This window comes from Nylanderia fulva, unplaced genomic scaffold (assembly GCF_048542155.1).
Source record: "Nylanderia fulva isolate GAGA-0341 unplaced genomic scaffold, ASM4854215v1 Scaffold182, whole genome shotgun sequence".
Classification (NCBI taxonomy): Eukaryota; Metazoa; Arthropoda; class Insecta; order Hymenoptera; family Formicidae; genus Nylanderia; species Nylanderia fulva.
Genome location: NW_028190077.1, coordinates 39,492 through 155,327, shown reverse-complemented (window position 1 = coordinate 155,327; position 115,836 = coordinate 39,492). Strand labels below are relative to the sequence as shown.

The window sequence follows — 115,836 nt, the reverse complement described above, 5'->3', positions numbered from 1 at the left end:
AGTCGATTATTCTCCTCACATTCAACTATGATTAGATCAATTTTCTTACTATCTACGATTCTACGACCAATGTAGACCCGGCTTTACGACTACCACCTACGATACTCTATTGTAGAACGGCCTTAATAGGTACCTGGGTTCTGGGGGTCGATTGTGTAATTTTTTCTAAAGTGAAAATGTGAAAAGTGAAAAATTTCTTCCAATCACACATCGATTTCATTTTAAAATCAATGCGTGATTGGTGGAAATTTTTCACTTTTCACGTTTTCACTTTAGAAAAAGTTACACAATCGACCCCCTGGGGACCTATTACGGTTCTTTGAGTGAGTTTGCTCACGAAGTGAAAATCCTTAGAACATATAGTATGTTCTAAGTGAAAATCACAAAAGTGAGAGATTCACTAGATTGTCTACGCTCCTATTGGTCGAAATCTAGTGAATCTCTCACTTTTGTGATTTTTACTTCGTGAGCAAACTCAGGGTGCGATTACATGGACGCGCGGAAACGCGGAAACGCGGAAGAAAAAGTAACTAAACTTTACTAGAGTCCCGCATTTCCGCGCGTTCCGTTCCGTCTGTTTTGATTGCCTTATATTACATGGAGCACATTTTGAGCGGAAAAGCGGAACGGTATAGTGACAAATAGACATTTGTATTAATTTTTTAAATTTATATTTACTTAATTCATTGTAATTCCTTTTAATATGTTCATCTTTTCAACTTATCTATTGAATACAAGCATTTTAATCAATAAATATAGTTAAATATTAATATTTTATAATTCCCCGTTCCGCTTTTCCGCTCAAAATGTGCTCCATGTAATATAAGGCCAGAGAGAAAGATGAGAGCGGCCAAGCCGGCGTTTTGGCTGTTACCGTTTTTACGGGACTGCTTGAAGCGCCCCTCGCACCCGTTTTTAATATCGGAACTAACTGCACACCCATTTTCTGGCAGGGTCGATAAAGTTTGTATTTGGTGCGAGTCCGTGCTACGCCCATAATTTTCGTGTTAACACAGTATCACGTATTCATTCTGTATATGTGCGATCTTTTCTCTTTATTTATATATATATATATATATATATATATATGTATTTATATAATTTGTATAAAAACTAAAATATAATTATTAAAATATATATATATATATGTATATGTGTAATGAAATATATAAATCTTATTTTAATTAAAATAAAAAGAACGATTAATTGTTCGACCACCTGGATTTTGGAATGTAATTTTTAATATATATTATATTATATTTAATATTTATCGCCGCTTCTATTAATATGAAGTGCAATGTCAACGTGCAATAATGTACAATTATTTAAAGTTTCTATGCCTAATGTATCATGCCGGTATAAAAGAAAACGTCAAGTAGCATGCGTAGCCGAGCAACTAAGATGACGAGCTGAAATCGTGGACATTTCAAGTTCAAACCCCTGCCTTTTTCAGATTTTTTTTTCACTTTTTTCAAATAAGTTATTATGTGTATAAATGTGTAATAATCAATATATCATTATTTGATAATTTTTTTTGTAATGGAACAAAATAAATTATTTTTTAATTCTGCAAGGAATTTAATTATTAATGCAAACGCCCACACACATAATTTAGATATTCAATTTTTTTTAGTTCAAATGTTTCTTGCAATCTGTATACGACAATCAGTCCACTCGCTGTGCCACAGATTGCATCGCATAATACGCTCAGAGTTATAATACGATAGAGATCGCTTTACGCTGTTTTTCCTTGAAATAAATAAATTTTACGTGTTGTGTACGCGTGTTTAGTATATTTGTTTCTTTCATATTAATTTTAACTATAATTAGTTTTTTAATTAAGATTATTTTAGTGTTAGTTGTTTATTTGTTAGTGTCCTGTTTTCTTTAATTTCGCATTTTTTTATTTTCTTTTTTTTTTGGTGTTGGTGCTAATTATTATTTTTATTTTACAATGTCGAGTAAACACCGGTTTTACGATAAATGTGTGTATTTAAATTGCACAAATATTAGGACAAAAGATGGAAAACGTTTATTTCGATTTCCATTACAAACGGGTGCGAGACATGATTTATGGTTACGCAATAGTGGTGAGTTTATAAAATTGATTTACTTATTTATATCAATATATAATATATATTGACATGATATATGAAACAAATATATATATATATTCTTTGTTTTTTTCAATAAAATATGTCAGATATTATGTATGTTTACGTATGGATTACGTTGAAGTGTTTCTTTGCCGCGTTTTTCTGATCTCGCCGAACGGTTCGCGAATCCTGTGCGCATAAAAAACGATGCGCGTGTGTGTGTGCGTGCGATTGTGATGATCAGTTTCAGTTCGTCTTCAACGCTTGACGAGAGAAGAGGTCCCGAACTGCTGTAAGTTTATAAAAACATATTTTTGTATAACACATTAGAACGATTTTATATTATTTTTTTTGTCTAGAAAACGTTATATTAATAACCGTTATGAAAACGATCTCGACGACGGCGACGATGCCGGTGACGACCGTCGTCGAGATCGTTTTTATAACGGTTATTAATATAACGTTTTCTAGACAAAAAAAATAATATAAAATCGTTCTAATGTGTTATACAAAAATATGTTTTTATAAACTTACAGCAGTTCGGGACCTCTTCTCTCGTCAAGCGTTGAAGACGAACTGAAACTGATCATCACAATCGCACGCACACACACACGCGCATCGTTTTTTATTCGCACAGGATTCGCGAACCGTTCGGCGAGATCAAGAGACACGGTAGTGTCTCGCGACCAGTTAAGGGCGTAGCGGAGACACCGTGTATCTTAACGCGAGTCGGACATTTGAGTCTTTATAATATTTCGAATCCTCAATAATGGCTGAAGCAATCGAGTTTATACTAGACTTAATCGATAGATTGAGTTCGAATTATATAATAAAAGTGTCTTTATTTCTGCTCTACGTGATTTGTAAGCAGAGATATATAAATGCAAAGTCGAAATATGAAAAATTTCTATTAAGAAACGTCCCCGTCATCATTATCATCATTATCATCATTATCATCATCATTATCATCATCGACCACGCATACATAGTAGTATCGTGCTACACGTATTCACACGTATACAACACATGCGCACACATATATCACACGTACACAACACATGCAAGATGCATGTAGTGGTAATTTTGTCCATCTCGCACGTTTTACAACAGATGGCGATAGTGGCGCTCCGCCATATCGGCAGCGTGCGGGGTTATGTTGGCTAACTCTCTCTCTCTCTCTCTTTCTCTCTCTCTCTCTCTCTCTCTTTCTCACACACACACGCACACACACACACACTCTCTCATTCTCACTCACTCACTCACTGTTCGTCTTGTGTACTTATTTAGTACATTCATGATCGGCAGCGTGCGGGGTTATGTTGGCTAACTCTCTCTCTCTCTCTCTCTCTCTCTCTCTCTCTTTCTTTCTCACACACACACGCACACACACACACACTCTCTCATTCTCACTCACTCACTCACTGTTCGTCTTGTGTACTTATTTAGTACATTCATGATTAAACATCTATATGCATTAATGTGAAATTTATTTACAATTAGTTTACTTGAAATATTCAATCTCTAAAGTGTTTATCTTATAAGATAGACAAAAAAATCTGAGTAAATAATAAGAAAAAAAAACAAGGATTATTATTGTCATAATTTTTTATCAATTAAGTACTCTCAACTATCCAATAATTAAATAAATACGTACAAATGTGCGCGCGTGTACACACATACACATATTGATATTAAAGAGATTGAAGGAGAGGAAGGAGAAGATAAAAATTTAAATATTCACATATATTTTCAAATATTATATATGAATTTATAGTTTACATATCTAATTAATAATGAATTTCTAATTATATTAAACATATCAAAATAAAGACATACATGTATTTATCAAATGAATAAAATTATTGAATACAGACTTAAAAAATTTATTAAACATAGACTTAAAAAATTAATTAATTAAACATATTCTAAATTTAGAAAAAATAAACTTTATTTATATATGCAACAGCTTTTTAAACTAAATTTTTAAATTCTATTTTATATTAGACAATTATCTCAATCAACATCTACGTCCACATTAGCTGTACTGCAGACTACCTCTACAGCCACATTATCTGCTCCGCGGATATAGCGTTATGCCAATACGATACATTACATGTACTTACTTACTTGTCTTTACTGTACCAACTCTTGTTCTTTCCACGTAATCATGTTTTTACAGTTATCGTTTGCTGTATATCTTCCAGCAAACTTTATTTCGTGTGAAGTGTATTTAATTAATTAAATCTCTGCGAAAGATTGAGAAGATGAAGGGATAATTCAAACTATGAAGACATGGTTACATGGAAAAGACAAGAGTTGATACAATAATAAAGACATACATGTATTTGTATCCTGCTGGCATAAGGTTATAGAAGTTGATTGAGATTGAAAAATAATAATAAAAATAATAAAAAAAATAAAGACACATGTATTTGTATCGTGCTGGCATAAAGTTATAAAAGTTGATTGAGATTGAAAAATAATAATAAAAATAATTAAAAAAAGGAAATATTCAATCATCATTTAAAAGCATATTTGAAATCTGTAGAATAAACAGTTTTTGCAAAAAATGTGGAGCATTTGAGCTCTAGTAAGTCTAAAAATAAATGTAAACATCAATTAATAATAACTGATGTTATATATATATTATATATATAAACCAATTTGTTGCAATATTCACTATAAAAGGTTGTAAGGGTAAGATGGCTAAAAGTGAATAATTTAAAAGATAGTTAACATAATTTTACATAAACTGAAATATTTCATAAAATAAAATATTTGTAATATTTCGAAGTTTATGTAAGATTATGTAAAAATTATACCTTTATAACTTTTTATTTGCGATGTAAATATTGCGAGGAATCGATTTATATAAGAAAAATTAAGGTAATTCTATTTTAAAAATATAAGTGACTTTTAAATAACATTGAAAATCGCCGTTTAGGAAAATGTTTGTGTCAACTTTTTCTTTTTCGAAATCCTGCAACTTTTGTCTAAATTTAATAGAAAATGTATAAAGAATGCTCGACATTAGTACACACACACACACATACACACACATAAGGGTACATTTATATAAATAGGGTGCTTCAGGAGGAATGATCAGGATTCTAGGATATGATTGTACACATCATTTTAAGCAAAGAAGTTTAGATAAACATGTTTAATAATTGTTCTATTCCGGTCATAAAAATATACAAAAATGAATGATATAATCTCTAAAAACTCACCTTTAAAAAAAGGTAAAAGAAGGCGACCAGTTAAGGGCACGCCATTAACAAAAATTATCCATTGCAAACCCATGTAGAATCCTATCCTATTGCAAACCCATGTAGAATCCTATGAAAAATTAATCATTGCAAACCCATGTAGAATCCTAGGCAAAATTAACCATTGCAAACCCATGTAGAATCGTACCCATTGCAAACCTATGTAGAATCCTATGAAAAATTAACCATTGCAAACTCATGTAGAATCCTATGAAAAATTAACCATTGCAAACCCATGTAGAATTGTATTAAAAATTATCCATTGCAAACTTATGTAGAATCCTACATTACAAACCCATGTACAATAGAATTGTATGAAAAATTATCGATTATAAACCCATGTACAATCGTAACAAAAGTAATGAAATAAAAAAAAAATTGCGCCAAGTGAAAGTAGAAACTTGTACCAGTGGAAAATTAAAGTTGCAGACATATATAGAGTCGTATAATGAATCAGTAAAAATTTAAATTTGCAAATGTAGAATCGTACCATAAAAAAACTTATCTTTTAAAAAAAAAGATAAACAAGATGCCAAGTCCATGCGCCATGTGAAAAAGAAATAAAAAAATTTTAGTTAAAAAAACTGGGCGCGCTGCTAAGTTTCAAAATTACAATGCACCTTAAAGTAACATTAATTAATTTAAACACAAAACATATTTTAACTGTAATGAGTTTAAAAGTAACAATTTAATTTTAATATTGTTAGAATATTATTTAGCAGCGCTCCCAGTTTTTTTAACTAAAATTTTTTTATTTCTTTTTCACATGGCGCATGGACTTGGCATCTTGTTTATCTTTTTTTTAAAAGATAAGTTTTTTTATGGTACGGTTCTACATTTGCAAATTTAAATTTTTACTGATTTATTATACGACTCTATATATGTCTGCAACTTTAATTTTCCACTGGTACAAGTTTCTACTTTCACTTGGCGCAATTTTTTTTTTATTTCATTACTTTTGTTACGATTGTACATGGGTTTATAATCGATAATTTTTCATACAATTCTATTGTACATGGGTTTGCAATGTAGGATTCTACATAAGTTTGCAATGGATAATTTTTAATACAATTCTACATGGGTTTGCAATGGTTAATTTTTCATAGGATTCTACATGAGTTTGCAATGGTTAATTTTTCATAGGATTCTACATAGGTTTGCAATGGGTACGATTCTACATGGGTTTGCAATGGTTAATTTTGCCTAGGATTCTACATGGGTTTGCAATGATTAATTTTTCATAGGATTCTACATGGGTTTGCAATAGGATAGAATTCTACATGGGTTTGCAATGGATAATTTTTGTTAATGGCGTGCCCTTAACTGGTCGCCTTTTTTTACCTTTTTTTAAAGGTGAGTTTTTAGAGATTATCAGAAAAACGCGGCAAAGAAACACTTCAACGTAATCCATACGTAAACATACATAATATCTGACATATTTTATTAAAAAAAACAAAGAATATATATATATATTTGTTTCATATATCATATCAATATATATTATATATTGATATAAATAAGTAAATCAATTTTATAAACTCACCACTATTGCGTAACCATAAATCATGTCTCGCACCCGTTTGTAATGGAAATCGAAATAAACGTTTTCCATCTTTTGTCCTAATATTTGTGCAATTTAAATACACACATTTATCGTAAAACCGGTGTTTACTCGACATTGTAAAATAAAAATAATAATTAGCACCAACACCAAAAAAAAAAGAAAATTAAAAAATGCGAAATTAAAGAAAACAGGACACTAACAAATAAACAACTAACACTAAAATAATCTTAATTAAAAAACTAATTATAGTTAAAATTAATATGAAAGAAACAAATATACTAAACACGCGTACACAACACGTAAAATTTATTTATTTCAAGGAAAAACAGCGTAAAGCGATCTCTATCGTATTATAACTCTGAGCGTATTATGCGATGCAATCTGTGGCACAGCGAGTGGACTGATTGTCGTATACAGATTGCAAGAAACATTTGAACTAAAAAAAATTGAATATCTAAATTATGTGTGTGGGCGTTTTCATTAATAATTAAATTCCTTGCAGAATTAAAAAATAATTTATTTTGTTCCATTACAAAAAAAATTATCAAATAATGATATATTGATTATTACACATTTATACACATAATAACTTATTTGAAAAAAGTGAAAAAAAAATCTGAAAAAGGCAGGGGTTTGAACTTGAAATGTCCACGATTTCAGCTCGTCATCTTAGTTGCTCGGCTACGCATGCTACTTGACGTTCTTTTATACCGGCATGATACATTAGGCATGGAAACTTTAAATAATTGTACATTATTGCACGTTGACATTGCACTTCATATTAATAGAAGCGGCGATAAATATTAAATATAATATAATATATATTAAAAATTACATTCCAAAATCCAGGTGGTCGAACAATTAATCGTTCTTTTTATTTTAATTAAAATAAGATTTATATATTTCATTACACATATACATATATATATATATTTTAATAATTATATTTTAGTTTTTATACAAATTATATAAATACATATATATATATATATATATATAAATAAAGAGAAAAGATCGCACATATACAGAATGAATACGTGATACTGTGTTAACACGAAAATTATGGGCGTAGCACGGACTCGCACCAAATACAAACTTTATCGACCCTGCCAGAAAATGGGTGTGCAGTTAGTTCCGATATTAAAAACGGGTGCGAGGGGCGCTTCAAGCAGTCCCGTAAAAACGGTAACAGCCAAAACGCCGGCCTGGCCGCTCTCATCTTTCTCTCTGATAAGGCAATCAAAACATACGGAACGGAACGCGCGGAAATGCGGGACTCTAGTAAAGTTTAGTTACTTTCTCTTCCGCGTTTCCGCGCGTCCATGTAATCGCACCCTCACTCAAAGAACCGTAATAGCTACTCTGAAATATATATGTTGTGTGTGTGTGTGTGTGGGTATGTGGTGTGTGTGGGTGTGTGGGTGTGTGTATGTGTGTATGTGTGTGGGGTGTGTGTGTGTGTGGTGTGTGTGTGTGTGTGGGGAGGGGGGTTGTGCGCGCGCGTGAGTGTATGTACATATATGCGCATATACACACGTTACGTAGTATTATAAAACAGTATGACATATGCATTAATTTATATTATTTGACAAGTTTTAGCTTCGTCGATTAATTTTGGAAGAGAAAAAAACTACGTAAATTGCGAATATATATACATATATATAAGGAAATCTTTTGCATAACAATTTTGGACATGTATTTTTATGCATATAACCTGTAAGAGAGAGGAAATCGAAGAGATGTATCGGAAAAGCGGAGAGAGAAAGGGATATTAGCACCACTCTTGTGTTAAGGTGGGCCGTATTCGGGATGGTCTTGCAGAAAGTTGGCTGCAATTTTGTCAAAGGTTTTCGACATGTACGCATTAGAACAAGCGAGTCTCGTGGCAACAGGAGCTTCCAACGATCATATACGGCTTTACCACGGCTTACGCCACAAGAGGTACCTTAATAAGTCGAATTAACATTTTTTTTAATTATATAAATCTCCAACTAGCAAATTAACGTCATAAATGTCAAAATGACGTCATTTGACATTTAATAACATTTTGACGCCTAATAACGTCATTCAACGTCAGAATGATGTATGTTTGTTGTATTTGGGTCTTATAATGATAATTAAATATAATAAAAGATAATTGAAATAAAATGTCAAAGCTAAGCTGTTCTCGTTTTTTCACAAAGGGTACACTTTTAGTTGCATCTTTAAAAGTAATGGCTTAAATTTATGATAAAACTTGTATATACATTACATATGTATATATAACTTTAATTGTTACAGGTTACAAATGTTTTGCAAGCCAACGAATATACCAAAGAATTTTCTAGTTTGGGTTCCATAAAATATTATGATTCTAATCAATTAGCATCCAATAATCCCATAGAAGATACACGAGCCGAGGCTCAATGTTTATTAACTAAAGGTACAGGTGTGAACAAAACTGTATAGTTAATTCTTATTTGCGAAAAAAAATTGTTTCGCTAAAAAGTATTCAAATATTATCTATATACATAGATAATTCAAATATATGCATAATTTTAGCGCCAGGTGTTATAACATTTGCAGATTCTTCAGGGTGACTTTACGTTTATTATTGAATGCATTGCGATTAGTTATTGTTTCCAATCTCTTATTTATAGGTATATTATTGGGAGTTTTCGATGGTCATGGCGGTGGTGCCTGTGCACAAGTGGTATCAAAAAGACTCTTTCGTTATATATCAGCGTGTTTATTACCACCAAAATTACTGCAACAATACTTGAATTCTATTGATTCCGACAAAAAATTAGAATTGCTCGAGACCTTCAATGATAAAGTAGAATTTGTAGCCGAGATTAGAGATCTTTATCAGGCGAGCTTTTTAAATTTCGTAAAGGACTTGGTGAAATCGGATAGCAGGAAGGAATTTCAAATGGAGAGGGCTTTGGAGGATGCATTTCTTAGACTAGATAATGACTTATCGAACGAGGCTTTGTTACAACTGAATAGAAAGGATGCAAGAACTCTTGCTGTTGCAATGTCAGGTACAGTGGCTGTTGTAGCACACATTGATGGCCCTCATCTCCATGTTGCTGGCGTAGGCGATAGCAAAGCCGTATTAGGAGTGCTATCAGGTTTGCTGCTTCTTTTTAATCTCTATTCATTTAATATTAACACATTTTCAGTGGGATACTCTTATATTATAAAATAATTATTTCACTTTTTTCTAAAATTGCAAGTTGATACAATCCCAGATAGCAAACTGACATCATTTTGACGTTTAATGACATCAGTCTGCTACCTGGAATACAATACACAATAAACTAATGGAATACAATAAACTAACTAAATCTATAACTGGTTTCTATCACAGTTCTCTATCATTAAAATAACAGAAAAAAATTAAAAATGAAAACTTTAAAATATTATTTTTATAACTACATTTATTGTTTGACATAGAAGAAAATTTACTTCTTACAAATTTAAATAGAGATAATATTAAATTATATGTATATATGAGGAATATTAAAATTAAAAAAGAGAAATTTTTAATATTTATGTATTTTAAAAAAAATTTAATATCTTTACATATACAAGTAAAATTTAATCTTTTTTATATGATATTTTAATAAGAAATTTTTATTTCTTCACTTGAGATACTTTAAAAAGCAACAATTTATTTTAATTTTTTTTAGTTAATCAGAACAAGTGTTTCTTATAGATTTTCGACTACAAAAAAAACAATGTTGCTATTCAAATTGTTCCATCACATTAGGTTTTAAAGTTATCTTGAATTTTAAGATGAGAAGTTATAGTGATTTAAAGGAAAAAAAATATATAATATAATAAAATATATAATACATTTTTTCATTAATTAAAAATTTTTTATGTTAAAATGTCAAAATTTTATATATATATATATATATATATATATATATAATGTGACTTATTAAAACAAAAATTAAAAGAAAATATTTTCTTATATGGAATTTAATTGATTCTGAAAAAATTGTTCCAATTTTAGAATTGTATTTTTTTCAAATATTTTTAATAAAATTACTATATTTTATTAAAGAAAAGAACGGTACCTAATAACTTTGAAACCGACCATTCGTTTTCATTAATCTCACCAAATATGAAATATATGCCTGCTATTCTATTCATTATATTCTTGACATACACATTTTTATTATTTGCGAGATAATTTTATATTCTTTACTAATGAGAAATTAATGTGTAAACATTTATCTACTTTTATTATTTTAATGACAGTTATAATGATTTATTATATATTATTTCTATAAGTCACCAATTTCTCATCTTAAGGCTCCTCGCTGATGTTAGATTGTGACGTCAGAAGCGAGAAAGCCGAAAATTCTTAGATACTATTTTGAAATAAAAAGATATTTCGAAGAAACAGCACTTCAGATGCATACTTTTAAAATATCTCGAAAATTACCTTTTTCCCTTTATCATCAATCAACAGCTGTATATAAAATGACTGTAATGTTAGTCAAAATGATTGACTATCAAGGGAAAAGAATAATTTTCGAGGTATTTTAAAAGAGTATGCTAAAATCATTTGAAAGTAAATAATAGTTGTCTCAAAGGTTGCCAGTAAAAATAAATAAATAAATAACTGAATAAGTCGAAAGTGTTTCATCAAAATATCTTTTCATTTAAAAATGACATTTAAGAATTTTTAACAAGTTCCAGGTAGCAAATTGACGTCATAATAACATCATTTGACGTCGAATAATATCATTTTAACATTTTTGGTGTCAGTTTGCTACTTGAGGTGCTTTCTCGCCTCTGACGTCACAATCTAACATGGCCATGGCGATGATCCAGAAGCCTTAAAATTTAAAATATCTTTGAAATCTGACGTGTGGAGCAATTTAGAACTTGTTTTCTGTAGCCGATAATCTACAAGCACCACCTACTTTTGATTAGAATTACTTGACAAAAAGTCTTTTCGTCGGCTTGTGTTAAATAAATTTATCGTAGAAAACTGTAAAAATAAAATCAATATGTATAAATAAAATTTGCCTGTTTAGAAACCGACGGATGGTCGGCTAAGATAATGACGGTGGAGCATAACGCCGATAATCGCGCGGAAGTGGAGAGAGTCCTGTCGGAGCATCCATCGAACGAGAAGTCGACCGTGATCAAAATGGAGAGACTGCTCGGCCAATTGGCGCCGCTCCGTTCCCTGGGCGACTTCCGTTACAAGTGGAACAAGGATGTAATGAAGAAAATCGTGCCGTTCTTTGGCAAGGCAGCGATCCCGCCAAACTATCACACCCCGCCGTACCTGACTGCCAGTCCGGACGTCAAGTATCACAGACTTACGCCCAGAGACAAGTTCCTCATAATAGGCAGCGACGGACTGTGGGAACTGATCTCGCCGTTGCAGGCCGTACGTCTGGTGGGAGAGCACATGAGCGGCAAGGTCACCCTCAGCCCACTGAGATTGCCGAGGAAAAATATGAGATTGTCGGATATAAACGAGATGTTACTACAACGTAAGGAGGGCCTGAAGAAGAAGCCCCTGGACAGTAACGCGGCGACGCATTTGCTGAGAAACGCTCTGGGCGGTACGGAATATGGGACGGATCACGTGAAACTGTCGCAATTGTTGACCCTGCCGAGCGAGGTGGTACGAATATTTCGCGACGACATCACAATCACAATCGTTTATATGGACTCGGAATTTCTGAGGCACTGTCCTCCCTGAAAGTATCAATATATAGAATTTTTTTAAGACAGGAAATGCGTTACCGCATCGTCCTGACCGGCTCTTGAGGGAGTTAGCCAGGGTGTGGGGGACTCTCGGTCTTAACCCGAAGGCCAAGACCGCATACCGCCCTAAAACTTCTATAGCCCCTGGCCGTTAACGGGATTGTCTCTAGAAACCAGGAACCGCTCGTGCATAACTTCTGATGAATATATATAATTGCCAAATTCCCCATTTTTTAAAATTATATTAATTAGTATACAGAGTTTGTTATTTATTCTTAGTTAACAATAAAAACAATTTACATGAAAACACCAGTTTGAATATTGGCGATATACATATGTATATATGTAACACTCTCTCGGTGTATTACATGATACTCATTATGCTCTATTTATTTGTGTTCTTCAATGTTAGCGATTTCCTTAAATTATATCTAACCACGCCACATTCAATTCTCGCAAGCGATATTATTAAAATTGGAATAATACAAGAGCAGTTAAAAATCATAATCAAAGGTGTGATAAAGAAATAACTAAAATCTATATATAAACCTATATAAATGTTTTTTTTTTTACACGATTATGTTGTTAGGTTGTATATATCAGAGTGATTATATAGTAAAGCATTAAACGCAAGGTTTGTCATATACCTCATCATTTTTCTATTTTGCATTTTTGTGATAAAAAATAATCTATCTCTTCCATTTTATATAAAGTCTAAGACTTTTCATCTGAAAATATATATATATATGATTTATTTCTTAATTTATGTACTATTTTCGCCAAGTAAATAAACGAACGAGTTTTATAAGTTTATACAATGCCAGATTGTATTCGTTTCGCGCTTGAAAAGAGGACTAAGAAGATAGAAAAAAAAGAAACTCGTTTTCAAGTAATTATTTATATAGACGTTTAAATCAAATGTTATTGTAAGAGGAATAAGGCGAGCGTGTACACTAAGGACATTTTAATTGAGTTATAAATCAATTTATACTTATAATTACGCGAAAGCCCAAAGACATCTCAACCTTCTTGACCAAAATCTTCTTTGAATTTTTCTAGCTTTGCCAAATCTTCTTCATTCACGGTAGGACGGGTCGTTGCTAGCGATTTTAACATGTCTTTCTAAAATGACAATATCACGTTATCATATTAAAATATTTCCTTTGTAAGTGTATAGGATACAGGGTTAAAACTTAAAATATGAATTTAAGACTTTTCAAAATAAGTAAAAGGAGTTTTGACGAATTATAATAAAATGAAAAATAAAATTTGTAGTAAATAAAATAATTTACATTAATTTATTTGTTTACTATAACCTGATGATAATTTCATAACCTTATATTTTATATTCAAAATGTGTAGATGCTATTTCTTGAACAAAGTATTTAAATATCTTTGGGAGAACTAATTTTAATTTGAAGTCTTAAGTTTCAACGTTTAACTTTTATAATTTTTTAATAAACAAAAATTGAAAAAAAATGTAAACAAAAATATATATGAACCATCTTGTAGTAGAAATAGAGGAAGATAAATAAACAAAAATTTTTTAAATATTAAATTGTTCCTCCTTGAAGTGAGCTGAAATGTTCACGAACCGTTAAAATAAAACAAAAAGTCTACGCAATTCAAACCCGAGAAACAATTTTAATATTCACACCGCGAAAGGCTGTAATATCAATTTTTTTTACCAAACTTACCATAGTAACTGGTGGCTCGAACAACTTGTCGCCTTCCACTTCCATCCAATTCATTTCTATGGCGGCTGGATCACCAGGGGAGCACGGAGTAAGTAAATCATTGACAATAATGGAAGGATCCTTGGGCGACGGTCCTGTGACGCGTTTGAAATGCGTAGCCGTTTGCACTTGCCGGATAGGTTGCATCAGAGCGTCTCGTACAATGATGCTTATATCGGCTCCGGAGTAACCGTCCGTGGATGCTGCTAATTTCTTGTAATCGTCTTCCGTTAAACAATGCGATGTGTTACCCAAGTGGAGCTTGAACATAGCAGCACGTGCTTGTTTTTCAGGCAGCGGAATATAAATCCTCTTTTCGAATCTTCGCCTGATCGCGGAATCCAAAACCCAAGGTATATTGGTGGCTCCCAGGACAAGTATATTTTCATTATGGTTTCCTACACCTTTTTTTAAGGATAGAAAAAATTTATCAGATTTACGTTTATTTACTTCGACTAATAAAATATTAATTATTAATATTAATAGCTTTTTCATCAATTTATAATGATTAAATATTTAATTTTTTATTAATATTAATATTTAAAAAATACTAATAAAAAATTAAATATTTAAAAAAATATTCATCCTTTGAACATACCTTGCATCTGAACTAGAAATTCTGTTTTTATCCTCCTTGCAGATTCGGACTCGTTGTCCGAACGCGACGAGCACAGCGAATCTATCTCGTCAATGAATATAATACTACGTTCCTTTTGTCGTGCTAGTTCGAACAAATTTTTTACAAGCTTCTCCGACTCTCCTAGCCATTTACTCACTAAATCTGACGACGATGCGGAGAAGAAGGTAGCTTGATTGGCTTCCGTTGCCACGGCCTTTGCCAAATATGATTTACCGGTACCCGGTGGCTGATGGAAAATGCAATTAAAAATTAAATATATCTATCTGAATGCAATTAAGTCGTATATCAAATCAATTTCATCAAATATACGTACTCCAAATAATAGAATACCTTTCCAAGGTATGCGTTTGCCAGTAAAAAGATGAGGAAAGTGCATCGGCAGGATAACAGCCTCTTTCAGAGCCTCTATGGCTCCGTCAAGGCCGATAACGTCGCTCCATTTAACATTTGTGTTCTCGTTTATTATGACGCCTTCCAACTTGCTCTGCAATTTTTTCTTCTCCGGATCGCTATCAGTGTCGCTATCACCGCTCTCGCTCTTCTTATCTTCGTTCTTCGCGTTCTTATCTTCCCCAGCTTTAATTGGCTTTTTCTTACTCTTCTTCAAGTAAGCTTTCAATTTTTCCGCCCTCTCTAAATACTGCATACACTTTGTTCTTATACTCTCCTTCACTTTATCTCCATGCGTCTCGTCTGAAATTCAAAATATTTCATAAAAACGTCAAATGTCATGTAAAATATTATACAATTATAAAGTAAAATATAATTATAATAAAAAAAATATATATATGTATATAGTTGTTAAAAATATCAGTTGTGCAACTTACTAAAATTACTTCATTATTTAATAATAATGATTGTAACTTTATTATCCTACAATCATTGTTATTAAATGATAAAATAATTTTAACTTTCCAATTAATAAGCCTAAAATTAATATAGTTTAAAAAAAATATTCGTGAAAAATTGTTAAAAACATCAGTTACCGCAACTTACTAAAATTATTTCATTAAATAATAACAATGATTGTAGGGTAACTGTGCAAACCTATAATTATTATTAAATGATAAAATAATTTTAACTTTCCAATTAGTAAGCCTAAAATTCAATTAATACAGTTAAAAAATATTTGTGAAAAATTGTTAAAAACATCAATTGCACAACTTACTAAAATTACTTCATTATTTAATAATGATATAATTGTAAGGTAACTCTGCAACCCCTACAATTATTGTTATTAAATGATAAAATAATTTAAATTTTCTAATTAATAAGCCTAAAATTAATTCTCATTATTACATTTGATTGAGTGTAAAAAGTATTCAACGCCATGCTCATATAATCTGAGAGCTTCCTCATAGTTCTTATTACGATCCTCCTCTGTAGCCTTTGTCACCAGGTCTATGGCTTTCTATAAAAATCATACAACGGGTAAGAATGTTATATCAGTGGTATATATTTATATATATGGATTCATTTACCTGCAATATTGCTGAAGCCATTATTCGCACTTTTGCTCAGCAAAAAAGTTAAATATACACAGTACAGACTTATTCCATACCTGTTGATCTCTGAAACGATTAAATAATACTCGGAATCAAACATTACTTATCGATGATATCACAGCTGACAAATACGTCATTTTTTGAAAACATCATCCCGAAGAATATATTGACATTATTTGACAATTAATGAAATTTTGGTTTTTTCTTCAATTCTTCTTTTTTGGTTATGCAATAAAACTCGATAAAATCATATCGAGTCGTTTTTTTTTGTTTTTTCGACGAAATACAGGAATATAAACGTTGCAGGATTCTCGCAAAATTTTGTACAAACCTAATCTTAATGCATGCGTTTTATAGAGAATACAATTTGATTCTTCCTAGATTAACGTTATTATCATAAAATTCAGGATATACTTCCACACATTCATTACCATTTTGACCTCTACTTTGAATGCCACTGCACAAATATTTGCTTTTTAGAGATCAATGCGTCCTATTACTCGCTTTTTATTATTCTTCTTCGATTAATGATGGCACCACAAGGGCCGACCCGCACGGCCACGTCTTTAAAGACCTGATGACGTATATTCGTAAGGCCTCTTGCACAATGCCAGACAACAAACAAGAATAAGAAATAGAAAATGTTAACCAATCGGAAAAGGAAATAGATATTATTCTCTGTTCCTATTGGTGAATATTTTCTATTTTTTTATTTTTATTGCCTGTTGCTTAGCATTGTGGAAGAGGCTGAAGGTCTGATTCACAATGAGCGATTTAAGCCGAAACTTGAAATTGATCAATCAATTCATTTCAAAAATTAAAGAGATTGTTAAGGGTCGGCAGGCGACATGGTGGAGACGCCTATCGGCCGGCCGGGAATTAGAGATTCTTATATTCCAGATATTAGCGAAACTACTGAATGAATCTTATTAAATTTATGATATTCTTAATCAGTAAGCTCAAATGCAGTCCGCCAAAGAGTTATTTATTGAAAAAAAGATGAAAATAAAATTTATAATATAACTTGGGGGAATGCGCAGCTAGTAACGGGTAAGGTTGGGTTAGCCAGGAGTCCGTATTTTATTTATTATAAATTTTTCAGAGCAAAAAATGCAAAATCCGACTCTTTGGCGGACTACTTTATTATATCAAGAATATATTAAAAAAAAAAAAAACCAAAGTTATGTCACTTATTTTATGAAATATCTGGACGATAAGATTCTCACTAGATTCATAAGGAGCAGGGGAAATTTCCGTGGTAACATACTAGATTTGTTCACGTCGCATGCCCCAACATGCTCCTTCTTACTCCAATGCGCTCGTATTGGTGCGCTCCTCGAATTGGACCAATACGAGCTCATTGAAGTAAAAAAGAGCAAGTTAGGGCATGCGACGCGAACAAACCTATACTGACAGCTAACAGCTTGACAAGGAGAGACTATCATTCTGTCCTTGTCTCTCTTACATCGCATATGTAGTAACATCCATGTAGACACAAACACTAATGCGTTGAACGAATGCGATTATTGGGAGATATCAGCAAAAACCGGTTTTCGTATTATCATTGTTTCTCTGTATATGTATATTATATGTAAAAGAACAATAAGAATAGCAATAATTCTTGCCTAACATTATCTTCCAATTATCGTTTCGTGTACGCAATATATATTTCACATTATGCATCTGTAACAAATAATCGAATGATTTATTTAAATATTTGCATATAATCTATATAAATCTATATAATAAATAAAATGTGTAATAAATTATCGAATGATTTATTTAAATGCATATAATCTATGTAAATAAAATATGTACAAATAAAATAATATTTATGCAAATATTATTTTATTTGTGTACATATTTTATTTATATACCCAAACAACACCAAGTCCAAAATTGGCGCGTAAGATATCTTTATAAGATGTCTTTTTGATATCATATCATAAGATAGCTGTCTTAAAGATTTCTTAATGCTATCTTATGCGTCAATTTTAGACTTGGTGCTGTCTGGGTAGATAATATGCAAATTAATATGTTTATATATATGCACATACATAGATATGACAATATAGCGTTATCGTGATTTTTTTCGATTATTAAAGTTATATTGTATAATCTCTCTCTTATCTCTTTCTCTCTGCTACATAAATACTATTATAACGTAAAAGAACTTACGAGTAACGTATGATGGCTCAATGCAATAATATTCAATCACGTAAAAAACTTGAGTTCAAATATATCAATATCAATTTTTTTACAATATATTAGAATATAGAAAAAATTATAGAAGTATAAGGCGATAAACTTGAAAATTTTTAAATATTGAAAATATTTTAATCATTTTTACAATTACATACACTATATATATATATATATATATATATATATATAAATGCAAAATAAGTCCGTAAATAAATTTATCAAGTAATAAATCCGTTGCATGCTTGCAGCTACATATGCACACACAAATAGCTGGTATGTTGATTTTTATTAAAAATTTATTTTCTGTATTATTTTGCATTTATATAGTGTGTATGTGGGTGTGTGTGTGTGTGTGTGTGTGTGTGTGTGTGCGCGCGCGCGCGTGTAGTAAAAATATTTTCAATATATTTATAAAATTTTTATTGCCGAAATATATTTTTTTATCATTTCTCTGTATTCCAATATATTATTAAAAAATTGATATTGATATATTTGAACTCTAATAATTTACTGGGTGATACATACTGAACATCCTTTGCATTGATCAATATTACTCGACATAAGTTCTTTTATATTATAAGTATTTATGGAGCAAATTATACAATAACATCAATAATAGAAAGAAATCAAGAATAACCAACGCATATTCGTCAATCTATGATTGCTATACAAGCTAATAATAATTATATTCGTTCTCTTATTCTTGTCTCTCGAAAAATTATAAGCAATAAATATCAAATCTAACAAGTACCCGTGTCTAACATTGTAGACTAATTTACTTTCAATTATGCTACTGTTATTATTTATCATTAGACAATTATAAAACATATATATATATATATATATATATATATATAGCACTACAAATTATATATGTATATGTTTTATAATTTATTTTATATTTTATTATTTGACAAGTTAAATCTCTCCGAATCATAATTTGCGCTTACATCTTAAAGACGAAATGCTGTAACTCTCTGATATTCCAATCTGTATTTTTGAAAAGGACCACATCCCGTTATGGTCGAAAATGTTAAAATAAATATATATACAACTTTAATTTGAGGCCAGTGTAGTCAGACCAAATCTATAACCTCTGTTTTATAATTGTCTAATGATAAATAATAACAGTAGCATATATAATTGAGAGTAAATTAGTATATTTTATATATATATATTTATATATAAATAATATATCCACATATGTGCATAAGCATATATAAAATTTACAAAAATGGGTGCTTATTAGTCTTGCTGCGTTACTGCTTTCTGCTACGGAAGGCCAGAAAGCATTTTTAGGCGGCATCTCGCGTATACCGGCACGGTAGAGGAAACAAGGAAAACACGTGATTATCGGTCCTTGTCTCTCTTACGTGCGTCCGCGTGAGCGATGCAGTGGTGTATGTACGTGTACAGACATACACCACTACATAAAACCCGAGAATTGGTTTCTCGGCGTTGGCAACACTGAGACCGGAGTTTCGCGTTGTCACCGCACGAGGTCTCCAATATCAATTCGGAGTTTGCCTGGGTGTACTGCCGACCCTTAAGGGTTGCGATTACATGGACGCGCGGAAACGCGGAAACGCGGAAGAGAAAAGTAACTAAACTTTACTAGAGTCCCGCATTTCCGCGCGTTCCGTTCCGTCTGTTTTTGATTGCCTTATATTACATTGGAGCACATTTTGAGCGGAAAGCGGAACGGTATAGTGACAAATAGACATTTGTATTAATTTTTTTAAATTTATATTTACTTAATTCATTGTAATTCCTTTTAATATGTTCATCTTTTTCAACTTATCTATTGAATACAAGCATTTTAATCAATACATATAGTTAAATATTAATATTTTATAATTCCCCGTTCCCGCTTTTTCCGCTCAAAATGTGCTCCATGTAATATAAGGCAATCAAAACAGACGGAACGGAACGCGCGAAAATGCGGGACTCTAGTAAAGTTTAGTTACTTTCTCTCCCGCGTTTCCGGCGTTTCCGCGTTTCCGCGCGTCCATGTAATCGCACCCTAAGGGTCGACAGGTCGGTCGGCCAAACTCCGAATTGATGTTGGAGACCTCGCGCGGTGACAACGCGAAACTCCGATTTCAATGTTGCCAACGCCGAGAAACCAATTCTCGGGTTTTTATGTAGTGGTGCATGTCTGTACACGTAACATACACCATTGCATTGCTCACGCGGACGCACCGTAGAGAGACAAGGACCGTAATCAGCGTGTTCTCCTTGTTCCTCTACCGTGCCGGTATACGCGAGATGCCGCCTGAAAATGCTTTCTGGCCTTCCGTAGCAGAAGGCCGTAGCGTAGCAAGGCTAATAAGTACCTACTTTTATAAATTTTATATATCCTTATGCACATATGTGCGTATATATATATATATATTATATAAGGGATATATTGATTATTCTTGCTTTCTTTTTGATTATGATGCTATTGTATAATTTGCTCTAATAACTTATAACGTGAAAAAACCCGTACCGTTAAAGTAATTAAATCTCCCAAAGGGGATGTTCTTAATCATCCAGTAAATTAGGTTCAAATATATAAAATTTCACTTTTTTTATAATACAATATATAAAAATATATATATATAAAATCTCTCTTCTCTTGGTTAGTGCTCCCTCTTTTTCGCGTTCCCCCCCTTTTTTTTTTGTTTTTTCCCTCCTTTCTTGCCCCTCTTTCCGTCCTTTTCCCCCCTCCCTCCGCTGTGTCCTGTGTCCCCTTGTTTTTGAAATTTTTACGGAAGTATTTTGCATTTATATATTTATAGTGTGGGTGTAGTTGTAAATGATTAAAATTTTCAATATCAAATTTTTTAAATTATCCCCCTATATAAAAAATATATTTCTATGATTTTCTATATTTTAATATATTATAAAAAATTTCTATTGGTATATTTGAACTCAATTTTTTTACGTGATTAAATATTCTTGCATTGAGCCATCCCACACGGACAAAACCCCCTAATGGATGTCCACTAGACATCCATCAAGGAAATTCAAAACCTCTATTAGACGTCCACGAAACCTCCTATAGACGTCTACTAGACATCCACAGTTCCGCAATTCATATATCCATTCGACATCCATTAGACGTATCATGGATATTGTTATGGACGTAATATGAAGTATACCATGGAGCAATTTGGACGTAATATGGAGCAATCATAGATATTTCATGGAGCTTTGATAGATAATAAATAGACGTTAATTGGAAGACATATAGATGTAGATTTTTGATTTTGTTTTGGTTTATTTCGCTTGTAAATTAATGTAGACAATTTTTTATTAACAGAAAATATTTTTTATTGATGAAATAAATAGTTTATGAAATACAAGTAAAACTAATATACAATATATTATTATAAAAATTAATATAAGTATTTTTATGGAATAAAATTAATATAAGTATTTATAATGTACATATAAATTTTTCTGCGACTATCTAACTCCAAGAACGACAAAAGAAAGATAAACGCATTTACAAATTTATGAAGACTTTCTCGCTCCATTTTCGTTCTCAATACAAAAACTTCTCAAATTTACATATATATATATATATTTTTTTTCCGAGTAACGCGAGGACATACAGGGTTTGTCCGGAAAGTAATGCGTCGCATTTTTTTAAAAAAGAATTTATTGATCGCATAGGTAAAACAACTTAAAATTGTTCGAAGTATGGACCCTTCTGCGTCAATACATTTTTGCCAACGCGATTTCCATGCGTCATAAAGATTTCTGGAACTCCTTGACTGGGATGCTGTTCAGGGAGGGCCGTCGAAGTAGCTTGTACGTGTCAACCGACTCGAGCTGTTTGTCCTTGAGCTCCCTTTTCAGCCGAGGAAATAAAAAAAAGTCCGCCGGGGCCAAACTTTCTTGAGCATTTCAAAAATTTCCAGCGGCGTCTTGTCCAGCTTCACGCAAAACTTTATCGCATAGCGTTGCTCTATCGTTCTCTCCATCACAAGTTCGACGCGACCACTAAGCAGAGGTTCACAGAATAAGCCGTCCTAACCCTCCAAGCGCATGGAAACAATTGAGCGACCTACCGTTGGAAAGCTAAGGTACCCCCCTTCCTCCCCAACCGGTCCCCATCGCTCTGCGATGTATAGTCGCGTCACAAAAAAATGCGACGCATTACTTTCCGGACAAACCCTGTATATCTTATAATTAGACAAATTAGGTCGATAAAATAATATATAGATACAACTATTTGTATAGTAATGCTAATTGTAATAATGACAAACATGGAACGCTTATTCTCTTATGAAAAATTTTCGTATGCGAAGATGACGCTGAACGAAAATTTGTGTGGTGTGTTGTGGTGTGTGTGTGTGTGTGTGTGTGTGTGGTGTGCGTGCTGTGCGGTGTGTGTGGGCCTGTGCGTGTGCGTGCGTGTGTGCTGTGTGTGTCTGTGTGTGTTGTGTGTGTGTGTGTGTTGTGTGGGTGTGTGTGTGATGTGGTATATACTTTTAAATTTAAAATATATACCAATCTGAAGAATCGCGTAGCGTCTTTCGCATAGGAAAATTTTTCGATTTTAACAATGAGGTCCTGGAACAATTCTAACAGGGAGAGGCTTCGTCCGCGCATATCACTGGCTTCATCGGTCTGTCATCGGTCCAGTCTCTGCGATCTCGCTACATTGCTGAAATATAAAAGTATGTGTGATATACACGTATAATATAAAACATCAGATGGGTGATAAAAAAAGTGCAAACGCAATATTAAAAGTAGATAAAAATTATTGCAAGGAAAGGGGCACTGGAATTATATTTTTTTTCGTCACACAATTTCCAATATGACGAAGAGAGAATATAATTACATTGCCCCTCTTTTGCTAATGTTGACGCGTTGACTTGTATGAAAGCGCGCAATTTATGACTACGTTTATACGATCCGATTTACGCCGCAATTCTAACATCGATATTATTATTAATACAAAACGTATAAGGGTGACGTGTAAACGTAAGGGTGCTTCCATTTAGGCGACACAAGTCGACACAAGTATCATTCTATCTTTGTTGTTCACTGTTTGTTGAAAAAAGACAGAAGATTCTTGTGTGACTTGTGTTGCTAATAGGAAAAGCACTCGTAGTCATTCGCTCGTAAAAAGCGAATCGTTCGCGCCAGTGAATGTCAGAAAGAATTAGCCTTCCGAGCAACACGCTCTCCCCCCCCCACCGCCCTTATGGTTGCGTGTTGCTCAAGCCGCTTTAAAGGCTTTGTTTACACAACCCGATCACTTAATCGCTACCAAATCCTATACGTTCTTAGTTCATATCGTCCTATAAGTCAGATAAGAGTCGTAGTCGCGATCGCCAGTTGAGTCGGTCTTTTGTAGTCTTCGACAAGGCTCTAACAGTGTATGTGGCGTATGTACAATATGTGACGTAATTAACGGTCTTGTGGAAGGATCAAATGTAGTGTTAATAGACAGTGAGCCGTCAAAGAATGAGTATACATCTAAAATACATATAAACTTATAACAGTATAATGTGTACATTAATATTCTAATTTTTTCGATATATAAGTCATGCTAAATTGCAATTACGTTGCAGTGACTTGTTAAGTGAGAATATAATAATTAATAGAGCTTTCGGCAAGACACAGTGAACACAATGTTTCACTAGTGTAAGTGAGACCAACTGATACGTTCCTCATCTCACCCTAGTGGACACTGGTGTCGCCTGTGTTAAGCTGCTGGACAAGTTCCCAAAAATGTTACGTTTAACCGTTAAGCCTGAGACAACAATTCGAGGCAATAAGCGTATAGGAATAACATAGCAACCAATTTCATCTATAAGAAACACATTCCATTGTAAACTGGTTTCTTAATAGTTTGAAATTTGTGCTTGTGCGATTTCTATCGCTATTGCCTCGCCTGGTGTCTCGGCTTTACTTTATTCTTTACTGCGGAATTCTAAGTAGCAATATTAGAGAACTGGTGTTTTCATTGACATATTAATATTTTCATTTCTCTATTTCACTGCAGTCCTCCAAGAAATTAGACAAAGCATTACCTTCGCGTCTATTCATCCGCTTCTCCTCATTTTCAGGCCGCCTTGGAATGTCGGAACCACTCCATAACTCGTCGTTTTATTTTTTCCTCTGGTCGGAAATCCGGGATAGTGTGACGTATGGATCCTGTAACCATTTTCGTTGTTTTAAACTTTCTTATGTTATATTCATTGAAGCTAGAGAGTGCATAACTTATATTTGAATAATTTTTGCTTTTTTAGTTTTATAAATGCAAAAAGAGTAAAAGTACACAAAATTTTAAATTCACATAACAAAATTGATTCATCGAAACTGTTTAAATTTTGATTAAAATAATAAACAATTACGAATATCTACGTGGTTGTCCAATGGAAAATGTGCTGAAAATAAACAGCTGTCAGTTTCAAAATGGCACATAGAGAGGAAGCAGTAAAAGTGAAAATATTTTCTAAGAGAGGCATTTTTCTTTATACATATAGTAAGACAAATATCGGAAAATATACGTATTATTTAATAAACGATTTATAAAAGATGGGTTTCAAGATAATAACGGAATTGATCAGAGCGTGAGAATTAAAGCAATGATGGCATCTTCAAAAGAGACGTAAGTTACTAAAATTCTTAATAGTTTTCCCTCCGCAGAGATATGATTTTTGTTTCAATGATGTGTTAATGATGCCTTTAAATCTGTCATTAAAAAAAACTTTATTATAAATGATAGACTGTCTTTACCTAGTGAAAAGAAAACTGCTGAATCTCCTCTATTTAAAGATTTTTTAATTTTTTTCGCTCCTACGTGTATGTAAAAATAACAGCTATATATATAGGTAAATATAGGCCCGTATTCAGAACTGCACGTTTTCAGAACGGTCACTTTTTAACGCACCTAGAAACAAAAAATTAAAAAATTTTTTTACCGAGACATTTTGCATTTATTTACATTTAACAAAGATAATTGTGGCAAATAATTTTATATCTAACGAACAAACGTTTATTTCAAAATGCTAATTAATATAATATAATAACCGTTTATTCAGTAATTTATCAAGGGCGGCATTGTCCTATAATTGTCCAGTTCGTCGTGACCTCTCAACAACTCCCGCTCAACGGACTTGGCTCGCTCGCACGGAAAGAGAAGATATACGGACAATATAGTACAATGCGCCCTTGATAAATTACTGAAATTAACTGTTATATATATATATTTAATTAGCATTTTGAAATAAACGTTTGTTCGTAGTAATAAAATTATTTCCACAATTATCTTTGTTTAAATGTAAATAAATGCAAAATGTCCTCTGTAAAATAATTTTTTAATTTTTTTGTTTCTTATGTGCGTTAAAAATTGACCGTTCTGAAACGTGCAGTTCTGAATACGGGCCTATATGTATACCTATATATATAGCTGTTATTTTTAAATACACGTAGGGAGCAGAAAAAATTAAAATATCTTTAAATAGAGGAGATTCAGCAGTTTTATTTTCACATAGAGTAAAGACATTCTTATCATTTATAATAAAGTTTTTTTTTAATGACATATTTAAAGTGCATCATTAAAACATCATTGAAACAAAATCATATCTCTTGCGGAAACTATAAATAATTTTACGTAACTTTACGTCTCTTTTGAGATGCCATTCATTGCTTTTAATTCTCACAGCTCTGATCAATTTCCTTTATTATCTTGAACCATCTTTTATAAATCGTTTATTAAATAATAAGTATATTTCCGATATTTGTCTTTACTCTATGTATAAATAAAAATGCCTCTCTTAGAAAATATTTTACTTTTACTGCTTCCTCTCTATGTGCATTTGAAAATGACAGCTGTTTATTTTCAGCAATTTTCCATTCGACACCACGTAGATATTCGTAATTGTTTATTATTTTAATCAAATTTAAAAAGTTTTCGATGAATCAATTTATGTGAATAAAATTTTGTGTACTTTTAATCTTTTTGCATTATAAAACTAAAAAAGCAAAATTATTCAAATATAATTTATGCACTCTCTATCTCAATGAATATAAAATAAGAAAGTTAAAACAAAGAAAATGTTTACAGGATCCATACTTCACAATATCCCGGATTCCGACCAGAGAAAAATACAACGACGAGTTATGGAGTGGTTCCGACATTCCAAGGCGAGGCATGAAAATGAGGAGAAGCGGATGAATAGACGCGAAGGTAATGCTTTGTCTAATTTCTTGGAGGACTGCAGTGAATAGAGAAATGAAAAGTTATTAATAATGTCAATGAAAACACAGTTCTCTAATATTGTACTTTAGAATTCCAGTAAAGATAAAGTAAAGCCTGAGACACAATGCGAGGCAATAGCGATAGAAATAGCACAGCACAAATTTCAACCTATAAGAAACCACGTACCAATGGAATGTGGTTTCTTATAGATTGAAATTTGTGCTATGTTATTCCTATCGCTATTGCCTCGCATTGTGTCTCAGGCTTAACGGTAACGTAACATTTTTGGGAACTTTCCAGCAGGTAACACAGGCGACACCAGTGTCCATTAGTGTGAGAGAGAACGTATCAGTGTGTCTCACTTACACTAGTGAACATTGTGTTACACTGTGTCTTGCCGGAAAGCTCCTATTAATATTATAATTTCTCACTTAACAAGATAACTGCAACGTAATTGCAATGTAGCATGCCTTATATATGAAAAATTATAATATTAATGTTACACATTATACTGTTACTTAATGTTTATATGTATTTTAGATGTATACTCATCTTTGACGCTCACTGTATATTAACACTACATTTGATCCTTCCACAAGACCGTAAATTACGTCACATATTGTACATACGCCACATACCACTGTTAAGCTCCTGTCGCAAGACTACAAAGACCGACTCAACTGTCGATCGCGACTACCGACTCTTATCTGACTTATAGGACTTATCTGACCTATAGAACGTATAGGATTTGGTACGCGTATTAAGTGCTCGGTGTAAACAAAGCCTTTAAAAGCGAGCTTTGAGCAACACGCAACCATAAGGGCGGGGGGGGGGGGAGATGCGTGTTGCTCGAAGCTTAATTCTTTCTGACATCACTGGCGCGAACGCTTCGCTTTTACGAGCGAGATGACTACGAGTGCTTTCTATTTAGCAACACAAGTCGACACAAGCATCATTCTGTCTTTTTTCAACAACAGTGAACAACAAAGATAGAATGATACTTGTGTCGACTTGTGTCGCTAAATGGAAAGCACCCTACGTTTACACGTCACCCTTAAACGTTTGTATTAATAATAATATCGATGTTATAATTGCGGCGTAAATCGGATCGTATAAACGTAGTCATAAATTGCGCGCTTTCATACAAGTCAAAGCGTCAACATTAGCAAGAAGAGGGGCAATGTAATTATATTCTCTCTTCGTCTATATTGGAAATTGTGTGACGAAAAAAAAATATAATTCCAGTGCCCCTTTCCTGCAATAATTTTTATCTACTTTTAATATTGCGTTTGCACTTTTTTTATCACCCATCTGATGTTTTATATTATACGTGTATATCACACATACTTTTATATTTCAGCAATGTAGCGAGATCGCAGAGACTGAACCGATGAAGACCGATGAAGCCAGTGATATGCGCGGACGAAGCCTCTCCCTGTTAGAATTGTTCCAGGACCTCAATTGTTAAAATCGAAAAATTTTCCTATGCGAAAGACGCTACGCGATTCTTCAGATTGGTATATATTTTTAAATTTAAAAGTATATACCAATCACACACACACACACACACACACACACACACACACACACACACACACACAGACACACACAGCACACACGCACGCACACGCACAGCACACACACACGCACAGCACGCACACACACACACACACACACACACACACACACACAACACACACACACAATTTTCGTTCAGCGTCATCTTCGCATACGAAAATTTTTCATAAGAGAATAAGCGTTCATGTTTGTCATTATTACAATTAGCATTACTATACAAATATTTGTATCTATATATTATTTTATCGACCTAATTTGTCTAATTATAAGATATACAGGGTTTGTCCGGAAAGTAATGCGTCGCATTTTTTTGTGACGCGACTATACATCGCAGAGCGATGGGACCGGTTGGGGAGGAAGGGGGGTACCCTTAGCTTTCCAACGGTAGGTCGCTCAATTGTTTCCATGCGCTTGGAGGGTTAGGACGGCTTATTCTGTGAACCTCTGCTTAGTGGTCGCGTCGAACTTGTGATGGAGAGAACGATAGAGCAACGCTATGCGATAAAGTTTTGCGTGAAGCTGGACAAGACGCCGCTGGAAATTTTTGAAATGCTCAAGAAAGTTTGGCCCCGGCGGACTTTTTTTTATTTCCTCGGCTGAAAAGGGAGCTCAAAGGACAACAGCTCGAGTCGGTTGACAACGTACAAGCTACTTCGACGGCCTCCCTGAACAGCATCCCAGTCAAGGAGTTCCAGAAATCTTATGACGCATGGAAATCGCGTTGGCAAAAATGTATTGACGCAGAAGGGTCATACTTCGAACAATTTTAAGTTGTTTTACCTATGCGATCAATAAATTCTTTTTTAAAAAAATGCGACGCATTACTTTCCGGACAAACCCTGTATGTCCTCGCGTTACTCGGAAAAAAAATATATATATATATATGTAAATTTGAGAAGTTTTTGTATTGAGAACGAAAATGGAGCGAGAAAAGTCTTCATAAATTTGTAAATGCGTTTATCTTTCTTTTTGTCGTTCTTGGAGTTAGATAAGTCGCAGAAAAATTTATATGTACATTATAAATACTTATATTAATTTTATTCCATAAAAAATACTTATATTAATTTTATAATAATATATTGTATATTAGTTTTACTTGTATTCATAAACATATTTATTTCATCAATAAAAATATTTTCTGTTAATAAAAAAATTGTCTACATTAATTTACAGCGAAATAAACCAAAACAAAATCAAAAATCTACATCTATATGTCTTCCAATTAACGTCTATTTATTATCTATCAAAGCTCCATGAAATATCTATGATTGCTCCATATTACGTCCAAATTGCTCCATGGTATACTTCATATTACGTCCATACAATATCCATGAATACGTCTAATGGATGTCGAATGGATATATGAATTGCGGAACTGTGGATGTCTAGTAGACGTCTATAGGAGGTTTCGTGGACGTCTAATAGAGGTTTTGAATTTCCTTGATGGATGTCTAGTGGACATCCATTAGAGGTTTTTGTTCCGTGTGGGATGGCTCAATGCAAGAATATTTAATCACGTAAAAAACTTGAGTTCAAATATATCAATATCAATTTTTTTATAATATATTAAAATATAGAAAATCATAGAAATATATTTTTTATATAGGCGATAAACTTAAAAATTTGATATTGAAAATATTTTAATCATTTTACAACTACACACACTATAAATATATAAATGCAAAATACTTCCGTAAATAAATTTCAATAAATCAATTGCACACATGCACACAGCTGGTATGTAGATTTTTATTAAATTTATTTTCTGAATTATTTTACATTTATATATATGTAGTAAAAATATTTTCAATATATTAAAAAATTTTTAAATCGCCGAAATATATTTTATCATTTTTCTATATTCCAATATATATATATATATATATATATATATATATATTGTATTATAAAAAAATTGATATTGATATATTTGAACTCTAATTTACTGGATGATATACTGAACATCCTTGCATTGATTATATATTACTCAACGGTACGTTCTTTCACGTTATAAGTTATTAGAGCAAATTATACAATAGCATCAATAATCAAAAAGAAATCAAGAATAATCAATATATCCCTTATATAATATATATATATATATACGCACATATGTGCATAAGGATATATAAAATTTATAAAAAGTAGGTACTTATTAGCCTTGCTACGCTACTGCCTTCTGCTACGGAAGGCCAGAAAGCATTTTCAGGCGGCATCTCGCGTATACCGGCACGGTAGAGGAACAAGGAGAACACGTGATTATCGGTCCTTGTCTCTCTACGGTGCGTCCGCGTGAGCAATGCAATGGTGTATGTACGTGTACAGACATGCACCACTACATAAAACCCGAGAATTGGTTTCTCGGCGTTGGCAACATTGAAATCGGAGTTTCGCGTTGTCACCGCGCGAGGTCTCCAACATCAATTCGGAGTTTGGCCGACCGACCTGTCGACCCTTAGGGTGCGATTACATGGACGCGCGGAAACGCGGAAACGCGGAAACGCGGGAGAGAAAGTAACTAAACTTTACTAGAGTCCCGCATTTTCGCGCGTTCCGTTCCGTCTGTTTTGATTGCCTTATATTACATGGAGCACATTTTGAGCGGAAAAGCGGAACGGGGAATTATAAAATATTAATATTTAACTATATTTATTGATTAAAATGCTTGTATTCAATAGATAAGTTGAAAAGATGAACATATTAAAAGGAATTACAATGAATTAAGTAAATATAAATTTAAAAAATTAATACAAATGTCTATTTGTCACTATACCGTTCCGCTTTTCTGCTCAAAATGTGCTCCATGTAATATAAGGCAATCAAAACAGACGGAACGGAACGCGCGGAAATGCGGGACTCTAGTAAAGTTTAGTTACTTTCTCTTCCGCGTTTCCGCGTTTCCGCGCGTCCATGTAATCGCACCCTTAAGGGTCGGCAGTACACCCAGGCAAACTCCGAATTGATATTGGAGACCTCGTGCGGTGACAACGCGAAACTCCGGTCTCAGTGTTGCCAACGCCGAGAAACCAATTCTCGGGTTTTATGTAGTGGTGTATGTCTGTACACGTACATACACCACTGCATCGCTCACGCGGACGCACGTAAGAGAGACAAGGACCGATAATCACGTGTTTTCCTTGTTCCTCTACCGTGCCGGTATACGCGAGATGCCGCCTAAAAATGCTTTCTGGCCTTCCGTAGCAGAAAGCAGTAACGCAGCAAGACTAATAAGCACCCATTTTTGTAAATTTTATATATGCTTATGCACATATGTGGATATATTATTTATATATAAATATATATATATATAAAATATACTAATTTACTCTCAATTATATATGCTACTGTTATTATTTATCATTAGACAATTATAAAACAGAGGTTATAGATTTGGTCTGACTACACTGGCCTCAAATTAAAGTTGTATATATATTTATTTTAACATTTCGACCATACGGGATGTGGTCCTTTTCAAAAATACAGATTGGAATATCAGAGAGTTACAGCATTTCGTCTTTAAGATGTAAGCGCAAATTATGATTCGGAGAGATTTAACTTGTCAAATAATAAAATATAAAATAAATTATAAAACATATACATATATAATTTGTAGTGCTATATATATATATATATATATATATATATGTTTTATAATTGTCTAATGATAAATAATAACAGTAGCATAATTGAAAGTAAATTAGTCTACAATGTTAGACACGGGTACTTGTTAGATTTGATAATTTATTGCTTATAATTTTTCGAGAGACAAGAATAAGAGAACGAATATAAATTATTATTAGCTTGTATAGCAATCATAGATTGACGAATATGCGTTGGTTATTCTTGATTTCTTTCTATTATTGATGTTATTGTATAATTTGCTCCATAAATACTTATAATATAAAAGAACTTATGTCGAGTAATATTGATCAATGCAAAGGATGTTCAGTATGTATCACCCAGTAAATTATTAGAGTTCAAATATATCAATATCAATTTTTTAATAATATATTGGAATACAGAGAAATGATAAAAAAATATATTTCAGCAATAAAAATTTTATAAATATATTGAAAATATTTTTACTAAACGCGCGCGCGCACACACACACACACACACACACACACACACACCCACATACACACTATATAAATGCAAAATAATACAGAAAATAAATTTTTAATAAAAATCAACATACCAGCTATTTGTGTGTGCATATGTAGCTGCGAGCATGCAACGGATTTATTACTTGATAAATTTATTTACGGACTTATTTTGCATTTATATATATATATATATATATATATATATATATATAGTGTATGTAATTGTAAAAATGATTAAAATATTTTCAATATTTAAAAATTTTCAAGTTTATCGCCTTATACTTCTATAATTTTTTCTATATTCTAATATATTGTAAAAAAATTGATATTGATATATTTGAACTCAAGTTTTTTACGTGATTGAATATTATTGCATTGAGCCATCATACGTTACTCGTAAGTTCTTTTACGTTATAATAGTATTTATGTAGCAGAGAGAAAGAGATAAGAGAGAGATTATACAATATAACTTTAATAATCGAAAAAATCACGATAACGCTATATTGTCATATCTATGTATGTGCATATATATAAACATATTAATTTGCATATTATCTACCCAGACAGCACCAAGTCTAAAATTGACGCATAAGATAGCATTAAGAAATCTTTAAGACAGCTATCTTATGATATGATATCAAAAAGACATCTTATAAAGATATCTTACGCGCCAATTTTGGACTTGGTGTTGTTTGGGTATATAAATAAAATATGTACACAAATAAAATAATATTTGCATAAATATTATTTTATTTGTACATATTTTATTTACATAGATTATATGCATTTAAATAAATCATTCGATAATTTATTACACATTTTATTTATTATATAGATTTATATAGATTATATGCAAATATTTAAATAAATCATTCGATTATTTGTTACAGATGCATAATGTGAAATATATATTGCGTACACGAAACGATAATTGGAAGATAATGTTAGGCAAGAATTATTGCTATTCTTATTGTTCTTTTACATATAATATACATATACAGAGAAACAATGATAATACGAAAACCGGTTTTTGCTGATATCTCCCAATAATCGCATTCGTTCAACGCATTAGTGTTTGTGTCTACATGGATGTTACTACATATGCGATGTAAGAGAGACAAGGACAGAATGATAGTCTCTCCTTGTCAAGCTGTTAGCTGTCAGTATAGGTTTGTTCGCGTCGCATGCCCTAACTTGCTCTTTTTTACTTCAATGAGCTCGTATTGGTCCAATTCGAGGAGCGCACCAATACGAGCGCATTGGAGTAAGAAGGAGCATGTTGGGGCATGCGACGTGAACAAATCTAGTATGTTACCACGGAAATTTCCCCTGCTCCTTATGAATCTAGTGAGAATCTTATCGTCCAGATATTTCATAAAATAAGTGACATAACTTTGGTTTTTTTTTTTTTAATATATTCTTGATATAATAAAGTAGTCCGCCAAAGAGTCGGATTTTGCATTTTTGCTCTGAAAAATTTATAATAAATAAAATACGGACTCCTGGCTAACCCAACCTTACCCGTTACTAGCTGCGCATTCCCCCAAGTTATATTATAAATTTTATTTTCATCTTTTTTTCAATAAATAACTCTTTGGCGGACTGCATTTGAGCTTACTGATTAAGAATATCATAAATTTAATAAGATTCATTCAGTAGTTTCGCTAATATCTGGAATATAAGAATCTCTAATTCCCGGCCGGCCGATAGGCGTCTCCACCATGTCGCCTGCCGACCCTTAACAATCTCTTTAATTTTTGAAATGAATTGATTGATCAATTTCAAGTTTCGGCTTAAATCGCTCATTGTGAATCAGACCTTCAGCCTCTTCCACAATGCTAAGCAACAGGCAATAAAAATAAAAAAATAGAAAATATTCACCAATAGGAACAGAGAATAATATCTATTTCCTTTTCCGATTGGTTAACATTTTCTATTTCTTATTCTTGTTTGTTGTCTGGCATTGTGCAAGAGGCCTTACGAATATACGTCATCAGGTCTTTAAAGACGTGGCCGTGCGGGTCGGCCCTTGTGGTGCCATCATTAATCGAAGAAGAATAATAAAAAGCGAGTAATAGGACGCATTGATCTCTAAAAAGCAAATATTTGTGCAGTGGCATTCAAAGTAGAGGTCAAAATGGTAATGAATGTGTGGAAGTATATCCTGAATTTTATGATAATAACGTTAATCTAGGAAGAATCAAATTGTATTCTCTATAAAACGCATGCATTAAGATTAGGTTTGTACAAAATTTTGCGAGAATCCTGCAACGTTTATATTCCTGTATTTCGTCGAAAAAACAAAAAAAAACGACTCGATATGATTTTATCGAGTTTTATTGCATAACCAAAAAAGAAGAATTGAAGAAAAAACCAAAATTTCATTAATTGTCAAATAATGTCAATATATTCTTCGGGATGATGTTTTCAAAAAATGACGTATTTGTCAGCTGTGATATCATCGATAAGTAATGTTTGATTCCGAGTATTATTTAATCGTTTCAGAGATCAACAGGTATGGAATAAGTCTGTACTGTGTATATTTAACTTTTTTGCTGAGCAAAAGTGCGAATAATGGCTTCAGCAATATTGCAGGTAAATGAATCCATATATATAAATATATACCACTGATATAACATTCTTACCCGTTGTATGATTTTTATAGAAAGCCATAGACCTGGTGACAAAGGCTACAGAGGAGGATCGTAATAAGAACTATGAGGAAGCTCTCAGATTATATGAGCATGGCGTTGAATACTTTTTACACTCAATCAAATGTAATAATGAGAATTAATTTTAGGCTTATTAATTAGAAAATTTAAATTATTTTATCATTTAATAACAATAATTGTAGGGGTTGCAGAGTTACCTTACAATTATATCATTATTAAATAATGAAGTAATTTTAGTAAGTTGTGCAATTGATGTTTTTAACAATTTTTCACAAATATTTTTTAACTGTATTAATTGAATTTTAGGCTTACTAATTGGAAAGTTAAAATTATTTTATCATTTAATAATAATTATAGGTTTGCACAGTTAGCCTACAATCATTGTTATTATTTAATGAAATAATTTTAGTAAGTTGCGGTAACTGATGTTTTTAACAATTTTTCACGAATATTTTTTTTAAACTATATTAATTTTAGGCTTATTAATTGGAAAGTTAAAATTATTTTATCATTTAATAACAATGATTGTAGGATAATAAAGTTACAATCATTATTATTAAATAATGAAGTAATTTTAGTAAGTTGCACAACTGATATTTTTAACAACTATATACATATATATATTTTTTTTTATTATAATTATATTTTACTTTATAATTGTATAATATTTTACATGACATTTGACGTTTTTATGAAATATTTTGAATTTCAGACGAGACGCATGGAGATAAAGTGAAGGAGAGTATAAGAACAAAGTGTATGCAGTATTTAGAGAGGGCGGAAAAATTGAAAGCTTACTTGAAGAAGAGTAAGAAAAAGCCAATTAAAGCTGGGGAAGATAAGAACGCGAAGAACGAAGATAAGAAGAGCGAGAGCGGTGATAGCGACACTGATAGCGATCCGGAGAAGAAAAAATTGCAGAGCAAGTTGGAAGGCGTCATAATAAACGAGAACACAAATGTTAAATGGAGCGACGTTATCGGCCTTGACGGAGCCATAGAGGCTCTGAAAGAGGCTGTTATCCTGCCGATGCACTTTCCTCATCTCTTTACCGGAAGACGCATACCTTGGAAAGGTATTCTATTATTTGGAGTACGTATATTTGATGAAATTGATTTGATATACGACTTAATTGCATTCAGATAGATATATTTAATTTTTAATTGCATTTTCCATCAGCCACCGGGTACCGATAAATCATATTTGGCAAAGGCCGTGGCAACGGAAGCCAATCAAGCTACCTTCTTCCCCGCATCGTCGTCAGATTTAGTGAGTAAATGGCTAGGAGAGTCGGAGAAGCTTGTAAAAAATTTGTTCGAACTAGCACGACAAAAGGAACGTAGTATTATATTCATTGACGAGATAGATTCGCTGTGCTCGTCGCGTTCGGACAACGAGTCCGAATCTGCAAGGAGGATAAAAACAGAATTTCTAGTTCAGATGCAAGGTATGTTCAAAGGATGAATATTTTTTTAAATATTTAATTTTTTATTAGTATTTTTTAAATATTAATATTAATAAAAAATTAAATATTTAATCATTATAAATTGATGAAAAAGCTATTAATATTAATAATTAATATTTTATTAGTCGAAGTAAATAAACGTAAATCTGATAAATTTTTTCTATCCTTAAAAAAAGGTGTAGGAAACCATAATGAAAATATACTTGTCCTGGGAGCCACCAATATACCTTGGGTTTTGGATTCCGCGATCAGGCGAAGATTCGAAAAGAGGATTTATATTCCGCTGCCTGAAAAACAAGCACGTGCTGCTATGTTCAAGCTCCACTTGGGTAACACATCGCATTGTTTAACGGAAGACGATTACAAGAAATTAGCAGCATCCACGGACGGTTACTCCGGAGCCGATATAAGCATCATTGTACGAGACGCTCTGATGCAACCTATCCGGCAAGTGCAAACGGCTACGCATTTCAAACGCGTCACAGGACCGTCGCCCAAGGATCCTTCCATTATTGTCAATGATTTACTTACTCCGTGCTCCCCTGGTGATCCAGCCGCCATAGAAATGAATTGGATGGAAGTGGAAGGCGACAAGTTGTTCGAGCCACCAGTTACTATGGTAAGTTTGGTAAAAAAAATTGATATTACAGCCTTTCGCGGTGTGAATATTAAAATTGTTTCTCGGGTTTGAATTGCGTAGACTTTTTGTTTTATTTTAACGGTTCGTGAACATTTCAGCTCACTTCAAGGAGGAACAATTTAATATTTAAAAAATTTTTGTTTATTTATCTTCCTCTATTTCTACTACAAGATGGTTCATATATATTTTTGTTTACATTTTTTTTCAATTTTTGTTTATTAAAAAATTATAAAAGTTAAACGTTGAAACTTAAGACTTCAAATTAAAATTAGTTCTCCCAAAGATATTTAAATACTTTGTTCAAGAAATAGCATCTACACATTTTGAATATAAAATATAAGGTTATGAAATTATCATCAGGTTATAGTAAACAAATAAATTAATGTAAATTATTTTATTTACTACAAATTTTATTTTTCATTTTATTATAATTCGTCAAAACTCCTTTTACTTATTTTGAAAAGTCTTAAATTCATATTTTAAGTTTTAACCCTGTATCCTATACACTTACAAAGGAAATATTTTAATATGATAACGTGATATTGTCATTTTAGAAAGACATGTTAAAATCGCTAGCAACGACCCGTCCTACCGTGAATGAAGAAGATTTGGCAAAGCTAGAAAAATTCAAAGAAGATTTTGGTCAAGAAGGTTGAGATGTCTTTGGGCTTTCGCGTAATTATAAGTATAAATTGATTTATAACTCAATTAAAATGTCCTTAGTGTACACGCTCGCCTTATTCCTCTTACAATAACATTTGATTTAAACGTCTATATAAATAATTACTTGAAAACGAGTTTCTTTTTTTTCTATCTTCTTAGTCCTCTTTTCAAGCGCGAAACGAATACAATCTGGCATTGTATAAACTTATAAAACTCGTTCGTTTATTTACTTGGCGAAAATAGTACATAAATTAAGAAATAAATCATATATATATATATTTTCAGATGAAAAGTCTTAGACTTTATATAAAATGGAAGAGATAGATTATTTTTTATCACAAAAATGCAAAATAGAAAAATGATGAGGTATATGACAAACCTTGCGTTTAATGCTTTACTATATAATCACTCTGATATATACAACCTAACAACATAATCGTGTAAAAAAAAAAACATTTATATAGGTTTATATATAGATTTTAGTTATTTCTTTATCACACCTTTGATTATGATTTTTAACTGCTCTTGTATTATTCCAATTTTAATAATATCGCTTGCGAGAATTGAATGTGGCGTGGTTAGATATAATTTAAGGAAATCGCTAACATTGAAGAACACAAATAAATAGAGCATAATGAGTATCATGTAATACACCGAGAGAGTGTTACATATATACATATGTATATCGCCAATATTCAAACTGGTGTTTTCATGTAAATTGTTTTTATTGTTAACTAAGAATAAATAACAAACTCTGTATACTAATTAATATAATTTTAAAAAATGGGGAATTTGGCAATTATATATATTCATCAGAAGTTATGCACGAGCGGTTCCTGGTTTCTAGAGACAATCCCGTTAACGGCCAGGGGCTATAGAAGTTTTAGGGCGGTATGCGGTCTTGGCCTTCGGGTTAAGACCGAGAGTCCCCCACACCCTGGCTAACTCCCTCAAGAGCCGGTCAGGACGATGCGGTAACGCATTTCCTGTCTTAAAAAAATTCTATATATTGATACTTTCAGGGAGGACAGTGCCTCAGAAATTCCGAGTCCATATAAACGATTGTGATTGTGATGTCGTCGCGAAATATTCGTACCACCTCGCTCGGCAGGGTCAACAATTGCGACAGTTTCACGTGATCCGTCCCATATTCCGTACCGCCCAGAGCGTTTCTCAGCAAATGCGTCGCCGCGTTACTGTCCAGGGGCTTCTTCTTCAGGCCCTCCTTACGTTGTAGTAACATCTCGTTTATATCCGACAATCTCATATTTTTCCTCGGCAATCTCAGTGGGCTGAGGGTGACCTTGCCGCTCATGTGCTCTCCCACCAGACGTACGGCCTGCAACGGCGAGATCAGTTCCCACAGTCCGTCGCTGCCTATTATGAGGAACTTGTCTCTGGGCGTAAGTCTGTGATACTTGACGTCCGGACTGGCAGTCAGGTACGGCGGGGTGTGATAGTTTGGCGGGATCGCTGCCTTGCCAAAGAACGGCACGATTTTCTTCATTACATCCTTGTTCCACTTGTAACGGAAGTCGCCCAGGGAACGGAGCGGCGCCAATTGGCCGAGCAGTCTCTCCATTTTGATCACGGTCGACTTCTCGTTCGATGGATGCTCCGACAGGACTCTCTCCACTTCCGCGCGATTATCGGCGTTATGCTCCACCGTCATTATCTTAGCCGACCATCCGTCGGTTTCTAAACAGGCAAATTTTATTTATACATATTGATTTTATTTTTACAGTTTTCTACGATAAATTTATTTAACACAAGCCGACGAAAAGACTTTTTGTCAAGTAATTCTAATCAAAAGTAGGTGGTGCTTGTAGATTATCGGCTACAGAAAACAAGTTCTAAATTGCTCCACACGTCAGATTTCAAAGATATTTTAAATTTTAAGGCTTCTGGATCATCGCCATGGCCATGTTAGATTGTGACGTCAGAGGCGAGAAAGCACCTCAAGTAGCAAACTGACACCAAAAATGTTAAAATGATATTATTCGACGTCAAATGATGTTATTATGACGTCAATTTGCTACCTGGAACTTGTTAAAAATTCTTAAATGTCATTTTTAAATGAAAAGATATTTTGATGAAACACTTTCGACTTATTCAGTTATTTATTTATTTATTTTTACTGGCAACCTTTGAGACAACTATTATTTACTTTCAAATGATTTTAGCATACTCTTTTAAAATACCTCGAAAATTATTCTTTTCCCTTGATAGTCAATCATTTTGACTAACATTACAGTCATTTTATATACAGCTGTTGATTGATGATAAAGGGAAAAAGGTAATTTTCGAGATATTTTAAAAGTATGCATCTGAAGTGCTGTTTCTTCGAAATATCTTTTTATTTCAAAATAGTATCTAAGAATTTTCGGCTTTCTCGCTTCTGACGTCACAATCTAACATCAGCGAGGAGCCTTAAGATGAGAAATTGGTGACTTATAGAAATAATATATAATAAATCATTATAACTGTCATTAAAATAATAAAAGTAGATAAATGTTTACACATTAATTTCTCATTAGTAAAGAATATAAAATTATCTCGCAAATAATAAAAATGTGTATGTCAAGAATATAATGAATAGAATAGCAGGCATATATTTCATATTTGGTGAGATTAATGAAAACGAATGGTCGGTTTCAAAGTTATTAGGTACCGTTCTTTTCTTTAATAAAATATAGTAATTTTATTAAAAATATTTGAAAAAAATACAATTCTAAAATTGGAACAATTTTTTCAGAATCAATTAAATTCCATATAAGAAAATATTTTCTTTTAATTTTTGTTTTAATAAGTCACATTATATATATATATATATATATATATATATATATATAAAATTTTGACATTTTAACATAAAAAATTTTTAATTAATGAAAAAATGTATTATATATTTTATTATATTATATATTTTTTTTCCTTTAAATCACTATAACTTCTCATCTTAAAATTCAAGATAACTTTAAAACCTAATGTGATGGAACAATTTGAATAGCAACATTGTTTTTTTTGTAGTCGAAAATCTATAAGAAACACTTGTTCTGATTAACTAAAAAAAATTAAAATAAATTGTTGCTTTTTAAAGTATCTCAAGTGAAGAAATAAAAATTTCTTATTAAAATATCATATAAAAAAGATTAAATTTTACTTGTATATGTAAAGATATTAAATTTTTTTTAAAATACATAAATATTAAAAATTTCTCTTTTTTAATTTTAATATTCCTCATATATACATATAATTTAATATTATCTCTATTTAAATTTGTAAGAAGTAAATTTTCTTCTATGTCAAACAATAAATGTAGTTATAAAAATAATATTTTAAAGTTTTCATTTTTAATTTTTTTCTGTTATTTTAATGATAGAGAACTGTGATAGAAACCAGTTATAGATTTAGTTAGTTTATTGTATTCCATTAGTTTATTGTGTATTGTATTCCAGGTAGCAGACTGATGTCATTAAACGTCAAAATGATGTCAGTTTGCTATCTGGGATTGTATCAACTTGCAATTTTAGAAAAAAGTGAAATAATTATTTTATAATATAAGAGTATCCCACTGAAAATGTGTTAATATTAAATGAATAGAGATTAAAAAGAAGCAGCAAACCTGATAGCACTCCTAATACGGCTTTGCTATCGCCTACGCCAGCAACATGGAGATGAGGGCCATCAATGTGTGCTACAACAGCCACTGTACCTGACATTGCAACAGCAAGAGTTCTTGCATCCTTTCTATTCAGTTGTAACAAAGCCTCGTTCGATAAGTCATTATCTAGTCTAAGAAATGCATCCTCCAAAGCCCTCTCCATTTGAAATTCCTTCCTGCTATCCGATTTCACCAAGTCCTTTACGAAATTTAAAAAGCTCGCCTGATAAAGATCTCTAATCTCGGCTACAAATTCTACTTTATCATTGAAGGTCTCGAGCAATTCTAATTTTTTGTCGGAATCAATAGAATTCAAGTATTGTTGCAGTAATTTTGGTGGTAATAAACACGCTGATATATAACGAAAGAGTCTTTTTGATACCACTTGTGCACAGGCACCACCGCCATGACCATCGAAAACTCCCAATAATATACCTATAAATAAGAGATTGGAAACAATAACTAATCGCAATGCATTCAATAATAAACGTAAAGTCACCCTGAAGAATCTGCAAATGTTATAACACCTGGCGCTAAAATTATGCATATATTTGAATTATCTATGTATATAGATAATATTTGAATACTTTTTAGCGAAACAATTTTTTTTCGCAAATAAGAATTAACTATACAGTTTTGTTCACACCTGTACCTTTAGTTAATAAACATTGAGCCTCGGCTCGTGTATCTTCTATGGGATTATTGGATGCTAATTGATTAGAATCATAATATTTTATGGAACCCAAACTAGAAAATTCTTTGGTATATTCGTTGGCTTGCAAAACATTTGTAACCTGTAACAATTAAAGTTATATATACATATGTAATGTATATACAAGTTTTATCATAAATTTAAGCCATTACTTTTAAAGATGCAACTAAAAGTGTACCCTTTGTGAAAAAACGAGAACAGCTTTGCTTTGACATTTTATTTCAATTATCTTTTATTATATTTAATTATCATTATAAGACCCAAATACAACAAACATACATCATTCTGACGTTGAATGACGTTATTAGGCGTCAAAATGTCATTAAATGTCAAATGACGTCATTTTGACATTTATGACGTTAATTTGCTAGTTGGAGATTTATATAATTAAAAAAAATGTTAATTCGACTTATTAAGGTACCTCTTGTGGCGTAAGCCGTGGTAAAGCCGTATATGATCGTTGGAAGCTCCTGTTGCCACGAGACTCGCTTGTTCTAATGCGTACATGTCGAAAACCTTTGACAAAATTGCAGCCAACTTTCTGCAAGACCATCCCGAATACGGCCCACCTTAACACAAGAGTGGTGCTAATATCCCTTTCTCTCTCCGCTTTTCCGATACATCTCTTCGATTTCCTCTCTCTTACAGGTTATATGCATAAAAATACATGTCCAAAATTGTTATGCAAAAGATTTCCTTATATATATGTATATATATTCGCAATTTACGTAGTTTTTTTCTCTTCCAAAATTAATCGACGAAGCTAAAACTTGTCAAATAATATAAATTAATGCATATGTCATACTGTTTTATAATACTACGTAACGTGTGTATATGCGCATATATGTACATACACTCACGCGCGCGCACAACCCCCCTCCCCCACACACACACACACACCACACACACACACACACCCCACACACATACACACATACACACACCCACACACCCACACACACCACATACCCACACACACACACACACAACATATATATTTCAGAGTAGCTATTACGGTTCTTTGAGTGAGGGTGCGATTACATGGACGCGCGGAAACGCGGAAGAGAAAGTAACTAAACTTTACTAGAGTCCCGCATTTCCGCGCGTTCCGTTCCGTATGTTTTGATTGCCTTATCAGAGAGAAAGATGAGAGCGGCCAGGCCGGCGTTTTGGCTGTTACCGTTTTTACGGGACTGCTTGAAGCGCCCCTCGCACCCGTTTTTAATATCGGAACTAACTGCACACCCATTTTCTGGCAGGGTCGATAAAGTTTGTATTTGGTGCGAGTCCGTGCTACGCCCATAATTTTCGTGTTAACACAGTATCACGTATTCATTCTGTATATGTGCGATCTTTTTTCTTTATTTATATATATATATATATATATATATGTATTTATATAATTTGTATAAAAACTAAAATATAATTATTAAAATATATATATATATATGTATATGTGTAATGAAATATATAAATCTTATTTTAATTAAAATAAAAAGAACGATTAATTGTTCGACCACCTGGATTTTGGAATGTAATTTTTAATATATATTATATTATATTTAATATTTATCGCCGCTTCTATTAATATGAAGTGCAATGTCAACGTGCAATAATGTACAATTATTTAAAGTTTCCATGCCTAATGTATCATGCCGGTATAAAAGAACGTCAAGTAGCATGCGTAGCCGAGCAACTAAGATGACGAGCTGAAATCGTGGACATTTCAAGTTCAAACCCCTGCCTTTTTCAGATTTTTTTTTCACTTTTTTCAAATAAGTTATTATGTGTATAAATGTGTAATAATCAATATATCATTATTTGATAATTTTTTTTGTAATGGAACAAAATAAATTATTTTTTAATTCTGCAAGGAATTTAATTATTAATGCAAACGCCCACACACATAATTTAGATATTCAATTTTTTTTAGTTCAAATGTTTCTTGCAATCTGTATACGACAATCAGTCCACTCGCTGTGCCACAGATTGCATCGCATAATACGCTCAGAGTTATAATACGATAGAGATCGCTTTACGCTGTTTTTCCTTGAAATAAATAAATTTTACGTGTTGTGTACGCGTGTTTAGTATATTTGTTTCTTTCATATTAATTTTAACTATAATTAGTTTTTTAATTAAGATTATTTTAGTGTTAGTTGTTTATTTGTTAGTGTCCTGTTTTCTTTAATTTCGCATTTTTTAATTTTCTTTTTTTTTTGGTGTTGGTGCTAATTATTATTTTTATTTTACAATGTCGAGTAAACACCGGTTTTACGATAAATGTGTGTATTTAAATTGCACAAATATTAGGACAAAAGATGGAAAACGTTTATTTCGATTTCCATTACAAACGGGTGCGAGACATGATTTATGGTTACGCAATAGTGGTGAGTTTATAAAATTGATTTACTTATTTATATCAATATATAATATATATTGATATGATATATGAAACAAATATATATATATATTCTTTGTTTTTTTTAATAAAATATGTCAGATATTATGTATGTTTACGTATGGATTACGTTGAAGTGTTTCTTTGCCGCGTTTTTCTGATAATCTCTAAAACTCACCTTTAAAAAAAGGTAAAAAAAGGCGACCAGTTAAGGGCACGCCATTAACAAAAATTATCCATTGCAAACCCATGTAGAATTCTATCCTATTGCAAACCCATGTAGAATCCTATGAAAAATTAATCATTGCAAACCCATGTAGAATCCTAGGCAAAATTAACCATTGCAAACCCATGTAGAATCGTACCCATTGCAAACCTATGTAGAATCCTATGAAAAATTAACCATTGCAAACTCATGTAGAATCCTATGAAAAATTAACCATTGCAAACCCATGTAGAATTGTATTAAAAATTATCCATTGCAAACTTATGTAGAATCCTACATTGCAAACCCATGTACAATAGAATTGTATGAAAAATTATCGATTATAAACCCATGTACAATCGTAACAAAGTAATGAAATAAAAAAAAAATTGCGCCAAGTGAAAGTAGAAACTTGTACCAGTGGAAAATCAAAGTTGCAGACATATATAGAGTCGTATAATGAATCAGTAAAAATTTAAATTTGCAAATGTAGAATCGTACCATAAAAAAACTTATCTTTTAAAAAAAAGATAAACAAGATGCCAAGTCCATGCGCCATGTGAAAAAGAAATAAAAAATTTTAGTTAAAAAAACTGGGAGCGCTGCTAAATAATATTCTAACAATATTAAAATTAAATTGTTACTTTTAAACTCATTACAGTTAAAATATGTTTTGTGTTTAATTTAAATTAATTAATGTTACTTTAAGGTGCATTGTAATTTTGAAACTTAGCAGCGCGCCCAGTTTTTTAACTAAAATTTTTTTATTTCTTTTTCACATGGCGCATGGACTTGGCATCTTGTTTATCTTTTTTTTTAAAAGATAAGTTTTTTTATGGTACGATTCTACATTTGCAAATTTAAATTTTTACTGATTCATTATACGACTCTATATATGTCTGCAACTCTAATTTTCCACTGGTACAAGTTTCTACTTTCACTTGGCGCAATTTTTTTTTATTTCATTACTTTTGTTACGATTGTACATGGGTTTATAATCGATAATTTTTCATACAATTCTATTGTACATGGGTTTGCAATGTAGGATTCTACATAAGTTTGCAATGGATAATTTTTAATACAATTCTACATGGGTTTGCAATGGTTAATTTTTCATAGGATTCTACATGAGTTTGCAATGGTTAATTTTTCATAGGATTCTACATAGGTTTGCAATGGGTACGTTTGCAATGGTTAATTTTGCCTAGGATTCTACATGGGTTTGCAATGATTAATTTTTCATAGGATTCTACATGGGTTTGCAATAGGATAGGATTCTACATGGGTTTGCAATGGATAATTTTTGTTAATGGCGTGCCCCTTAAACTGGTCGCCTTCTTTTTACCTTTTTTTAAAGGTGAGTTTTTTAGAGATTATCTCATTCATTTTTGTATATTTTTATGACGGAAATAGAACAATTATTAACATGTTTATCTAAACGTTCTTTGACTTAAAATGATGTGTACAATCATATCCTAGAATCCCTGATCATTCCTCCTAAAGCACCCTATTATATAAATTTACCCATATGTGTGTGTGTGTGTGTGTGTACTAATGTCGAGCATTTTTTATACATTTTCTATTAAATTTAGATGAAAAGTTGCAGGATTTCGAAAAAGAAAAAAGTTGACACAGACTTTTTCCTAAACGGCGATTTTTTCAAGGTTATTTAAAGGTCACTTATATATTTTCAAAATAGAATTACCTTAATTTCTTCTCATATAATCGATTTCCTCGCAATATTTACTATAAAAAGTTGTACAGGTATAATTTTTACATAATCTTACATAAACTTCGAAATATTACAAATATTTTATTTTATGAAATATTTCCGTTCTATGTAAAATTATGTTAACTATCTTTAAATTATTCACTTTTAGCCATCTTACCTCTACAACCTTTTCTAGTGAATATTGCAACAAATGTGTTTATATATATAATATATATATAACATCAGTATTATTACTTGATGTCTTACATTATTTTTTAGACTACTAGAGCTCACATGATCCACATTTTTTGCAAAACTGTTATTCTACAGATTTTCAAATATGCTTTATAAATGATGATTGAATTCCTTTTTTTTTAATTATTTTTATTATTATTTTTCAATCTCAATCAACTTTTATAACTTTATGCCAGCACGATACAAATACATGTGTCTTTATTTTTTTTTATTATTTTTTTCAATCTCAATCAACTTTCTATACCTTATGCCAGCAGGATACAAATACATGTATGTCTTTATTATGTATCAACTCTTGTCTTTTCCATGTAACCATGTCTTCATAGTTTTGAATTATCCCTTCATCTTCTCAATCTTTCGCAGAGATTTAATTAATTAAATACCACTTCACACGAATAAAGTTTGCTGGAAGATATACAGCAAACGATCACTGTAAAAAACATGATTACGTGGGAAAGACCAAGAGTTGGTACAGTAAAGACAAGTAAGTAAGTACATGTAATGTATCGTCATTGGCATAAAGCTATCTCGCGAGCAGCTAATGTGGTGATGTGTAGAGGTCGTCGCAGTAAGCTTATGTGGACGTAGATGTGATTGAGATAATTGTTCTACTTATAAAATAGAAATTTTAAAAATGAGTTTCAAATTTTAACAAGCTGTTGATCTATAAATAAAAGTTATTTTTTCGAACATTTGAATATGTTTAATTAATTAATTTTTTACAGTCTATGTTAATACCAATTTTAAGTCTGTATCATTAATCTTATTCCCATTGATATAACATACATGTATGTTTTCCCAACGATTTTAAATGTGATATAACACAGTGTTCAAAAATTTTTTAATTAAATTTTTTAATTAAATTTTATTAAAGAAAATTACTTGAAATTTTTTACATTAAGAATTTAAAGGCTCCTTATTCTCTTGTAGAAATTTATCACTACGCCAATTAATCACTTATTTTGAGTATTTAAAATACTATAATATACAGTAATTTAAGTATTCGAAATAAAAGTGATTAATTACTCGAAATAAGTGATAAATTGGCGTTACTAATAATAAATTTCTATAAGGGTTGAAATAAAGTATAAGAGATAAATAGGCTATATGTGAGCCGTATGCGAAATGTGAGATGTAAGACGCATATTGAAATTTAATTTTTCGATATAACTTTCAAAAATGTACACGAGGTACAAAAAATTAGCTTGGACATTTGTAAGACTTATCAATTCTATTAATTAAATTTCGATATAACACACCTTACATCCGCGCACGGCTCACATATATATAGCCCATTTATTAGTGCAATTTTTAAGTTCCTTATTTTTCAAAGTTCACCTTTTTACGTTATCAAATATTTTTACGTTTTCAAGAATTTTATATTTTTACTTACCGCAGTTTCTTATCCAAATGTAAAATCTTTTATCGCAGTCTATAAAAAATTGAAACAATTTACAATTTTATGATATAATATTATTATTATATCATACTAACTGTTAATACATCATGTTAGTACATCATAATAACTGTTAATAAGTAGCAAAATTATCAAGAAGAACGATGATAGGTAAGCATACTACCAATTGTAGGGGATACATATTATAATTTGGACATGCGTTGATCGGTAATTTTTTATAAATCGCAGCGCCTACGGAACGGGTTAATTTCTCGCATATTAACGATGAAACTATCCGAGATCTGAACAAAATCAGGGATTATATCGAGGGCGAACATTGTTGGACAGGACGGATTGAAACACGCGTTAATTACTCAAAAACTCTTGATTCTGAATAACTATAATTAAATTTCGATATTATGTGAATTGTAAGAATTTATATTTCAATAATTATACTGAAGAAGACCGCGTGCGGTCGAAACGTTTATAGAATGATTGTAATTTGCGTTAGTTTTAATATAATGACTGTAGTTTTATAATTTATACATGTAATAAATGGTAGTTGACTGAACATCTCGAATATTCAGCTCGATAAGTTGGCCTTATATTTATCACTTTGTTTTCAATATTATTATTATTACAATTTCTATATATATGCACATCTGTCAAATATCGTGATTTATTTCACATTATTATTATCTATTTTAATAAAAAAAAAACAAAAACACTTGCAACAATCAAAAATAAACCGCCTGCCGCGAACGGAAAATGCCAAGAAAGCACGCAATTTCCGCGAATCTCGTAATTTTTTTGAAAAATCAACAATTTCTCAACGAAATTGTAAATTCTTCAAATCACTGCACAAGTATAATTCACAATAATAATTTTCAGTAACTACGATAAAAAATCGTATACTGAAAACCGCAAACGAAAGTGCAATAGGAGTAAGAGTAAAGTCTGTGATAAAATTAATTGGCAATAGAAAATTAATAATTTTCAAATAGAAAAATTTTGAAATTACCGAAGATTTACAAATAATAAAGTAAAAATATTAAATAATTTATGTTTTCGAATTTTGCTCGCGGAGAGGATCTTTAAAACAAGATTTTTAGAAGAGAGGACCTTTAAAATATAAACAGGCAAAAACGTTGGAAAAATTAAAGCGCGCGTTTAAACAGATAAACGCAATGAAATAAATACGCAATTGTTTTTACTTATCGCTGTAAGCTCACAAGCTTCTGACGTGCTATACACTTTTATATAATATATACAAGGTGTCCGGTAACTAACGGACCAATGATTAAGGGCGGATTCTCTGGCCAATTTGGATTGGAGACGATTTTTCCTTAGCAAAAATGTTGAGAAGTCAATAATTTTCGAGTTATAAGCGATTGAAAAAAATAGGTTTTTTGAAAACTAAACGTTTTGGAGTTAAAAGTCTAACATAATTACATTCTTCAGTTAATTTCAGGTAGAGTTTACTATAATAAAATTTTAATTTAAGGCTTAGTTATAAAGATACATAATGACAAAGATTGGAAAGTTGTAAAAAATGATGACCTTTTTCGACATTTTCGCTGAGGAAAAATCGTTCCCAAATTGACCAAAGAATTCATTTGTAATCATTGGTCTGTTAGTTACCGGACACCCTGTATATTGGACACGAGTTTCGTTTGTTTCAGATTCTCGAGAGTTGAAGTAGGAACATACGAGTATCATATATCGTTTGTGACTTGCCGAATGAAAGCAAGACAGAGAGCGAACGAGATGATGAGCTTAATAGCTCATAATGTTATAAATAAATAAATAAAAAATTATAACCTGACCTATATTGAATCTTTTTTTAATAAAATGTTTCATTATTATTATCATCTAAGTCTAAGTCGTTTAATTACTTTTTAGTTTTTTAATAATTAATTTAATTTATTCTAGTCATTTTTATATGAGAAAAATAATATCACGTATACGTTTCATAATGAATTAATATATTTCGGGAATCGAATTATATATTCTTAATAATATAAAAGTGTTCAAAAATTATATTTGACTTTTAATTTTAATTATTTTATAGCAAAGAGTTCCGAAATCTCTTACACACATAATGGGGATTTTTTTCATCCATATAATTCGCAATTAAGTATATATGTTAATTATTAATTTTAATAAAATAAAAATTAAAATTAAAGGTCAAATATAATTTTTAAACACAAATATATTAAATTAATTATAAAACGTATACCCATGATAGTATTTTTCTCGTACAAAAATAATTAGAGTAAATTAAATTAATCATAAAAGATTAAAAATTAATTAAAGAAAAGAATTTAAACTTATATTTTATATAATAATAATAAAACATTTTATTACCTCAAACCGTCGTGAAATAATTAAATAAAATTTGCTAGTTACGTCAAAGTTTTCTAAGCTTATAAAACATTTTATTAAAAAACAGATTCAATAAATATAAGTACATGTTATATATATACTTATATTTATTGAATCTGTTTTTTTTATAAAATGTTTTATTATTATCATATATAATATAAATTATTTAATTATTTTTTAATTTTTTTATGAGTAATTTAATTTGTTCTAGTTATTTTTGTACGAGAAAAATACTATCACGCGGGTATACGTTTTATAACGAATTAAATATATTTATGTTCAAAAATTATATTTGACCTTTAATTTTAATTTTGTATTTTATTAAAATTAATAATTAACATATATACTTAATTGCGAATTATATGGATGAACAAAATCTCTATTATGTGCGTGTAAGAGATTTCGGTTCGGAACTCTTTGCTAAAATAATTAAAATTAAAAGTCAAATATAATTTTTGAACACTTTTATATTATTAAAAATATATAATTCGACTCTCGAAATATATTAATTCATTATAAAACGTATACGTATTAGTATTTTTCACATATTAAAATGATTAGAATAAATTAAATTAATTATTAAAAAACTAAAAATTAATTAAACGACTTAGACTTAGATGATAATAATAATGAAACATTTATTAAAAAATAATTATAATAGGTCAGGTTAATATTTTATTTATTTATTTATTTATAACATCATAAAATTCTGTCCTTTCCGAAATACGCGAACGCTACGAAAAGATAAATCTCGTACATGCCGCCGGACGAGTTCATGAGCATGAGACGCTCTTATCTTGGGAACGTATTAATAGTTACTGCATTGACTACTACTACGATATGGCGCTGAAATCAGTGAGAAATGCTGGTCTCTCCTTCATCCAGACCTTTGGCGATCTGTCTATTAATCTGTGTCAATGTGCACGTTTTGTGCACATAGAGGCGCTTTGAATTCCGGTTGCAGCTAAATCGAGGGGATGACCACTCTCATCCTTCTCTCTGCTATTAATCTGTGGTTCCGATTAGGGACCGGCTGTACGCGCATGCGCGCTTTTGCGCATGCGTGGCTAGAGAGATACAGTAACGCACATATACGCAGTTTGGCGGGATCCTGAACGATAGAGTATTATAGCAGAATATTATATATATATTATATATATATATATATATATATATCATTTAATATATCTGTGATACATAAGTAATATTATGCATTATTATTTTTTATTAATGATTTTAATTTAAGAAGAAATATGCAATTTTTTTTCTAATTAATAAGTGCTGTGCAATTTTATTTTTTATAATTATTAAATACTGTACAATATTATTTCGATTTTTATAATTTAACGAAAAAAATTATAATTAAAAGATTTTTATTTTATTTATGTATAAAGTGTTTTATTTTATATCATCTTTATCCTCTTTTTTTCTATTCTTTATTATAAGTTATATATATTAAATAATTAAATTTTAAATATTTTTCAAATATATATGTATATATATTTCATTTTTTAATATGTTGAAAATTTTTTAAAAATATTTTCAATGTAGCCGGCTGACGGTGCCTCTTTTTCCTAATACGAGATACTTCACTGTGGCCGCGTGCTTGCGCATGCGCGTCACAGCCGGTCCCTAATTGGAACACTGCATCCAAATCGAACGGACCAATGAGGTCGCTCGATTCAACCTAACCTCCCGTGGAGCATCGGATGATCTTGCAGAAATACAAATCGGCGAGATGATGATGCGACTGACGAATTAGGTTACATTTGTTCGAGGAACATCTCTAGACATCGTCGAATTTAATCCAGAACGTCGACGTCACGAGCGGCCCCAAGGTGACAGCTGACAGGTGACAGGTGACAGTTCGTAAAACATGGTCGTACCCACCGGGAAAAACGTCGAGGCGATGGACGTGGACGTGAATCCCGCCCCGGACGCCCAGAGCGGTGACGGGGACGGCGCGGGCGAGCGCAAGGACACCGACGTGCAGACCCTATGCGACATCCGCGAGCACACCCGGCAGATCGAGAAGGCCGTCCAGAACAAGGAACCGCGGTTCGTGCTGCGCGCCCTGCGCGCTTTGCCGAACACCCGTCGTCGGCTGAACCCGGTCGTCCTGCGCGGCCTCGTGGCCGGCTTCTACACCAGGTCGGTCGCCGAGCGCGACGCTCTCCTCGCCTGGGTGGAGGAGCCGATGGACGTGGACGAGAGTCAGACGGTCGTCCAGAAGTTCCGCAGTTCCTCGTCGTCTCTCCTACCCGAGATCGACGCGTACGTTCACCTCCTGGTACTGATACGGCTGATCGACACCAGGAAGTACAACGAGGCGGTGCAGTGCTCGGAGCTGCTGGTGCAGAAGATCGCGGCGCAGAATCGCAGGACCATAGACCTGATCGCTGCCAAGTGCTACTTCTACCACTCCCGCGCTTACGAGCTGACGAATCAGCTGGACAGGATCCGCGGCTTCCTGCATTTACGTCTGCGCACCGCGACTCTGCGTAACGACTTCGAGGGCCAGGCGGTGCTGATAAATTGTCTGCTGCGCAATTATCTGCATTACAATCTGTACGATCAGGCGGACAAGCTGGTGCTGAAATCGACCTTCCCCGAATCGGCTAGCAACAATGAATGGGCTCGTTTTCTTTACTACTTAGGTAGAGCAATGTGATATCATTTAGCTTCAATTTTATTTATATATCCGTACCTAGAGATTTGGCATATTAATTTATATCTTGAACATGTTCCGATATTGCTGTCAGTACTGAAAATATAATATACATAATGTAAACTGTAGCTTTTCGTCGTTACATCAGTCCTAACATTCACGAATGTTATTTTATCTAGGAGGAATAAGCAGTATGACATCATTTAACTTTAATTTCATTTACATATCTGTACCTAGAGACTTAGCAGACATATAATTTATATCTTGGACATGTTCCGATATTGCTGCCACTGAAAATATAATGTAACTATAGTTTTTCAGTACTATAGTTAGGCAGGGTATATCGGAACATGCCCCTTATTTCTTGAGTCATATCAATATTAACATTAACGAATATTATTTCATTTAGGAAGGATAAAGGCCGCCAGGCTGGAGTACTCGGCCGCCCACAAGTATCTCGTGCAAGCGATGCGCAAAGCGCCGCAGACGACGGCGGTGGGATTCCGGCAGACGGTCCAAAAGCTTGCGGTCGCCGTGGAGCTTCTTTTAGGCGACATCCCGGAGAGACAGATATTCCGGCAGGCCGCGCTACGGAGAGCCCTGGCTCCGTACTTTCAACTGACCCAGGCGGTACGTCTGGGCAATCTGCAGCGCTTCGGCGAGGTCCTGGAGAACTTCGGGCCGCAGTTCCGGGCCGATCACACGTTCACCCTGATCCTGCGCTTGCGACACAACGTCATCAAGACGGCGATTCGCTCCATCGGGCTCTCCTATTCCCGCATTTCGCCCACAGACATAGCTCGCAAGCTAGGATTGGATTCTAGCGTCGACGCGGAGTTCATCGTCGCGAAGGCGATCCGCGACGGGGTGATCGAGGCCACCCTAGACCCGGAGAACGGCTACATGCGCAGCAAGGAGACCACGGACATTTACTGCACCAAGGAGCCGCTGCTCGCCTTCCATCAGAGGATCACCTTCTGCCTGGACCTGCACAATCAGAGTGTCAAGGCGATGCGTTACCCGCCCAAGTCGTACGGGAAGGACCTGGAATCCGCCGAGGAACGTAGGGAGAGGGAGCAACAGGACCTGGAGTTGGCCAAGGAGATGGCCGAGGAGGACGACGACGGTTTCCCTTGAATATCCACGACATTCGGAGATTGTAGGAGAGAAATTTTAATCTCTACGGCATTTTTGCGCCACTGCTCGTTTTTTTCCTAACGTTGGATTTATAGATAACGTCGAAAATGAGAATTAAGGTTCCTGGTTCCTCGCCGACCATGTTGGATTTGTGACGTCAAAGACGAGGAAACACGGGCTAGAAAAATTCTTAGATGCTATTTCGAAATAAAATAAAGCATAATCTTAACGTTCTTTGATCTTCTTTGTTCTGCCTTGTAACGTCAGAAGCGAGAAAATGCATCAAAAACTATCCTTTTTCCTTTATAATCAATCAACAGCTGTAAAATGATTGTAATGTGAGATTCAGTCCGTCTGATTTTCGCACGATAATTTTACAGTTGTATGTAAAATGCTGTATTTTAATTATATGCCAAAGTCATCTAAAGTAGTGGTTCATTGAAATATCTTTTCATTTAAAAATGGCATCTAAGAATTTTCAACGTATACTTTCTCACCTATGACGTCACAATCCAATATGACCGTGGCAAAGACCCAGGCTTAAAAAATAATATTTATAGAATGTTGGCATCTTATGATCTCGCCATTCGTGAATGTTAGTACTGATATAATGACCCAAGAGATAAGATATAAATTATATGATAAGTCTCTAGATTCGGTATATAAATGAAATTTAAGATAAATGATATCATATTGCAATTGAATTTAATAAAGTAATTATCTTGATAGATTGTTATTACTTATATATTAAATATCTTACTTTAATTGATTTTAATAACTTTTTAATACTGCGTAATAAAAATATTAAAGACAATACCGATCATTCTTATATATTAACTCAACAACTCCATCTTATACCATTATAATAATATTGTTTATGTAATTTAATATATAGGTCATAACAATATATGTAATAATAAATCAGTCGAAATATGTAATAATTATATTGTTTGTTTTTTTTTTAATTTTATAATTGCGATAGTGAGACTCAACAGTAAGAAATCTATTTCTATATAGGCATCATCATCGTCGCATATATCGTGTTTTTGCACGAAAAAACTACAAGGATCGAAAAAAATTATTAATATAATAATAGTTCTTCAATAATATATTATTAGTAATACCAGTAATTTTTTCGTATTGTAGTTTTATTCATAAGGGAATATATAATGTATTGTATAATATAAAATATAAAATAATTTTATATAATAACATTAATTATGATATATTGATAATATAATATTAATAATTTATAACATTTTTATCATAGAAAAGTCACATGTACGAATGAAATTGACATTTCTCCGAAAAAAATCTAATTGTAAATTTAAAAATTTCTAATTTATTTATCAATCAGTTTCAGTTTTTACAAATAATGAGCAAGATTTTTAGTGAGTTTGAAAATAGATCACTATTTTTTATATAAACGTAAGAGAGAAATTAGAAAAATCAACAAGAAATTAAAATCATCGCGCCTTTTTGCTCATACAGCTCTTATCGTAAGAAATATACAGAGTGTCTCAGATCTACCATATAACATGTTAATGGCACATTCCTAAAACTCTAAGGGTGGAATTCATAGATGTTGCTTAAAATCTGTCTTAAGATAGTCTTCGCCAAGATGAACTTAGCGTCCAAAATTATCTTGAGAATGTCCTATATGCACAAACGAGTCTTGAAGAATCAGGTTAAAGCTTAAGACTGTCTTAGTAAAGTTCATTCTTAAGCATCCAACTTCGGAAATATTCGGAATTCCCTAAAATTTGACCAATGACATTTCAATATCTAAAAGTATACATAGAGAAACGTGTGTCTTCGCTGTCATCAGAAATACATTGTCGAGATTCTAATAAACGGTAGATTTTACTAATTTATTTTACTTTACTAGCGTATATTGTGAGTAAAAATTGAGAAAAATTATGATATTATTACTGTTATATATTTACTATAATATTTATTTAAACAGAGAAAACTTAACCTTATCTATTTTGTTGTGAAAATCTATTATCTATTTCCTTTGCATTTTCTTAAAATTTTGTTTTCAAAAAATAAATTTTTTAGAAAGATAATGTCTAAAAGAACGGTATATTCAGATTTGGAAAAACAAGTATTCCTTGAGATCTTAAAAAAATACAAACATATTGTTGAATCGAAAGGTACAAATACCTCCACGTTAAAAGAGAAGTCAGAGGCTTGGTCTATTATTATGGAAGAATATAATAACTCTTCCTTAATTTCTACTAAAGTATAAAATTTACTTTATTATTTTTACTATTTTATCAATTCTCTTTGAAATATAAATAGTTTTTATATTATAGAGAGATGTACAACAGTTGAGGAAGTATTGGTCTAATTTAAAACAGCAAAATAAAAATATATTAACAACTGAAAGACAATCAAGATTTCTCACAGGAGGAGGACCACAAAAAAATATTGCTGAAGTTGATCCAAATGTTTTAGACATTGTCCCTGATTTGATGACAACAGCACCAACCATTTCTTCAAGTAACTTTTCTAAGGCGGAATATGAAGGTACTTGTATCTGATTTCATGACAACATCAACCATTTCTTTAAGGTCTGATATTGCACTAATGTTATTTTGGCTTTAAGCTAGACTTAAATATGTGTCTGCCTTTATGTAGAAAGAAAATGGATATATATTTAAGTCTCGCTTAAAGCCCAAATAACATTGGTGCAATTGGACCTAAGTAACTTTTGTATGCAGGAATATAAAAGCAATATATAAGCTTATATAAGTGATAATATATAAATAATATATATAAATTCTTTTAACTTAAATGATAAAATGATTAAATTCAATATTTTAGATCGACAAATAAAGGTTTTAAAAGCAATTCAGCAGAATGCTTCGACCAAAATTGATTACATTGCTAGTGGAGAGTGTTTGAAGACACAAAAATTACTAACATCTAATGAACCAGCATTTAACATTGACGACATGGAATTTGAAATGGATGATACAATATATGATACAATAGATAAAGAGTCTAATAATGAATCTGGTAAAACAATATGAAATATTGGCTGCTTTCGCGACAGATTCAAAATGATTCACATTAAAATAATTCTGCGCTGTGATTGAAATTTGTAATTTTTTTGAATTATGTTCAAAGAAATTTCGGATTCAATCACAGCGCAGGATCATTTTAATCTGGATCATTTTGATTGTGTCGCAAAAGCAGCTATTATTTTAAATTAAAAGCTGTTCATTTTTAACATATGAAAATAATGTTTTACAGAAAAAGAAAATTCAATTTTATCAGATAGAGAACTTAAGAGAAACAAAAATAGAAATGCTACATCACGGTCCAATTCAAAGAAACAGAAAACTGAAAGAATGACTATAATATGTGACAAAGAAATGGAATTGGCAGATATAAAAATTAATCATGAAATCGAAATATGTAAACTTAAAAAAGAACGAGAACAGTTTATTAATAAAATGACGATTAAAAAGTTGTTCTTAGAAAAAAAAGAGTTACAAGAAAGAGCTAAATTAGCGAAATTTCGTGCTCAAAGAGAAATGTAAGTAATGACTTTTTCCCTTCAGTTATAAATAAAATTTTAATTTAAAAAGGTTTTTTAAATTCTAGGGGAGAACATTATATCTCAGATGATGAGTAGAAAAAAATTTCTAAAATATTCGCTGTGAATACTAAGTTATAAATAATGTTATTACATTAATTTTTATTATTACTAAATTATTGTTTATAATTACACTTATTTTATTTTATTACATTATATTTTTAATTTAAAAAGTTAAATAAGACTGAGAATACTAGTCAAAAGAAGTGAAATCTAGTTTTAAAAAATTATTATTTTTTTATATTATGTTATCAGCATTATATTGTGTTATGTTGTATTTTATTTTGAATTATGTTAAGAGTATTATATCATATGATTATCTTAGTATTATATATTATACATATTATTAACAAATATGTAATACAAAATAAAGTGTAATAAAATGACAAAATAAAATTAATGATTTACTCTTTGATTTCTAAAGAATTTTTTAAATACATTGAGGCTGCCAGAATTTACTTAAAAATTATAGATAACGGACCTCTAACTTTTCATTGACGCTATGATGATCATGACTAACATTATCAAAACATTTTGGAAAGTTTAATATAATAGAAAATGCAATCCAATATAAGATTTGAAATATATAGTTGGATTATAACGTAAAAAATGTATGAATGGAACATAAAATTAAAAATTAATATCATTACATTAAGGTTAACGAAATAAATCTCGAACTATGTTTTGCCTGACAATAAAACCATCTCCAGGTTGCTGAAGTTCATTGTAATAAAGCTCTTCATTATCTTCAATTATTACATCAACTTCTGGTTCTTCTGGAAGCACATCTTTAAAATATAGTGCTAAATTATGTAAAACTGCACACGCTGATACGACTCCAGTACATGTTACAAGTTTTAAAGACAATCCTCTTGATAAGCAAGGAAATCGTCTCTTCCATACTCCAAAAGTTCTTTCAACAACCATTCGTGTTCTTGATTGAATTTCATTATATCTTCGATAAAATTTTTATTATTAATATATGTATGTATATTAAAAAACCAGAAACTTCAAAATTTATTAAATTTCAATTTTTAATATCTAACTTTTGTTCCTCTTCATTTTGAGGATTTCTGAATGGTGTTAACAGAAATGTAAGAGCAGGATATCCAGAATCTCCAACTATCATTCCTGTTAATTCACGTTGTTGATACCGCATAAAAATTCTAGAATTTTGGAAAATTCTGCTATCGTGTTCCCTTCCTGGCCATTCTGGGACGAGATCTAAAAATTCCATGCGTGGTCCCACGATAGCCTTATACAATAAATAAAGAATAAGACAATAAAAAACAAATAAATATTAGTAAAATAGAAACATAATTTTTATTACTTTACCTGGACATTTAAAGAGAAATATCCTTTTCTATTTCTATACATTTCAGCCAGTCCCCCGAAATTATTACTTAATAATCTAATGTGTGTGCAGTCTATTGCCCCATCAATGTAAGGAAGTCCAATAGCTCCAAATCTCCCATATCCTAATTCTTTAAATAATCTGCGGTTTTCTTGTATAGCTCCTTCATGTGTCACAAATTTAACATGACTATTCAAATAAAATGCTAATATCATAGTTACTCTAAATATAATTCTACTAATTGTTGGTTGTGGTAATTTCATAAGATCTCCGTTTACTTTCTAAAACATAAAATATATAATACAATTATTTATGTCTCTTTTTAAAATTAATGATATGTAATATAGAGAATTTACTTGAAAACTGCTGGTAGCATAATATCTTAAACAAATAAGCAATTGAATAACTGGTTCAATAGGAAGACCTCGATTATCAGGCTTTGTTAAACCATTTATAACCAAAGGCAATAATCCATGCATAACAGAATTTTTTGAGAATCTATATCTTATATGAAATTCGTGTTCACGATAAGCTGTAAATGGATTAATTGCATCTCGCACATATCGTTTTTCACGTATTATGCCAATTTCTTCATTTTCGTCATTTTCTTCATCAGAAGAGGAATCAGAACTTTCAAACAAGTTAATGTCAAACTGGCCCAATATATTAAATTCCATAATACCTTTAATGTAAATATAAAACCTCAAAATAATAAATATTATGTAAATTTGTAATAAATGTATTATAAATAATTAATTAATATCGTATATAGGATTAAATGTTTATTTTTAAAATAATTTTAATATAATTGATACATAACTATTTTATTTTATATAACCTATACAGCACTTTATTTCACAACCGTCTTAAGTCTACAATTTACTGGACTTCATTAAGACCTGCTCAAGATATGGTTTGAGTCATGATTGTGCATCTAATAATTTTAAGTCGTACTTAAGATTTGACTATGAAACAGAATTTGCTTCATTAAGCATGATCTCAAGTTTCAGTTTGAAAATCGGTCTTTAGAAATGTTCATGAAACTATCACGATCTTAAGCACTAGCTTAAGGTTGTCTTGAAACTCAAGAAACATCTATGAATTCCGCCCTAACTCAAACTCTTTCTATTATATTTCTCTCATACAAGAATGCACTACCTGACAGATTTATTAAAATTCAAAGAAATTGCATTGTTCTTGAAATAGGAAAATGGTACTTTCGTAAAAGTACGGAATTTGTCGGTGAAAACTTTAAATTGATATTTTCCTCGATATTTTCGACACGCAAATAAAAATACAAAAAAATTCTTGCTCGGTAAATTTTGATTTTCATTCACAATTCATATTCAATTGTCTCAAATTATCGATTACAGAGTATATGAAAAACAACATATGACACATTTGCATGATATATAGCTAATATTTGTATTTTGCTATAATATTAATTAAGTTGATTCGAAAATATATATACTGTATCACGCTTTAATAGAAGATTTTTCAGGTGATTTGGAGACGATATATTTCCTCTGCTAAAATCGCCAAGCACCAATAATTTTAGAGTTATAAACAATTAAAAATAATAGCTGTTTTGTGACGAAGCCATGTGAAAATAAATTATTAATAAACCTACATTTTTTAGTTTATTTCGGGTAAAGTTTACTTTAATAGAATTTTAATTTAAGGCTTATAGTTACAAAGATATACATAATTTTAGAAGTTGGGAATATTAAAAAATAATGACCTTCCTCGACATTTTGTAGACCGTATTTAATAAAACGTTAAAAATTGCAACGCATATATAAAATTATTATTGCAATGCTTCATAGAAATATATTTATTAATTATGTGATTCATAAAAATTCAATATATTAATTTTTAACAGAAAACAATAAAAAGTCGAATTTTCTATAAGAATCTTTTTATCAATATATCTACCCTTTCATTAGATTCGCGCGTCTGTACGCTGCAATAAGCGGGGAGCACACACTCTTGCATAAGCGCATAAGCATATGCATAAGAAATTCGATTGGTTGAATTTCTTGTGCATACGTTTATAGACCAATCAAGATTCTTATGCTTACGCTTATGCGCTTATGCAAAAGTGTGTGCTCCCCGCTATACTCGCCCCGATCTAATCACGTGACCGTGAGCCTCGCAGTTGCAATGCTCGAACGAGAATCAGTCTCGCGCTGGGCGCGCAACGTAATGGATGTGGGGGGTATACACCAATTATCAAAAAATAATATAACTGCTTTGCGCGCGTATATTCGGTTATATTCGGTTAGATATTAAACGAAATGAAATATATATGCTATATAAATTAATATTTGCAAGCAGATTTTTTAATACAATAGAAAGTTAAATATGAACATAATTGTGTTCACTATCATAAATCAAACTCAATTTTATTATTAAGTTTAATTACGATAGCAAATTATTGTTAGTACAGTAAACTAATAATATAGAATACTATATAATACAAATTTGAGAAACAAGTACAACTCCATCATTTTTATTCTCCAAATCGGACAAATCAAAAGTTCTTCTCAAACCCGCATCAGGGTACCTATTACACGGTTCTTTGGGTGAGTTTGCTCACGAGATGAAAATCACAAAAGTGAGAGATTCACTAGATTTCGACCAATAGAAGCGTAGACAACCTAGTGAATCTCTGTGATTTTCACCTCGGTATCGATTCTGTAACTTTTTTTAAAGTAAAACTGTGAAAAGTGAAAAATTCTCGCTAATCACGCATCGATTTTAAAATGAAATCGATGTGCAATTGGCGAAAATTTTTCACTTTTCACGTTTTCATTTTAGAAAAAATTACAACATTGATAGCCTCGTGAGCAAACTCACCCAAAGAACCGTAATAAGTACCCTGACTATAAATTTAAAATCGAAAAATAGGAACGATACATTTAATTCAACCCAAACTCTAGCCAAGAAATTTTAAAGTTCTTTCAAATGTTTTTTAAAAAAAAAGTCCGATAATCATATTATTTAATAATCATGACAACAGTGTCAACTAACTGCGCTTTTATCAAGAAAGTTATACCATTCTAATTTTTCACTTGAAAAGGACCAAAAACAGATGGTCGAAACGTTGTGGAAATAAAATAAAAATTTTCTCGACCAGGGGGTCGATTGTGTAACTTTTTCTAAAGTGAAAACGTGAAAAGTAAAAAATTTCCACCAATCACGCATTGATTTTAAAATAAAATCGATGTGTGATTGGAAGAAATTTTTCACTTTTCACATTTTTACTTTAGAAAAAATTACACAATCGACCCCCAGTTTGGATCGAATTAAATATATCTATCCTATTTCAAATACCACTAGCATTCAATTTAATTTGAAAATCGAAAGATCCAAATTCACTCAATCAGAATGAAAGGCACCAAAAGAATCTCTCCCCAGAGCGAGTCCCTAGAGAGAACAAGCCTGTCCCTAGGAATCTAGGGACTTTCGGCTGCCGCGCGCTCTCGGCCAATCGGCGCGCGCCGTCTCTCCGGCCGACCAATCGCGCGCCCCGTCTAGTTCTCGCGCTCGCCGACCAATCGCGGCTCCGCAACCCCACCCATCGTGCGCCGTGACAAATGCAACTTTTACTTCCGGCTGCGTACACGGCCATCGCGCTTGATTTCGTCGAACTCTCTGGCTGGTTCTCCGCAGTTCGTCACCTCGTCGTCCGTGTATTTGATCGCCCGTGTAAATTCACCCGCGTCCATCCGCTCTACGCATCGTCGCCCACCTGCGCTCCCGCAGTTCTATATCATCCGAGGGGTCTCTTTTGTTTGTCGTATGTCCATCCAGAATCTCAACACATTCGGTGAGTATGAGGGGAAGAAAAAGAAAGGGAAAAAAAAGACAAAAAAAAAAAAAAAAGAGAAAAAAAAATGGGATAAAAACGCGAATTATCGTCGGCTCGTCCCTCGTCTTCCCGCGCTGTCATCCGACTCCGTCTTCGGGATCCTGGGTCTCGCACCGCGTTCTTTCGCGAACGAGGACGATAAAACCGCACTGCCGCGGGGACCCCCTTCCACCCCCCGACACCCCTCTGGGGTTAATCAAAATGGCGATGGCGGCGTTGTTCGCGCGTTCCTCGCCCTTGCATCATCCTGCGCAATTTTCCGTTGGTTCTTTTCATATTTCTCTGTCTCTTCTTCGCAGACCCCTTTGCAGATGCAATCAAGGGTTCAGATGATGACGTCCAGGACGGCCTCGTGCATATAAGGATCCAGCAGCGGAATGGTCGTAAAACCTTAACAACGGTGCAAGGACTCTCCTCGGAATATGACTTGAAGAAAATCGTGAGAGCATGTAAAAAGGTGAGCGAGCGTGCTTTCCCCTCCGGAGATCTCCTTTCTCCTACCTCTCCTCTGTGTTATGTGTATGTGTGTGTGTGTGTGTGTCTTTCTCCCTCTCCGCACTTTGCCCCCACCTTTGGTCAGTCAGGCAGAACTCTAAAAATAGGTCTGATGCAAAGAATCATGAAGACAGTGCACGACGTACAGATATATAGTTGTGCAAATTCTCACAAGTTGTATCTACAAGTGGTTTGACGTATAGCATTCTTTGTTTTCTATTCAAAATCATTGCACGATGACTTGGCTTTTTATAGCTGCCTTGTTCATTGTTGAATGAGTCATTAATTGATACTTTGTATGCCGTCGATATCTAATATTCTCTCTTTGATGTGTACGACACTTTATTGTGCTTCCGCAAATAGAATGACATTTTATTTTATTGTATATTGGAAGCATTGTTTCTTCTCTATATGTTTGTATTTGTAATTGATAGAAAATTTATATAAATTTTTACATGTATGTATTAGAAATGATATTTAAAAAACCATTTATTGACACGGAAGAGAAAATTGTGTATATATAAATTATCTTATACATTCTTTTCTTATTCAAAGTGTATCTATTTTTGTTTCACTTTATAAGCGTCATATTTGTATCTATGCTTGGAAATATCCAAGCTATAGTTAGTCATGGTTATCTCAAACTGATAAGCTTTAAGTACATTGTACATGGAGATAAAGAAAAATCGACCTTTCTTAGAAGGAATTTAGAATTCTCTAGCAAGATAAAGATCTTTTTGTCAATACCCAGTCTAATATATGATTTATCTTACACAGGAGTTTGCCTGCAATGGGACAGTAATAGAGCACCCGGAGTACGGGGAGGTGCTGCGGCTGCAGGGGGACCAACGAGAGAATATATGCCAGTGGCTGACAAAGTCAGGTCTGGCAAAACCTGACCAGCTGAAAGTCCATGGTTTTTAATCGACTTAACAGCAGCAACAACAATCATCATCCATGCCACAAGCTTACAACAGCAGACAGCTCCGCCCCTCGTCAGCGCTTCATCATTGTCTCAAATTGAATCTGTATATCAGTCACTAAACTCCTCGTGGGATATCCCGATTATATTCTATCACATCAGCATATAAATATAAATATATAAATATATATAAATATATATATTATATATATATACATACACACAACGCGCGCATATATATTTCAATAATAAAAAAAAAAGAAAAAGAAAAGAAAACAAACGAAACGGAGAAGGAAGTAAAACGAAAGAGAGGAATTAAACAAAGGAGGAAAAGAGGAGATATTAGCGAAGAAAGAGAGGAGATTATATAGGTGTATAACTGGCGTATAATAGGCAATATAATCTAATCAGAAAAAAAAATCTTTTTCTCAAGATATAAAAGCAATACATCACACTGTAAGCCTTATGTTAAGTGATAGCGGCTGCTGAGGTAGGAGGTGGTCTCTCTTCCTGCCTTGCAGCAGCGGTAAAACGGTGGACAGGCAACACACCTGATTTTAATAATCATCGTCGAGGAGATAGGGGCATAGATGAACGAGCGGTGATTAGAAGTGCCTGGATGGAGGTTCTTTCTTGCGTTAGGTAGTATGTACCTGGGCGCGATAGACGTGTTCCGAGAAGGCAGCAAAGCGTAACCGTAGGTTCCAGATTGATTCTCTCTCTGTGCTCACATCATCTCTTTCTCTCTCTCCTCGCGTCCGCTCTTCTTCGTCTGTATCCCTTCATTTTGTAGTATCGAAAAAGTGTTGAGAAATTTTTCTTCTTTCCCCCCCCCTTTTTTTACGTTTATATATATATATTTCTGAAAATGAAGTGTTTCACGCTGGTGTTTTTTTTTTTTTTTTTTTTTTTTTTTTTTTTTTTTTTGGAGATTGCGACGACTTGTTGAATATTTATAGGACAGTTTCGATTCTTCCTTTCACGTAGAGGACATCCCTCTTTTATTCCGAATAATATATATGTATATATATATATATATATCGTGTCCACTTTTTCTTGCTTTCTCTCCCCCGTCCCCTTTTTTTAAGCCAGTAATAATTAAACGATGAATTGTTTTTTTGTTTTTTTTTTTGAAATAATGATAACGAGAGTTAATGGAAATTTGTGGCTGTTCTAGATAAATAAATAAATAAATACATGAATGAGATGTAATTTCACCGCATTCTCCCCTCTTCCTCTTTATCGTTTCAAAATTCAATGATGTAAAAATTTATTAATTTTATTAAAAAAATTTGAATTGTTTATAGAAGTATATATTTTTATTTACACATATATATGAATATTGTATATATGATAAGAATATATCGCTATTCTATTAATATGGAACAAACCGTTTTGTCTGTTTTCGATAATAATGTGATAACAAATTATTTAAATAACGATAGATGACACAAAAGAAATTCAAACCAATTCAAGAATTCTGAGATTCGTCGAGAATCGCATTTCTATCGCTGCAAGTATACAAGTGTTCATTAACCGAACGATGTAGATCGTCGGAGAAAAAAAAAATCATTAGATAAGCTATCGTTGTTTATCGATTTCAATTGTGCTAGGCTTGCTGTATAATCACGTTTCGTAGAATCGCAGCCTCTTCGCGTTAATTTAGCTCAAACCGCACACAACAACGGATTAGAAACTATATGCAATATTAATAATTATATCGAGATATAAATTTCTTTCCTTATAAGTTCCATGTAATTAACGAGTTACATGTAACTAACAAATATTTTGCTAATTATTCGAGGAATCTAGTATATTGCGTTGCAGATTTTGATTTTTTATAAATAATTGCGAAAAGAAGTCAAAATATTGTCAGACAAAAATATTCAATTAATTTATCTGTTATTTACAACTATTAATTCAGAGAAAATAGAGCGCGTGTATAACTTTTTTGAAAGGTTCGATATAGAATCAAAAGGAATTTAAAGTGTTAAGATAAAAAAGATGAAATTCCAGAGATAAAAAAGATGAAGTTCCTAAGATAAAGAACTTGTAATAAGGGAAAAGTAAAATTTTTATCGCTACTCTTTTCATTTTATTGTCAGAAATTCCAGGGAAAAGTGAAATTTCCGTTAAACTTTATATCTTAATGGAAATATGATATCGTAATGAAAATATTTGAAGAAAGATATAAAAGGAGATTCGAGGAGAAATAATGAAAATTAAAATACATATTTTTTCCTACATTTTCTTTATTTCAAAAACTCAAACTGCATTTAATTTCTAATTAATTTTTTCCAACGTTGATTCTTATCGATGAAAAACAAAATTAATAAAAAATAATTCATAAAAAAATTGAGGAGATTGAAGAGACAAGTAAATAAAAGATAATATAAAAATGAGTATAGAGTTCTTTTTCAGCAAAAAGAAGAAATAATAAAAATTAAAAATATAAAAAAAAATTTTAATGATATTTAAATTTGAATAATAATTTAAGGTTTTTATATATCGATAAAATAAAAGTACTTATAAAGAAATTAAGGAATAATCAAAGATTAAGCGTTTTCATCTATTCGTTCGATTCCGAAAAAATGAATTAAGTAACATGAAAGAGAAGAACGAATGAAAAGTAAAAAAAAATATATTTTTTCTATTTAAAAAATTTAAGCCCTGCGCATTAATAAATACTTTCATTATTGTAAAATAAAGAGAAATATTAGGAATGATTTTAAAGTAAGGGGAGTAGAAATTATTATTTTCAAATAATAAAATCAATATTTATATCTAAATTTATTTATATTTTTATATCACAGTTTCCGGTTTTTATTATTTAAAAATAATTTTTTCTTTATTGTTCGCAGGGCCTTAAATTCTCTCTCGATTAAAAAAAGTCACCGTCGAGGGAAACTCATTGATCTTTATATATAAATTATATCTATATATTAATATTAATAATAAATGAATAATACTATTAATAATAACAATTATAACATCAATATCTAATATATTAATAATAACACACATCATATATTACCAAAAATAAATATCTCTAAATTAATAATATAATTATATAACGAATGACATGTATATATACGAATATATACATCGATCATCACATCGGGGAAATTCCGAAGACGAAAACTCGAACGCGGGCGGAGAATTCGAAAGTGACGCGCGGCTTATCGCGCGCATGCGCGCGGCCCCACTCCGAGCGGCGCGACGTAGGCTCCCGTCCGTATCGCGTTGCGCGGCGCATCACGTCGGGGGGCGCCCCAGAATGCATCGCGCGCCACGGCATGTGCCTTCCGCCATTTTGTAGTTTGCTCGAGGGACCGTGCGTGTCGAGTGTCGATTCTTCCACCTCGGTAAGGAAACACCGTTCCGTGGCTGCGTAAGCGTAAGAAGCCGCTTCGATCCATCCGCGCGTCGCGGTTCACCGTCTTCGCGGACAAGGGCGGACACACGTCTGTCTCTCTCTCTCGCGCTCGCGCGCGCGCTCACTCGCTCGCCTGCCCGCCCGTCTTCTCACGCGTCCTCGCGCGCGGCCTCGCGGATTCCGCGCGAGAGGGGAAAAAAAAAACGTGCTGCCAGCAGCAGCAGCAGCTCTCGTCCCGTCACGTCGTCGCCTGTCTTCTTCTTCTTCTTCTTCTCTCCTCAGCACCGTGTCGTGTCGTGTGCTTGTTCCGCGTTACATATTTCGAGCGTGTGCGTGCATGCGTGCGAGCGAGCGAGAAACGTTCGAGCCTTAGTTAGTTAGCTGGCCGCTAGATTCGATCGGCGAGAGATTGAACGTACGAACGAGCGTGAATCACGAGAACGTGCGAATTGGCAAATGCGCTCGCGACGCCCCGCGCGCTGAGAGAGCGACCGAGTGTGCCTCGAGAGAGCTTTTAGTTCGAGAAACCGAGATCCGCACGAGGCCGTCCGAGAGAGAGAGGGAGATAGAGCTAAGCGAGCGAGCGGGCAGGCAGGCAGGCAGGCATCTCGTAACGTTAGATTCAGGGCACATGGGATCATCCGGGCCCGTCTCGAGATGAACGGTGATTTCGGTAACGATCATCAATCCATTCATCGTCATCGTCATCGATGTTACACACGAGTGTAGTTCTTCGTCATCATCAAAATCATCATCATCATCATCATCATCAAATCATCATCATCATCATCATCAAAATCATCATCATCATCATCATCAAAATCATCATCATCATCATCATCATCATCATCATCATCATCAAAATCATCACTTCCTTATGTTGGTGTGTCTTTCCGTTTAAACTCGCGCCGCGGCAACACGTTGTCATCGTCATCGTCGACGTCAGTAATCGTCGTCCTTGTCATCGTCATCGTTATTGTCATCGTCCTGAGAGCGACCCGGCCCCGCTGGTCGAGGTCGTTCCCCGAGTCCGGTATCCCGCGCTATATTTGGCAGATAAACTCGCGACTCGCCGCGCGACTCGTCGGGCTCCGCCAACATATTGCGCGTCCTGTCACGCGGAGATCCTCGCCTGGGGCGCCGCGGGCCGCCCCGAGGGGCCGCCGTCGTGGCACGCAGTCCGATACTCCCGTGCTGGGGAGCCGTCCGCGGCCCTTTCCGGCTCCTTCCCCCCGTCGTGGACGTCGTCCCCTCGTAGTCGAGATCCTCGTGAGCCTGACTTCCTGGGGGAAAAATAAGGGAGAGAGCTCGTACACGTTTTACTCTACTAGTTTTTGCGTGTATCAGCATGCCTGTACGGTCGCTGTCACCTAGTGAATGTCATTTGTACACCCTTTACGTGTGTTATTGATGGTTTCACCAAAGTGAGGCCTATCGATGCTGCACAGACAGAGGATTAGTAGCTTATTAAGTATCGATGACAAAGTGGTGTGCATATGTATGGTACGATTACAATATGCCAAGTGGCATTTGATATTCTGCGGAGGAGAACTCTAGACTTGGAATGACTCTGTGGCACGTTTCTTCTGAATACAATAGTTGCGATGTCTTATATAATTGATCTATGCAAAACACACCCGATTATTTTATGTAGAGTCATCATAGATTGAGCATCAAACTCCAATTGTTAAAATTACAAGTACAAGGATGTGTATGTGTGCGCAGAAATATGATATTTCATAATAACTGGACTTGCACCTTATCACCTCAGTCTAGGTTAGAATGATAGAAACGTGCTGTTTCTGGACTTCAATTGATTTGGATTTCTTTGCGTCTACTTGAAGTAAATTGTCATCGCAGAATATCCAGTTACATGAACAAATTTAATCGTTGCGGTAACAAGTTCATGGTCTTAATCGTAACATACATATGAACTTTGATGCAGGAAGATCTGTGAACTCTTAGAGTTGCTATAATGAACCTTCTCCCTTTGTAGGGTACGTTTACATGAATGGGGACATCGGGAAGCTGCCACCAGGGGCGGTCTACCCAGCCACCCCTGAACCTCTGGGTCTGCAGGTTGCAGGAGCGATCGGTGGTGGAGTGCCTAATATAGACTACGGAGTCATGAACGGTGCGCCAAGTGGCAGTGAACTGATTCTTGATGCTGGTGTCGGCAGCCATCTGGAACCATCTCCCCAACACGCCATAGGCATGCATGGAGGCGCGATTGGATACAGTCCGGTGGATGTTGCTGCTCTGGGCGATGCTTCTGCCGCTCCGCCACCATCCGCACCAATGGCTGATCTAAATGTCCCTGGTATACCCTTGGAACAGCTCAAGCAGATGCTCTCTTCGCAACTCGAGTACTATTTCTCCAGGTAACCAGGGAAAGTTCTGGAAGTCCTCGATGCTACAAAATGATTTTGCAAATAACTTTGTATCAATTGCAAATGATTTTCCTTTATTATCGAGTCTAAAGTCCAACTTTTGACTGCACATAATGTTACTCTTCTAATGATTTTATAATGATATTACATAAATGGAGTTATCACTAACCTAAAATCATTGCAACATCTGTTGGATCAATTCTTGATTAAATATAAGGGAAAATGAGGAATTTAGTGAGCTCAATTAAGCAGTAAGCTTTGTATTAATCGTCGTGCGTGATTTGAGCTGATGAAAGACATTTTCATGTTGCAAAAATATTATTCTTATTTCAACTAATATTCAAATTACATAAGCACATGCATATGTAAGAGCACAAGGTAACGAGATATGTGATAACGCGACCGTTGTTCTTTGCAGAGAGAATTTAGCCAACGATACCTATTTGTTGTCACAAATGGATAATGATCAGTATGTGCCGATATGGACAGTAGCGAATTTTAATCAAGTCAAGAAGCTGACGAAAGATATCAAGCTTATAACGGAGGTGCTGAGGGAGTCTCCCAATGTGCAAGTGGACGAGGAGGGGCAGAAAGTTAGACCCAATCACAAACGATGTATCGTGATACTTCGTGAAATACCAGATAGTACTCCATTGGAGGATGTAAAGGTACGTCACCCTTTTTAAAAAACAAAAAAAAAAGGAAGACCAAGAATAAACTCTAATTCATGCTAATTTTTCACTGCAGAATTTATTTTCCGGAGAAGGATGCCCGAGGCTTATCTCGTGCGAGTTTGCTCATAATAGTTCGTGGTACGTGACGTTTGAATCCGACGACGATGCTCAAAAGGCCTATCGATTTTTACGCGAGGAAGTTCGAGAATTTCAGGTAAATTGCTTTACATAACGGCTTGGTATAATTATATAACCGAAGCTTACATAATTTTATCCGAATATAATTGACAACAAAGTGTAAAGTATAAATGTTCCCAAAGATTAAATATAAAAAGAGTAAATCCATAGAGATCCACAATTGAATATCTGTATAGTTATATAACTACGAGTTTAGGTTTGTAATATATTTTTACTCTGATTTTTTAATGCAGGGAAAGCCAATAATGGCGAGAATTAAAGCTAAACCAATGAACAGGCTACCGATACCAACGGTGGCCAATGTAGGTGGTATAAAGAATGGCTACAGAACTCCACCCCCTCCTCCTGTCTACGATCCGAGCAGTTACACGACTGGACAACAACGTTTTCTCTATACCAATGGCACGACCATGCCTCAAACGATGCCGGCGTACCCGAACCAGGTTGTTTATGTAAGTACATAACAGTACAGTCTTCAAATTGTGCGCAAAACATCGTAGACCTTCATAAATTGATCGGAAAATATTTTTACTTATCTATCCTTTCAGCATCAACCGTTCTATCCCGGTATGATGCCTTGGGGACCAACTAGTCCCGCTTATTTCGATATGTCCAGTGTTTTTACGATGAACGGAATCACACCGCACAACACGTTTACTCGTTCAAACCCAAGATACACTCCTCGCCACAGGTACGACTCAATATCCGAGATTTATAATTATAACGATGTTCTTCGTGGAGATATTTCAGCATTTTGATTTTCTCCTCTTTTGTTGCTGTATAGAAATAGACAAAGAAACGGCTCCGACCGAAGCTGCTTGATAGACCCCGTCAATCCTAGCAACAATAGCAACAGCCATCATCACCACCACCACCACCATCACCACCACCATCAGCCGTCGTCTATGCCGCCGCTGAGCAATCGTAGCTCCCATCCCCCTATGACCGGCGGCAACGTGTCTCTAAGCTCCACGTCCACCTATCACGCTTCGAGCCTGCCTTCCTCGAAGCCGCCCACCTCGTCGTCCTCCTCTTCCTATCAGTCCGGCACAAAGTTCCATTCCTCGTCGTCCGCCACGTCGTCCGTCGAGCACGCGAAGGGATCTTCCTCCTCCTCGTCGTCCTCCGCGCAGGACCAGGACGCGGCGGCCGCGACGGTCGAGTCCTCCTCCACTACCACCGCCGCCACCTCCCTATCCTCGGCGCCTTCGTTTCCGCGCCACCGTATCCACCGCAGGACCAAAGATCAGGACGCGAAGGTGGCTGCGGGAAATAATCATTCGCTGCCGGCGATCAAGGAGTCCCTGCCGGCGAGCGGAGGCAGCAGTAGTAGCGGCGGTAGCTGTCCAGGTGGCGGTGGCCGCAGCAGCGGCGTCCAGTTTGACCTCGAGGCGGCCGCGTTTCCGCCTCTACCCTGGCCTCGATGCCGATCACGGCAAAGCGTCTACTGACATCGGCACCAGCGGCACCGGCACCGTCGAGTCCTCGTCGCAAAACCGACTGTCCGACGTCGTCAAGGGCACCGCCAAGCTCAAGGCTGTCATGAAGGATAAGGAAAGTGCTAGTGGCAACCACCAGCAGCAGCAGCAGCAATCTCCCCAGCAGCAGCAAACCGCGGCGCCTCCGCAGACTCCAGCGACCGCGACGGCTGTCGCCAGCAGGTCCGCTAGCCCCGGAGCGGAGGTACCGGGAAACGCTGCGTCGTCGACAAACTCGTCGACGAGCGCCGTCGCCGCCGCGCACACCCTTAATCCGCCGACGACGACGCTGAACAACGAGAACACATCATCGCTCGACGCCGCCGCCGCGCTCAGCACCGTCATCGCGCTCACTCCCCCGTCATCTCCTGATAAGTGAGTGGGATTTTTAATTATACGCTCGCTCTCGGTGTTAAAGAGAAAAACGGTGTTTCGGGCAGTTGCGGAGAGTTGCGTTGGTTCGCGAAAAATTCCATTGACTGCGAATGACGAACTGGTTGCCAATTTGGAGATGTGATTTATATGATTTTTAGAGGAGGCTCCTCCGACGCGGAGGACTCTCTCCGTACACATTTTTTATCCGACGACGTAATGTTTGATGATTCGTCGTGAAGTGTGGAAATGTTTCGGTCATACAAATTTTTTTTTTTTTTTATTTAAAATTTTTTTTTTAAGATTCTCCAACAATGTCGCCATTCTTTATTCGTTTGATGCGTACAAGAGAGAGAGCTAAGGGAAATTCTTCGAGTAGAATTCCTCTTTTTTTTTCTTTTTTAAGCAAAATGTGGCTATTTAGCTCTCGATTTATACTGAAGGCGAAAACAAAAACGGCTGTTTTGTTCCAAAGTACGACGAAACTTTCCGCTCTCCCAATACACGATATATGTACATATATGTATATGCGCGCTACTGCGCAAAAAGAGAGAGAAAGAGAGAAAGTGAAAAGTTCTTGGTCCTTGAATCGTTAATCTTTTATAGGACCGTTTTAGTTTAATTTTACATTCGTAATTATTTTAGTTTTATCTTCTTTTAAAATTGAATTTTTCATTTACTTGCTTCTAATAAGAAATAACTATTCTTCGAAAGGATATTTATACGCGATTAAAAATAAAGAAAAAAAAATCAAAAAAACGAGATTTCGCGCGATTAAAATATTAGTGAATCGTGTTGCTGTGTCCGTCAATCCCTGTGTTGGAATTACAGCTATTTTTTTTTTTTTTTTTTTTAAAGATAATTAAAGATAATTGTGTTTGTGTTTGATTTAAGTTGTTCTAAAAATCATGTAATTGAGATTTTGATAAGACGATGAGATAATCGCACTAAAGATTTTTTGGCCCATTTACAAAAAAGCATTACGTTAATATTTTGCTAAGTAGATTTTATTTTTGGTTTACGCGGTTGAAAGTTGACTTTCCATTGCTTTTAAGTCCTGTAAATGGTTATGATGATTTTACTACTTTGCACTTTTTGCGAGAATGATATATATGTACAGTATCATATATGTGTGTGTGTGTGTGTGTGTGTGTGGGTGTGGGTGGGTGGGTGGTGGCTGTATGTATGTATGTATATACATACATATATATATATATATATATGTATGTATGTATGTATATATACATACATACATACACATTGTTTGTATCTAATCACATTATTAATTGATACCTGACTCATAGAAAGCAGACGCGCGAGTCATGTGGGGTCATATAATAATATATATTATATATATATTTCAATTTATAAAAGAAATTGAGAGATTCAACTGGGGGTTCTCTCTCTGTTAGGGATCCCTAGGAATGCCTGTGTCGTCGGATTTTTATATCCTCGGATCAGAGTGGACCGTTTTTTGGTATCCTTGGATCTTCCAATTGTCATTCGATATCTTCTCGAACTTCTTCCATCCCGAATTCTGCTTTTTTTGTATCTTTGGATTCTTAGACTTCTCAGAGAGAGAGAGAGAGAGAAAGACAGAGAGAGCTTTAGTTTTTCACCGGAGAGGATTCATCGACACAGATAGTGTAAAAATAAAAATAAATAAAATAAAAATAAAAAATAAAATAAAATAAAATAAAAATCTAAAGATCCAAGGATACGACATTGCGACGTCCGTACGAAGTTTTATGTAGGACCCATTAGATTAAAAAAAAAAAAAGTAAAATGGGGTATCGTAATATATGCCTTGAGGAATGCCGAATTGTGTTTCATTGTTGTTATTGTGTTATTGTTGGCTGCATTATGTGCTATGTTGTTCTGTAGAGAGAGAGAGAGAGAGCGAAAGAGTGATGGAGATATTTTATTCCTCCTTCGAATCCGATCCTTCCTTCCCGATCTGAGATATCGATCGGGCCCCGATCGATCGAACATTAATTCACGTCGATCGATCTGTTACCTGGAAGGAGGAAGAGAGAGATCTTTTCCTTTTTTTCGTTGAAAAGATATATAAAAGGTTGAAGCTTTCTTTTTTCCATCGCCATAGTTTAATATCTCGAGTTATAAAAGGAAACATTTACTAACCGTTGATACGCCAAGTAGCAAACTGACGTCATTAAACATCAAACTGACGTCATCAAATGTCAAAGTGACGTCAATTTTACGTCATTGGCGTCATTAAACGTCAAAATGACATCAATTCCACGTCATTGGCGTCATTAAACATCAAAATGACGTCAATTTGACATCATTGACGTTATTAAACGTCAAATAGACGTCATTAAACGTCAAAATGACGTAAGCTTGCTATCTAGGACCTGTCGAGTTACCGGAGTAGTCTCTTATCCGCCTGCATTCTCGCCGCTTTTTATTATTTTCAATAAAAATGCGTGTATTTTATTATCGTGGGGAAATTATTATTTGCGAGAGAGAAAGAAGAGAGAGAGAGAGAGAGAGAGAGGGAGAGGGCCAAGGATCTAAATATAAGTATACGACTCGAGATTCGAGATTACAAGATATTTTAATCTCGCATAGATTTTCCCAGTTTCTCAGAGACTCGATATGATCCTTCTCTCTCTAAAAGAGAATGTCGAGACGAGGGTATTTTTTATTATGCTCGAGATTTCTTCTTTGAATCTTCGAGTTGTGTTAGATCCTTGGATTTATATACGCGAGATAGAGCCTCACGTCTTATCGTCGTTTATTACATTTAGTTAATAAATAAATTAATTAATTATATGTACTTGCAATTGTTACGATTTGCCATTTTTTTTTGTCTCTTATCGATTACTTCGTTATCGTGCCTTTCTCGATTCTGTGTTTCTAGAGACCTTTTTTTTTGTTCGTGTATAAGGGCTTTGAATTAATCTTTTGTTTTCCTTCATAAGGATTTTATAAGCATGCTGTATAAATTCGGTATGTAAATAAGGGTTTTTTAAGTTTGCGGTACCGTGTTTGTTTGTTTTTTTTTTTTTTTTTTTTTTTTTTTAGAATGCTTAGTTCTTGAAAGCGAAGTAGATTCTTTCATTCCTGGATCATTGAATTGCCCTCGAATATTTCCAGGTGGAAAATTATTTCCTTGGATTTAATACATTATTTTTCAGTTATTTATATTTTTATTTACATTTATATTTTTAAGAGACAAGTTCAGGACTCAGGATATCGACGTGTTATTTTATTTCCTCGTATCTTGCATTTTTATTAACACAATTTGTGAATTTTATCTTTAATGTTTCTCGCCATGTTAGATTGTGACGTCAGAGATGCGAAAATTACACATTGAAAATTCTTGTATGCCATTTTTAGAATTTTTAAAAAGCTATTTTGATGAAACACAACTTTAGATTATTTTAAATTTTAAACGTCAAAATGACGTCATTAAACATAAAAATGACGTCATTTTGACGTTTAATGACCAGTTTGCTACTTGGGTAGTCGGTTTCGGACTGTTTTAAAAGTGTGCTAAAATCTGAAGTTGTTTCGTCTAAATATCTTTTTATTAAAAATTCTAAAAATGACACGCAAGAATTTCTAACGTGTACTCTCTCAACTCTTGACGTCACAATTCCAACATGGAGGAGCCAGGAGTATTAAAAAAATTTCTTGCATGACAAACCTAAGAAAATTTTGGGGAATCCAGGATTGTCAAATCAATTTTTATATACATATATATAAAATTTTCCCTAATAATATCTAATCCAAGGAGTATTTAAGCGCGTCAATGATCGAGGGATCTAAGAACTATTCCTTTCGATGATTGCAGCACAACACCGCATACCTTCGATTGAAAATTAGCATTAGACAGCTATTGCTAGAAGCGCACTTACTTAGAACGCTAATAATACGTGTGCGGGAATGTATGCGGTATATATCATTTTATGGTATATTTCTCCTCTTCTTGCCTGTACTTTTCTTGTTGCGGCAAATAAATAAAAAGTTAAATAGGGATATACATATATGATGAACGATATTATTTTTCAGGGTTTTTCTCTTCTTTTTTTTCTCTCTTTTAGTATATTATGATTATTATATATATATTATTGCTCTACTGTCACTCATTTTCTTCTTTATTATTATTATTATTATTATTATAAATTTTTAATATTATTAAGATATTATTATTAATTATTATTGTTTCGGTTTCGAGTTACTCTTAAAGGCATTTTGATGATGAAGTTTCTCTAGCTCATAATTCTAACGTTACTAGTTAAGTTGTAATTCTCGTCACGTGATGATTGAAAAAGAAATAAATATAAACGGAAGAAATGAGAAAAAATACACACGGCCTCAGCATGGCACCTGATGGACCTTTTTGGTAAATTGACTATAGTTGCATTGTCATCAGCGATGAAACTAGAAATTAATAAACAATGTGTATACTGATGTTTGTTAATCGTGTCTTGCGATAATATTGCAACAATCCTTATCTCTTGCGTATCCCGTCGATCGTTGGGCGGTTCTCGCGAAATAAAATTTTCATTTCTCGTTGAAAAAAAAAAATTTTTTTGCTCTCTCTAACAAGACGCATCTTTGTCTATAATTTCAACATTGTTCGAGTTTTGTGACAAACTTAAGCTTCTTTGTGATTTTAGTAGTCAGTTTCTGCTCCGTCTTGGCTCCTGCTTGGACGGCCAAGTTCTCGAAATTCTTTCGAGTGATTCACCGACTCGAGAATCGCCTACACGAAGTGTTTTAGTCTCCTCTCATTGTGCATGAACGAAGTTGATATATGCGGTGCGGGATTAACAGTTACGTAGCGTGCGTTTAGTATGTGATGGTGCACGTAATTTATATATAGTTCGCATTGTATCGCACTTTAGTATCGCAAATTAGCCCTAATTATTTGATCTTGAGTTCCGTTAAGAAGCAAAAGAAATTTTCATTATAAAAATCAATCGTCTGTCTATAAAGGACTTTCTCACAATCCTTATGGAAATTGGATTTAGTAGAATTGGCTGGTTTTTTTATATGTATTGTTGCTTACGATTTGCTGAATAAAAAAATGTAATAGCTTGGAAGCTAAATAATGAAGTTACTGAGTTATAACTAGTCAAACAATTCGCAGATCTCGAAAATGAAAAAACCATCTAATCTTATCAAGATTCAAAAAACTATAATACTAATCCTATATGAAATTAAATCTTGATTGAACAGTAACAATCCATTATTTAGCTTTGAAGCTATTACATCTTTTGTTCAGCAGGTCATAAGCTACAACATGTAAAGAAACCAGCTGATTTGATTAGGATTCAATTTTATATAGCTTCAAAAACTCCTAATCTTATATAAAATTGAATCTTGGTTGGACAGTAATCCCATTATTTAGCTTTAAAGCTATTAATCGTTTGTTTAGCAGGTCATAAGCTATAACATGTGAGAAAACCAGTTGATTTTATCAGGATTCAATGTCATATAGGTTCAAAACTCCTAATCTTATATAAAATTGAATCTTGGTTGGACAGTAGCTGTCCATTATTTAATTTCGAAGCTATTACATCTTTTGTTCAGAAGCTACAATATATGAAAGAACTAGCCAATTCAAATTTCCATAAGAATTGTGGGGAGTCCTTTTTCACGTGTGTCCAAAGATCTGAAGGATATAAAAATCTAAGAGGGGTAGGATACCTCTAAAGTACTCGGGAATGTAAATATTTGTTTATCCTGGTATCCTCGGGGCAGGAGAATGTTGAAATGAGGTATTGGGAGTGTCTGTGTCTTCCTGGGAGGATCCAAAGATGAATCCGAGAGAGGATAGCTAAAAGTAAGCATGTGTGTTAGCTCTTTACTACTGACAATGCACATGCCGTCGACAGATCTATAAAGACTGACGACTCGAACATGGTGAACGGTGTGGACGATCCTGTTGTCGCGCACCTGCCTGCGGCGACAGCGACGATAACGACGACCACGACGACGACAACGACGACGACGGCGGCGACAACGACGGCGACGACAGGACGACGCCGAGCCGATGTCCAGGTGCGATTGCAACAACGTCGTCGTCGTCCCTCCTCCTACTACTGCCTCACAGAGCTCTCAATCGCAGACTGGAGTGGCCTCTGCCTTCCCTATAGTAAGTATCACCAGCTGTTATCTCAAAGAGAAGAGCCTTTTGGAGCGTCTCCCAAAGAATTTCAAGATATTTAATCTTAGATCTTTAAGGATGACAATAGTTGCTTTTCGTTTACATCGAAACTCAGATAAATTTCACTTTTGTCTTTCTTTAACGTGGATGTTGAAAAGAGATACAAGTGAGATTTATCTGCGTTTTGATGTAAATGGAAAGCAACTAAAATCTGAGGAAATTTCCACATATAGACAGGGTGTAACTGAAAACTATCAGGTTTTGTGGCCAATTTTTGTTTCCTCCGCGAAAATGTTCAAATCATTTCTTACATGTTCTCAATTTTTGTCATTTTTGTAACTGAGTCTTAAATTAACAATGTATTAAAGTAAACCCTACCTGAAATTAATTGAAGAATGTAGCTTTGTTAATATTTTAACTCTATAATCGTCTCCAAATTAATCTGAAAAGAATTTGATGGTGTGTTCCATATATATTTGTTCAGTTAAATTCTGTATGAAGAAGGATAAAATATGATAAGGATAAAGCTGAAGAGATGGATAGAAATAAACGTAAAAAAAAGTGTTTTAAACAGTTCAAAATATTCCAATAATACATATATTATATCTGAAAATCTAAACCGTTTGTAAAGGTTTTCAAGGTACAAACGGTAATCCTTGAACATTTGTTACACACTCGGAAATGTTGCATTATAATTATTCTCCGGCCTTATGTTCAGAATAATGAATATTTTTTAAATTCCCTGTTCTAATAAATGTTTGGTTGTTCACGACAGGATCTTACGAGGCCAAGCTATGCCCAAGTAGCGCAACATTGTCGTGAGCTACCTTGTACAAAACACAAAACAGACGAGAGGGACAGAAATGTTTAAAGGCTGCACGTGAGTATTACCTCGTCAAACAATTTTTACATAGACTCCACTCTTCCGAGGAAGCTACGTATGCGGAAAAAAGAATGTTGAAAAGTTTAGCCATACGTTAAAGGAGAAAGGATCACAAAATTTTGAAGCACATATAAAATATAGCTCTTGCCAAACTTTCGGCAAACTTTTCCGCGCACATATTGTAGCTTCTTCTCTTCGCGATGCAAATTCTTTCATTGCTATCTATTATTCTCAGAACCAGTTGAAGTCCATGAATCCTGAATCCTCCGGATTTCCGAAGAAATCCTTCTTCCTTCCTGGATCTCATCCATGAACCCCGATCCTGGAATCGATGTAAGACAAAATCGGGAGTCAAAAGTATCGTTTCTTCATTTAAAAAAAAAAAAGGAGGAAAAAAAGCAACCTGTATGTCTTCTGTTTCCTCATGTGCCGAATGAAGGTGACGGAAGAGAGGAAGAAGACACACTGTGTAAACGGCGAAGGGCCGACTTCGGATGTCGCATTCGAAGAGCAGGACGCTGCCGAAATATATCTCTACCACGCGACTCGGGATATGAAAAACGAACGATATTTAGCTGCGCTACGACGTCATCGCCATCTTCTCGGGGCCGGGATCGGATCGGACGGAATCAGGATATCGGAGCTCGCCAGCTGTAGCTTTCACCTACCTATCTATCCTCCCCCCCTGCCTGCCCCCTCCCCTCTCGGATCGACGCCGTCACGTGCTGCAGGCGCGTGAGGAAGAGAGAACTTTTTACATTGTACAGTGACGTCTCGCCTACGATCAACGATCGGATTGATCGACGAAGATCGGTCAAGAATGTGAGAGAGAGAAAGAGAGAGAAATAGTGTGTGTATGTGTGCGAATGCGTGTAATTATAGTGGCTCATTCGCGGGCGCTACTATTATTATTACTACAGGGTGATCGGAGAGTCCCGTGGGACGACGAGAATTGATGATGTTGATCGCCTTTAATTTGTTTTTTTAATTGGTCTTTATTCGTCAATTTTCGTGAGACGCAATGATTGATTTCGATTGTAATTTATTCGCGATCGCGGAAGGACTTTAATATTGATAAGGGAGAAGAGACCCGAGATATTCTAAGACTCTGATGATTTCGATGATTATCCGAGCGGACGGAGAAAGAAATTTAGAAAAGAAAAAGCGACTAAAGTCCAGGGGAGAAAGAAAAGAACATGGCTGCGTGCCGTGTTTGTCTGATAATAGAAAGAGCTTTGTAAAAAGAGACCTCATGATAGGCCGAATCGCTATGTTTCGAAGATCGGGAAAAAATCGAAAGATTGTAGGAACGTGTAAAAATTTAAGTTTAATGAAAAAAATCGATGATTTGGATGTTTATCGACTTGTAAAAAAAAAAAGACGAGTTTCGGATAGACGGGAGTTTTCAGTGTATCTAATGTTTAATAAATTTAGTTTTCTAAAAATGCTGCGCCTCTATATTGATCCGAAGTACATTTCGATCATATATATGTATATATAAATATATGCCGTGTTTGTTAAATATCTATATATATATGTATATATACTCGTTATTAATTAAGAATCTTACGTCTAACTAAGACTTTCTTATTTGGTAAGAGTTAAGGACTTTTAATTAATAACGAGTATATATACATATACAGATTTAAAGAAAAAAATCTTACGAATCTAAAAAATTTAACATATATTTATATATATATGATCGAGAAATTACTTCGGATCAATGTAGAGGCGGAGCATTTTTTTCTTTTAAAATACTATAAATTTTTCTCTCGAGCAACCGCGCGACTTCCCGATCACCCAGTATAAATTGCGTGAGAGAGAAGAAGAAAGAAGAAGAAGAGTATTGTTATATATCGCTTTTGGTTCTGTGATTGAGGTACATATTTGTTAGCTTGTATAAAAAGGAAAAAACGCGTTAAAGAGATAAGATACACATTAATCTTTTAAAGAAACCCCTTCCCCCGCCCCTCCTTCGCGCGCGCAGGGCCGTAAAATAATTATATATATATAACCAGAAAGAAGAAAAAAACATGTCTATATATATATATATATAGATATATATATACATACATATATATATATTTGTGCCAAAAACACACGTACATTGCTTGACGAAATCTCCCGATATGCAACGAAAATTGGACGCCGAAGTCGGATATAATAGAGGGATGAGAGATTCTCGCAAAGTAGAAAAAGCGCGGAAATAAAACAGAAAATTCTTCTCTCTTCCACGCCCCCCCCCCCCCCCCGAATTCTTTAATTGCGACGAAAAAAAAATTATAAATAACGAGGAGAACGAGAGGATATCGCGTCTCGCGAAGCTGTAATTTTACGTGCGAGATTATGTGGATGATTTAAGAGATGATTTAAGCGATGAGAAGAAAGGAAGGATAGATGTTATGATGATGATGATGATGATGACGATGATGATGATGATGATGATGATGATGATGATGATGATGATGATGATGATGACGTGATGATGATGATGATGACGTGATGATGATGATGATGACGATGATGATGATGATGACTGATGATATGATGATGATGATGATGTGATGATGATGATGATGATGATAAGGAGGAGGTGAGGGAGGAAGACGGTCGAGAAAAGTAGATCTTTTTTGTATTTTAAATTCGTCGCGAGTAAAGTTGACGGTGATATCGAAACCGCAAAGTTAGGATAAGAGTCGAGAATTTTCAGAATTGAGGAGTGATTTTGGAAAACTTGAATTTTGTAAAAATAGGTACTTTTTGAAAACACATAATAGTGTAAGTTTGAAAATAAAAGCGTAATTTCAATTATAATACACGATAGAAATTATATTGTATTATAATATAATACAAAAATAGAATTTTCTATTATACGAAGGCATAAGAAAAGTGTGTCTAATAGAAAGAAATTGAAAAAAATTTAAATTAAATTCTTCAATCGATTGCACACGAAAAAAATGTCTTATAATTATAATGTGTTTAAAGTCACTCTAAAAATTTATTCGCATTCATTTAAGATCTCAGTTTGGTCGAAAAATCTTTATCACGATCATTCCTCAATTCGCAAAGTTCATTTCAGATATATTCAATATATGAATTGGATTTAAATTCATCGACTCGAATCTTCGGGAGTTTTTTTTTCCAAAAAATTTGCCCTCCCGAGGCAAAAAGTTCTTTTTGCACTTGGAAACTTCACCCATCTTCGATATCTCTCGCAATTTTATCTCGATTCGGATTTTCGGCGTTTTCCCGTCTATTTTTTTTTTATCTCCGGAAATAAGAACGAATCTCTGGAAATCTCTTCCTCCTAATTATTTTCTTCTTTTTTTTTTATTGGAAGATTTCTACCTAGTTTTGAGAAATAATCGCATAGTTTTACATCCTTTTAATTTTTTTAACACGATTCTCGATCCCCTAATTTTCCCTGGGATCGATTTGGATCCGATTGTTTCGGGAAAAATAAGCAAATCATCATCCATTCCCGACCGTCATCGCGATTCCATCCCCTCGCTCTCTTTTCATTGAATTTTCTTGTTGCCTGATCGCGATTCTTCTTTACTCTTCCGCAGTCGCTCCGATGAACGAGCGGCCACTTCCGGATTTTTTTTCTGTGAAAGCTCGATTCCTCTCCTCGTCCTCTCCCTTTTTTTAAGCTAAGCCTCCCGTTTCTTCGCGCCGCGATCGGAGAAATAGATTCTTTCCATTTTATCGACTCCCTCTGACGAGACGTTTTAAGAATTTTTAGTATCACGCCTTCTACTACTTCGGCAACCCAAGTAGCAAACTGACGTCATTAAACGTGTCAAAGTGACGTCATTGGACGTCAAAATGACGTACGCTTGCTACTTGGGAAAGAGAGAAAGAGAGAGAGAGAGAGTGAAAAAGGAAAAAGAAAAAAAAAGCGAGAAAGAATGTGCGCGAGAGAACACACACTAATTCGGAGTAGCTAATAAAAGTGTTGCGAGAAATCGGGATGACTAATTGAGCACGCATTTAAGTGCCTCAAAGTATGCTGTATATTATTGATTATCGATTACCACTATTATATAATATTAATTAGTACTATTGATTGCTCTATTATATATTATTATCTCATCATTTTATTATTATTATTATTATTATTATTATTATAAGCAGGAGCTTTTGGCTTTAGGTGTTATATGATGATGCATATGTACCTACACACACACATACACTACTGTATTTAGAGCGAGAAAAACCAAGATAAAAAAGGTGCGAAAGAGGAAGAGAGAAATCTCGCAGGAGATGGACGTTTCGCTTTTCGTTTCTTCTTTTGTTTTTCGTATATTTTTTTATTACGAATGCGATGGAAAAAAAGGATGCAAGAAAGGAAGGACGAGAAATCGATCTCCTGCGAGAAACGAGGATAAAATGCTGTGTGTATATTGCTATATACTTTTTGAACTTACGATGCTGCCGTTTCATTTATTAATACACACATACACACGTACATACATATATACATACATGCGTACAGGGCGTTTCCAAAATTATAGGATTGTCAGCTGTTTTCTGTTAAATATGATGATTGAGTTTGAATAAATCAAATATAAATAATAGACGGAAAAATGTAGACTCTCATGGAGGATCGTGATATCGCGCTGGAAAGACTTTCCTTCTGGAAATTCTTGCGATTTTTTGCGACGAATTTGCGATTCTGCGACGAAATATTTGGATCGACTCTCTCTCTTGAGAATATTTTTTTTTTTTTTCGTAATTTTTATTCTCAAATGTTTAAATAAAAACTCGAGATTTAAAAAAAATGTACAGATACGACAGTTCATAAAAGGGACGATTGTAAAAGGGCTATTTTAATATTTCCCACTTTTGTAATAGAATGTAATAAACGTGTATATATGTATAAGATAAAGAATTGCGAGACTTTTCATCGTATACGAGAGAGAAATCGCACAGAAATGTCTCCTAAAGTCGCAAGGATGCCGGGAAGGATTCTTCGTGCGTGAGATTCTCTGGAAAATGACATATAATTGACATTACATGTATTGTATATGTATATATACGGGGTGTCTCAGGACCCACGATTTATTTAACCGACAAATTGCGAGAACATATTCTACAAGTGAAAATAGGAAATAGTATATTGTCAATCCGCACGTGATACACATACTATTTTGTATTACAAGTGCAGGCAAAGTAGCTTTGTGCGCGTTTTCTGTGCGCGAGGTGGCCGATCGCACGCCGCCATCTTGCGACGGCACGGTGTGGGAATAGCCGCGTTCCAAGTTATTGTCCACGGCTGAAGCCGTGGGCAATGACTTTGAACGCGGCTCAGCCGTAGGCAATGGCTTTGAATGCAGCTTATTCACTCACCGCGTCGCCGCTAGATGCCGGCGTGGGAAATCGGCCGCTTTCCGCACAGAAAATAGGCACACAAAGTGCCACTTTGCCTGCACGTGTAATACAAAAAATGTTACATGAAGTTCGACTAGAAATACTTTATTACTAGACTATAAACAAATATTGAAATAGAAGAACTTGATTCGATGTAACTTATTGCAGGAAAAAGAATCTTGTACTAATTCTATGTGAAATTCAATTTTGGTTAAATCAGTTGATTTTTTTTGTTTTATATGTTGCAGCTTATAATCGAATGATGAAAAAGATGTAATAGCCTCAAAGTTAAATAATGGATAATTTTGAGCTACAGCCAGTCAAACAACTCGAGTTTTTCATGTTTTACTAGCTGTAAATCAGTAACTGTCTATTATTTATCCTCGAGCCTATTACATTTTTGTTCAGCAGGCCATAAACTACCCCAGATAACAAACTGACGTCATTTTTTGAAATCACTAAATGTCAAAATGACGTCATTTTGACGTTTAATGACGCCAGTTTGCTACTTGGGAGAACATAAAAAATCAGCTGATTTTATCAAGATTTATTTTTATATAGGATTAGTACAGAATATTGAATTTAAACTCTGTAATAAAGCATTACTAGTCAAACTTCATATAACATTTTTTTTTAAATTTTCACTTGTAAAATATGCACTCGCAATTTGTCGGTTAAATCCTGAGAGACCCTGTATATCGTAATTCTCGTCCGCTGCGAGAGAAAGATATCCCAGTTCGTAGTTTCCGAAAGCTTCCCCGTACATCCGGTACAACAAATAATTAGCGGGTGTTAGAGCAAAAAAGGATCGAAACCGGAAGCGCCGTATCTTTTTTTTCTCAATTCGCGCACGCGGTGCTCCAGAAGAGATACACACACACACACACAGATTTATATATATATATATATATATATATATATATATATATATATATATACATACATACATACAGCATATATATATTTTTTTTGTGAAAAAGAAGCGCAATTTTGTCGCCGATTTTGTCTCCAACGATTGTAGTGAAGAATATTTAATGTATATATATATATATACATATATATATGTATATATATTATACGCGTATGTATACTATTGCAAACAAACACACACAAGCGGGTTAGGCTAAGTAATTAGTACATACGTTGATGTATGTGTGCGTAATGTATAATAATAATAATTCGCGACCCTAACGATTATCGCGATTATCCGAGGAAATATATCGCGGATTTGTAATGTTCTCGTAAATTCGCGGATTCGTAAGAAAAAAAATAAGAAAAAAAAGAAAAACAAAAGCGATTCGCACACACACACGTAATCGCGCGCCTTGTCACATATATACACGCAAGCGATATTCCCTAAAGATTTATCAAACGACCCCTCCCTCTCCCCCCCCCATCTCCTCCCTCTTTTCTTTGATTTTTTCTTGGATTAACACTTGGGTTTTTTGGTGTTCCTTTTTTTTTTTTTTTTCGTTTATCCCTTTTCACGCGACGCGTTTCACCCCAGGTAACAAACATACATCATTTTGACGTCATTCAACGTCAAAATGTTATTTTGACATTTAATGACATTAGACACCAAAATGACGTCACTTTGACATTTAATGACATTAGATGTCAAAATGGTCATTTTGACATTTAATGACATTAAATGTCAAAGTGACGTCATTTTGATGTCTAATGTCATTAAATGTCAAAATAACATTCAACGTCAAATGACGTCATTCGACGTCAAAATGTTATTTTGACATTTAATGACATTAGACATTCAAAATGACGTCACTTTGACATTTAATGACATTTTGACGTCGAATGATGTCATTTGACGTTGAATGTTATTTTGAAATGACCATTGAACCAATGACCATGAATATTAAAAAGACCATTTTGACATCTAATGTCATTAAATGTCAAAGTGACATCATTTTGATGTCTAATGTCATTAAATGTCAAAATAACATTCAACGTCAAATGATGTCATTCGACGTCAAAATGTTATTTTGACATTTAATGACATTAGACATCAAAATGACGTCACTTTGACATTTAATAACATTTTGACGTCGAATGATGTCATTTGACGTTGAATGTTATTTTGAAATGACCATTGAACCAATGACCATGAATATTAAAAAGACCATTTTGACATCTAATGTCATTAAATGTCAGTGACGTCATTTTGATTTCTAATGTCATTAAATGTCAAAATAACATTTCGACGTCGAATGACGTCATTTGACGTTGAATGACGTCATTAAAATTCAAAATGACGCTATTTTGACATTTAATGACGTCAGTTTGCTACTTGGGAGCTAGTTTCTTGTTTTTCGATCGCGCACACGTGGAAGGAAAAAAGCGCGGTATAATTATGTAGTCTGTTAATTGAAAATTATAAACGGAGGGATCTAATTAACACTGTAGATACTAATCGCGAGAGAAGATAGATTATGTGTGAGGAAAAAAGAAAAAAAAAATATATATATATATATAATATTGGCCTGCGTTATTAACGGCGTTGTTTTTTTTTTTTAGCGATAAATTCTAGTTAGAATAGAAAAGAGAGAGAAAGAAAGAATTAGAAGAGTAAGATACTGCGAAAGTACTTTGCCCGTTAATTAATTTAATGAGCGCATTACGGCTAATTGAGTGCTATTTATGTGATTTTTTTTAAATAGAGAGATCCACACGCCGATCGAATTTTGGTTCTATATAGTAAACTGAGCTTTCGGATCCCTCTCCCCTTCTTCCCCCTCAGGTCGTTGCTCCTTCCTCCCCCTCGGAGATCGGATACTTTTACAGTGACGTTCGAACATTTTTTGATAATCGGTGTCGCATCAAATAACGAGGATTTCTCCAAGATTGCACCGCGTGAGAATAAATATGTGAAATAATATAAATATAAAAAACGCGACGCGAACTCCGATCTCGTGAAAAAAAAAAAAAAAATTGTCCATTGGGATCGAGTGACGTCGCGGCGGATTCTCTCTGGTGATTATAAATAATATATTGTGTCGATTGATTAAAAGAAAAGAAAAATCACACACAATAGCAACGTTTCGTTGGACGCATCAGGATAAGCTGTGATTATATAAGAAGAAAAAAAATGAAGAAAACAGAGAACCGAGCAAGAGAGAGCGAGAGAGAGAGAGAGAGAGAGAACAGGACGCAACAGGATGTGTATTCCTAGAAAGTCTGATTTTGTAAACTACTTCTACGAGGAAAACACTTGTGTATTATATATATATGATATGCGATATATATGATATGATATACGATATGATCTATGACGTTTGTTTATTACTATGTAAAGTAACAGATTTCGAAATTAAACATTAATTACTGTTAATCATTGCGTCTTGAATCTCCTTTTTTTTTTTAATGCGAATGATCAAAAGAAGTTTTGCCCAAAGGTTTTTTCTTTTTTTTTTTTTTTACGAAACGTGAAAATTTACATGCATACATTCTTTCGCTCTTTAGAACTCTCTTATTTACATATTAGAATCTTTCTTATTACTCTCTAATTATATATCATATTTAAATAAAATTATTTATATATTTGACTTACAATTAGCGATAAAAAAATAAGTTAATATTTATTAAAACAATATTATACAATTATCTCTCTAACAACAACCTTGAATTGCGTGATTTCGAATTACGTAAAAACGTTTGACGAAACACACTCGCGGATCAAAAATTTAATACTCGATTTTTTTTTATTGTTCACAATTGTACGTGAGATTCGGAGGTTTATTTCTTGCGGAAAATACTCGGCATGCTAGGCGATACGGTTTTCTGTTGAAAGATCTTGCTCATCCTTTGCCTCATATCCTCGACACCCTGGCCTACATTCACCGTCGCCATAGATAGGGAGAGCCCGGAACTCGTCGAGAGTGTCCTGAAATGAAAAGAATATTTGCAAAATTATTGGGGCATTTATTGACAGCTATAAATAATAATTAACAATAAGGTGCAATTTCTCTTATAAAATTTCACCTATAACATTTATAATATCATTTACAGTATGTTTCTTTATGATTAATTTATGGTTTAATTTATTATATATTCAGTTTATTATGTATATACAAGTATAATTAAAATTTTTGATATACAGGGTGTCCCAAAAGTCCAGCAACAGTCAAATATCTCGAAAACAAAGGCATTTTGAAAAAAATGATTGATTCAAATAAAAATTGTAGGGCTTTAAGTGGCACATTAAATAGTAATTATTATAGTTATTTTTAAGAAAATGTATACAATTTGCAACACATTTTTTTTAAAAACAATTATGCGTTTTCTTTACAATTGATTTGTTTAACTATTTCATGCATAAAAATATTAAGATAAGATTTATCGAAAACTGAATGTTTTACAAGATATTTTGTATTTTATGTTAAAATACTATATCTTTTAAACCTCATAACTCGAAAAGTAATGAAAAAACATTTTATTATAGTGTTTTGAAAAGCTCTTAAAATAAGCTACATGAATATGTTATCAAAAATTGAAAAATAGTTTCAATTAAAAATATCAAAGTGGAGATTTTACATGGTCTTAACAATGCTATTTATGATGACATTAATATTATTATTAAGCCACTTAAAGCCTGTAACTTTGATTTGAAACATTTTTCTCATAAAGAAAAATTTCTCTGTCTACGAGATATTTAACTATCGCAAGATTTTTAGGACACCCTGTACAGTGCAGAATTATTTTTGTACAATACCTCTCCATCGGCTTCATCAAGTCTTGCTTGGATTCCGCTTCCCTGAGCAACGAGCGTACCGCGTCCTTTTGCTGAGGCAGACACTGATTCACCAGCGTCTCGAGGTGCCTCAGACCCGGCAGCACCGTTTCAGAAACGCATTGGCTACTTAAGGGACAGTAGACCAGGACCGAATAGGCTTCCACCAGCGCGTTTACCAGCTCGATCTTGCGGCTGTGTTGAAGCGCAAACGAAGCAATCGTCGACAACTGCGTGGCTATTACTGCAATTGACAATACGGCGATATTAATATAGAATAATACTGACAGATACAAGTAAAATTCACGTAGCGAGACATAAGAACAAATTAATGATTTTTTTAATCAAAATATCCCGCACTCATCTTAAATAAACTGGTTTCTTCATACATTGCTATAACTTAAATGACCTGCTGAACTGAAAATGCAATTCCAAATAGAATATAAAATATTCAGGATGATAACGTCATGATGTCATTTAAAATTTTTACATGCACAATTATTTATTTATTCTATTATTCACGCATATTCTAACAATATTCAAAGCAACATACATTTTTTGAAACTTATATTAAAAAATTAAGCATGCCCTCCTTGTGAATAAACACTGGAATTTATTTGCAATTTTATTTAATATAAAAATATTAAAATAATAAAATAATAAAAAAATCCCTTATTACATATTTTGTTCAGCAGATCATAAACTACAAATAATATAAAATAACCAGCTGATTTATAACGGAAATCTATTTTACATAAGATTAATGTGAGGTGCTTTAGAATTACATATTCAAATGTATATTAATAAGAAATTAAGAGAGATAGATGGATGAGTTAAGGGTAATGATTATACTTACTGATTTCTATGTAATTTTGCGGACAAGTGGGAGCGACGGACGCGAACGTGGTGACTAATGAGGTCGCCAGAGTTTGCGAGAGTCCTTGAGGATCTTTCGCGATCGTTTCCAACGTCAGACGTGCTTTATCACGGGCTTCCCTCACCCTGCACTCCGTTATTATACGACCCAACGAGGAGATCGCGGCGCACCGTACGTCACTGAAAAGATTTCTTTCATTACTTCACAGAGAGAGGAGAGATTCATTACACTTTAAATAATTTTATATAGAAGAGGACTTGTGTTTGTGCATCGTTTGGATATTTTTAAAAACGTAAAAAGATACAATAACTTGTATAATTTTAGTTTATAAATATTTAAGCTTCCTGGGACCTCGCCGCAGTCATGTTAGATTGTGACGTCAGAGGCGAGAACCAGGAGCCTTAAGATTACCGGAGCGAGATTTTAAGGAGCTAATGATGCTAAACTGAATCTAAGGCCTTCAGATACATGTATGCATATAAGAAAAAAGTATCTTTTACACTTCAGGGTCGCTGGCGAGCGTTACGATGGCCGGCACGATTTTAGTGTTTGCCAGTCGATCCGAGACGTGGGCGATAGCGGAACCGAATAACAGTCGCCGTTGCGCATCTTACAGGTCGACCTCTGATGTACCACACCTGCAAAGAAGAGAGAAACTGTACGAGATCGATCGAGAAGATATCACATTATAATATCAAAATATTGCATATTAAGTCTAAGAAAATAAGATAATAATGCTACATGTGTATATATCTTTAACTTAACTTTACTATTTTTAAGAAATATATTTTAATATAAAATAATTGTCGCTTGATAAATAAAAGAAAAATAAGTATTTTTTAAAACCTTTTATATAATTTAATATGTACTATTTTTTGTATTAGCATTATTTTTTTCACAAGCTAATAAGCTAGAAATATAAGAGAAAAAAATAAGATATATCTGGCACGAACCATCCCATAAACTAGCAAGCACGTATTCTTGTATTTGCTCGCGAGTACATAAAATGCTCGCGGCGATTTGCAGCCAGGATATGCTTGTGCCGCTCATGGAGAGCACCACGAGGAATTGTTTAAAATAGTTTGCGAGCTCTGTGGGATCGAGAGTGCTAAGGATCACCAAGTAGCTAGGGATCAACATGAAGCTCATATTCTTCCTGTCTGTCGATAGTGTTGTCAATTGTTTCTCGAGTTCTGTTACTTCCGGGGAAAATACTGTCTGTATCTAAAATAGTATTTATTTGTAAAATTGTTTTAAATATGCCAATATATAATATATTAATGAAAAACTTAATAAATTAAGAATTTTTGAAAGAAAAAATGTTCAAAAACTAAAATTGTAGAATCTACGAAACTTTCACATTAACGACGAATTTTTGTTTAAATGTAGAATCTTTATATTTACCCTGGATCGTGTGATATATTTGCCAAAGCCCACGCATAATGAGTGAATGTACATAAGAAATGCCTTCAAAACGTTTTCATGCGCTGCATCCGCACACTTCACCATTTCCAAGACATCAAACACTCTGCAAAAGCGGAACAAAAATATTCTCTGAGATTAATATTTCAAAATATAATTAATTAAATTCGTCGAAAAGTCAATGTTTGTTAATTATTAAAATTTATTTTAATAATTTTCAAATAAAAAAATTAATTTATTAATGTATTATCAACATTATATTATATTTTTATGTGAGAATATTTTTTCATCATTATTACATAATAAAATTAAATAATAATGTTATAAATATAATAATATAATTGTATAATATAATATATAATAATATATAATATTATGAATATAATATAATATAAATATATTATTTGTAAATACAATAATATATTTCTACATTATGTATAAGAAATAAATAACATTCACGTACAGTTTTTTCGTAAACCATTCTAATTCTGGCCAGGATGCATCCTCCCAGGATCTGGAGAAGAAAGTATTGAGAAGAACGCCGATGTCTACCGGACCCTCGTAGAATATCCTCGGATCGATGATATTGGAGTGACACAAGTCCAGAAATTCCTCGGCTGCACCACAAAGTTTCTAGAAAACTTTTGTGCTTTTGTTTTTGTGCGAGCTTTTTATGCAAAATCTCTAACAAGAAATGCTCGACGCTATTTTTGGATCTTTGAAAATTTTAAAATTCTAAGAGTTTTAAACTTTCAATATTTAACTTAAATTTTTTAATATTTTACTCGAACTAAATTCTTTCAAATTTATGAATATTTCTTTTTTTTTAATTTTACAATCTTTAAATTCTGGAATTTTTGAATCTTCAGATTCGACAGATTTTTATATTCTATTCTTTTTTAAATCTTTAAAATATTTATTATATCTATTTCCTCCTATATAATAATAAAAAATATATATATTTATATACTTGTCATTACAGATTCTCATTCGTTTCTTCTAACAACTCACACAAATCCGGCGACGTTCCGTCCTCGACGCAGGCTCGTACCTCGTCGGAATCGGCGACGCATAAAACTGTATAGGGCAGAATATATTGTAGGATAGCGATCGACGGCACCAATTTCTCCTCGTCGACGTAGTCCTTGTTCGGCGAAGTGTGGGAATGCGTCGGCTTCAACTGATTCTTCACTTTCGAGATTACGCGCGGCAGCAAATTCAGATGCAGCCTCTTCAAAGATAACGCCCATTGTGCCAGAACTGGTAACAATACTGAGGATGCCGTTACGACGACCGTCGACGAAGTGTCATTAAGTGCAGTTAACGCCAGTTCCTCGCACTGTAATGTACATAAATTTATATGTAATGTTAAAGCTAGAAGTATTATTATATTTCATATATATTCTATATATAGTATATAAATTATATTTTTATATTATTATAAATTTTATTACACACACAGATTTTATATTTTTTTATATATGCAAAATATATTTATAATATATTTATTTTATATATATATATATATATATATATATATATATATATATATCTTGTGTGATATGTATGAAAATTTAAAAAAGAAAAAATAAAAATATATTAAAATAAAATACATATATATATATATATATATATATATATATATATATTAAATATATATAAAATAAAAATAAAATATATATAATAATACATATATTTAAAATGAAATAATATTCTATATATGTATATATCTCTTTACCTGGAAATATTTGTCAGGATCATCCATTAAAGCTATAAGCAGTGCTAGACTTCTCACAACACTAGTTCGAACAACAGGATCCTTATCTTCCAATAACATCTGTTGCAGCATCGATAGCATCAGCGAGTTCCTGATGGAAGCCGATGTATAGGATGCCAGCACAGAGCAACATTCAACAGCTAATAGTCTTCTCTCTGGATACTTGTGTTGGCTCTGCTCCCAACAGATTGTTAGGATTTCTTCACCTTCCAATGGCTCTTCCGCAAGTTTTGCCATTACGACTAAACCTAATGATACAACAAGAAATGGAAAGAAACTTGGCATTAATTTAGTTTTCAATGAATAAAAATTCTAAATTTTTAAATCACATAAATATTGTTGAAAGCAAATTCTTTTGTCTTAATCATTAAGCGATTTAAATTTAATAATATAGATCATTAAATTGGAAATTGAAAATATTGCTCCAACCAGCCAATATCATTTGCCGCTCGTCCTCCTGCGGCCTCTTTTTCAAATTGAACAACAGCTGTAGCAATTTCTCTCTCTCGCTGGAATTGGAATGCAGATGAATCGCACTGAGAATCAAAGGAATAATCTCTTCGCGCTTGTTAAGGATGATGTTGGGTACTACACGTGGCAAAATATACGTCAAAATCTCGACTAATGTATCTCGCGTGACTCCGCGTTTCAATGACTCCTCCATCGAAGATATTGTTGATCCCGAAACGTTCGCCAAGCAATGCGTTGCTATTTCTACTTTGAACTTTGTCGGCAAATCCCTGCAATATATATTAAGTTAGAGAAATCTTTAAGCTCTTTTCTAAATTTTACATCATGAATCTATTATATATATACATATGTATACTCTGTAAAATTTAGTTTATTTGCTAGCTCCAATTAATTTTGATTAACTCGATACAAAATTCTACATTGCTAATATTAAATATGTATAATAAAATAATTAACCTGGAGGATGCGGCTGGTAAGACGGAGGATTTCTCCGTAACATTTACTCTAGGTAATTGCAGCCTAGTCCACTCTTTGTCTCCTGGATCTGTCTCGTCTAGGCTAACTACTGCAGAAGCGCTATCATCTTCTTCCGGTTCCTGAGTGGTGATTGACATGTCCCTTGGTAATGATTCAAGCAGTTCAAACTTGTCAGGAGTTGTCGAGCTGGAATTGATGGTACGGATAGTTCCACAACTACCTGACTGTAAACATCAAAAATTTTTTTTTATGCAACATATAATGTGTTATTGTTCAAGTATTAAACTTTAAGAAATTTTAGAATATGTATAGATTTAGAATTCTTTAAATTTTTACGTTATTGATTGCAAAATGTTTTTATATAAAAAAAATTTTAATAGGCTCACTTTGACTGGATTTTCTATAACATTTTCCTTGTGTGATGAAATAATGTCTTGGAGAGCAGTTTTCTCTTGTTCCAACACTGTAATTTGTTGCTGTAACCTTTCAATCTGTTCTACCTGTAAGGAATACAGAAATACATTCTAGAATTTGAGAATGGATATATTTTAGCTTCTCAAATTTTATAGAAGCTCTATTAATTACCCAAAATAACAAACCATTTCCTGAGATTCATCCTTTTGCGCTTCCACTTCTTCGAAAACAAAGTCCGTTTGTATGGCAACACTGACAGACGAGGGTTTGTCATATCCATTGGCTCTCATAAACTCCCGATATATCTGTAATAATTCTGCAGGTTTTGGTATATCTAATCCAACATCTTGCCAATCCTCAAAGTCTTGATCTTCACACTCGTCACTGTAAGTAATCGAAGTAAGCTTGTAAGATCTCGCCAGCAAATATTCATTGATGAGAAAATTCAGTGCTCGCTGTTCATGTGGCTTTATGGGCAGTCCGATGGTGGGATTCTTTTCAGAGCTCTTGTCCGGTGTCTTCAGTGTACCTTCCAATTCTGAAATTTTTAATCATAATATATTATTAATGGAAAAAGCATATTATATAAATCAATATGAAAACGTACTATGTAAGCAAAACATACCTGTTACTACAGTTAGATTAGCACGCAGCGCAGAAATATTTTCTCTGGCCTTGCGTAACTCAAATTCCAGAATAGCAACTCTTTCATCAACGCCAGCTCCATCCTCCGAATATCGCGTCATGTCCAGAGAATCCAAAGTCGCCTGACTAGAAGATCTGGCTAATATGTAATGTTTCATTTTATTATTATAAATTATTATATATTAATATATCAAATTTTTTGTATAAATTATTACGTTGATATGTTATTTTATAGTTTAGATTTCTTATATGGTGTTATGTTTTTTTTTTTTTTTTTTTTTTTTTTACAGAAGGAAAGTGGAATGTAAATTGTAAGATGTAAAGGCTAATGTACAAAATTGAATTCCTTAGCAGCAAAATAAACTCTATCTAATCTAATATATTGATATATCAATTATTATATATGTAATATTATAAATATAAATATATATATATATATATATATATTTATAAAACAAAAGAAGAAAAATAATCGGATTAATTTAATAATTTTTTTAAAACAAGATATATATATATATATATGTATGTAAATGTAGAATTTTCTTCACAAAATACATACGCATCGGGGTATATGGTTCTGGTTTGATGTTGGAGTTCTCGAAATTGTTTGGATTTGAAAAGAACTCTCTAAGAATAGGCAGCTCCTTGCCAGCTTCGCATAATTCAGCGTGCAATTCCAGAGCTGTCAAGAGAAGCTTCTCGTTGAGAAGCTTCGTGGCCATCTCTTCGTAGGATATCGACATCCTTGGAGCCAAGTATCCTGAAGTAACAGTCAATATGAACAAAAAACTTATTCCAAAAGAAAACACATAGTATACGTATATTATTGCAACATACGCATTTAATTATTAGACAATTATACTTGTAATCGAATAATATTGTTAATATATATATATATATATATATTTTTATGAGGATCGGTAAATGAAAAGATAACCTTTATTGTTCGCGGACAGTGACTCTTTCGACTCTGCGATCGAACTTGTCATTCTGTTGATTGCGCTCAGGTATTTCTAAAAAATGACATTTCCACGTAAGACAACGTTAAATTGTCTCGCATACGCTCTGACACACTAAACACGCAATACATATGTAATGAAAGGTGATTATTTATAGGAAAATCCAATGACAACTCACCCGACATCACGAGACGTTGCGTGACACAGATGGGAAAGTCGATGGTAAAAATGTCTACAGAGAGCACGAAACATGAGAGTGGCCACCGGGATTCAGCGGCAGCGTGTACTAGTACGCCCCCAGACAAAGTGGACATAAATTAAGTCGTGACGCTCGGTAAAAAGCGCGGTAAAACGGCTGAGTTAAACAAGGACCAACGATCCATCGAGTATTATTTTATTCCGTTTTATTTGTCTACAATCGCAGAAACAAGGAAACCGAATAATTTCATAATGTAAATATAAATCATAATCTAAGAGTCTTGACGTGTTGTCAAACCAACACATGTTCATTCTTGACATCTTAAAATTATAATTTTGTTTTTATTTTCACAAGTATGTTTCGCTTCTTTTTATTATTTTGTAATATTGTTAAGTGAAGTAATTTTTTTATTGTATTAATCTCTGTACTGTATTTCTTCTCTATGTATATCTAGATCACTTGATAAGGACTCAAAGAAGGATCGAAACGTTGTGATTTAATAAATAATATTTGCCAGTACGGTCGAAAGAATAGTCCTACTTTTTTTTTAAATTCTGTCTGGCGATTCTCAAATATCTACGTTTTTATAAATCATAATAATTAAGGTTTCTGTGTGTTTAGGATATCAATATTGGAAAACATCAATTTAGGATATAACATTTTTATTTCTGCGTAAAATTTAACATTTCTTAATGTATAACAAATGTACGAATTTTATACTTTCGAAAATGAAACATGCGAGAAAAAACAATTGGCTAAATCAGTAAATATTGTGTCTAATATTGCGAACAATGTTGGTTCAAACGTTTGATAAAGTGGTGGCCAGAATTCCTTTATAAAAGTTCAAAAAGATTATCTACAAATTGAAATTTATTAATAATACAATGTATTCTGAAAAAAGACAGACGAAATAAAATATATATAAAATCATATAATATAGACATTTGTAAAAATTAAGAAAATATAAATTAATTGCAGCTTAGCACTTTCAAATTTTTACTTATTTTTTTATGTAAATATTATTAACTTGTAGAAAATATGTTCTATTTTGTGTTATGCTAACGTCTTTTGAATGACGCTAATAATGACAGTCATCATAAAGTGTTAAAACTCAAAAAGAACAAAAAGTCACGATAGTGTCATAATGATGTCATTTTGACCTTCTGTTCTCCTTGGAATCTTCCTCCTTCCTATCTTTAATGCTACATAAAAACCGTGAAAATCGATGAGAATAATTAATAAGTAATTATAATTATATATAAAAAAACCGCGCAGCAAAATGATCAAAGCAGCTTAATATCATGTAATATTACTTATATGTGTTACTACACCGTAAACTTATAAACTTAGTCTTATAATATAAAATTTCGTGAAAGTTTTCTTCTAAATATCGCAAAATGTTATTCATAATTTTTAATTGGAGATTTTGTCATCTGGGTAATTACAGCGGCGTTTTGCGGATAATGCGTCTCTATGCGTGATGTCTTTGTGTATAGGTGTGTGTGCGTGCGGGCGGTTTGATGGAATTTAAGGATTTTGTCCTCCGTGTAATTATAGCGGCGTCTTGCAGATAAAGTTTCGTTAGCATTTCATTTGGTACGTAATGCGTATTTTCAAATTTGCAAAAATAGCGACCAATTTCGTAATTATCGATCCATTTCGGCCCTGCTAAAATGAGATTATCTAAAATTAAAAAAACGCAAATAAGAAACAATGTACAAAAAGTGAAATAAATATAATTAACAAATTAATAAATAAAACTATAAAAAGAAATAAAATGTTCGTAGAATAAAAAAATATATAATTTTAAATAAAATACGTTTAATATGATACCTATATAATATATTCATACCTTCATTTACATAACATATTTTATTATTATCGGTAAGAATAATATAATTTGTTTGTCGCTTTGTAAACTTATAATTGTGACAATGATTCAACGGCAAGAAATCTGTTTCCATTGTGCGATTTAATAATATAAGCCAATCATTTATATTGAATGTAAAAATTTCATAACGACTGTCTGTATGACGATCCCATCCGATTATGACGCCGTCGCAATTATTGCAATCATCACGATGTGTTACGATCATTCCTACCGCAAATTTTACGTCCTTTGTTCTAATGAATTGCCCTGTCCTTTTTAAACAAACTACTTTGATCTGAAAGTATAATGTTACACTTTAATTTATCATTCTTGCCATTTAATTCTAAAATATACATTTATAGCAAATTTAATTACCCTTATTATTAAATTATAAATAACTATAACTCATAATATATATAACTGTACGTGTCAAAAAGAAAGAAGAGAGAATTTTTTTTATTACTATTATAACATAATTTAATATATGCGGCATATATAGTGCAAACATACTTCAAAGTCACTTTTATGAAACGAATAAATTCTATTACGCTGCACAATCTGAGAAATGTTGTTATAGTGGTATGTCACATCCGCAACTTTTAGCATTATCTCGTTTCGCATATCACATCGTTCTCTTGTATTAAAGCTTTCGCAATGTAAAGGATCCTCACAAAATAAATGCTGCGACTTCCACCAATCTAGTTTATTAACAAAACAATCCGGGAATTTTTCAAAAGTTAAACTAAAACATCTTTCATTTTCTGGATTAATCTTGCCACTGCAAAGCAAACAAATTATTTATCTATTATGCGCACCTGTGTATGTAGAAATACCTTTTATAAGATTTAAATAATTCCAAATTTAATTTTATACTACTTACTATCTGGATTTCCAGTATATACAGTGGGATAGATCTGATCGTTCACCGAATCCTATAATGTCGGAACGAAGACCAAGTCTTCTTGCCACGCTGTGATATATTATTAATAAAATAATGTCTTGTCCATATCTACTTTTTAGTACCTATGCCAAAAATTGCAATAAATTAATGAGAGAATGACAGAATTTAATATATAAACAACCAAATGGCCATGCTCACAGTACGATTTTCTTCTTCTGACGCCACATATAGTTATAATATACATTATATAACTTACATTATCTATACACATGAATTCCAGATTTGTATCGTTCACTTTGCACGGCCGAAATTTTAATTTGCGAAATATGTATTCGTCCAATGCATCGATAATCTGAATTCCTTCCGCTTCGTTCCAGTGATTATCGTCTATATTATTGTTTTTCCAATAAGAAAAAGCAAATGCGGACGTCGAAAATATCGAATGACCTGGATGTTCTTTTTTCAGATAATTTTGTACCTCTAGTGCGATATGATCCAAAAATTCTACTACGTACGCGTAAGTTACATCCTTTTCGATTTGTAAAGTTTGAGCTACATTAAAGGCTGTCCATTCCATAAGCCTCGCTCTCTGAGATGAAGTAAGAAATTTGTGCAATCTTAATTTTATATTATATTTCCATATAGAGTTAAATAGTTTCTCGTGATAATATCTTTCGGTTAAATCGCAATCAGTTCTTCTGAAAAATTTACATATTAAAACTGTGCAAGAACATAATCTATAGAGATGTTAGCACTATAAGATATATTAAGAATCTTACCGTGGAGAATGTGAAAGCAAGCTTTTTAGCTCATCATTGTAGAAAGAAAATTGAGAGCATTTTTGATTATAATAAAATACCTCCTCATAATTATGTATGACTAAATAATGATCATATCAAGGAATTATATGTTCAAAATTCACACAACTATCGATTGATACTTTGTGACAATGCATATATCTCATTTGTGACACGTATTTTCGAAATTGTCTCGTATAATTGATACCCAATTCTATAAAGTTCATAATTTGTTTCTTAGATTTGTATTCTTCATGATCTTTAGTCTTAGACAATATGTCACAATATTTTTTTAAAGAAGGCCATCTAAAATTGAAACAAAAAATAATTTAATAAAGTTTTCAAATAATATTAAGAGTTCTTGCAGCATCATTAATCAAAAAGTTCAGAGGTATATATTTTTAAAATAATTATAATTTTTTCATTTAATTTAATTTCATTTACATATTATATTTATTATTTAGGATACTTCACAAATTATTCAATTAATTGATATAATTTTATAATATTACAATTATAAAAAGTACTTTTTTTTATTTATATTTTGTCAATTATACATTTATATTTCTAATTTTTCTAATTTTTAATTATATTATATTTATTCATTTTTTAATTATATTATATTTATTCATTACAAATAGTAAGAATCTTCTCTCGACCGTACTGGCAAATATTATTTATTCAATCACAACATTTCGACCCTTTTTTGAGTCCTTATCAAGTGATTTGTGAAAATAAAAATAAAATTATAATTTTAAGATGTCAAGAACGAACATAGTGTCGATTTGACAACACGTCAAGACTTTCAGACGAGTTATTGGAGTCTTTGTTTTAATAAATTAATGTATATTGATTTTGTTATTAAATTTGAAATATAGAAATATATATATATATTTATAAAATTTATTAAATATCCCGAAAAGTATCACACTTCATTATTTGATTCCATATATGTTAATGATTACGGATTGGAAATGAAAGAAAAGTAATAAATATATTGGATGACGATTTTCGAATATATATAATTTGAAATTATAGAAAATCCATATAAAATCGTTATATTTCTACAAAAAAAATATTATATAGACAACACATACGCGCGCGTCATTGTCCAATTTTTTTAAATTGTATTTAATTTTGTTTGTTAACAATAACTGTTAACCAAATGTAACTCACAATGCATATCTAATCGTTGCATCGTCGCAGAAAAAAGTACAATATTTACGAGAATCGACTTGATTTGCTTTTTTTAGAAAATGATTGTTTATTAAATTCTCTTTATTCAACTCTCTATTTTATTATATTATACTTTTTATATTTGTAATTTTTAAAATAAAATTTTCAAATATTACTATGATGCAATGTTCGATCTATTCATGAAAATTTACAAACAACAAGAAATTACCTTTGAGAAAATTTTGTTTCCATATACTTTGTATAGCTGGCTGCGAAACGAAATTGTTTGCAGACGCATCGGAAATTAATGATATCCTCGATGGTAATATCCTTGTAGCCGAGAATGATGGGTATCAATTCCTCTGGTAAGGATTTTATCGTTGCCATTATGACAAAAATTCGAGAAAGATCACTATAGAAAATTATACAAACTGAAGTAATTGCAACAAATTATTCGCGAATAATTTAATATAATAACTGGCTGCTTCTAAAGACATTAAATTTTAGACTGCACAACACGTGTTCGATGTTAACACTGCGCACGTTGTCCACTTCCTGTCCATTATTTTTCTCAAATAGGTATACCTGAGGTGCTAAAGTAGTCCCTTTCGTCCTGCATTATCTTGTGATGTGCCATACGTAAAAGAGAGAAACAAAATAGTGTCCGGTAATTAACGGAGCAATGATTAAGGGCGGATTCTCAGGCCAATTTGGAGACGATTTTTCCTTAGCAAAAATGTTGAGAAGTCAATAATTTTCGGGTTATAAGCGATTGAAACAAATGGGTTTTTTTTAAAACTAAACGTTTTGAAGTTAAAAGTCTAACATAATTACATTTTTTAGTTAATTTTAGGTAAAGTTTACTATAATAAAATTTTAATTTGAGGCTTAATTATAAAGATTAATGACAAATATTAAAAAGTTGTATAAAATGATGACCTTTTCGACATTTTTGCTGAAAAAAATCGTTCCCAAATTGACCAAAGATTCCACTTGTAATCGTTGTCCGTTTATTACCGGACACCCTGTATATTGTTGGAAACTCTATTGTGCCATTTTCATTCTACAATGAGCCTGTCAGACAGAAGAAGACAGAGAATCACAGAGAACAGTATTAAATTTGTAACGGCGTAGCCGTTACTAACGCCTCGTGGGCCGATCACCCGCCCGCCACTTGAGGCTATGGCGCCTAAGGCGCCCCTAAGCACAAAATCATAACTGATACACGGGTCACCCTACCCCAGGGGCGCCCCACTACAACCCCCAGAGGCGCCCCACTACGACGCCGGCGTTACCCCCCACCACAGCCTCGAGGTAGAGTGGGGGAACCGCCGGCAGGGTATATAAGCCGGCTCGACGGATGAGCCGGCACCAGTCCTGCTCCAGACCTCCTAGCCAGGCAACGGGCTTCTCGTTGTTACGCCGGGTTTCCCGGTTTCTGGCCTCCTACCTTTAGTATCGGGCAACGGGTTTCTCGTTGTTACGCCGGGTTTCCCGGTTTCCGGTCTCTTCCTGTTACACGCCGGGCAACGGGTTTCTCGTTGTTACGCCGGGTTTCCCGGTTTCCGGTCTCTTCCTGTTACACGCCGGGCAACGGGTTTCTCGTTGTTACGCCGGGTTTCCCGGTTATAACGCGTAAAAGTGCGAAGCAAATATAAAAATAAATCATCTTTTAAATTATGTATCTCTTTAAAGCTTGCACGACACGAAGTAACACATTAAAAATTTTAACAGATTTTCAATTTTTCAAACAAAATGTAGTTATTTTTATTTTATATATTATTTACAAAAGTACCATTTTCCTATTTCGAGAATTTTTTTTAACTGTTACCCTTTTTTGTGTTAATTTAATATTATTCTGTAATTCTCTATTTTCTTCTGTCTTGAAGGTTCATTGTAAAATAAAAATGGAACAATAGAATTTCCAACAATACATTTTTTTTCTCTTTTCTCTTTTCTTATGGTGTGCATCACGTGACACCGTGCACGACGGGAGGGAGCATACTTTAGGTTCGCAGGTAGAAATTTCAGAGAAGAGTGGACAGAGCAAGAACAACGTCCGTAGCATTCACATCGAACACGTGTTATGCGAATTGAAATTTTTAATAATTATACGCGAATAATTTGTTGCAATCACTTCGATTTATATAATTTTCTATAGTGATCTTTCTCGAATTTTTGTCATAATGGCAACGATAACATCCTTACCAGAAGAATTGATATCCATTATTTTCAGCTACAAGGATATCACCATCGAGGATATCATTAATTTCCGATGCGTCTGCAGACAATTTCGTTATGCAGCCAGCTATCCAATAAAGTATATGGAAATGAAATTTTCTCAAAGGTAAGTTTTTGTTGTTTGTATATTTTACATGCATAGATCAAACATTGCATCGTTAGTTTTGTATATTTGAAAGTTTTATCTAAAAAATTACAAATATAATGAATATAATAAAATACAGAATAGAATCTATTAAATAATCATTTTCTAAAAAAGCAATTCACGTCGATTCTTGTAAATATTGTACTTTCTTTTTGCGACCGTGTGACGATTAGATATGTGTCTCGATTTGCATTCATTTGCTTAACAATTATTGTTTCAAATCAAAATATGTATGTGTTATCTATATGGTATTTGTTTTGTAGAAATATATAACGATTTTCTATAATTATGCATTTTTTATAATTTTGGATTATATACATTCGAAAATCGTCGTCCAATCTATTTATTATTTTTTTTTCATTTCTAATCCGTAATCATTAACAGATGGAAACAAATAATAAAGTGTGATAATTTTCGGGATATTTAATAAATTTTATATATATTTCGATATATTTAAAATTTAATAAGAAAATCAATATACATTTATTAAAACAAATAGTTAAAAAGACTCTAATGAACAATGGCTATTAAGTGAGTTTATTAAAAAAAATTTTATTTTATTAAATACTATTCATCTTATAATTTTTCGAACACAAAAAGAGTACACACTTTTAGATTATTTTTCTGATTGTAAATATTCCCCATTGCGTTTAATAAAAACGTTCCAGTGTTCTGGAAGTGCCAGGATATTTCTAGAAAAGTCTTTTACCTAAGAACATAAAGACACTCATGTAATGCCTCCTTTACTTCATCGTCGGACTTGGAGATCGATTCTTTATTATAGAATACAACTAGATAATTTTGTATATTCAAGAAATAACGCGATAAAAAGTATTCAAGGTTTTTAGTTGACACATTTAATAAAAACAAACGCGTAAAAAACGCTTTAATGAAAGACAAGACGCAGAAATTGGAATTAACGCGTATAGTTAAATATTCAAAATTCTTGCTTTAAATCTTGTCCATTTTAGCTCCTTATACGTAACATAATTTTTATAAATACATTATATAATGAAATAATATTTTTAAATAATTAAAAAGTTTTATTAAAAACACATGCAACCGGTGGCTTTCCGTCCATTTTCATAACGTAATGAATAAATGTAATATAAAATAATTAGAAATTATAATATAGCATACAAGTGTATAATATGATAAAATATAAATAAAAAAGAAAACTTTTTATAATTGTGATATTATCAATATAATATATCAATTAACTAAATAAGTTGTAAAGTATCCTAAATAAATAAAATATGTAAAAATCAAATAAAAAATTATAATTAATTTAAAAATATATTGCTCTGAACTTTGTTTAATGATGCTGCAATAGAACTCTTAATGTTATTTAATAATATTAAATCATTTTTTGTTTCAATTATAGATGGCCTTCTTTAAAAGAACACTATGACATTATGTCTAAGACTTTTAAAGATCGTATAAAATGCAAATCCAAGAAAAAAATTATAAACTTTATAAAATTAGGTATCAATTATAGGAGACAATTTCAAAAATACGTGTCTCAAATGAAATATGTGCATTATGACGATGAATCAATCGATAATTGTGTGCAATTCGAACATATATTTCCTTTCCATCTAGGACAGAGTAATTATGAAAAATTCATATATCATTGTGATCGAAGATTCACCATATTTTCTTTTTACAACGATGAGCTTAAAAGCTTGCTCACACATTCTCCACGGTAGGATTCTTAATATATTTTGTAGTGCTAACATCTTTATAGATTATGTTCTTGCACAGTTTTAATATGTAAATTTTTCAGAACTGGTTGCGATTTAACCGAAAGATATTATCACGAGAAACTATTTAACTATATAAGGAATTCTGAAATAAAATTAAGCTTGCGCAAATTTTTGACTTTACCTGCTAGAGGGTGGCTTATGGAAAGGATAGCTTTTAATGTAGCACAAACTTTACAAATCCAAAAGGATGTAAGTTACGCGTACGTAGTAGAATCTTTGGATAATATTGCACGAGAGGTACAAAATTATCTGAAACAAAAACATCCAGATCATTCGATATTTTCGACGCCCGCTGAATTTTTTTCTTATTGGAAAAACATTAATATAAACAATAATCACTGGAACGAAGCGGAAGGAATTCAGATTATCGATGCATTAGACGAATACATATTTCGCAAATTAAAATTTCGGCCGTGCGAAATAAACGATACAATTCTGGAATTTATGTGTATAGATAATGTAAGTTATATAATGTATATTATAACTATATGTGGCGTCAGAAAAAGAAAATCGTACTGTGAGCATGGCCGCGCGCGCGCGTTTGTTTGTTTATATATTAAAAATACTGTCATTCTCTCATTAATTTATTGCAATTTCTGACATAGGTACTAAAAAGTAGATATGGACAAGAAGTGATTATATTAATAATATATCACAGCGTGGCAAGAAGACTTGGTCTACGTTCCGACATTGCGGCATTCGGTGAACGATTAGAACTATCTTACTGTATACATTGGAAATCCAGATAGTAAGTAGTATAAAATTAAATTTGGAATTATTTAAATCTTTTAAAAAATATTTCTACATATACACAGGTGTGCATAATAGATAAATAATTTGTTTGCTTTGCAGTGGCACGATTAATCCAGCAAATGAAAGATGTTTTAGTGTAATGTTTAACAAATTCCCGGATTGTCGTGTCAACAAATCAGCGTATCAGAAGAGGTTGCAAAATTTATAACGTAATGATTTTTTACCGTGCAATAGATTAGGTCGAATATCACCATGTGAACTGCGAAACAGGATACTGCTAAGATGTACGGATTTGACATACCACTATAACAACATTTCTCAGATTAAGGAGCGTAAAAAAATTTATTTATTTAAAACAAGTAGCTTTGAAGTATGTATGCACTATACACACCGCATTAATTAAAATATATTATAATAGTAACAATAAATTCTCTTTTCTTTCTTTTTGACAGGTACAGCTATATACATATGAGTTATAATTATTTATAATTTAATAATAAGAATAATTAAATATGCTATAAATATATATTTAAGAATTAAATGGCAAGAATTATAAATTAAAGTATAACATTATACTTTCAGGTCAAAGAACTTTGTTTAAAAACAACAGGGAAATTCATTAGAACAAAGGACGTAAAATTTGCGGTAGGAATGATCCTAACACATCGTGATGAATGCAATAATTGCGACGGCGTCATAATCGGATGGGAACGTCATACAGACAGACGTTATGAAATTTTGACAGATAATCTAAATAGCGCCAGATGGCGAAATAATTCAATGCAAATAGACTACTTGCCTTTGAATCATTGTAACAATTATCAATTTACAGAACAGCAAACAAATTATATTATTCTTACCAATAATAATAAAATATGTTACGTAAATGAAGGTATGAATACATTATATATCATATTAAACGTGTTGTATTGAAAATTATATATTCTTATATTTTACGAACATTTTATTTCTTTTATAATTCGATTTTTTATTGATTTCACAGTTATAAATACATTTTATTTATTAATTTGTTTATTATTTATTTTACTTTTCGTACAATGTTTCTTATTTGCATTTTTTAATTTTAGGTAATCTCACTTTAGCAGCGCCGAAATGTATTGATAATTCCGAAATTGGTCGCTATTTTTGTAGATTCGAAAATACGCATTACGTACCAAATGAAATGCTAACGAAACTTTACCCGGAAGACTCCGCTGTAATTACATAGAGGACTAAATCTGCGAATTAATATTATGAATAACATTATGCAATGATTAGAAAAAAAATTTTTTTAAATTTTATATTTTAAGACTAAATATTATATAGTAGAAACTATGACATTATTATAGTGTATAGGTGGCTTTCCGTCCATTTTCATAACGTAATAAATAAATGTAATATTATATAATTAGAAATTAGAAATATAGCATACAGGTGTATAATATGATGAAATTTAAATAAAAAAGAATACTTTTTATAATTGTGATATTATAAAATTATATCAATTAATTGAATAATTTGTACAGTATCCTAAATAAATATAATATGTAAAAATCAAATAAAAAATTATATTTATTATAAAAATAAATTGCTCTGAATTTCGATTAATGATGCTGCAATAGAACTTTTAATATTATTTGAAAACTTTATTAAATTATTTTTTGTTTTAATTTTAGATGGCCTTCTTTAAAAGAATATTGTGACATATTGTCTAACAATAAGACTATTAAAGATCGTAGAAAATGCAAACCCAAGAAAAAAATTATAAACTTTATAAAATTGGGTATCAATTATACGAGACAATTACGAAAATACGTGTCTCACATGAAATATATGCATTATCACAATGAAACAATCGATAATAGTGTGCATTTCAAACATATATTTTTTTCCCATCTTAGAGACAGTAATTATGAAGAATTCATATATTGTGATCGAGGATTCTCCATATTTTCTTTTTACAACGATGAGCTTAAAAGCTTGCTTACACATTCTTCACGGTAGGATTCTTAATATATTTTATAGTGCTAACATCTTTATAGATTATGTTCTTGTACAATTTTAATATGTAAATTTTTCAGAAGAACTGGTTGCGATTTAACAGAAAGATATTATCACGAGAAATTATTTAACTATATAAGGAATTCTAATATAAAATTAGAGTTGCGCATATTTTTGACTTTACCTGATAGAGCGCGGATTATAAAATGGATTGCCTTTAATGTAGCACAAACTTTACAAATCCAAAAGGATGTAAGTTACGCGTACGTAATAGAATCTTTGGATAATATCGCACTAGAGATACAAAATTATCTGAAACAAAAACATCCAGATCATTCGATATTTTCAACGTCCGCTGAATTCTTTTCTTATTGGAAAAACATTAATATAGACGATAATCACTAGAACGAAGCGGAAGGAATTCAGATTATCGATGCATTAGACGAGTACATATTTGGCAAATTAAATTTTCGACCGTGCAAAGTGAACAATACAAATCAGGAATACATGTGTATAGATAATGTAAGTTATAGAATGAATATTATAACTATATGTGGCGTCAGAAGAAAAAAATCGTACTGTGAGCATGGCCGTTTGTTTGTTTATATATTAAATATACTGTTATTCTCTCAATAGTTTATTGCAATTTCTGGCATAGGTACTAAAAAGTAAATTTGGACAAGAAATGATTTTATTAATAATATATCACTGCGTGGCAAGAAGACTTGGTCTACGTTCCAACATTGTGGCATTTGGTGATCGATTAGAACTATTTTACTGTATATATTGAAAATCCAAATAGTAAGTAATATAAAATTAAATTTGGAATTATTTAAATCTTTTAAAAAATATTTCTACATATACACAGGTGTGCATAATAGATAAATAATTTGTTTGCTTTGCAGTGGCACGATTAATCCAAAAAATGTAAGATGTTTTAGTTTATTATGATGTTTTAGTTTGAGAAATTCCAGTATTGTTGTGTCAATAAACCACTGTATCGGAAGTGGCAGTATTTTTATGGTAATGATTCTTTACCATGCAAAAGCTTAAGTCGAATATCACCATGTGAACTGCGAGACAGGATACTGCTAAGAGTTGCGGATTTGACATACCACTATAACAATATTTTTCAGATTATGCAGCGTAATAAAATTTATTCATTTGGTAAAAGTGATTTTGAAGTATGTATGCACTATACACACCGCATATTTTAAAATATATTATAATAGTAATAAAAAATTTTCTCTCCTTTCTTTTTGACATGTACAGCTATATACATATGAGTTATAGTTATTTATAATTTAACAATAAGGGTAATTAAATTTGCTATAAATGTATATTTTAGAATTAAATGGCAATAAAAGATTTTTAACTTTGCCGGTGTCGGTCAATGAATTGCTTTCTAATTTGGTTTTAAATGGCAAAAAATGATAAATTAAAGTAAAACATTAAATTTTCAGATTAGAACACTTTGTTTAAAAAAAACAGAGCAATTCATTAGAACAAAGGACGTAAAATTTGCGGTAGGAATGATTGTAACACATTGTGATTATTGCGAAATCAATAATTGCGACGGCGTCATAATCGGATGGGATCGTGAGACAGACAGACGTTATGAAATTTTTGCACCTGATCTAACTTGCAACAGTTGGCAAATTGATCCAAAAAAAATAGACTATTTGCCGTTGAATCATTGTAACAATTATCAATTTCCACTGCATCAAACAAATTATATTATTCTTACCAATAATAATAAAATATGTTACGTAAATGAAGGTATAAATACATTATATATCATATTGAACGTGTTTTATTGAAAATTATATATTTTTATATTCTACGAACACTTTATTTCTTTTATAATTCGTTTTTTATTGATTTCACAGTTATATAATACATTTTATTTATTAATTTGTTTATTATTTATTTTACTTTTTGTACATTGTTTCTTATTTGCATTTTTTAATTTTAGGTAATCTCACTTTAGCAGCGCCGAAATGGATCGATAATTCCGAAATTGGTCGCTATTTTTGTAGATTCGAAAATACGCATTAACGTACCAAATGAAATGCTAACGAAACTTTACCCGGAAGACTCCGCTGTAATTACATAGAGGACAAAATCTGCGAATTAATATTATGCATAACATTATGCAATATTTAGAAGAAAAGTTTTAAGAAATTTTATATTTTAAGACTAAATATAATATAGTGTAAACTATGACGTTATTATAGTGTAAATTCTGTTACCATATATAATAGCTTTATAAAATTACGCTAATTTACTTTTTTTATGTACTATAGAACAAGAAAAGCGTGCGCTACGCATGCGCCATTTCTCAATTTTATATTAACTTTTCCTTTAATACTTTAGAACTTGTCAAAAATACAAGTTACCTATAACATTAGTTTTATTTTTCTAGTATTAATTTTGTTTTTCCAAATATTGGTTTTGTTTCTCCAAATATTAGTTTTACTTTTCTTAATATTAGTATTATAATTCTAATATAAGTTTTATTTATGAATAATTAACTTTTTGTTCTGATTCAGGGTCTAAATAATAATAATTAATAGATTGCCGGAAAACGACTACTGTGTCTTGAATTTGCAAACTCATTTGTTTTGCTACCACATGTTCGATAACTCGTCTTGGACTAAATTCCATTTCAGATAAGAGTACAGAAAGCAAGGGAAACGTAGGCAAAAGTGCGAGCTCGACAAGTAATAAACTATTTCTTAGATTTTCTGATATACACGTCTTAACTCGTTTATTAATGGCAGTAATAGGTATTTTGTATCAACGAGTTGTTGGTTTTTAGCCATTATAGTTTAGCCTGTAGCTGTATTTCGGAGCTTTCCTCTTTTTCTCAATGCTGTATAATGATAATTAATTGACTACATTCAATAATATAAACAATAAAATTTTTGTTTCTAAGTTCCAAAATACATATCTAAAATACATGAATTTATAAAAAAATTAATTGACAAAATCTACAGCAGTTAAGTATACATATATAATAAAATATTGTTTATACTATTATTTTATCCTGCTATTTATATACAATTTTAAAAGATTAAAATAAGATAAAAAGAGATACACAAAAGCAATTTAGATAATATATAATAAATTATAAGTATTTAATCAGTCATAATAAATTATATGTTAAAATGACGTCATTTTGACATCTAATGACGTCTTTCGAAATTAGAATGACAAATGCTTGTTACATCTGTGGTTATTATTAACATTATAGTGTATTTTTCTGTGTGTGTGTATATATATATACACATATAATATTTTTTTGCGTTGCATCGTCGAAAAAAGGATCGAACATTACCTCTGCATTTTCGTGGGTTGCATCTCGCAAACGTTATCTCACTTCCGTCTCCTACAAGGGGATGCGACGACGGGGTGTAGATCGAAACACAAACCTCCGTACGTCCGTACAAAGCGACGAGCGAGAGAGAGAGAGAGAGAGAGAGAGAGAGAGAAGAGAGAAGAGAGAGAGAGAGAGAGAGAGAGAGAGAGAGAGAGAGGAGAGAGAGAGAGAGAGAGAGAGACCCATTTCACCCCCATGCACCATCGCGAACCCATATTCGTAACCCAACTAACTTGTGTTAATACGCGGCAACTCGTACGGACGAATCGCAGAGATATTAAATTTATTCAAATTCTGCACAAATGTATCATAGTATTCTAATATAACTAATTTTTTATACTTTTCTACTATTTTTTATTTACTGACTAATTTGTTATACTTACTATTTGTTTTACTTTCGAAAAGAGGACCAAAACGTTTCTATTTTTGAGTTATTCTTTAGACATTTGATATTTGTACTTTTTTGCAACTCACGACTTTTCAATAATTTTTTATATATTTTATACTGTTTGTTATAAAATAATTTTTTGTTCTGTGTTATTAGAATCATGTTTCAATCTGGCATTAAGTATCTCACAAATTATAAAAAAATGTTAATAATATACGCAATTTGCTCCTTAAAGCCTTTTCTCGTTTCACATAATTAAATTAAAAATTAAATTTTTGAGTAATTTAGATTTAAATTTTTATATAATTTAATGATTTTAATATATATTTGTTTCTTATGTATATATATATTACATACACAAAAGCAAAATATATTTTTAATATCTTGAATTCGTAATATAAATACAAGATTCGTTCGTACGATATAAAAAAGCAAACTGAAAACGTTCCTATTATATAAAAAAAGGAGAGATAAATATTTATAGTGGCAAAAGAGAATGAAAATTAAAATAACGATAGTGATGTAAAAGCAGTTGCATATATTGTATGCGGAAATGACATTTTTATTACTGCCGATAATGTCATGTCATCAATGATCTCTTTTGAATACTTTATCATTGTTATGGAAAGATTTCTGTCTTTTAATCGTGCGTGCGTTTGTGTTAAATAAACTGAATATTATTGTTATAGCAAAATATTTTGCTATCCATTTTGATGGTGTATATGCGAAGTGTCAGAAAGTTTATGAATAACATCTCGCAAACGACGTATCTGTGCAAATAAGCACAAATTGAAATATCTGTGCATTTTCTTGCAAAATCATATACTTCTGAAATTTTTAATGCGGTAATTCTGGGACACCCTGTATATATTTGTAAAAAAATTGAAAGGCTTTAAAATAATATTTATTTTGAAATATACATGTTAAAATAATACGACTAAACTTCTATTGTCATTTAAGGTGTATGAAGGGATAGCTATCTCTATAAAGAAGATAAGATAGAACGGTGGCTAAAAGGCTTTGTAGATGATAGATTTCGATCTTGTCATGTGGAATCGTTCGAGATGTCCATCAACAATCCATCAACCAAACAATTTTATATGATGCACATTTTATATTCTGAACGAGTGATACATTTTTTATAATATACTGATCAATTTTTTATACTTACTATTTTTTTACTTACTGACTAATTTTTTATACTTACTTACTATTTTTTACTTACTGATCAATTTTTTATACTTACTTATTATATTTTTTATTTTTGAAAAGAGGGTCAAATCGTTTATATATTTTCGCGTTATTCTTTAGACACATGATATTTGTACTTTTTTGTGATTCACGACTTTTTAATAATTTTTTATCTACCCTATAGTATTTGTTATAAAATAATTTTTTGTTTTAAGTTATAAGAGTCAATCTGGCATTAAGTATCCCACAACATATAAAACAAATGGTAATATACGCAATTTACTTCTCAAAGCCTTTTCTCATCTCACATTATAAAATTAAAAATTAAATACTTGAGTAATTTAAAATTAAATTTTTATATAATTTAATGATTTGAATATCTATATGTCTCATATGTATATATTTTACATTCGCAAATGCAAAATACATTTTTACTATCTTGAATTCGTAATATAAACACAAGATTCGGTCGTACAATATAAGAAATGCAAACTGAAAACGTTCGTATTATATAAAGAAAAGAGGGATAAATATTTATAATAACAAAAGAGTATAAAAATTAAAATAACGACAATATTGTGTAAAAGCAGTTGGATATACTATATGCGGATTTACTAAATAGAAGAAGATTGTCTCGAAATGACATTTTTATTACAGCCGATAATGTTACGTTATCAATGGTCTCTTTTGAATACTTTATCATTGTTAGAGAAAGTGCCAAAAAGTTGGTGAATAATATCTCGCAAACGACATTGAAATATTCGTGCATCTTCGCAAAATCTTAAACTTCTGAAAAAATAATTTAATGCACAAAGCAAAGTTACAATATTATTCGTAAGATATGTGTATTATATAAACTTAAGATGTAAATAATATATAGTAATGTCTAACTTAAAATATGTTTGTTTTATTTTGCGTGGCAGGCTCTAGAATAATAATGATAATAATAAAAATATTTGAAAAAACTGTTCTGATAATGAAATCTACTATAAAAATCATGATTCTGCCAAAATTCAAGTATTTTCTTTATATAATGATAATTGTACTACAATTTCGTGAAATTTTGGATATATGTTTGTGTGTGTATGTAAGGGGGAGAGAGTAAAAGGTTTGTATTTATCTACAAGAAACTATTTTCTAATAATTTCACATCTAATAATAATAATGATCAAAGAAGGAAATATAATGATAATGTTGGGTGTCATCTATTTGAATGATGTTTTGTTACACATTTACGAAATTGTTTCTTTCTCCTAACAGCTGTTTGAAAGTAATTTCGGAAAATGGACATTATTAAAAAGACCTATCACACAAAATCATCCCATCAGAAATCCAGATGGGAGTTGGGCTCGTGATAATGAACAAAAAGCTAATAGATTCGCTGAGCACCTAGAATTCACGTTCCAACCTAACGTAAATAATGAAAAACCAAATTGGGAAGACCTTGAACAAGAGGAGGAGAAAATTACTCTCACTACTCCAGAGGAGATTGCTACTCA

At 32.7% G+C, this 115,836-nt stretch overlaps 11 protein-coding genes across 19 annotated transcripts; 7 read left to right on the top strand and 4 right to left on the bottom strand.

Moving 5' to 3' along the window:
* The first annotated feature begins 8,116 nt into the window (after positions 1 to 8,116).
* On the top strand, positions 8,117 to 13,319 carry LOC146723605 (pyruvate dehydrogenase [acetyl-transferring]-phosphatase 1, mitochondrial-like). 2 transcript variants are annotated; one of them, XM_085481587.1, is made up of 5 exons: positions 8,117 to 8,279; positions 8,529 to 8,870; positions 9,210 to 9,351; positions 9,569 to 10,042; positions 11,966 to 13,319. In XM_085481587.1, exons 2-5 carry the CDS (start codon positions 8,739 to 8,741, stop codon positions 12,643 to 12,645), a joined length of 1,428 nt encoding a protein of 475 aa, XP_085337713.1. In that variant the 5' UTR covers positions 8,117 to 8,279; positions 8,529 to 8,738; the 3' UTR covers positions 12,646 to 13,319. The 2 variants fall into 2 exon arrangements, with proteins under 2 accessions (XP_085337713.1, XP_085337712.1); XM_085481586.1 differs by having other exon boundaries at positions 8,523 to 8,870.
* Positions 12,899 to 17,101, bottom strand: LOC114930807 (vacuolar protein sorting-associated protein 4-like). 3 transcript variants are annotated; one of them, XM_085481589.1, is made up of 8 exons: positions 16,963 to 17,101; positions 16,508 to 16,597; positions 16,326 to 16,437; positions 15,340 to 15,719; positions 14,985 to 15,252; positions 14,348 to 14,790; positions 13,642 to 13,772; positions 12,899 to 13,378 (listed from the first exon to the last, which is right to left on the bottom strand). In XM_085481589.1, the coding sequence occupies exons 2-7, from the start codon at positions 16,526 to 16,528 to the stop codon at positions 13,671 to 13,673; spliced, it is 1,326 nt and encodes a 441-aa protein (XP_085337715.1). In that variant the 5' UTR covers positions 16,529 to 16,597; positions 16,963 to 17,101; the 3' UTR covers positions 12,899 to 13,378; positions 13,642 to 13,670. The 3 variants fall into 3 exon arrangements, with proteins under 3 accessions (XP_085337715.1, XP_085337714.1, XP_029158476.2); XM_085481588.1 differs by having other exon boundaries at positions 12,899 to 13,772; XM_029302643.2 differs by lacking the exon at positions 16,963 to 17,101 and adding an exon at positions 16,863 to 16,956 and having other exon boundaries at positions 12,899 to 13,772.
* A 17,530-nt stretch (positions 17,102 to 34,631) lies between these two features.
* On the top strand, positions 34,632 to 38,834 carry LOC114943478 (vacuolar protein sorting-associated protein 4-like). 3 transcript variants are annotated; one of them, XM_085481584.1, is made up of 8 exons: positions 34,632 to 34,769; positions 35,135 to 35,224; positions 35,295 to 35,406; positions 36,014 to 36,393; positions 36,481 to 36,748; positions 36,943 to 37,385; positions 37,961 to 38,091; positions 38,355 to 38,834. In XM_085481584.1, the coding sequence occupies exons 2-7, from the start codon at positions 35,204 to 35,206 to the stop codon at positions 38,060 to 38,062; spliced, it is 1,326 nt and encodes a 441-aa protein (XP_085337710.1). In that variant the 5' UTR covers positions 34,632 to 34,769; positions 35,135 to 35,203; the 3' UTR covers positions 38,063 to 38,091; positions 38,355 to 38,834. The 3 variants fall into 3 exon arrangements, with proteins under 3 accessions (XP_085337710.1, XP_085337709.1, XP_085337711.1); XM_085481583.1 differs by having other exon boundaries at positions 37,961 to 38,834; XM_085481585.1 differs by lacking the exon at positions 34,632 to 34,769 and adding an exon at positions 34,776 to 34,869 and having other exon boundaries at positions 37,961 to 38,834.
* On the bottom strand, positions 38,413 to 43,627 carry LOC114930806 (pyruvate dehydrogenase [acetyl-transferring]-phosphatase 1-like protein, mitochondrial). Of its 2 annotated transcripts, none has more exons than XM_085481581.1 (5): positions 43,461 to 43,627; positions 42,867 to 43,214; positions 42,386 to 42,527; positions 41,695 to 42,168; positions 38,413 to 39,767 (listed from the first exon to the last, which is right to left on the bottom strand). In XM_085481581.1, the coding sequence occupies exons 2-5, from the start codon at positions 42,996 to 42,998 to the stop codon at positions 39,088 to 39,090; spliced, it is 1,428 nt and encodes a 475-aa protein (XP_085337707.1). In that variant the 5' UTR covers positions 42,999 to 43,214; positions 43,461 to 43,627; the 3' UTR covers positions 38,413 to 39,087. The 2 variants fall into 2 exon arrangements, with proteins under 2 accessions (XP_085337707.1, XP_085337708.1); XM_085481582.1 differs by having other exon boundaries at positions 42,867 to 43,208.
* An 8,829-nt stretch (positions 43,628 to 52,456) lies between these two features.
* Positions 52,457 to 55,547, top strand: LOC114934919 (regulatory particle non-ATPase 3). Its single transcript, XM_085481580.1, has 2 exons — positions 52,457 to 53,455; positions 53,876 to 55,547. Exons 1-2 carry the CDS (start codon positions 52,675 to 52,677, stop codon positions 54,601 to 54,603), a joined length of 1,509 nt encoding a protein of 502 aa, XP_085337706.1. The 5' UTR covers positions 52,457 to 52,674; the 3' UTR covers positions 54,604 to 55,547.
* A 538-nt stretch (positions 55,548 to 56,085) lies between these two features.
* LOC114946727 (uncharacterized) lies at positions 56,086 to 58,533 on the top strand. 3 transcript variants are annotated; one of them, XM_029323375.2, is made up of 6 exons: positions 56,086 to 56,459; positions 56,665 to 56,848; positions 56,922 to 57,135; positions 57,433 to 57,627; positions 57,865 to 58,150; positions 58,203 to 58,266. In XM_029323375.2, the coding sequence occupies exons 1-6, from the start codon at positions 56,374 to 56,376 to the stop codon at positions 58,216 to 58,218; spliced, it is 981 nt and encodes a 326-aa protein (XP_029179208.1). In that variant the 5' UTR covers positions 56,086 to 56,373; the 3' UTR covers positions 58,219 to 58,266. The 3 variants fall into 3 exon arrangements, with proteins under 3 accessions (XP_029179208.1, XP_029179207.1, XP_029179209.1); XM_029323374.2 differs by having other exon boundaries at positions 56,088 to 56,459; positions 58,219 to 58,532; XM_029323376.2 differs by having other exon boundaries at positions 56,436 to 56,499; positions 58,219 to 58,533.
* A 4,626-nt stretch (positions 58,534 to 63,159) lies between these two features.
* eIF1 (eukaryotic translation initiation factor eIF1) lies at positions 63,160 to 67,099 on the top strand. The gene is made up of 3 exons (XM_029323383.2): positions 63,160 to 63,396; positions 63,738 to 63,895; positions 64,711 to 67,099. The coding sequence occupies exons 1-3, from the start codon at positions 63,369 to 63,371 to the stop codon at positions 64,855 to 64,857; spliced, it is 333 nt and encodes a 110-aa protein (XP_029179216.2). The 5' UTR covers positions 63,160 to 63,368; the 3' UTR covers positions 64,858 to 67,099.
* Positions 67,100 to 68,343: 1,244 nt separating this feature from the next.
* Larp4B (La-related protein 4B) lies at positions 68,344 to 82,832 on the top strand. The gene is given in 12 exon segments (XM_029323382.2): positions 68,344 to 68,904; positions 70,228 to 70,612; positions 71,040 to 71,289; positions 71,369 to 71,509; positions 71,727 to 71,945; positions 72,042 to 72,184; positions 72,278 to 72,905; positions 72,907 to 73,346; positions 79,214 to 79,352; positions 79,354 to 79,473; positions 80,261 to 80,365; positions 80,808 to 82,832. Coding segments are annotated over 11 exon segments (2,577 nt in total). The 5' UTR covers positions 68,344 to 68,888; the 3' UTR covers positions 80,357 to 80,365; positions 80,808 to 82,832.
* Positions 82,833 to 89,308: 6,476 nt separating this feature from the next.
* LOC114946725 (RAB11-binding protein RELCH homolog) lies at positions 89,309 to 97,699 on the bottom strand. The gene is given in 18 exon segments (XM_029323370.2): positions 89,309 to 89,639; positions 90,468 to 90,729; positions 91,342 to 91,541; positions 91,863 to 91,954; positions 91,956 to 91,976; positions 91,978 to 92,000; positions 92,316 to 92,586; positions 92,767 to 92,890; positions 93,248 to 93,401; positions 93,796 to 94,123; positions 94,523 to 94,809; positions 94,991 to 95,301; positions 95,489 to 95,733; positions 95,896 to 96,009; positions 96,109 to 96,461; positions 96,549 to 96,707; positions 97,128 to 97,328; positions 97,506 to 97,699. Coding segments are annotated over 18 exon segments (3,345 nt in total). The 5' UTR covers positions 97,558 to 97,699; the 3' UTR covers positions 89,309 to 89,491.
* Positions 97,700 to 99,850: 2,151 nt separating this feature from the next.
* On the bottom strand, positions 99,851 to 103,107 carry LOC114946728 (uncharacterized). Its single transcript, XM_085481579.1, has 6 exons — positions 103,056 to 103,107; positions 101,277 to 101,376; positions 100,754 to 101,195; positions 100,477 to 100,619; positions 100,145 to 100,374; positions 99,851 to 99,891 (listed from the first exon to the last, which is right to left on the bottom strand). Exons 1-6 carry the CDS (start codon positions 103,105 to 103,107, stop codon positions 99,851 to 99,853), a joined length of 1,008 nt encoding a protein of 335 aa, XP_085337705.1.
* A 1,426-nt stretch (positions 103,108 to 104,533) lies between these two features.
* On the top strand, positions 104,534 to 108,806 carry LOC114946731 (F-box only protein 21-like). Its single transcript, XM_085481578.1, has 7 exons — positions 104,534 to 104,817; positions 106,241 to 106,561; positions 106,643 to 107,081; positions 107,228 to 107,370; positions 107,475 to 107,567; positions 107,939 to 108,267; positions 108,464 to 108,806. The coding sequence occupies exons 1-7, from the start codon at positions 104,657 to 104,659 to the stop codon at positions 108,601 to 108,603; spliced, it is 1,626 nt and encodes a 541-aa protein (XP_085337704.1). The 5' UTR covers positions 104,534 to 104,656; the 3' UTR covers positions 108,604 to 108,806.
* The last annotated feature ends 7,030 nt before the right edge of the window (positions 108,807 to 115,836 follow it).

Coding starts and splice junctions, on each gene's coding strand:
- LOC146723605 (XM_085481587.1), top strand. CDS start 8,739: ATGGTCTTGCAGAAAGTTGGCTGCAATTTTGTCAAAGGTTTTCGACAT. Junction 8,871..9,209: donor CACGGCTTACGCCACAAGAG/GTACCTTAATAA, acceptor TAATTGTTACAG/GTTACAAATGTTTTGCAAGC. Junction 9,352..9,568: donor TCAATGTTTATTAACTAAAG/GTACAGGTGTGA, acceptor TCTTATTTATAG/GTATATTATTGGGAGTTTTC.
- LOC114930807 (XM_085481588.1), bottom strand. CDS start 16,528: ATGGCTTCAGCAATATTGCAG. Junction 14,791..14,984: donor ATTTCTAGTTCAGATGCAAG/GTATGTTCAAAG, acceptor CCTTAAAAAAAG/GTGTAGGAAACCATAATGAA. Junction 13,773..14,347: donor TCGAGCCACCAGTTACTATG/GTAAGTTTGGTA, acceptor TTGTCATTTTAG/AAAGACATGTTAAAATCGCT.
- LOC114943478 (XM_085481584.1), top strand. CDS start 35,204: ATGGCTTCAGCAATATTGCAG. Junction 35,225..35,294: donor TGGCTTCAGCAATATTGCAG/GTAAATGAATCC, acceptor TGATTTTTATAG/AAAGCCATAGACCTGGTGAC. Junction 37,386..37,960: donor TCGAGCCACCAGTTACTATG/GTAAGTTTGGTA, acceptor TTGTCATTTTAG/AAAGACATGTTAAAATCGCT.
- LOC114930806 (XM_085481581.1), bottom strand. CDS start 42,998: ATGGTCTTGCAGAAAGTTGGCTGCAATTTTGTCAAAGGTTTTCGACAT. Junction 42,169..42,385: donor TCAATGTTTATTAACTAAAG/GTACAGGTGTGA, acceptor TCTTATTTATAG/GTATATTATTGGGAGTTTTC. Junction 39,768..41,694: donor CGTATTAGGAGTGCTATCAG/GTTTGCTGCTTC, acceptor TTGCCTGTTTAG/AAACCGACGGATGGTCGGCT.
- LOC114934919 (XM_085481580.1), top strand. CDS start 52,675: ATGGTCGTACCCACCGGGAAAAACGTCGAGGCGATGGACGTGGACGTG. Junction 53,456..53,875: donor TCGTTTTCTTTACTACTTAG/GTAGAGCAATGT, acceptor TATTTCATTTAG/GAAGGATAAAGGCCGCCAGG.
- LOC114946727 (XM_029323374.2), top strand. CDS start 56,374: ATGACATTTCAATATCTAAAAGTATACATAGAGAAACGTGTGTCTTCG. Junction 56,849..56,921: donor CTTCCTTAATTTCTACTAAA/GTATAAAATTTA, acceptor TTTATATTATAG/AGAGATGTACAACAGTTGAG. Junction 58,151..58,218: donor TTTCGTGCTCAAAGAGAAAT/GTAAGTAATGAC, acceptor TTTAAATTCTAG/GGGAGAACATTATATCTCAG.
- eIF1 (XM_029323383.2), top strand. CDS start 63,369: ATGTCCATCCAGAATCTCAACACATTCG. Junction 63,397..63,737: donor CCAGAATCTCAACACATTCG/GTGAGTATGAGG, acceptor TCTTCTTCGCAG/ACCCCTTTGCAGATGCAATC. Junction 63,896..64,710: donor TCGTGAGAGCATGTAAAAAG/GTGAGCGAGCGT, acceptor TATCTTACACAG/GAGTTTGCCTGCAATGGGAC.
- LOC114946728 (XM_085481579.1), bottom strand. CDS start 103,107: ATGGCACATCACAAGATAATGCAGGACGAAAGGGACTACTTTAGCACC. Junction 101,377..103,055: donor GGACTACTTTAGCACCTCAG/GTATACCTATTT, acceptor ATCATTATTTAG/TCATACATAATTATGAGGAG. Junction 101,196..101,276: donor TTGCTTTCACATTCTCCACG/GTAAGATTCTTA, acceptor TAAATTTTTCAG/AAGAACTGATTGCGATTTAA.
- LOC114946731 (XM_085481578.1), top strand. CDS start 104,657: ATGGCAACGATAACATCCTTACCAGAAGAATTGATATCCATTATTTTC. Junction 106,562..106,642: donor TTGCTCACACATTCTCCACG/GTAGGATTCTTA, acceptor TAAATTTTTCAG/AACTGGTTGCGATTTAACCG. Junction 108,268..108,463: donor AATATGTTACGTAAATGAAG/GTATGAATACAT, acceptor TTTTAATTTTAG/GTAATCTCACTTTAGCAGCG.